The following is a 144,179-nucleotide window of genomic DNA, read 5'->3' as shown; positions in this document are numbered from 1 at the left end:
GTTGTATCTAAAGGCCCTTCCAAACCACTGATGCTTAGACTTTCTGGTCTGGAAAGGAAGTAAATTCAGTTCTTCTGTATGGAATACAGGGTCTGCTTGAACCCCAACCTCCAATTACAAACTCCAAACTCTTTCTGTTTTCCACATCTTTATTGGAGTATAAATGCTTTATACTGTTGTATTAGTTTCTGCTGTACAACAAAGTGAATCAGCTATATGTATACATATATCCCCATATCCCCTCCCTCTTGAGCCTCCCTCCTACCCTCCATATCCCATCCCTCTATGTCATCACAAAGCATCGACCTGATCTCCTTGTGCTATGCAGCAACTTCCCACTAGCCATCCATTTTACATTTCATAGCGTATATAGGTCAGTGCTACTCTCTCACTTCATCCCAGCTTCTCCTTCCCTTGCTGTGCCCTCAAGTCCATTCTCTACATCTGCATCTTTATTCCTGCCCAGGTTCATCGGTACCACTTTTTAAAATTCCATATATATGCGTTAGCATATGGTGCTTGTTTTTCTCTTTCTGACTTACTTCACTCTGTATGACAGATTCTAGGTCCATCCACCTCACTACAAATAACTCAGTTTTGTTGCTTTTCATGGCTAATATTCCATTGTATATATGTGCCACATCTTCTTTATCCATTCATCTGTGGATGGACATTTAGGTTGCTTCCGTGTCCTGGTAAATAGTGCTGCAATGAACATTGTGGTACATGTAACTTTTTGAATTACGGTTTTCTCAGGGTATAGTCCCAGTAGTGGGATTGCTGGGTCATATGGTAGGTCTATTTTTAGTTTTTAAGGAACCTCCATACTGTTCTCCATAGTGGCTGTATCAATTTACATTCCCACCAACAGTGCAGGAGGGTTCCCTTTTCACCACACCCTCTCCAGCATTTATTGTTTCTAGATTTTTTGATGATGGCCATTCTGACCGGTGTGAGATGATATCTCACTGTGGTTTTGATTTGCATTTCTCTAATGATTAGTGAATATTGAACATCTTTTCATATTTGTTGGCCATCTGTATGTCTTCTTTGGAGAAATGTCTATTTAGATCTTCAGCCCATTTTCGGATTGGGTTGTTTGTTTTTGTGATATCGAGCTGCATGAGCTGTTTGTGTATTTTGGAGATTAATCCTTTCTCAGTTGCTTCATCTGCAAATATTTTCTCCCATTCTGAGGGTTGTCTTTTCATCTTGTTTATGGTTTCCTTTGCTGTGCAAAAGCTTTTAAGTTTCATTAGGTCCCATTTGTGTATTTTTGGTTTTATTTCCCTTACTCTAGGAGGTGGGTCAAAAAGGATCTTGCTGTGATGTATCTCACAGAGTGTTCTGCCTATGTTTTCCTCTAAGCGTTTTATAGTGCCTGGCCGTACATTTAAGTCTTTAATCCATTTTGAGTTTATTTTTGTGTATGGTGTTAGGGAGTGTTCTAATTTCATTCTTTTACATGTATCTATCCATTTTTCCCAGCACCATTTATTGAAGAGGCTGTCTTTTCCCCACTGTATATTCTTGCCTCCTTTATCAAAGATAAGGTGACCGTATGTGTGTGGGTTTATCTCTGGGCTTTCTATCCTGTTCCATTGATCTATATTTCTGTTTTTGTGCCTGTACCATACTGTCTTGATTACTGTAGCTTTGTAGTACACGCTGAAGTCAGGGAGCCTGATTCCTCCAGCTCCGTTTTTCTTTCTCAAGATTGCTTTGGCTATTCGGGGTCTTTTGTGTTTCCATACAAATTGTAAAATTTCTTGTTCTAATTCTGTGAAGAAGACCATTGGTAGTTTGATAGGGATTGCATTGAACCTGTAGATTGCTTTGGGTCACATTACAGGTTGAAAATGCAACCTATAATTGCTATTTCACAATATTGATTCTTCCAATCCAGCAGCATGGTATATCTCTCCATCTCTTTATGTTATCTTTGAGTTCTTTCATCAGTGTTTTATAGTTTTCTGAGTACAGGTCTTTTGCCTCCTTAGGTAGGTTTATTCCTAGGTATTTTATTCTTTTCATTGCATGGTAAATGGGACTGTTTCCTTAATTTCTCTTTCCGATCTTTGTTAGTGTATAGGAATGCAAGAGATTTCTGTGCATTAATTTTATATCCTGCAACCTTACCAAATTCATCGATTAGTTCTAGTAGTTTTCTGGTGGCATCTTTAGGATTTTTCTATGTATAGTATCATGCCATCAGCAAACAGGGACAGTTTTACTTCTTCTTTTCCAATTTGTATTTCTTTTTATTCTCTGACTACTGTGGCTAGGACTTCCAATACTACGTTGAATAATAGTGGTGAGAGTGGACATCCTTGTCTTGCTCCTGATTTTAGAGGAAATGCTTTCAGTTTTTCACCATTGAGAATGATGTTTGTTGTGGGTTTGTTGTATGTGGCTTTTGTTATGTTGAGGTAGGTTCCCTCTATGCCCACTTTCTGGAGAGTTTTTATCATAAATGGGTGTTTTTGAATTTTGTCAAAACTTTTTTCTGCATCTGTTGAGATGATCCTTTGGTTTTTATTCTTTAATTTGTTAATATGGTGTATCACGTTGATTGTTTTGTGTATATTGAAGAATCCTTGCATCCCTGGGATAAATCCCACTTGATCATGGTGTATGGTCCTTTTAATACAAACCCCAAACTCTTTAGAGCTGAGTGAAAAGGGAAATGTATCAAGTCAGCTTCCTCATTCATATTTAGGAAACTTGATCCCAGGAAAGAGAAACTGGCCCAAAGTCATGCATTCAGGTGGACATGTGACCAGGGCTGGAAGCCATGTCTCTGGGTTTTCATACCTAGACTCTTTCCCCACACATCTTAAGTGGGGGCGATATGGGCGGTGGGTTCCTCCTTTCTACTGAAAGCTGAATGTTGGATATAGCTTCCATCAGCTTGAAAAATAGAGCCAAGATGGTTGCAGGACCCAACCAGGAGACTCTGTGGCATGTAGTCATTGAAGCACAAGGCTTTTAACAAAGACCTCCACAGTTGTGTCTCCGGAAGTGTCACCAATACCTATTGTGGGTTTGACTATATGACATGCAATCTTACCCTGGTTTCTTCTTTGTAAAACAATACAGAGATCCTACTGTTCTTACAGAGATGTTGGAAGATCAAATTAATGATTAGTTATGAGCACACAGAATTTCATGGAGATTACTTTTCAATTTCACATTATTATTTTCAACAAAACTGTTGTTATAATTACATGTCCAATGAGTAAGACTAAATATTGGAAGGATTTTTTTTTAACTTAAAAGATGACAAATGCAATCTGAATAAAACAATTTAATAGAGTAAAAGCTCATAAAGCATCCCACAATTATGCTTGACATGCACAAATCTCCAATACCAGATGTCCTATGTGACAAATTTCTGACAGGCTTCCAATCCTCCACATCATGGCTAACAAGTACAGGCTGTTGGCTCCCTCCCCAAGCAACTATGAAGACGCCAAAGGAGAAAAAGGAAGCTTGCATATTTAAGAAAGGTGGTCAAAAACTAAGCAAAATGTGTGTGAAGTTTCTGGGGAGACAGAAGAGTGATGGTTAAGTTTGGGCTGTGGCCTAAAGTGGAGCAGGCCATGGTTCCATTGGGAGACAGCTGCTATACCACTATGAATCCCAATATGGCCCCAGCATATTACCTTCCGGCTTGCTTTAATCCAGGGTAGGAACGCAGCTGTTTACATCTCCCCAACCACCCTATGCCTATTATCACAGAGGGGGATACCCTGGAAGGGAGCCCTGGGAACTTCTCTGGAAAGGTTATAAAAAATGACTGAGCATAAATATCAGCACCAGAGTTTCCACATCACCAAGAGGAACAGTCTAGGATCTAAGGTTTGCTCCTCCACCCTGATGGTACTACTAGCCAAGACAGCTGGTGGTCCCTAGGATATAAAAAGTAAGCTCACAGAGAAAAGTGAGGTATTTGAAGACAACATGGGCTATTTTTAAAAAAGACAACAAATGGAACAACCAACAGCAGAAGATAGAATATATACCAAAAGGAAGACAGCTAGGTCTTTAATCTGCTTGGAGTTTATTTTCTTAAAATATAATAATGAGCTAATTCTCAAAACCTGACTAATGGTCTATTTGTTATATCCCTGATTTGTGATCCTGTCTCTGTCATATATATATATGGATTAAAAAAGCAGATTGTGAAAGGCAATACTATTAACACAGGAAATGTAGAATATATGGTTACCTCAGATTGGACAGATATTTACCTTATAGTGGGAAAGGCTTTATTAAACAAAATTCAAAATATATAAATCATGAGACAAAAAAACTAAACAGAAAAAGATTCCTGTACTTCAAATGCCACTCTGTGTGAAGGCAATAATAAGAGAAACCTGGAAGATATTAATAAGGAATTACTACCTGGATATATGAAGGATTTCTGTAAATAATCTAGAAAAGATAAGAAGCCAATACAATATAGATAAAGGATAAGAATAGGCAACTCAGAGGGGATCTGAAAGGCTAATAATAGATGTTCAGACTCGGTAATCATTATTATAACCATCTGATAGGCAAAATTAGAAAGTAGGCAAAACTAATGCTGGAAATAGAAATAGTTATGCACTGCCTTTCTGGAGAGAATCTGGTAAAACTTAGTGAAATTAAACATACACATAGACCATGATTCCCAATCATCGCATCCCTGAGCAGATAGCCCAGAGGAGCCCTCTCACAGGTCCATAAAAAGACATTTGTGAGGATGTCCACATCCACGTTACTTTGACAGCAGGAAGTTGGAGCCAACCTAGATGCCCATACCTAGAGAATAGAAACATGAAATGTGCTATAAGCCTACTATGAAACTCTCCGCAGCAGTCAGAAATCATCAGCCAGTTTTGCATAGAATAACATAAGGCTATAAAGAGAGAGAAAGATTTAATCACTCTCTGAATTGGGAGGACATCCATTATCTACACTAGTGAGAGTACCTATGCAAGAAGGAGAATGGGATGGCAGTTTAAAAGGAAAATAACTAAAATTAAATGAAACAAAAGAGGCACCTTGCATGAATAATGACGGCATTAGGTATTCATTTCTGCATACATTCACTCATTCATCTGGTAAAATATATGCTGAGTGCCTACTTGTGCCTGGTAAGCACACTAGGATTCCCAAGGTGAGTTCTGCCCTCAGGCAACCTCCTATTGGTGGACTGAGGAATAGAACTGATGATTGTGAGTAAATCAACTCTGGATTTCTATGATTCTAAGGGAAATTGAGATGGCAAAGAAAATGATGAGAGTGATGGTGAGAGATGAGGATGATGATGCCAACATTACATCTGAAGAGACAGAGCTTAAGGTTAATAATTCCCAAACCTCACTAGCATATATATTTAAAGGAAATTAATTTAGGCAAACTGGATTCTGGAGCTTGGTGAATTTCCTCTGGAAGGCATAACACAGAAACTCCCTGTGGGAGGACGTCAAGTTATCTGGTGCTCGGCAACATTTCTCACACCCTGCATGTCCCCTAGATGCACAGAGCAATCATATGACACATGCAGAAAAGAAACAAAATACCACCTGATTACTCCAATTTTCCTAGTGTTATCACTCATTAGGTTTTTCCCCTGGAGCCTAAATTCAGCCCAGCCTCCACTGCTGTACTGGATTCTGTTTCCTGTGAGTGGATCTGCCTCTAATACAGGTGGCCAAAGGCAAAAGATGGATTCCTTCTGAAAAAAAGAGAGTGCTGGTCAGTGCAAAATGACCAAACCCTTGCTACTCTGGGTCCCTCCTTGAAACCTACTCAGAAGAAATGAGTTTTGATGGACTCTTCCCACACAATCTACATTTTCAGGACAAAGCAGCTTTGCTGCCTCAGAAAGTGGCACAGGACTGTGGTGCATGTATGTGCTTAGAGGCAGTTGAGGTGGTGGGTGAGGAGGATAAAGAGGAAATTAGAATACCCTCCAGAGACAGCACCCAACCTCAGGTTTGGGGCTAACATATCTCATCCTTAAAGATCCTTTTCAGAAATTCAAATGTCTCAGGAAAAGGGCTCATTTCCTTTAAGACTGTGCCGCTTGCTATTTCTTAAACGCTAACCATTCTGGATCCTCATTCATCTCATGCTCCTTCCTTCCTTCCTCCTTCCCACACATTTTTCTGCTTCATCTGGATCAGAGAAACAGTCAAATACACTCAGGCTATGGATATGGCTGAGGCTGGAGGTAGGCAGGAATTTCCAGAACAAAACATGGACACTTTCTCAGGGTCGGTACACAGGCACTTAAAACCCTTCAGACACAAGGTTTTTGAAACATCGCAATACCCTCCAGTGTTGGCAAAGGTACAGGAGGTTAACCCTGTCACAGCACTTGGCAATGCATTTCAAGGACTTTCTATTTGTCCACTACCTCTGTCCAGAATTGCTCTTATGGGAATTTATACATAGGGAATTATCAGAAATATGGGCAAAGATTGACGTTTAGGAATATTTAATGCAACATTTTGTTTGTGACCCACACTGGAAGCCTTCCTGTCTTCTGAAAATTAAATAAAATTATCCTAAGACTCTATCTCATATGCTATGGAAACTGCAATGTCTTCCTCAAGATTTCTGATAATTCTCAGGGCTTAAGCTTTAAATTCCTGTAACGAGTGAACTCTAAATCTTCCCAATATTAATCTAAATTCAGAGCTTTATGCCAACTGAGGCTGGGGATTCAGTCCCTTTTCTTGACTTTCTTTCCAAAACACGTGGAATTTCTACAAGTTTCAGTATGTAGAGAGGAATCAAGAAAATAGAGATAATACAGGCACAGAAATACAAACACTTTGTGTGAAAATTAAAATTTTTTAAATTCTCAAAATATTCCTTCAGCCTCCCAGACTTTTGATTCAAAAGTCCATCCCGGGCTTCCCTGGTGGCGCAGTGGTTGGGAATCTGCCTGCCAATGCAGGGGACACGGGTTCGAGCCCTGGTCTGGGAAGATCCCACATGCCGCGGAGCGACTAGGCCCGTGAGCCACAACCACTGAGCCTGCGCGTCTGGAGCCTGTGCTCTGCAACGGCAGAGCCCGCGACGGTGAGAGGCCCGCGCACCGCGATGAAGAGTGGCCCCCGCTCGCCGCAACTGGAGAAAGCCCTCGCGCAGAAACGATAACCCAACACAGCCAAAAATAAATATAAATAAATAAATACATTAAAAAAAAAAAAAAGTCCATCCCATGTAATGTTGCTCAGATCAATGTCCTTTTTGTTTTAATCATTTAACTCTCTTACTTCTCTATTTGCCCCAACCCCAAATTTTATCTAATACCATAAACAGAGCAATGTAATCTCTCTGTTTTGCCACCTTCAGATAGATCATGTTCTCATGGCCACATCAAAAAGGCTATTGAGATATTTTCCTAAAGATAGTCAGTTATGAAGAATTTCTTTCCTAGTAAGGACATGCAGAGAGTAAGCACCCCTCTCTGTCAGCTGACATCATCATGCTTTCATGTGATGCCTGAAACTGTGGCAGTCATTTGGTAACCATGGGGAGAAAATACAAGGGTCAGGAATGGAAGAGTAGAAAGGGCCTGGGACCCTAATAACATTACTGAGCTGCAAAGTTAGCCCTGACAGGAATTACCACCATAATTCTTCTTGCAAGAAATAATAAACATTCCTTTCTTTTTATCATTATTTAAAACATTTTTAGACAAGTGTATCAACTCAATTCTGACACTATTTACCCAGAGATAGTGTCAGATCCCACAGCCTAAGTGCTCAGTACCACAAGACTGTTCCTACCCCATGCCACCCCCCACTTCAGACACCAGTTGCAAGCCCTGGCTATCACCTGTGCTTCTGACCAAACTTCCTGTCCTTGGGTTCAATTAATTTGCTAGAATAGCTCGAAGAACTTAGAGAAACACTTCAACCTGGAAGCTCTCCAAAACCCCTACTATTGGGATTTTATGGAGGCTTACCCACATAGGCATGATCAATTATTAACTCCGTTTCCAGACCTTCTACTCTCTCTGGAGAAGTTGGGAGTGGGGCTACAGCTAAAAACCTGGGACAGAGATTTATAATCTCTGTAGAGATTATAAATTAATAATATAATAGAATAGAATATTATTAATATAAATTAATAATATAATATAAATTTATAATATAAAATAAAAAATATTTCCTATTATCTCACAAGTATAATTTTACTTGCAGCCAAAGGCATATTTGATATATAGTACATCGAACTCTTAGCATCTCTCTGCCTCAGTTTTCCCATCTTTACTATTGGTATAACAATAGTAATTTATTATATTGGGTTCTTATAGAGATATAATAATCTAATGCCTACATACAGCAAATAACCTATATACATTATATATTATATAACTCTCTCTCCATATATATATATATATATATACACACACACACACACACATATATTCATTCATTCCCTAAATAATGATTAAGTGTCTAGTAAGAGAGATTCTGAAATGAAAAATACAGGATTAAGCTTCTCTCTTTCTAGCAGCCTTTAATAATCTGGCCTTTTCAGCTTTAGTTTTTGTCAAATCCCACCAAAAAGCCTTTGCTCTGGATCCACTGTATTCACATGTTATTTGCCTAGGAGGCTATGCTCCTTCTTGACTCTTGTGTATTTGCTATTTCTTCTGCCCTACTGCTTCCTCCCACTCTTCAGGACCTAAAGAACTCATCTTTTCCTGACTTACCTACCTGCAGAATATACTGATCATTTTGTTTTCCTCTGTGACCCATAAAATGTGTGTGTGTGTGCTTCCAATGGCATGTTAGGCAAGAATCCAAAAAAGAAAATATTGAATCCTATTAATCAATGTTTCTCCCTGATGAGATTCTGATGAATATAGTCTCAAGGAACAGTAATCAAAAGGGATATCCATTTGGCTACTGTTCCCAAAGTGCCATTCTGCTATTAGCTCTAAGAGCATCCCAATGCTGAACCCTCCTAAAAATTGGGTTAGAAAAGTGGGTTTGGCTCAAGGCCTAAACAGGGCCTCCTAGCTCCTCCCTCCCACTGCTGCGAAGTCTAAACTTGGCCTCTTACCACCATCTTAGTGGCCACATAAAGAAAGGCAGACCAGAGCAAAGAGTAAAAGGGATGTTCAGGCACCAAAGAAGGTGCCCCCTCCGTTCGCCAGTTCTATCAAATACTGCAGAATATAGAGAGAGGGGCATGAACTAACTCTTTCCTACGGGCAAGCTCTATCTAGGTCTGTCTACCTCAGGGCAGCAGGAAGTGCCAAAGAGCATAATTAGCGCCTTGAACAATGATTAGTCATATTTGCAAGCTTTCCTTCCTCGGCATATTTCTAATGAAAGGAACTGAGACTAAAGCTTCCTTTCCCAGTAGTGTGTGTATGACTAACTTCATATTTTTATGTAGTAAACTACATTACTACTCAACATTATTTATTGCCCTGCCCCATACCTCCCTGCTTTCCTGTTTGTGGCCCTGTGACTCTCTCTGGCCAATGAAGTATGCATTTCTAACCAGCTGTCAACACTTGTGGTTAAAAGCTTCAAGAGCCAGCACTTGCTTCACCGAACTCTATTAACCCACTGCCAAGGTAACCAGGGATGTTCCAGAAACTAGCTGATCTATCATCCTGGCTCCTGGAGTGAGAAAGGGGATGACACAGAGCAGAGGCCCCAGCCAACCATCAGCAGGTAAGTGGGGTGTGTGAGCAATAAAACTTGTGATTTTGAAGTGACTGAGATGTTCCAGATGTTTGTCATAGCAGCAGAGCCTCGCCTAATCCTGATGATCCCAGGAGTTGCTCTAGGAATGGATCCATCACTATCTCATCAGTCTAATACAAAGCACAGCACATATGCATGCTCAGTGAATCTGCGAATAAACCAATGAATGTTTTTAATGAAAGCTATCATTTTCTGCACTGAGAAGCAATGTGGTTTAGCAAAAGAGATTAGACTTCGGAATCACAGAGACTCATTTAAATCCCATTTTGCCACTTACTAATTGTGAAACTTCAGGAAATTCAACTTTCTAAGTCTCCTTCTCCCCATTTAAGATAAATTTTGCTTGAAATGCCTTCCTTCAAAGGGCTCTTGTTAGTGTTAAATGAGAAAATATCTAGAAAGAACCTCATATGTTGTCAGGATTTGTAGACACTTAATACATTGTTTATTATTAATAATATTGGCCATGTTTTGTTTTATTCAAAAAAACACACATATTACTGGAGGTAAAGACAAGGAGCAACACAACATATTACAGATATTTCTGAAGTATAATCAATTGCACTGAATAACTGATTGGTTGAGCAGGATTGAGGAAAAAGAGCGAAGAAGTAAAATAGAGGATAATTACCGGATTTACAAAGGCTATGGCACTGCTATTTGATCCACATAGAGCAGACAGAACAGGTTATATGTGGCTTGACATGGTTGGCCAGGGGTATGGGATTATACATTCAATTTTACGTATCTTGGGGCCCAGGGGTTGTGGATCATCCACATAGAGTTTTTGAGTTGATATTGAATGTATAGGCCTGAAATTTAGGAAAGATCTATGTCTGTACCTATAAACGTTTATTGACTACATTAATGGTTAAATTCGGGTCAAAAGAGGTAAGTTAACACTCAGTGAGTTTTTGGTAAGCATATTTCATATTTCACGTGTACATTTTTTTTTGGCCAAGCCAGGTGGCATGTAGAAATCTTAGTTACCCGACCAAGGATGGAACCCTTGCCGCCTGCAGTGGAAGCATGGAGTCTTACCTGCTGGACCAGCAGGGAAGTCCCCTTTCATATGTACATTTTTGCATAACCACCAATTGTCTATAGATAAAGGGATTAGCTTACTTTGACTCTGATTTGTACATGTCCTATTCTGACAAAAAAAAAATTTTTTTTAACTATTTTGAAACTTGAAATTTACATTAAAGGAGACCCATGTCTATTTAACCAAATACAAAGATAGTCACCAAAGATTAAACCATTTGGGAAGTATAAAAAGAGCTAGCCTCATTAAGCAAAATTTTCAGAAAGCTGGTCATTTAGAACCAATTTTTTTTTTTTAACATCTTCATGGAGTATAATTGCTTTACAATGTTGTTAGTTAATGCTGTATAACAAAGTGAATCAGCTATACATATACATATATCCCCATATCGTCTCCCTCTTTCATCTCCCTCCCACCCTCCCTATCCCACCCCTCTAGGTGGTCACAAAGCACCGAGCTGATCTCCCTGTGCTATGTGGCTGCTTCCCACTAGCTATCTATTTTATATTTGGTAGTGTCTATATATCCATGCCACCCTTTCACTTCGTCCCAGCCTACTTTCCCCCTCCCTGTGTCCTCAAGTCCATTCTCTATGTCTGTGTCTTTATTCCTGTCCCGCCCCTTGGTTCTTCAGAACCATTTTTTTTTTTAAGATTCCATATATTATGTGTTAGCATATGGTATTTGTTTTTCTCTTTCTGACTTATTTCACTCTGTATGACAGATTCTAGGTCCATCCACCTCACTACAAATAGCTCAGTTTCATTTACTTTTATGGCTGAGTAATATTCCATTGTATATATGTGCCACATCTTCTTTATCCATTCATCTGTCGATGGACACTTAGGTTGCTTCCATGTCCTGGCTATTGTAAATAGAGCTGCAATGAACATTGTGGTACATGACCCTTTTTGAATTATGGTTTTCTCAGGGTATAGTCTCAGTAGTGGGATTGCTGGGTCATATGGTAGTTCTATTTTTAGTTTTTTAAGGAACCTCCATACTGTTCTCCATAGTGGCTGTATCAATTTACATTCCCACCAACAGTGCAGGAGGGTTCCCTTTTCATCACACCCTCTCCAGCATTTATTGTTTCTAGATTTTTTGATGATAGCCATTCTGACCAGTGTAAGGTGATATCTCATTATGGTTTTGATTTGTATTTCTCTAATGATTAGTGATGTTGAGCATCCTTTCATGTGTTTGTTGGCAATCTGTATATCTTCTTTGGAGAAATGTCTATTTAGGTCTTCTGCCCATTTTTGGATTGGGTTGTTTGTTTTTTTGATATTGAGCTGCATGAGCTGTTTGTATATTTTGGAGATTAATCCTTTGTCAGTTGCTTCGTTTGCAAATATTTTCTCCCTTTCTGAGGGTTCTCTTTTTGCCTTGTTTATGGTTTCCTTTGCTGTGCAAAGCCTTTAAGTTTCATTAGGTCCCATTTGTTTATTTTTGTTTTTATTTCCCTTACTCTAGGAGGTGGGTCAAAAAGGATCTTGCTGTAGCACCAATTTTTGTCTCATAGGTTTTAGTCATTAGTCTCTTAATTAGTATTAGTTATTAACCACAGCTGGAGATGGTAGTTTGAAGAAGATGGAGTGACTTTTCCCAAGTCATTAATTCAACAACTAGTTTTTTTTAAAGCATAAACTCTGAGAAAGGTACTGCCCTGGACATATTGTGGGATGATAAATTAGAATCAGATGTGATTCTCACCTTCTAGGAGATCACAGCTTCAGATGAGGCAATGGTAAGAAGGACTAAGGGAGAGATCCAGGTGAGGTGCCACGGATGGTGGAGCGGGGAGTGATTACTTCCAACTGAGGAAGTCAAGTGGGTTTGTGTGGAGCCTGTGATTTTTCAGCTACTTCTTCAAAATTAAGCATAATCTATATATGTGGGGTAAATGGTGTAAGGAGGGCATTCTAAAGAAGAGACTCTCAAGAGCAAAGGTATAGAGGTGGGAAGGAGTTGTGTACTTATGCAGAAGAGTAAAAACTCAATTCGATTATAACTGAATATTTATCAAGTGGTGAGCAATGGGACAGAAAATGTAGATTAGGGCCAGGCCACGAGGGATTTTGAATACCGGGCTACGGAATGTGATCTTTATTCTGTAACAGATCCTAGGACTCCACTGAAAGAACTTAAGCAGAAGAGAGATTGACTCTTATAGGGAATTCCGAAAGAATGATATTTGGGAGCTTTCCTGGGGATAGATTTTCTCATTATAAAGTCAGGGAAATAATATTTACTGCACCGAGGATGGTTTTAAATGAGATAACCTATATAATGCCTTGGCAGGTAATAGGTTCCCTTCCCATCCTCCTCCCTGAAAGTGACCTGATAATATCCACCTGCTCCTCATTAAGACCCCAAGGGCAGCAGTGCAACAACACGGAGATATTAACAAGGGCAGGTGCTATAAAGGCAGCTGGAGACCCACAAGCAGGGATTTAGCAGATAAAGTAAAGGCAAGCAATAAAAAGAGAAAGGGGGAAGAAATGTTTGCCAAGCGCTGTTGAAAAGAAATAAATTGGAAACCTGTTATGCATGTATCTGGGACACTGTTGTTAACTCAGGAAGGGAGGGAGGGCTTACAGAGGGAGCTCCAGTGGGTCCTAAAGCACCCAGGAAACCGGACCCTCATGTGTGTGTGTGTGTGTGTGTGTGTGTGTGTGTGTACACTGCAGCCCATCCCAGCTGTATGGGCTGGCAGAAGGGAGCTGGAGCTAATCACCAGAATTGTTTCAGTTAGGAAAATCACTCTCATCAAGTCACAAGTGTGACACCACAGTAGTGTCTGCAGGCAAACTGACACATGCAAAGTTCCAACAGGAAACTCTGCAGGGGAGGGAATGGCAGCCCTCAAGTCACCACTAGCGACTAAACATACAGAGTGGAAACAGCTGAAGATGGGCCTCACTGCTGCCGGGGTTCAGTTCTTACCTGTACAGAAAGCCAAGGTAACCTCAGGGTGTGATCCAACTACATATCTGGCCAGCCACTGAAGTATCAAGAAGTCATCAGTGCCCTTGAAACAAAGTGTCCACTGTTCAAGAATTGGACGGGAGGGACTGCACTTGATGCTTGCTCTCCAAGGAGGCCAGAGTCTAGACAGAGAGAAACAATATGCCCTCTCTGAACTATGAAGACCTCTAGGCCTCCATGAAATATGCAGACACTAAGGGACGGAGATGCTCAGAGGGGCTGTACGAAACCATTCTGCTATAATCAGGAAGTTTCCTGGAAGAGGGGCACATGAGCTGAAGCTTGAAGAATAACAAGGAAACACGAGAGAAGTTAGCTAGGGTTGACAACACAGGGTGAACAACAGGGTGGGTGATGACAAAACTAACCCAAGACAAGACTCTGTTCCTTCTGCTTAGTGTTTTCATAGGTACACAGCTGCAACTTTCAAAACATCTACAGACAAGTTTTAAAAAACCATGAATCACTGCCTTTCCTCCTAACGTATCTCCTCCAGAGCAAATACTGGCATGAACCCTGCCTGACTCTGGGAAGAGTTTACAGCTTAGGTTGTATCCTAAGCAGCCACCAATCATCCCAGCTCCACACCAGAGATCCTGGGTAAAGAACTGTTAGTACTTCTCTCCTACAGAGTCTTGTAAGAGGATGCAGGCTCCATAGGGCAAGAACGTTAGTGAATCAATGAATGAATGAGTGAACAGGATACGTAAACCTTCCAAAAGAACTTAAATGGGGGGCTCCGTACATATCCTAGAAAGAGGGATTGGCAGACTGTTTACACATATATATATCTGTTGAATTACTGAATTAAATAATGCAAGAATCAATGAGTAAAGGAATGAATGGATATGCTACTTTTAAAACTACCAGAGTTTTGATCCCTGAGAGAAGTCTTCCTGAAGGTGTGCACTGGGCAAGCTTTAACAGCACTGCTCACCATGGTAGCAGAGCTGAAGTTTCCAGTTCTGCTCTCAGGGTCCTACAGGACACCTAACCCCATTCATAGCCCACTCCGACCGCCCGTGCACATGCAGCCCACCTTGCAATGTCATAAGTTCCTGCAACCGCAAAAGCTAGTGAGTTAAATAGTGAGCCCTTAAGGATGTCAAATCAGTGCGTGTTTTAGATGAGAAAAATGATACTGATCCAGACAGCTTGAGTTGCAATACTTCTGGGGTTCTGTGATTTGGAGCGTGTGTTTCCTTCCTTAGGTTAGAAGACTGACGCCAGGACAGGGAACAGGCACAGTATTATTATCCCTACCGTCAGCAGCAAAGCCCATGAACAATTCCCAGGAAATCAAAATAGAATCTGGGTAATAAGATAAAGTCTAACCTTTTTTTTCCTTTGCGCTGAGTGTAGTTTCACTTGCTCATAGGGTGCCGAGTTCAGAGGCCTTGCACCTTGCACTCTTCAGACCAGAGTTTCCCGTGCTAGGTGACTGTTCCCGGCCCTTCGGCTCAGCGCACAGCGTGCGTCAGCACTGCTCAAGACACCTCAATTCAAGATGGCGAGGGCGGGCCCTGTGCAGAGACGGGGCACCCAACTCGCGAGAGCTGCGCCAGCCCCGTGAGAGCTGCGCCAGCCCCGCGAGAACTCCGCCAGCCCCGCGAGAACTCCGCCAGCCCCGCGAGAACTCCGCCAGCCCCGCGAGAACTCCGCCCCTTCCTCCCCAGACGAGAACCCTGTAAAGCAGCCCCGCCCACAGAGAGAGAACGTGTACTCTAGAGCCGGAGCTCACGCTACTCTATTCTTTAATCGAAGAATAAAACTTTCATTTGCTTCTGCACTAAACTCCATCTCATTCTATTGGCCTAAACAGCACCAGGCAGAAGGACCCTTGTTGGGAACTCGAAAGGGTCAGTAACACTACTACCCCTTGGCTTAGATCATTTGTGATCTCCTTTCCAGGGGGACCCAACATGCTTTACTTACCCTAGTAGGTCACTAAGTCCTCTGTGGCAATACTTGGAATTAAGGGGTCAAGGCCCCCAGTCCATGCTTGTTCTGTGCACCTCATACTTGACAGATTTCAGCGATGTGCTTTCCTTCCTGGTTGGAAACAAAGCTCTTGGAGGGTTGTGAACGTCTATGACATTTTCTTTATAAACCTTCATGTCCTAAGAACACACAGGTGGCTCCCAAAAGACGCAGTTTGTAGACAGAGGCTCCTACCGGAGCTTCAACTCTGAGACCCTGGGTAGATAATGACCATTTGCTCATCACCAAAATGTTGATGGATTTCTCTACAGTGACCCTGCCCAAATTCCCAGGGAATGACTTTCAACTCAAGCAAACAGCCCACCAGCCACTTGGACAAGCTCAAGCTTTTTGTGGCAATTCGTTTATTTAAGCTACATAAAGTACTAGCTTTGATTTGGCTCCCATGTCGTAGGTAGTTATCCTTCTTCATTCATAAACCAGCATTTAAAATGCAGAGGACTCACACTGCCTTTAGTGTCCTTAAGTTCCTGGCTTATGTAAGAGTTTTGTTTAGGTCAAAAATCTCAAGCCTCAGTCTTTGTCTTTCAAATATGGGCAGACTCTTTTCCTGTGGAAACTTGTATGCTCTCTGAGAAATTAGCACAGCTCCATGCTAGGAGCAAAAAACAAAACAAAACAACAAAAAAGAAAACAAAAACAAAAACATCATGAGTTCATCCCAGCAGAGAAAGATGGTCCCACGAGATGTTCTTCTGAGCCTTGGCGACAGGCAGAGCAGGCAGCAAGCAGAGTACCAACTGCTATTAAAGTGGATGATGGGACATGATGGTCATGACCAGAAGGTAATTCGGGTGGGGCAGTGGGTACCCAGAGGGCTGGGAGGTGGGCTGGCTGCCTGGAATGCTTAGGCATAATTTCCTCTACCTTCATGCTGTCACTCTCAGCCCTTTATATAGCACCAATGTCATGCCACATCAGCTGCACCTGTGCCTGTGTGATGACTTTCAGACTCAGATAAATACCATCAACGGACGTCAGGATGATGGGCACAGTGGAACACTCTGGTGATTGATCTGTTTGTTTCCACCCTGGGGCTGTGGGTCTATTAAATAAACAATGGTATTTTGAAGGAAAAGCAGGAGAAAAGACGCTTGATAGTGGCCTTTAAATTTCTTGTTTGGTTTGGATGTTGTTGTTTGCTCTTTGGATCTTTTTCTTTTTTTTTTTTTTGGTGGGAATGATTTTTTTCAGGTAAATAGATCTGGACACAAGCAGCAGGACTTCATTTGCCAGTTCCAATTCCTCACTGAATGTACTCCACAGCTGGCAAGGTGTCAGTGATTAGCTGATTTCCCTGCTCTGTTGTGAAATTCTGCCCTGTGGCCAGATTAGACATGAGAAATAGAGGGGCTACGTGATCTTCCCCAGAGGCCTCACTCCATGAATACTCCCAAGGCCGGCCCTCTCACCTCAGGCTGGTAGATAGAATCTGGGATAGAACATACTCTTTTTCTCATTTTGCACAAAGCAAGTTAGGGTGTAAGTGTAATATTCTGCCTAGCTGCTGCATAATTCATTGCATTTTGGATTATTTAATTTTAAGGAGAAATTATTCATAAGAAAAATATTTATAATTGGAATTATTAAGAAATTCTAGCTCATGAAAAGCTACCCTCCTCCACACTTTGAAATTGGTTTTGTTTTCCAGTTTTTTTAATCCTGGAAAAAAAATTATTCAAAATTTGAGTATTCCTTTTCTTTTCACCCAAGAGAGTTCCTTACTTAGTATGTTACCATTTCTTTACCTGTAAAATTCAGATGATATCACTGAGAATTTCATAAGTGGAATGATGTAAAGCTGTTTTGAGTCACTTTCTTCCTTGTACCCTCCTGAGAGGGTACCCAGCATTAGAGAATCATGATATCAGTATTAGGTACGTAGGAACTTGGAATACCGAAAGTTAACTCTGTCTGCATCATCCCTGCCAGGCCCTGAACTGAATGATCCTGGGAACAACGTGAAAGGAACCTGCATGTCCTTGTAGCAACAGGTGGATTCTAAGAGGTAAGGTGATGACTCCCAGCCTCTGCTCATTAATTCTCCCATATTCAAGCTGGAATTAAAAAATAAGATGGAACATAAGACAGTCACATTGTGAGAAAACTCCCTCCAATTTTCTAATTTTTGTTGAGAAATATGTGAAGAAGGGCAACTGACAACATGATACCCTCCTATACTACTTCTCTACAGTTGTGCTACTCAAAGTGTGGTCTGTGGACCAGGGCTAGAGTATGAACTATTTGTCAGTGATCTGCAATGAGATGAACAGAGACATTAAAAGCAAATATGTCAATACTTGGATAGCAATTTGACATTCCACAACATCCAGCCAGAAATCTGTGGATTCATCTTTTTTGAACAGCATACAGACTAGTCTGGGTGTTGTCAGACTTAGTGGTAAATCACAGTGGCTCAAATTGTATTCAGTCGTGTGTAATAGGATATATCTACCTGTGACAGGTGAGAAATCAGAAATGCTAGATAGATGACCCACAGATAGGAAGAACAAACAGGTCCTTTGCTACAGACAGTGAGAGGCACAGTGTTACTGTAATCACTAAACTTGTAAACTACCCACTTATTGTCCATCCTGCTAGGTTGAATGTAAGCTCCATGAGGGAAGGAACTGTGCCTGCCTTCTTCAGTGCTCTATCACCAAAACCTAATACAATTCCTGGTTTGTTGAATGAATGAATGAACGAACGAATGAATAGGGAATGTTTAGGGTTCCGCCTCCCTCTCAGGTTTGGCAGCCATTAGATGTCAAGAGAAGGCAGTTACAGTACCTATGTCAAGTCCAGACAGGGATCACTCAAAGCTCTCACTGTCCTCACTTACCCAGTCTTTAATGTCAAGGCAGTGAGACAGAAGACTCTGGAATACATCTTCAAATATGTAAGTCAAGCCTCTAGAGAAATAGGATTCCATCTATAGAATTCATTTTATTACCACCTTTTCAGGATCACAGCTATTCCAAAAGCACAGTACGACTGATATTGCTTATTATAAGTACTTATTATTTGGAAGTAATCGGTGTCCCATAAACATGCCATGGTTCCTAATAAACTTTAGAGAGTAAACAAGGGTTGCTGACATTACTAAAAAACACAAAGAAGTCATGACCTTGGTCCCTCAGAGGACACATAGGAGAGACAGACCACACTCACCGTATCATAATATTTTGACTTAAAATATATTTTGTTGACAAGTAGTAGAAAGTGAAAGCATTAGGCTAGAATCCACAGTGGCTCCCACTTGAGGGTGGTACAGTCCTTCAGGGGGACTTGGAAAGGTATGGATGTCCCAGGTATCACTGCATAGCAATGCCCTCCAAATTAAAATGGCATAAAACAACCACCATTTTATTATGCTCACAATTTTGTGGGTCAAAAATTCAGAAGGGGTATAGTTGCCTCTACTCCACAGCAACCCAGGATCTCAGCTAGGAAGATTCAAATAGCTGAGAAGTTCTCAAATAACCGTAGGCCGGAATCATGTAGAGACTTCTTCATTCACGTTTGGTACCTGGGCCAAGATGACTCAAAGGTGGGCTTAGCTGGGACTGTTGACCAGAGCAACTGTACATACCATAGCACCCTCAGGGAAGCCAACATCTTACATGCTGTCTCAAGCCTCCAAGATTAAGACTTCCTGCAAACAAGGGGGAAGTTACATGGCATTTTAGGACCAAAGCTCAGAAGTCACACAGTGTCACTTTTGCTGTACTGTATTAGCCAAATTGAGCACAGGCACACCCAGATTCAGGGAAAGGTAATACGGGCCTCACCTCTTGACAGGAGAGGTGTCAAACAATGAACAGCCATATTTTAAAACCTCTCCAGGGCAGAAAACTTCTGGAATTTTAGTAAACAACAGCCAGGGATGCCAAGGATCCTACAAAGCATGTGGCACTTTTGCACCTCAAGGAACTCTCCTTCTGAAGATGCCAGGAGTACCCCTGTCTATAAACGCCAGATCCTTGGATTCAGAGAACCAGAGAGAAGTCATTTCACCCAAGAACATGACCATCCATTTTACAAAAAAGGAAATCAAAGTCTGGAGTTGATGGGCTGAAACTAGACTCCAGGTCTCTTTCTTCCAAGGTAGATGGTCCTAAGCACCCTTTTGGGACAACGCACTTTCTTCAAGTAAGTCTTTGTTAAAAATTCCTAGTATATAAAATGTAACAGTGGATGTTAAAACTGGTAGTAAAAGTGTGATGAGTAACAGGATATTTACATGGCCCCAAAGTATCTGCCCACACATTATTTACTAAATAAACAGAGAAGAGTAACCTTACAATGGAAAAACCTGGTGGATAATACCTTTACCTGATGATCAAAGTGACAAATGGGCATCACTTGACTTCTGATGTGAGGCACTGAGAAGGCACAGCATCACTTCTATGACATTCCTGCTCAAAATATACAACCTAAATCTACTCATGTTTGAGGAACATTCTACAAATAACTGGGCTATGTTTTTCCAAGAAGTAAAAAATCATAAAGACAGTCTCTTCACTCTCAAGTAATTCAGAAAAAAAGAATATATTAGTAGACACACACACAACAGAGAATGAGAAAGTAAAATGGACACAACAGTTGGTAAATCCAAAAAGGGGGTTTGCAAATGTTCCTGCACTACTCTTGCAACCTATCTGTAAGTTTTGTATAATTTTGAAATTATTTCAAAATAAGAAGTTACACAATCAGCAACAACAAAACATTTAATGGTGAATTTCTTGGTGATGTTCTCCCAGCTACTGCAATGAACTCCATTTCTTAACTTTCCAAGGAGTCATAGTTTAAACAAACCACAATGTCTTGAGCTCTGCTCTCATGCAGCTCTCTCTAGTCTTCAGGGAGTAGATCTAGGCTTTGGGGGGAGATGTCAACCAGAATATTTTAGGGCACAAATTGGCCCTGCATATAGATCTTTCAGTTAGGTTACAGGAAAGTTGGTATAACAAAAAGACCCAAAATCCAGAGGCTTAAATAAAAAAGAAGTTCATTTCTGTCTCATCCAACAGTTCAGGAAGTTTGAGCAGCTCTGCGATCCTCAATCTGAAGCTTCCATCTCTGGGTCCAAGGGAGCAGCTTCAATTACCATTTCCTAGTCAGAGGGGAGGGGGAAAGAAAGAGAGAAATACACATAGCTTCATTAGAAAACTCAGTCCAGAAGTTTACCTATATCACTTCTATTATCACTTTCTTGGTCAAAATTTAATCACATGCCACAGCTAGACCATAAGGAGGCTGAGTAATCAACCTCTATCTCTGTAGATGTGTACATGTTCCCAGCTAAATCTCAGGGTGGGGGTAATGTTCTATTCTTAAGAGGAAGAGAGTGAGAAGGGATCATGGTAGGTAATTTGATCCTCTGCCCAGAGAACAGACATTGGGGGGACTTCCATAGGACTAGCAGAGCATCTCAGTCATGTTTCCAACAGGGGTATGGGTTTTGGGAGGAGGTAGGAAATTCATGGAAGAAATTGGGCTCCCAAAATAGACACTGTCCTGTTTGGTGTCCATTTGAAAAAATTATTTAATTAGCTGTAAGATTTCCAGACCCGAGGTACTTTATTCTGGAGACAAAAACCAACATTTTCCCAGTCATGGAGAGTCAGAATTGCCATGTCAAATTATTTTCATTCTATTGACAAAATAAAATGTCTTTACACAAACAAAGCGGCCTTCATCCATGCCTACATTCACATCCACGTGCATATGCACACAGATTTGTACACTCACAGACATGGTACGTGAAGTTGCCCCAGGGTGCTCCCTGAATCCTCTCAGTGACTCCCCATTGATTGGGAGTGTGAGGTATATTTACACTGTCGACTCTCACTTACATTATGTGGTTACTAAATGGTTTCCATAAAATAACAGGCAAATTACCCAACATTGCTTTTTAAGGGATTATGTCTTGACTCATCAAATTTATGAGTGGCTAAATTGCTTTATGTACATCTGAAAAAATAACTTATCCCAGAACAGGCAAGCTAACACATCTGTATTCTAGTTGATTAAAGCTCTATTTCATTTTTGAGGCTTTTCCCTCAAAATAGCATTTCAAAATGTCTCTTCCTTCCTTTTCTCTCACATCTCTGTAGGATGCAGACACGTACACGGGCAGACTGCAATGGGCTCTGCTTTTTCTGTCCAGCTTCACTGTACCCCTAGGGAGGCAAAGAGGAAGTTAACAAGGGTACAGGAGGATACTGTCTGCTCTATTAGAAGTGCCAGTTTGCCATTTTAACCCAAGTCCTGAAGATGTGAGGACCACCAAGGAACGTAAGTTGTTTATCATCATCACGAAGCCTGAAGACAGAGACACTCATGCTCTAGGAAACCACAGATCCTGAAGCCCCCAGGGTGCCACAAAGAGGTTTTGAAAGTCCCCCTGGCTTCCCATGAACTACCCTGCTGACCCTGCCTGCTCCTCCCTGCTGGTGACTCATCCAAATGCCCAGTGAGGCTCTCCTTGGCCCCCCATTACAGCCTCTTCAGCCTGCCCTTCCGCACTTGCCCAGTCACAGCCCCAGACCAAGAACTCTCAGAAAGGCTGCCAACCTTGGCTCATCTGTAGACCTCTCAATACCAAGAACAGGAGCATCCCTAGACTTAAATGCAGCTCCACTGTTTTAATACACCCACACCCACTCTGCTTTTCAATCCCCCATTCCCAACCAAGGATTGTCACTGAAAGCAATATTCACATCTAGAAGGTCTCACTATCTAAATGTAAGAGGCAGCAGAGCATGATGGTTGCAAGTGTGGCAGTGGAGTATGATTGCCTAGGTTTGTGTCTTGTCTCTGCTGCTTGCAAACTCTGACCTAGGCAAGGGACACCTCTCTGTGCCACAGTTTCCTTCTTGATCTGATTGATAATATTACCTACTTCACAGGATAAAGTTAAGTTAGTTAATACATGTAAATCACTTAGAAACATGCCTGACATAATGAAAGCTCAATAAACATTAGCTATCCCCATCATTAATATTGTTACTATTATTATAGAATCTGACAATTAGAAGATCATTAGTGACCTTGTCCAAAGTAATTTCGATAAACCAACGGGGATATATAAACCAGTGTGATGGGGACAGATGAGTGAATGGGGTGGTGAGAAAGTGGAAACATGGGATTTGGTCAAGAGAAGGAGAATAGATATGAGATAGCAACTAAAGAAGGTCACAGGGTCAAAAAGGAACCAATTCGTTCTTTGACCATAAAATACCTTGGCAGAAAAATTGTTATAAACTTTGGTAATTCTGATAAATTGGTATGAATTAAAGTCAATCTATTTACAGCAATAAAAATATTAATCATAACTTAAGCAAAGTACTTCAAAGTTACCAAATAGTCTATGTATATCTCACTTTATTCTTAAGTCTGAGGTTACAGGGGAAACCCCTTGACCCCATGTTATACAAGAAAAATCAAGTCTCAGGTGAGATGCCTTGTCCCAAGCCACACATCCATCCTGGGCAACCTTCTCTCCCATCTCTAAATTCTTAATATTTCAGAAATGCTGATATATGTCATCCCTATTCTCATGAACCTCAGAGAATCTCTATTAATGAGACCAAGTATATTTTCTTCGTTCAAAATTAGAGAACTGCTACAATTTGCTGAGAGCCTGCTTACCCAAACTCCTCACTTAGGACAAGTCCCATAACAGAATCTCCCGCATCATTCCTCTTGGTCAACCAGGGGTCACCTGAGCAAGTGTATGTGCTGACACTCTGACACCCGTCCAGAACTCTGAGCATCTTCCTCTTCTGCTTATCTCCTTCCTTACGACTGGGCCCCCAACACACACACACCCGAGCTGAGGGTGAAAGTCCCTTCTTTGACTCCAAAACATGGACCACCTGGGCGCTCACTCAGGATTTAATCACCACCACTGGTAAGTTATTTGTCTGCACATGTATCTTATCTTTATGTTGGATTTTGAGTTGGGGAAAGTTGCACTTCTTCACAGTCCTCTATCTTCCCATCACAACAGGCCTTGTACCTGTCACGGGATGTTTTGCTCCCTCCTTCTGGTTCCTCTGGTGGTTTGTGCAAAGCCCCAGTGACTTAACATTGTGCGTTCTCTTTGGCGTTGCTTCTTCTTGCAACTCCCTGGGGTCTTACCGTCTAAATGGAAGAGGTTCTGTGCTGATAGACAACACCGACCAAGATAAACTTGGCGGTGACTGGTGTTTGCAAGGTCACTCTGGGGACCAGTCCAGCTGAGCACAGCAGGGAATGCCGCCAGCTGCCCTGAGAGGCCCTCCCATCTCTAAACAAGGCCTGACACTTGCTCACCCAGGACCTGGGCTTATCAATCATGGCATGTCACAGAGCACGTCATGCTCCTTGCTCTTTTTCCATCCACGAGAGAACTGCTGTTTCAAAGCTTTCCTTGGATAGTTACAACAAAATGTTTGAAATGCTTTAAAGAGGTTTGGCCCTTTATTTTACATTCCTCTAGTCACAAGCAGCAGCTTTAAAACTACTTTTAAACACAGTGGGAAGTAGGAAGGGGTTGTAAAATTCGGAGCTTACATTAAATAAATCCTATAAATGTAATTTCCTTTATTAGGAAAGCAGAAGATGTCGCAGAAATAAGAAGGTAGATGTACTAGTTGCCTATGCTGCTATAACAAATTATGACAAACTCAATGGCTTAAAAAACACAACCCTATTATCTCACAGTTCTGGAGGTCAGAAGTCTGAGGCATGTCTCAGGACGCTAAAATCAAGGTGTTGGCAGGGCTACATTCCTTTATGGGGAGAATTTGTTTTTCTTGCCTTTCCCAGCTTCTAGAGGGTACTCACAGTCCTTCACTTGTGGCCCTTTCCATCTTCAGAGCCAACAACGGTAGGTTGAATCCTCCTGACACTGAACTATTCCGAGCTTCTCCAGGGTCACATCTCCCTCCAGCTCACTCTCTCCCACTTGTAAGGACCCTTCTTGTTGCATTGGGCCTGCCAGAATAATCTCCCTATTTTAAGGTACGGTGATGAGCAACATTAATTTCATCTGCAACCTTAGTCTCCCTTTGCCATATAAGCTAATTTATTCACAAATTCTAAGGATTAGGATATTGACATCTTAGGGGGAGGCACTACTCTACCCACCACAATAGATATCATTGGAGCTATGCTCAGCTCACAATTTAGTAATCCTGATTTAGTTCAATTTTATTGAACTCTGAAATTTGGAAGACAATTTCAGGGGAGTCTGAACCATCCCCACATCCTCCCAGCCTCCCACGTCCAAAATGGGTCTGCCGAGGTGCTAGCCACATCCAGGCTAATCAAGACTCAGGTCCCAGGGATACCAGCTAGAGCAGTGCCCTCTGTGATGCAGAAAGAGCTCTCATGACTAATCTTTGTAGAATTCATGGAAGTGCAAGCTCTCTGAACTGCTCTCCCTTAACCAACTATTTAATGAATCCTTTCCATGTCTTTGGTAAATCATACTGACTGATGGCACGGCATGCTGAAGGCTCTCTGCTAGTTGGCTAATTTCTGATATATATTAACACTGTCACTTCCACCAATTGAGTGGGATGCTCAGCCATGTCAGCTGTGATTGTACCCCAACCATTTATGCCTGTATATATGCTCTTGTAATGATGTAGTTTAATTAAATGTCACATAAGCCAATGGAAGACGAACATGAAAAGAGAGTTGTTTTTTTATGCACACCAAGTAGAACGCCTTGGAAAGACTTGATATAGATGAGTCATTTCAAAAAAAGGAAGAGGCAGGCAATTAGATGGTAAAACAACTGTAAGAGAGAGGAAACGCAATCATAAAAATCTCCAAGGATTTTGCCGAAAAGCAGACGTGGAGCCAATAGTGGGAAATTAGCTACAGTTAAGAAACGGCAGAACTGGAACACAGTGGAAACAAGGTGGGGGAAATCCTTGATGATTAAACAAGCAGTGTAAGTGATCCTAACCTTGCTTGTGCTGGCTGAAGAATGGGTGGGTTAGGTCTGACTGATGTGAACCTCCTGTGTAATCCACCTAAGGATGGATTTGAGAATGGTTTGAGAAGTGCTGTACAGATATGAGGATTATTTCTAAAAGGGCGAGCAGGACAGCTCTTTCTCCATCACAATAGTTGCTGTTTCCCCAAATCCCCCCTGCCTTCCTGCCCAGAACTAGCGGGAGTATTGGAACACCATTCTGTCTGAAAAATCTGTCAACCTGTGCGTGATCCCAGGCTGACAGATCAAGCCATTGAAATAATGCTTCTCTGAAAAACTATTTCCAGAAAATCCCAGCCCTTTGCTTGGTAACCTTACCCTTTTGGAGACAGTTATTAATTTGGGGAATATCGAAGAGCATTTGGTGACAGATCTGACCTCATCCTCCTTCTTGCTCATCAGCGCGTCTAAAGAAAAGGATAAATCCATTCTTTAGTCACTGTCTTAAAGCCTCCGTGGGCCTTGTACCCATACATGCAAAGAAGTCAGATCTGGGTTCTAATGAATTCAAGACAGTGGAAGAAGACAAACCAGGAACGCTGGCTACACATTTTCCCTACCTATCCTTTCTCTGTGGGTTTTTTACCAGTCAGAATGCAGAGTCTGCTGTCTGTGAGACTAGGATCTAGAGCTGCTCTAGAAGGAAGAGTTGGGCCATCGAATGAGCTAGAATCCTGGTACATTTGTGCAGATGCCATGCAAAACATGTGGAATCCAGGTCCCTAACCCTTGACCAGCCCTAGCCCTCAAGGAGCAAGGAAAATGTAATTGTATGTAGATGGGTCAAGAAATAGATATTTTAATATAATTTCACAACTAGAAAATAAAACAATAGACTTAAAACTAAAACAAGACGATTGACAGTTGAAAGGAAAAGGAAGTCGTGTAAGTGACAGGTATGTCTCATACACTAAGCAAATCAACAAACGGTATTTTAAGTAGGTAAATCATATCTGAATTACTATTAGAAGCATTAAAAATAGAACAGTTAAAAGAAGGTGTGGAACAGGGAAAGAATTTTTTTCTTTTCATTGGATACTCTCTTATACTGTTTGAATTTGTATGTAAATAGTAAAAGGTCTAGAAAAACATATGTTAAACTTTTAAAAACGTGTTCCTCTAAAGGAGTGGAAAGTGAGAAGAGAATCCATTTACTTTCCAACCTCACTTCTGTATTATTCTCAATGAACATGTGTCCCCATTGAAATTTGAAACTTGACAGTGAGTGATTATACATTTATAAAGTGGGATATTATGAAACTATTTAAAATATTGTTGTTGTGGAAGACTCATGGCATGGAAAATGTTCATAATATGTGGCCAAACTGTTAAGAAGAGCCTTAAATCCTGTTCCCATGTGGGCAAAATGAACTGATCACATTCAAACAAATTGTTGGCTTTGGAGCTTAAAATATGTTTTAAATTATATGTTTTGTCAGTTATAGAAATTGTAACAACTTGCTAGCACTAATCAAGTTAAAATAATAAAAGTATAAAAATTATAGAAAAATCCTCATGTTGTCTATTCCCTAGAGATAACATTCTAGTGTAGAGTCTTCGGAATTTTTTCCATGAATTTAGAAATTTTTACTCTGTCCATATATACATATAGATACATACACACATATGATTTCATTAAACAAAGTGGGATAACTCCTACTGTTCTACAAAAATAATACAAATGGTCCAAAAATATGTGTATCATTCTTGCACAAGGGCCTCATTCGTTTTTTTCTGTATCCTTTTAAGTTTATAATATGAACTGCTATAGTGAGGATAGTTTTTAAAATATTATCAAAATTATAGACTTTTGAATTTAAAATGAGTTCAAAGACAATTAGCTTAAAAAGCCCAAAAGGCTTTATTGAGTTAATGGTACATTTAAAAAATGAAATTAATTTTAAAGCATTGATATTCTTCTAAAAGAGTGATACATTTAAATTGTTTTTTAATTCAGTGTTTCAATTCAAGAAATTGAAATTAACTCAATTTAGCTTTTCTATAGTGTTTGCAAATAGGTCTTGGTATTCACATGGCCTACACACCACAACATGCTAACTCCTGGTAATTTGCTGTTCCCCAGAAAGCTGAATTCAGCAGTCCGCAGGCTTGCCTTGAACAGCATTGCTTGGAAAATGGGTGATGGGGAGCACCATTTAGTTCTTGAGACTCTTAGGCATCGTTGAATGTGATGGTTCTATCTATGCATGTACCCTTTAAAAGGATGGCATTGAAGTTTTAGGCTAACCTTTGTGCTAGGGAAATCTAGTCTGGGAAAAGCTTCATGCACCAGCTTTAATTATTGCCATCCCCTGGAAGGCTGCCACCTTGGCCTCCGTATCTGCTGTCTTTTTCTAATGTGCTGCCTCTTCAAACCATATTATGTGTCTGTAATCCCTGTAATGAAAGCTGATGGAAAGACTGCCTTCATTGAGAACTGGAGTGAGAAGGCACTTCCTCTGGGTCCAGCACCTGCTCTGGCACACTGACCCATTATGGTCTTGTATGAGAAGAGGAAGAGCCACACCTCTAAATGAGGCCACAGAGTGGGAAACCCAGGCATCTGACTGGGTAGTGTGATTCACAGAAGCATTTATTAAACTTCCCTTATGTGTAAGGTACTGAACTGGAAGCACATCCATCAGTGAATCAGATTTTTGTGTTCTAACCGTAGGGCCTTCTAGGTAATAATTAGATGAGCTTGGGTAAATGATCTAACCCTAATGTGACTCAGTTCCCTAAATGTAAAATGGGGACAATAAATAATACCTCTGTAAATTAGCTTTTAAGCACTATCTTGACCCAGTTTTGAGGAGCTGGCTAGAGGTCAGTCAGTTCCCCTTCTTGAGCAACCAAATAAGTCCACACTTCCAACTACCTCCCTTATCAAACTCTCATACTTAGGTCTCTAATCATCCCAGGGCCAGATAACAGACAATTTTTGACGGCCCTTATGGCCCAAAGCCTACTAAAATTATCCAAATTAGCCAATCCTAAATCTGCTGGCCCTGCCTTGCTCTTTCTTTCCTGCAGAAACCCCAATAAAGGTGCTTGCCCACAGTGCTCCTCCCTTTGCTTCATTACCAACCCCAATGCTTCCCCGAGTGGCATGCTGTGTTCTCTCCAGAGAACTGTGGGTATAGCAAAACTGTATGTTTCTGTTTTCTTTCTCTTGATCTGTGTTTGGCCTCACCATACCTACCCAAGGTAAGATGGTTAAAACAACCTACTCTGCATAACTCACAGATTGGTTTGGAAACATATTAAGATAATGGATATGAAAGCCCTTTGAACAGTTGGAGGGATTATAGACATGTGATATGGTCAGAAGCACCCTGTTCAGTATTGGAGAGAAGCACAATATGGTGACAGATACACATTGTGGTAGACATAATTAGTGGCCATCAATATCGAGTTCTCTCCTTACTGGGCACAATGAAGACTATCTCACCTAGATCTCTTACACCTGGATAGAGCCCAGCAACTATTTCTGGCCAAAGGCTGTGAAGGAAAATGACATGCTTCACTTACAAACTGAGACACGGAAAAACCCTGCAAGACATTCTAGCTCTATCTTCATTTAGCAGTGGATATGGAAATTGTGTATGGAGGTTGCAGAAACACAAGATCTAACAGCCTAGATCACTGACTCAATATATGCTTGGGAGCCCTTGAGGGTTAATATGACCTCTAGCAACTCTTACTTGAGTGAGAAATAAACTTAGACTATATTCGACCAGAACTGGAGGTATTTTATAGATATTTTAAAAATAATAAGAGAATACTAAGAACTGTCATATGGCTATATATTAGACAACTTAAATAAAATGGAAATTTTTTTGGAAAAACACAAATTACCAACAGCTCAAGAAGAAATGGAAAATCTGAATAGCAATAGGTCTATTAAAACAATTGGAATTTTCATTTAAAAACTTCTAATAAAAAAGTAGAGGTGTCCTCACTGGTGAAGTCTATCAAACATTTAAGAAATAAATAGTATTTCTATGCCAAGACCTGTTCTAAACAGAAGATGTAAGAACATTTTCAACTTATTATCCTGATACCAAAACTAGACAAAGATATCATAAGAAAACTGAAGACCTTCTGAATATAGATGCAAAATTCCTTAACAAAATATTAGCATATCAAATATAGCAATACATAAAAAAATACATCATGATAAGGTGGGGCTTATTCGAGCATTGGCAGATTTGTATAGCATTCTAAAATCAATCAATATAGTTTATCATATTAAGAAAAGAGGGAGAAAAACCATGTGATTCTATCAATAGATGTAGCAAAATTATTTAACAAATTTTAACACCTATTCTCATCTTTTAATGTGGTGGAGTTATCTATGAAAAACGTATAGCTAAGATAATATTCAGTGGTAAAAACTAAACTATTTCCCATGAAAGACAAAAACAAGGTAAGAAGGTTTGCTCTCACCACTACTATTCAGCTTTGTACTAGAGTTCCAAGCTAGCTCAATAAGGCTAGAAAAGGAAAAAAAGGCATACAGATAGGGAAAGAAAGAATAAAAGTGTTTTTATTCATAGGTGTCATAATCATATACAGAAAAAATTATAAAAAAATCTAGAGAAAAACTTTGAGAACTAATAATAAGTTGAATAGAGTTTCAGGAAACAAGATACAAAAATAACTTGTATACTAAAACAATTGAAAATTGAATTTAAAAAATACCATTTAGGATAGCATCAAAAAGTAAATACTTGGGAATAAATCTAACAAAATATGTTTAACTTTTGTTCCTTTAAAACTGCAAAACTTTGCTGAGAAAAATTAAAGAGGACTAAAATAAATGGGTAGAAATTACATGTTCATGGATTGAAAGACTCAAGTTGTTCTCCCCCAAATTGATCTATAGGTTCAACTCAATCCCAAACAAATTCTCAGCAGGATTTTTTTTTTTAATAGTAATCTTTTATTTATTTATTTTTATATTTATTCTTGGCTGTGTTGGGTCCTCGTTTCTGCACGAGGGCTTGCTCTAGTTGCGGCAAGCGGGGGCCATCGCGGTGCACGGGCCTCTCACTATCGCGGCCTCTCTTTGTTGCGGAGCACAGGCTCCAGACGCGCAGGCTCAGAAGTTGTGGCCCACGGGCCCAGCCGCTCCGTGGCATGTGGGATCCTCCCAGACCAGGGCCTGAACCCATGCCCCCTGCACTAGCAGGCAGACTCTCAACCACTGCGCCACCAGGGAAGCCCTCAGCAGGATTTTTTTAAGAAAGTGATTTGATTCAAAAATGTATTTGGAAATGCAAAAATTACAGAATAGCTAAAACAGTTTGGAAGAGAAGAAAAAAACGGAGGAATCATATAACTTAGTTTCAAGATCTACTATAAAGTCAAAGTAAGACATAAGGATAGGGCTTCCCTGGTGGTGCAGTGGTTGAGAATCTGCCTGCCAATGCAGGGGACACGGGTTCGAGCCCTGGTCTGGGAAGATCCCACATGCCGCAGAGCAACTGGGCCCGTGAGCCACAACTACTGAGCCTGCGCGTCTGGAGCCTGTGCTCCGCAACAAAAGAGGCCACGATAGTGAGAGGCCCGTGCACTGCGATGAAGAGTGGCCCCCGCTTGCCACAACTAGAGAAAGCCCTCACACAGAAACGAAGACCCAACACAGCCAAAAATGAATATAAAAATAAATAAATTAATAAGAAATTGATGGACATTAAAAAAAAAAAAGGACATAAGGATAAACAAATAGATCAATGGGAAAGTGTTCAGGGTCTGAAAATAGACCCATGCACATATGGTGAATTGATTTTCGGGAACCAAGGTAATTCAATGGGAAAAGATAGTTTTTTCAAGAAAAACTGCTTGAAAACTGATTATTTGTATGGAAATAAAGCCTGTCCATTACCTCATACCATACATAAAAATTAAGTTAAAATGATTATAGGTTTAAATGTGAGAACTTAAAACTTTAGAACTTTAGAAGAAAGCATGGAAAAAATCTTGACTTTCAGATAGGCTAAGATTTCTAGATAGAATAGAAAAAACACAAGCCATAAAAGGACACATTGATAAATTGAACATCAAAATTTTAAAATTTGTTCTTCAAAAGATACTAATAAAATGATAGTCTACAATAATATATTTGCAATACATATATCTGAAAAATGATTTGTATAGAGAATATATACCATACTCTTGTAACTCAACAATATGAAGACACAATCCAGTTTTCCAAATGGACAAAATATTTAAAGGGAAACATCAGAAAAAAAGTAATATAAGCACCTGAAAATGTGCTTCAAATCATCAGCAGGAAATGCAAATAAAAACTACTGCACACCTGGGATGGCCAAAATTTTAAAACACTGGCAGTACCAAAAGTTGGTCAGATTAGTGAGCAAATGGAGCTCCATATAGGAGTGTATGAGAGTTGCTGGTAAGAATATGCCACTTTGGCAAATAGTTGATTAGTTTCCTATAAGTTAGACATACCTTTATCATATTAACCAGTAATGCTACTCTGAGATATTTACCCAAGAGAAACAAAAGCATATATTAACAAAAAAATATATATTCAAAATGTTCATCATAGGTTTATTCATAATAGTCCCAAACCAAAATCCACCTCAATAGCCATCAACACGTGAATAGATGAACAAATTGTGTTTATATCTATACAATAAATACCACCCTCCTATCAAAAGAACCAACGACTGACACATGCAACAAAGAACTTGAAGAAAGATGCATCTTCTTTCACCGGCACCGCCCAACCCCTTCAGTAAAAAACAAACAAAAGAAATCAAAAGATGAGAAGAGAGAGACTTGTGTTTGAATCCCAGCTTCTCTATTTACCAGCCTTGTGATTTTGGCAAGTACTTAACCTTTTCCAGACTTGCTCTTCTCATCTGTTAAACGAGGACAGAAAAGATAACTCATGAATTCTTTGCAAATATTAATAGGATACCATATGGAAACTGCTTAGCAAGGCTTGAAATATAATATACTTGCAGTAAATAATGGTTAGGAAAAAAAGGTAGCTCTTGTTATGTCAGGTTTTTGTCATATATTCCTTTTTATTTTATATCAGCATGTGTTCCCCAGAATTGCTGGGGTTTCAATAGCCTTTAAAGCACCGTAAGTTCTGCTGTTAGAATATATTCAAATTCTTTAGGAATGAGATCATACACAAATGTTTTATATGTTCTGTTATCGTTTTTCTCTTTGTTGTTTGTGTCTTCTATAGGAAGATTAATGGAAATGCAAAAGGAATGTAGAGATGACTAATTTCAGAAGCCTAGGGAAACCAGAGGGGACAGATATGGCAGTTCAAATTTAGTCTGAATTTACTTTATTCTGCAAAGTTTGAAAGGAAATGATGTCACCATTTGGACTGTGAGGAAGTAGGAAATTCTTATCTGACCTTGTGAAGGATGAGACATCTCAAAGTCTTATAAATGTAATGGCTGACCATCCTCAATGTTTAAATCTTACCCATCATTCAGGCTTATTCAACTATTTATTTACAGTTTCTAAATTTATTGAAATCTGTTCAACTGCTTTCAGGCAACAAACAGATGGAGTTTAGGATTGGTGAATTCAAATCATCAAGCTCACAAATAGAGAGAATGGACTCGGTCTAAGAACAGACTGCATTGTTGAAGATAAAACGAAAAGGTAACCTTTATACACCAGCATTTAACTGCTGGGAAGTTCCAAACACTGATGAAAACAGTTGGCTGTCCATCTGGAAAAGGTATTTAAAATTAACTAAAATGCAGAGTGTTATTTTAAGGTAACAATTGCTTCCTATACATGTCCATTCTGTTCAAAAGTAGGCCTCAAAGTCATAAAATATAACATTGGAATCTGTTAAAGGCTAAACTGCGGCATATTAAAATTTTTAAGTTTTTTTGAGCAAAAGTCGATTTCAACTGAGTAGCACCAAACCAGAAGTGTTTATGAGTACTCCACCTACAGGACAGATTTTTATGGAGTAAAGGCAGAAGTAAAGTAAGGAAAAACCATTGACTGGCTATAGCTTAAAGTCTACTTGGCTGTTTGCGATTGGTTGCCCTTAGGGTTCAATTTTGAGGCATTTACAGGCTTAGATTTTGGTTTGCTTACATATGCTGCCATGGTGTAGAGCAATACCAGTCTCATGGCCTCCTTATTTAATTAATTTAAATCTCAGTAATCTCAATGCTGAGATATCTTCTGTAACTGTAAAAGTTACCATTGAATCACTTTAAAATTGAGAGAGGTTGAAGGTAGTAACTAATGTCAGCAGTTTATGATGAATTCAAAGTATGAAAATGCCAGATGTTAGGGTGTAAGATATATATGATTGCATTTAACAAGTTTTTCTTTTCACACAATGATTCAAGGATTTTAATAACATGTTCTAATCAATAGCAAAATGCCTGACCAAAGCTATTAGCCTCAGCATTAGAAGGCTAAAAGGTAATACTATCCCAACTATATCATAGCTACTAAGATTATGGCAGCAGTTAGCCTGGACATATGGTTAAATTACTTACGTGTTACCCAGAATAAATCAGGGAGCAGACACACCGCTTTTCAGAATTAGAATCACAATGGACCCACACAGCAGGTCTGCAGCTGGTGGGTAAGTCCTTTTGGGAATCTTGTTCTGCCCCCACAAATATGCAAGTTCCTAATCCTGGCCGCAGGCTTACAGGTCATTATAGCAACAGCAAAGTAGTCTAGTCTCTTCTATGACTACAAGACTCCCTTGTGTATTCATTAGCCAATGCTAACTTTAAGAAAGGTGAGATAGACACAGGGCCACCAAGACATCCATGGGTTCCTCCACATGTCACAGCCTCCCTTGCAGTTGGGTCGGGGCCATGAACTGGATTCTGAATAATGGAAAAGAGTGGAAGTGATAAACCTTTTTGTGGCCTGACTATTAAAAGCATTTCATCATGGGATCCAGCCCTTTCTTCCCCTTCTGTGGCAATGCAAGAAGTTGTGGAAGCAGCCCAAGACTTAGAATTCACTGTGTGAATAGAGACCCAGGAGAAATGCCCAAGACACACTAGGTGTTGCCTCGGAAAGATATGATCATCCTCTTTTCTGTTATTGTTATTAAGCCAATGGGGTTGCAGGATTTATTTGTTTTTGCAGCATAGCTGACCATATGCTGCCTAATAAAAAGGATCTTCCTGTTTTGACTATAACACAGTGGAAAATACTTTTGATTCCTTTTATGCCTGATAAATCCCTGAGAGATTTCTGTGAGAAAAGATAACTTTGCTTGATATTCAACCAACAAGAAGGCTTAGATGTATAAAAGAGTAACTTCAGCCACTATCCAAAATTAAGAATCATATAACCTTCCATTTGTACAGCCATATCAGCTTTTTTCATAAAGCTTCATGGACACATCTTCACAACAGCCCTAGAGCTTTTTTTTTAAGTGTATAAAATCTCAACTTTACAATTGAACAAAGTGAGTAACAGCAGGATTTTAAGCGAGATGTCCGGGAACTCAGCTAGTGAGAGCACAGATGAGACAGGCTGCTGCCTTTGGTCCTTCTGTAATCAAGAAATGCTCCAAGCTTTCAGCCTTGTTGCAGATTTTTACAAGCTCCTCTTTTAATAACCTTTCTCCATTGCATTCCTGACTTATTACCTCCCTGGCTCCCAGCACTCTTATTTATATGCAGACTCATTCCAGATGCACATCCCATTGTATATGCTGTGTTTACTATGTTGTCTCCTAACTAGAGTCCATTATCTGCTGAAACAAGAAGGATGTTCACGAATAAAACACAGCTTGCTTGTGGCTGCCAGACCAGCCGAGCAAAGATGTATCTTTGCTGATGGGGAGTAACCTGCTGTTTTCATATGAGCTTCCCCTTGGGTGGCTCCAACAGTAGGAGAAGGACTAGAGGGCTGAGAGCATGTGACTGACTTCAGGGAACCAAGCCAAGTGTCATTTCAAAGTCTCACTTCCAGGCAAGCTTTGCCTTCTGACCAGGAACCAAGCTGCAGGGTACATGGGCCACAATCAGAGCTTCTGATAGACTCGAGATCAGGGAGGTTGCATTTGTAGTCAAATTGACTTAAATAGAAGAAAGAAAGACTGTGTGAAGGTGGCTGGAAAATACTTGACCTAAATTGACTACTTGGAGTATTGAACGTAGCTCAAAGCTGGGTCCAAAAGCTGTCTCTACACTTCTCGTCTGGATCACACATCTGGCCTGTTTAGAGAAATAACAAGGAGAGGTGCCTAGCTTAGGTGGTGCGGGGAGGTGTGGCACGAGGGGCTGAGCACAGGGTGAGCCACTCTCACCAAGAGCCACAAGCCAGGTTGGGCCCCTCCCTCATCCCTTCTGCCAAGTATTTATGGCCATTATGGAAGGTGGTAAAATGTAGACTAATGTAGATGTAATGTAGAGCCTGCTGGCTTTGAAGTCAGACCATTATGTTTTTAAAATCTGACTCAGCGCTTAATAGCTGGGTGACCTTGGTCAAGTAATTTAACCTCTCTATGACTTGGTTTTCTCATACGTAAAATAGGAGGTAAGAATAACTACCATTGTTGATTGTAAAGATTGGGAATTATATATACAAACATTCATACACGTATATAATGCTTGGTGTGGTGTAAGCCCTGGCATATGATCAGCCCTCAGTAAATGGTAACTTTTTAGTCATTTTTATAATTGTGATTATTACATGAAAAACTGCTTATTTGTGCTCTTGCTCTGATCTACCTCTCACCATCTCTATGAAAACCATCTGTGTAGTATCAACCCCTAAAAACAAACAAGCCCCTTTCGTATGGAATAGAAAGCCAGCAGAGGGCCAACACTTAGTACATACTCAACATTTCAATTTCTTGAATTGAATTGAATTGAACCCAATTGTGCCCAAAATTTTATATCCATAGGCAGCTTCCTTGGTTTGCTTTATTGGCTTTGATATTCCTCTAAAAATTAAGCTTGGCTTACTCCTGCCTGGAGCTTCTGAGTGTTTTGGCTGAAGTTATGAAATGTGTATGACTTTTTGTGTATGAAGAGCTTTATATTTGATCATGTGCTTTCACATAATTATATTAATACTGGGTGAATTAGAAAAAAAAAAAGAACAAAACTGATGGATCACATTTCTATCTGTATACTACCCATTTTGGACTGGTCTTCTGAAAAAAGTAGAAGAGACCCACAAAGAGGCTTCAGAATTATAGCTAGGGATGAGAGTTTAATATTGTAGAATATTAGTGTCATGGCTTCTAAGGCTGTGGCAGTGTCTTAAGATTAGAAGGGAATTTAGAGGTCATCTAGTCCTACCCCCACCCCAGGCACTGTCTGCCAGCTCCTATCAGGGAAACTGTGAACAGCAGTGACTCCACAGGCCCTGGCACCAACCCCAGTTCATACTGCCAGGCCCTGGGGCACCAGATGCCCACAGCTAAGGAGGGTCTAATAGGGCTGTGAGGATCGTTTTGACCACTGCATACCAAGGAGTCTTGCCTAGTTGTCTCCATCCTATGAAATTAAACAGTAATGGGCAAGGTTTATTGAATTAAATATGCTTTTAAGGCATAGAGCTTGAGAGTATACATGTGTTCATACGCGCTCATATGCACATTTCAAGGTCTAGATTCAGTTAATACTCACAACGAGGACACACAGTGGGCACAAAGCACAGTGCAGTTCACACACGACCTTTTACTCCTGGAGATCACATATTACTTTTTAAAGAACATCTGATATGCTTATTAACATAGATTTCATTTAGCGCACACTTCCTTCGTGAAAATGTATCTTAGGGCATGCATTTGTAGTGCTTCCTTTATATCCCTGGGAGTGAGGGGCTGGAGGTAGAGTCACCATCTGCAAGCTTAGGCAGTTTAAGCCCCAGTCCCGGCAGTGACCAGGTGAGTGCATGGGTCCCATCCTGTCCCTGCAAGGGCTACGTTTCTACAGAACTAGGCTTGGGTGGGGATGGCTGCCCCCTTAGCTGCATGCCCAAAGGTCTATTTACATTTTAAATCACTGTTGTGTCATCGGGTTACATTTTGATAGCTGCCAAGTAGTTAAGTTCAGAATTTTCACTCTGAACCGTAAACAGTTTACTTTTCAAATAGCATAATTTTTGAAGTTTTTATTCTTCACCATCACTGTTAAGAAAGCTGTCAAGTTTTGGAATTTCATGGAGAAATGTGAAGTGGCCTTTGTAAGCGCCAAATGAACCCTCTGAGGCCTGACATTCTCAACTTGATGGCTCCATTGACATATATATTTTCCTTCCTAGGAAATGCTAGAGGTTTGGATTTGGGATTACTGTCTCTAGACAGCTCTGGCTGCCATAGGGGCCTTGTCTTTCTTATATTTATGTATGCATTCATTCATTCATTCACTCACTCATTTATTTATTCTTTCAAAAAGAGTTTATTGTTTCATCTTTGATATCTGGGGAAGTCTGGGCTCTTGTTCTGCCATTAAGGAGGGTGTCAGGAGTCGGGAGTCAGGTGCCTAGAGTAGAGAACCCAAACACTCAGGTTGATAAGAACACTGAACCTTAGCAATTTTTATCCTGCCCAGAGAATTTTCAGTCAAATAAAGAAATTGTATGGCTGTTCACCTATGGTTCATTTTGAGTATCTGAGATCCTTCTAGAGGCCTTCTCAAGAAAACCAACTTGTATTTATCCTTGCATTAGACTGGTTTTTCCCTTTGCCTCCCTTCTCCTTGGCTTGAGTTTTCTGGACTCAGCTCATTAAGTCTTGCTGAGAAGGCAAATAAAGCTCTAGGCAGACTGCTCTTCCCCTTCAAAAATGGGGCTGAGGAAGGAGCTGAATTTCAGGGAGTGCCACGCCTGCGGTGAAAAAGTTATACCAGCTCCAGTGCCTACCACGGTTGCCAGTAACTCCAGCGAGAGCGGCAGCAGTGATGTTAATTACAATGATCTGAGCGGTAATGATGTCGCAGGCTCTGGACTAAGGGCAAACATGTATCAGTCATCCAATGGGATGCTTACAAACCACCCTGAGAAGCGGATTTAGTGTCCCCTTTTTACAGATGGTAAAACTGAGAGCACAGAAGTCACACCGGCTACCCAAGTCCCTCCTCCAGGCAGCTGAGTTGGGATTCAAAGCAGCCATTGGGCTATGCTACCTCCCTCAGCCAGTTACCATAGCAAAAAAGGCAAAGAATGGAATTGCAGACATGGCTGGAGTTCTTAAGCTTTTATAATGTCCCCATATTTATTATCTGTTTCCTCATTTTCCCGTAGTGTTAATCAGTAAGAGTCAAACAGACTCTGACATTGAAGAATTCCAAGGGATATAAGGAGGATAAGGAGAGTAAAAAGAAGGCAAAGGTAGTCTGAGTTGAGAGATCCTGCTTCAAGGAAGAAAGCAACTGGAGACCTAGATTTAGGAAGAGTTTCTGGGATATAACCATCACAAGGCCTCTATGCTTCCCCACAAACATCTGAAAGTTTCACAGAAGGATAGAGAACCTTACTATATAAAGAAAGAGAAGCTTAAATCAAAATATAATTTTTGGATTCGTTCATTGTTTTCCATCACTTGACCTACTTAGTGCTCCTTAATCAGGAATACATACATAGCCATGCAGCTAAGATTGAGCACACAAATTGAGATGAAGAAAGATGGTGAGGAAAGTATCTGGCTGGTGTTCATTCAGTTCATTCATTCAAGGAATGAACAGATTCTGAAGCCCACTTCAGGGCTGGGTGCCAGGATCAGCAGTGAGAGAACAGGCAAATAAAGCACAGCTCCCTTGCCCTTGAAGAACTGATACAGTATATTGTATCTGGGGGTGGGAGGAGTAACAAAGATGATCCATTCAGAGGAGTAAAGGCTACACACTTGTGTGTCAGGTGTGGGGGACACAAGGCGGTGGCTGAAATGTCTTAAGGCCATACCTTATCCTGGGTGACCAAAGAATAAGCACACATTTTTGCCTTGGCAATGTGGTTCTCACACGTGGGAGTGGAGAAAGCCAGAATGCGAGCACATCCTGTGGAGGAAGAGACAGAGAGATGCTCAGAGCTTGCACCTCTCCCTGACAAGGAGAAAGCAGCATGGAGGGCCAGTTCAAGGCAAGCCACGGGTCCACAGATGGGGAAAGATTTAAATTCCCGAAACAATCAGGTCACATATGCACTGGGCAATTGTGTTAACCTTTACATTTACATTTTTGTTTTAAACAACATAGAGTGGCAATGGAGAGATGAGGTCTGGTAAAGAGTCACTAGGGTGATAATACTTGCTATTAATGTTGAAGGCTGGGAAAGAGTATATCAAGGAAAAAGGAAAAGAAGAGAATTCCAAGTGGAGGAAACAGTGTCTTCAAAGAAGGTGAGGGAGAGCAAGGTGATTTGTCCTCCTGACACTCAGGGGTGGGCCTTCCTTCCACTCAGGGTCACCACAGGTAAAGGAAGATTCCGACAGGAGTTGGTACCTTAAGGTGTGTCTCCCACAATACTGACAACAAAACGCACATTATTTTTCTTTTGCAAAGGATTGTACCCCAATCATCTAGTTCCCAAAGGTGGAATTTAGATCATGTATTTTTAAAATATTTGTGGAACACCTTATAATCCTGGCCCCAAGTAAATACTGATGTGAGAGGGAAAGAATCTGGGTGGGGGGTGACAGAGCTGATGTTATACTTCATAAGGCATCAAGCTAATGGTCCAGTAATGTAGGCAGAAGGCACTCATATCTCTGAAAATAAGACAGTAGGTAGTAGATGTGAAGTGGTTAAAACAAGCCAGGTTCTTGAAGAGAGCAGACCTTGGAGGAGGAGGAGGCACTCCTTCTTTGCCAAATGAATTAAGTGGCTTGACAGATGGGGCAAGGAAGAGGGTGTCGGGCATTCCAGGAAGAGAGCATGTTATGTAGTAATGCAAAGAGCCACGAGTGTGGGGTAAATTTGGGAATGATAAAAATTATGTAAAGTATATAGCAGGGACTCCCAGAAAAGAAAGATTAGAGCCAGATTCTAGAGGGCTTTAAAAGCCAGGCTAAGCTTAACTTTTAGTAGACAATGGGGGACCCTTGAATTTTCTTAAGTAAGGCAGTGACTTAAGAAGATGAATCTGTCAGGGAGCATGGAATAACTGGCGTCCAAGGAGCAGAGAGGCAGAATGTCCAGGTGAACCCCCATCATCTGAGAGTGAAATGATGAGAACTGGACCAGAGTTCTGGTGGTTGACATGGAGATGAGGGAAACAAATGGAGAGATGATTAGAGGTGGTGATTTATACTGTGTGTGAAATATTGAATGAAATAAAATGTGTGAAGGAAGGTGTAATGTTATGGAGAAGGTGCTGAGGTGTAACAAGAAAAAGGATGTTCTTAACAATCGTTCACAATACTAAGCATGCCTTAGAAGAGTTATGGAGAATGCGGTTTTAGAAGGATTGGGGAAACCACTCACAAGTTACACACACAGCAACCCCAGTACAACCACCCCAGGGTGGTGACTGCTTTTCTACAAAAGCACTAGCTACTTCCCTTTCCCTGAGCCTATCCAGTCTTCTCCTTTCCTCCACATCGCCCAAGCCAGAAGGCCAAAGAAAGGCTAAGCAATCTGTGGGATGCCATTCGACATATAGTTTATTCAGGGCAACCAGGAAAGTATGAGATGATGTACCAACTCATCCCAAACCTGTCCCTGAACAGGAAGAAAAAAATCTCAAGCTATACAGGGTTCTATGTGAAAGCAGGTAGGAAATATTTTGAGAAGTAAGGAATGGAGGGTAGTGGGATTGAAGCATTGGCATCACATCTGTTTCCTGGTGCTTCATCTTCCTTATCATGGCTCTTGGGAGCCCTACTGAGAACCACAGGGATGGGAGAGGATGCCAGCACTCTGGAAAGAGTACCCTGGGGAACCAGAGCATGTTTATGAACATACTATGGTTCTGTCCTTTCTAAGAAAAGTAGGTTCTGTCGTCCATAACTCTTCCCCTACCTCCTTCCCAAAGGCTAACATCCCCAAACAATACTAAATGATGAGAAGTTGCACACAAGAAGGCTGCAGGAGACCCTGCCCCTTTAAATTGAGTTCATCTCCTTGTGCTGAGTGAAACTTTTGTCCCTATTTTCAGTGGGAGCAGCAGGCATCTGCCTTTCAGGGACCCAGTCCACCCCACATCTAGAGCCTTTCAATAGCTTCCAGACTCCTTGTAAGTCATGGAGACTTACTGACTTCAGAATGATTCCTTAAAGATATTGTGCAGTCAATGAACCTGAGGACCTAAATAGTCAAATAATAGAGAAGGTTCTGTAAGTGGTTATTTGTTGTGTCCCTCGAGTGATAATAAGACATTGGTCTTCAAATTGTTTCTCAATTACCTGGCGTGGTCTATCTGCAGAATCTCCATTGTAAATAAGTGGCTGCCTCTGAAGACAAGACTAGAAAGCAAAGGTTAAGACGATGACATCTGGAGCCACATATTCTTGGAGGCTGATGCTTCTCTACGGACCAGGGATATTTAAATCCCATGAAGTTTGTGCCCCATTTTAACTGAACCACCCCAGTTGATGAATGTGCCTGTTAATTTATTTAGTAGTTGGTTTTCTTTAAACTATGACATTCAGTTTCCCCTGAGACGCACCATTCCAAAATCAATGAAGACCTATGACTTATATTTATATGCAATTCAGTGGGAAAGAAAGAGATTTTTGAATCCTTGTGGTTGGGGATATAATACTAGGTACCTCCAACTCATTAATTAATTATTGCTATTAAATGAGTGTTTACTGTCTGCAGTATACCAGTCTAAGTGCCAGAGAATATATATATATAAACGCACAACCAATCTTTAAGAGCAGTAGATAATCCTGCAATCTTGCAGGAAATAAAGATCAGACAAGGAAAGTAGAACTGTGACACAACAGCATTAGGAGAGGAGAATTTGAAATAATGCTAATAATAATGATAGCAATAATCATAATAAAACGTATAAATAGCATGCAGCATAAGTCAAGCACTATTCTAAGTATTTTGGATACGGTAATTCAATGAATCCTCTGAACAGCCCTGTGAAGTAGATGCAGCATTTATCTCCATTTTACAGGTAAGAAAACTTAGCTCATGGAAGTTAAGTAACTTATTCAAGGTGATAAAGCTAGTAAATGGCAGGGCTGGGTATTGAACTAGGCTTATACAATTTAACTCCAAATGCCATGCTCTGAACCACTGTGTTATTGGAGCATGGCGCTGAATGTTCAGGAAGGCTTCTTGTGGGAACTAGGTTGTAAGTCAGTCCTAAAAGATGAGCTAGAATTTAGAAGTGTGAAGAAGAGGAAAAACAACATTCCAGGTAGCACAAACAATCTGAGCCTTGTTTGGGAGGCAGAGGTAACCACGCAGGAGTGAACAGCACAGTGATTAAGTGTGTGATCCCTGGAACCACACTTTGCAGCTTCAAGTCCTGGTGCCACCACTTACTAGCTCTGTGACTTTGGACAAGTTCCCTAACCTCTCTGTCGTCTTGCGTTTCTTCTCATAAAATGGGCATAAGAAATAGTACAGAATGGTAAATTGGTAAGCATTTGTAAACCACTTAGAACCACCCCGATGCATAGTAAGTGTTGTATGAGGCTTTTCTGAGTGGGTAAATGTAAATTTGGGGCACTGAGAGACAGACCTGGCTAAAAAGCTAAATGACATTCAGCTGCCTGTCGGTATGTGTCTTTCCCTTATTTCCGTCACCTTTCAAGGACCATCTCCTTGGCATCCCAGCATAATTTTTGCTTGGGGATAGAATTAGAGAACAGCTCCTAGCCAAACCCTATGATAAAGGACACCAGTGCAATTGCCATCAAAATAACCACAAACATTCACCCAGAGCCTACATGTGCAAAGTACTTTTAGGTGTAGTTAGTAATTAAAAAAAAAAAAAGAAGAAGAAGAAATTGCAGTTTGAATGCCTCCGGGTGGAACCAGCTGCATGGAAAGCCGTGGCTGTACCAGGCTCGTGGCTGGCTGCAGTGCAGGGCAGATATGGCTGGTTCCACTGCTCAGAGCAGCCCCAGGAGCGAGGGGAAGAGTCAAGGGGGTCAGGAGCCCATACTAGCTCATTAGTGCTTCTGGATTTAAAAGAGAGATTCCCAAATCCCAAGAGGTGGCTCACGGCTCGGAACAAAACCCAGTGCATTAACATCCTCGTATTCCAAAATGCTCCCCGAAGCCCTGCAGTTATGCTGATAGAATGTGATTTATACCAAGGCAAGTGATGCCAAGGCCCAGACTGGGGAGGCAGCTGAGCAAGGGAATAATTGAGAATGCTATGAATTTCTCTGTTTGTGAACCTCCCGATTAAATAGGAGAAGTGCATCTCAGGAGTCCTGGGCCCCCAGCCCTAGACCCTGCTGGCCTCTCTGCCACGCTGTGCCTGTGGATTGCAGACCTAGTCTGTCACCACATCAGATCTCTGCATCTCAGCTGAGCTCTGGGGAGCCCAGCAGGTTTTGGAAAGTGCCACAGAAGCCATCTCTAAAACCCTACACTCTGAGTTTGCTGTCTTCAGTGCAACGGTTACCCAGGAGATGGTTCTAGATCCAGCTCAAAGGCTGCTTCAGTTTCTTTGGGGAGGATATCCTTGGGAGGATGAGATGGGAACACGCTGGTTAAATAAGGAGGGACACAATTCACACGATGCAACAAAAATGTCCATATGCATGTTTGAAATTTTTTCTCCAGATCAGAAATATTACGAGTTAGCTTTTCTCGTACACTCTCGCACAGCACCTGATGGTTACCACTGCAGCCCGGGCAGAGAATGTTAAGAAACAGATCAGGAGCATGCTCTCAGGAGTCAGACAGGCCACAGTTTGCTTTCAGAGCTCTACTGTATTAGAAAATTGTTTACACATGTTCATAAGCTCCTATCTGAGGCCATGTTCAATTAGAGATCAAATGACTATTATTTTCAACTTGCGAGTCAATCAGTGTATTAGTCTAGACAGGCTAATTGTTGTAACAAACAACTTCCAACTCTCAGTGACTTTGCCACAATACAGGTTTATTTCTCCCTCTTGTCACCGTCTAATGTGCTGGGGGGCAGAGGGGGCTCTGCTCCACATACTCATTAAGGGATCCAGGCTTTTCAGATATAGTGGATCCCACCATCTCCTAGGACCTTGGCATTTTACACTGGTTTCTCCCTCTCCCACTGGCAGACAAGCAAAAAGTGAAGGCGTTAGGAGCCAAATTTGGAAGTGACATACATCACTCCCACCCACATTCTATTGTCACATGGACAGCATTTCCACAAAGGGGAAGTAGGAAAATATAGTCTATCTCTATATGCAGGAGGAAAGGGAATTAATAGAGCTTAGTGAACACTTCCATCGTCTGTGCAGTCAGGGAGGCTTCCTGGAGGGAGCACTGCCTGAGTGCTCTTAGGATGCATGTTCTTGTAGCCTCCCCTGCCTCTCAGGTTGGAAGCAACCTCAGAGGTCATTTCAGTCACTGTCTCACAGTTCAGCAAAGCAGAAGCTGAGTGCACAGTAATTGCTTGGACAACATTTGGTGTTTGATCTTAAATGGGATCTAGAGGGAAATGCAGCAGACAGAGGGGCTGAGGGTGGACACTGGACCCAGGGTCCAGAGCTCGGCTATTGATACTGCCTGAGTGGGAGTGAGAGAAACGTTGGCAGGATCCCTACACATTAACTCCGCTAATGGTGGGCAGGAGGGTGGGCAAGGGAATCTGTCTGATGCTTTGCAGCTGTTGTGTGTATTAGAACTGTCTCCTCTGCAGTGAAAATACCTAGACAACTTCTGCTGAACACCATGTGTATGTGACAGTCACCTGATTTGGTTTCACCAAACAGTATCTGGAATATATAATCTGAGACATATGTAAATACTCATATTCATAATTAGCCTATTGTTGCTCCTTTTCTCTGGCATTAAAAGATTTCTAATCTTGCAGTTTAAAAATCCCACTGAAACTTGTCGATGATAAATCTCTGCCCGTGTTCTTCCTATAGTTAGAGTTCTGTGGCTACAAAGGCCATGAGAGGTCGTTCGATCCTTTTTCCATTCTCCTGGAAAGACCCCAGTTAATGACAGGGACATGTCTTGTTTTCAGTACCACAGAAAAGGATAAAACACAGGGATGTGTCTTGTTTTTAGGACCACAGAAAAGGAAGAAACACAGAGTATCAGTGCATGAAGAGCCCAGGGCTGCTCCAGTCTGCTAAGACTCACAGAAAGAGGCTCCCTGCCCCTCTGGAGCCAGCGACAAGAACCTGAGCCCTGGTCACCGGGGCACTGCTTGAACTCCTGCTCTTCCCCAGTTGGAGACTATCAGCCCTGTATTCCTCTGCTCAGACTGTCATAACAAAATATCACAGCCTGGGGGGCTTCAATGACAGAAGTTCATTTTCTTACAGTTCTGGAGGCCAAAAGCCCAATACCAAGTGCCAGAAGGTTTCGTGTGAGGCTCTTCTCCTTGGCTTTCCTACCATGTCTTCTCGCTGTGGCCTCTTCTCTGGGTGCGCGTGTGGAGAGAGCGAGCTCTGGTGTCACTTTCTTTTCTTATAAGGACACTAGTTCTATTAGATTAGAGGCCCATCCTTATGTCCTCATTGAACCTTAATTACCTCTTTGAAGGACTTATCTCCAAATACAGTCACATGGGGGGTTAGGGCCTCAACATGTGACCTTCAGAGGGATGCAATTCAGTCCATAACGGCCACTCACTCGTGAGGACCACCCAGATCCTGACACCGCTGTGTAGAGCTGGGTGGAGCTGAGCATCACACGTGGGGGCCCTCCTCTGCCTTGGGGTCCAGATCCTCATGCTGTCTCTCCGTGATCATCACCCCCTCAGTTAGTCCTGGATCCCTTCCTCCATCCTCCCAAACTAATGGTAATCCCCTGGCTGTCCAGAGGCAGTCTTGCCTGAGGAATTGACAAATTTCTGATCTAGACACCCTTGGTGACAGCCTGCATCCCTGTCTTCTCCCCACCTACAGGCTCTGGCCCAGGAAAACAGGGCTGCAGCTCCCACCATCAGGCCGCTTCAGATTCTCACTGATGGTCAGCCCTCCTTGGAGCATATATTGTCCATGGTCAGGTGGAATCCCATGAATTAGATTGCTGAGTCCTGACTTATTCACCACCTGGTGGAGGTCATTTCTTCCTGAACAGATTCTGGCTGATACTGACTGACTCCCCAACCTGTGTGAGTGGTGTGGCTCTTGCTTTTGCTGTGGGCCGAGATGGGAGGGCAAAACATGGCTCTGATCTCCCTGAGGAGCTTGAAGCCATCTCACAGGAGATGGAGGAATTACAGATGAAGTTGCTTAGTTTGAGATCAATCCAGGACTGTGGGGTGGAAGGCAAAGGAAGAAGGAGCCCAGAACAGGACGCCAGTCTTCTGTTTCCTGCTCCATCAGCTATTCTGTGTGACTAGGTAACTGACAGCCCCTGTCTGTGCCTCAGTCCCCTGAATGATTGAGCGGGAGCATGAACTAAATGATATCTCCAGTCCCCTGAGATCTGGTATGCCCTACTGTGCCAACCTACTATCAGATCCTTTGTCCTTATCTTCCTGGCCCAGGACATCCAGGAGGATTTATTCCAGAAGGCTTCTTGGACTCCACGCAGATTCCTTGGGCATCTCCTAATCAGACTCACTTGCCTAGATTTCCCTGGATGGAACTGTGGCCCACCTACCTTCATGTCAAAGGCCTGTCTCATTTTCGAGATCCAAGAAGATGAATGCTCAGCATTTTCACCAAGGGAAGGGAGTATTTCTTCCAGGAAGTTAATAAGATTGTATATTTTAGCCTTGGGGCACTGGAGAAGGGAAAGAAAAATTCCCTGAAACAACATGTCTCTTGTTTAATAAGGTTTTATTATTATTATATATGAGTGTGTGAGAATGAGAAATCCATATCCGTTCTTTGCGGTCACAGCTTTATTGGTTCTGAGCTTAAAAAATCAGTTTGGTGAATAACAGAATAAAGCACTGACTGACCAGTGATTTTTAATATTTGGCTCTTCCAGGAAGCAATCTAATAGAGTAAGAGCTTATTGGAAAGTGTAGATGATGTGGAAATGAGTTACGCAGAGGGATGGGCTGTCTGGGCTTCCACCTTGGGAAGGACAGGCAGGTATGACAGGTGACAAGGGCCTCTGCGATTGCTGGCTGTGCTAGCTCAGTACAACACCTCGGCTTTGGGGAGTAAAATCAAGCTGATAGTTTTGTTTTTCTCTTACTCTTATCACCAAGTCCTTGTTTTGAACCCTCCTTCTACTGAGAGAATCTTTCTCCCCTGGAAAACCCTTTTGTTCAGGCAGGTCCCAGTCTTCTACCATTGTGTGTGTGTGTGTGTGTGTACATACTTTGAGTCTCAGTGACCATCCACCAGGGCTTATAGTCTCACCCTGGGCTCTCCCTGGGAGATAGCACACCCTGCTTCCTGTTGGAGCTAGGCAAGGGCTCTAACTAACCTTGGCCCATCCTTGGACTCTAGAACCCCCTACATCCCAGGTCTAGATTGAGGTTTTTCTCTGGCCTGGGGATGGTGGTTAATAACTCTTTAAGAAACATCAAAAACTCTCTGTTTTCCATAGTGGCTACACCAATTTACATTCCCACCGAAGTGTAGTAGGCCTCCCTTTTCTCCACATCTTCATTAACGTTTGTTATTTGTTGTCTTTTTCCACATGAGCCAGCAATTCTACTGCTGGGTATAGCCAAAAAAAAAAAAAAAAAAATGAAAACACTAATTCAAAAAGATATGTGCACCCCAATGTTCATAGCTACATTATTTACAATAGCCAAGATATGGAAGCAAACTAAATGCCCATCAAGAGATGAATCGATAAAGAAGATGTGGTACATATATACAATGGAATATTACTCGGCCATAAAAAAGAATGAAATTCTGCCATTTGCAACAACATGAAAGGACCTAGAGAGTATGCTTAGTGAAATATGTCAGAGAAATACAAATACTCTGTGTTATCACTTGTATATGAAATCTAAAAAATAAAACAAAGGAATAAATATAACAAAACAGAAACAGACTTACGGATATAGAGAACAAACTAGTGGTTACCAGTAGAGAGAGGGAAGGGGAGGAGCAACAGGATAGGGGGATGAGGTTAAGACATACAAACTACTATGTATAAAATAAATAAGCTACAAGGATACATCATACAGCACTGGGAAATATACCAATTATTTTATAATAACTTTAAATGGAGTATAAGCTATAAAATATTGAATCACTATATTGTACACTTGAAACTAATACAATACTGTAAATCAAGTATCTTTCAATGAAAAAAGCAGAATGTAAAAAAAAATTAAAACAAACCTGTTTCTAGAGCTCCCACTCTGGGGTCAGCCTCTCTCCCCTTAATTTCCTGAGCTTCCTTGTTATTATTCATAGCAACTGACTTTTGAATGCCTGAACTAGATAAAGCCTAAAATACTTTAAGTTTGGCTTTTCTGAGTACAGTAGCAGATATGACTTTCTTTAGATGTTAAAGTAGTACTTTGAGGTCAGGTGGCATAAGGTAAACCAAACTCAACGACCTTATTCCCAGGAGCCCATGATGACAGTAGGGTGCGTTGGTGAGTGTGTGTCGGAGGGTGGAGCAGAGGTGATATGATGCAGGGTATATTAGTCTGCTAGGGCCGCCATAACAAAGTACCCCAGGCTGAGTGGCTTAAACAACAAAAGTGTGTTTTCTCTCAGTTCTGGAGGCTAGAAGTCTGAGATCAAGGTGTTGGCAGGGTGGCTTCTTTTAAGGCCTCTCTCCTTGGCTTGTAGACGGCCATCTTCTCCCTGTGTCTTCACATGGTCTTCCCTCTGTACATGTCTGTGTCCTAATTTCCTCCTCTTATAAGGACTCTAGTCAGATAGAATTAAGACCCATCCTAATGACCTAATTTTAACTTAATTAAGTACCTCTTTAAAGACTCTACCTCCAAGTACAATCACACTCTGAGGCACTGGGGGTTAGGACTTCAACACACAAATTTGGGGGGGACACAATTCAGCTCATAACACACGGGGTAAAGGAATGGAATCTGTGTGAGACACACACCAGAAATTTAGCAGTAAAATGTGTCTCTGCTGTCATCAGCATTCCTCTTGTACTGGGGTGTGCCTTCCCAGTTCTTAGTACCTAGGGTCCCCATCACCCCTTGGACCCCTCCTTCTGTACATCTTCTCCCAGCACATGAGTGGTGCAATGACTGATGAGGCATAGAAGGTGAACCCACACAGGCCACAGGAGAATAAGCCTCTATCTAATAGGGAATTATAAATATTAACCACAGAAAATATTGTTTTGAAAAAAGAAGATGTCCATGTACCTCTGAGATCATGTACAGGAAGCAGTCACTCTCACTGCCTCAGCCCAAGACTGGGATGATGAGGTTTATTCGGTCCCTGAATATCTGAATCAGCTACTTATGGCCTTGCTGTCTATTTTCCTCTAGCCGAAGACATTGAGAAACCAATACTCCGAAAACGCAGAAATGCCAAGTGGAGTCAAAGAAGAGCTGTTTGGACCTGAGTGGCTGTCTTTCCTGCCTGGATACAGAGACCAAGGTTCTACCTCCCAGAGAAAGAGTAAGTATTGGGTTAGTGACATTCTGGGAGGGGCACCAAGCTTTGGTCAGGGAAATGCAAACCTGAATTACATTTGGGAACAACATGCAGGAACGCATCACAGTTCAGCAGATTTAAGTGACTGTCCCAGACCTCAGATCTACTCCACTGAGTAGAGGGTTTAGGTAACAGGGTGAACTGACCCTTGGAAGGGGGAGGGCCCCTCCTCCCATCTAGAGCCTTTATCTCCTCCTCAGGGAGCTCCTCCACGTTCCAGGCTGAGTTTCCTGCAGGGGCACCAATGAGAGCAACAAAGCAGAGGAGGGGGCCTCATCCATCTCTGCTTCCTCTGTTTTAGATTTGGCGTGTCCTGGGGATAACTATGAAAAGCTGAAAGTCTTCTAATTTTTTGCACTGAGTTTTCATTACACTTTAAACATTGCCATGGATTGAATTAATGAGCAGAAACCTACTGAATATTCAGCCAGAATTCTCAGAACCCCAGCAGTCTTGACTCTGAGAGCTCAGGACCACTTGGCACTTAAATGATTCCTAATTTTGTTTCTGATTAGTACCAAGGAGTGCCTCAGTCGCCCTGGGGACTCTTCCACCTTCTACTCAGCCAGGAGCATGTTTGACTCACTCTGTTTTTTGTCTCACGGACATGGTTCAGGGCCAGAGGGTCCCTTAGAGGTGGGGATTTATGATCCCGAGGACATGAGCAGCTGAGAAGATCACCCTTTTTATAGGACTATCTTCACACAACGAAAAGCTGGCGCTCTCTGCATGGATAACCAGAAACATCCTTTGGCCCCTGAAACTTTCCTCCTCCTATGTTCTCAGTGCCTAGAATTATATTACCGGAACTTGACTCCCTTAGGATTATAAGACATTTTGGTTTTTTAAAGTCCTTTATTAAAATGCAAAGACACCTAGGAAGCATGAAAACTTATAATATCAACAAGAATTTGAAGTCATTGAAGGCAGGAAGGATGCCTTAAATGACATTTTTTATATATTAGATTCTTAGCCGCCCAGGACTCTCAGAAGGTTAAGTCATTCCGTATAATCAAGGTGCTTATTGAAGAGTTACCTCTTATAAGTCTAATTTAAGTAATATGAAGTATCTTAGATAGAGATCTGGTCTAAAATGTTCCATGCTACCGTACCTTCTTAAATGCAGCCTACCAAATGCAATGAAACATTTTCTTGATAATTCAAGGTCATCATTATGAACTCCCACTACTGCCCTCTGCGTGGATTCTCTACAGAGCGCTGGGGTGTTTGTACCTGCATGGCAGTCCTTGCATTTCCTTTTAAGCCTTCCGCCTTTCCCTCTCATATAAGCCACTTTCACTGCCTGCTCATGCCGAAGTGTTTGCCTTAGGCATTCTTTCTCTTTCTAACCTATCCTTTTAATCACCTGTGGGTGGGAAATAAGATACCCAAGCTTTTGGAGGTCTGTGAGTAAAAGAAGAGAAGACAGGCTTTGAATAAGAATGTTTCCCACAGACAAAGGCAAGAATTTTATTATAGAACACACTAATTCTCACTACACAGATACTTTTGCTTTTTCTGTGATTGTCAGCTATTATTTGGATAAGTGAGGAAACCAGATATCCTGGTGCATTTCAGGGGACGTGACTTTCTTTAGAAAGTAAGATAAAGAGATGCCTGACCTATAGTGTAATGGAAGGGGCAGGAGTTGGTGATCTCACTGCCCAAACTTGACTCAGTCTCATCAGCAATCCCTGCCCAGTCTGTAACAAATTTCCTCAAAGTAAATTATTTTCCAAAGTGGACACTTTTGAGAATGAAAGGATGCAAAATTAATAATTACTTCAAGACAACGGGCATAGACCAGGACTGTCCTGGGCAAATCAAGACCTAGGGTCTCCCTATTTCTAGGAAACACTGCAGCAACATCAGCTGGTACAGAGAACTAAAAATGCCCTGGACTACTGCAAAGTTGGATGTGCATCACGGAAGCAAGCATAGACTCTTGTTGGGCAACTTCTCCATTTGGATTTAAGTTTACAGGTCATGAACTGTGACCAATGGCTAAGACTGACATCTTAGCAAGGCTAAAACCAAGATTTTATTATCCCTCTCATATTTTATATGCTTACCCTTCTACTTCCAAATACCACTAAGTTTCTTGGGTTAGCAAATAAAATGTGTTTCTGGATTATATTCCTTAAAGTATCTCTTCTAATGAGTATATGGACTTCAGCTGGGGCTGAAATGTTACAATCATTAAATCACATAATGTATCTAAAGTGCTTAGTCTAACATCTGGAATATAGTAAGTGCTCAGTTAATATTAGCTAAAGCAAATGCATGTGCATTTGTGAGTGCATACACACACATACACTCACACACATATAACTCTGCTTTTAAACTAAAGTACAGTCTGGCAATGTGTGTCAATATTTAAAATATCCTTTCACCTAGATATCCAACTTCTAAGAATTTGTCCTAAGGAGAAGCGTGTTTATCACAATGTTGTTTATAATATTGGAAACTTAGAATAACCCAAATCCATCAATAGGACATTAGCTAAAAGAATAACAGGGCATCTATACAACAGAATATGATACACAGCTCTTAAAATAATAAAGTAGAATTTTATTTATGATATGAAAAAGTCAATGATATATTATCAAATGAATATGCAACTTACAAAGCAGTATTTATGTGTGATTTTTTGGGACAAAACAATGAAAGAAAAGACATCAAAAATACCTTGAAGAGGTATACCAAACTTATACATTTTTTAAAAAATTGTAGTTATTTTCTCTGAATTATGAGATAACTATTAATCTTTATTTTCTTTTTTGAATGTTCTGAATTTTGTTTCATACAAATGTATTTCATAATTATATATAAATAATATATATCCCATATATACGTAATATAGATCCCAGGCCCTCTTGAGAGGTGTGCCTTGGCTCCCTGGTCAGTATTCAAAGATGATGCTCCTGTGTGCTCTAATAATTTCCAGTGCCTGTAAATTTTTTTTGCATTTATCCCTCTGCATTATAGTTTTCCTAATATATATCAGTCTTATCAACAAAACCATGTACATTTGAGGGCAAGCCCTTGACCTGATTCAACTTTGATTTTCCCTTATATGCCACCTGGCTTATAGTTTATGCTCAGTCAATGTTTGCTGAATGAATAGATGCATAAATGAGTAGGTCTCATGGCTTCTAGAACTAAACCAGTCTTCAGAGTCTAGTTAGAAAGCCATAAGAGAAGTGATACCTAACTTGCCCTTCATAATCTGGCTGTATCACACAAGACCCACAGTCTAGGATCCCCTGGAAGGGTTCCCTCAGGTACACACCAAGTGCTCAATACTCGTTTGTTGAAAGAAAGAATAAAGAATTGAATGGATGACAATGAAGAGAAGAGATTATAACAGCACCAGCTCCATCCGAAGCAGAGGATCTAGTAAGGGCTGGCACCAAGATCTGAACATCACTCTGAAATTAAGTCACAGAAGTGAAGGGATCTTAGAGATCAAATAATCCATCTTTCTCATTTCACAGGTAAAGAGACGATGGCCCAAAGAGGAGAGATGATTTCCTAGAGACACAGGACAGTTTAGCAGCAGAATCTAGGCTGGAACCGGAATTCTCACCACTCCCTGCAAAGCTGCCTCTTTCCTCAACCAGCGCCTGAAGTTTCTGTATATTTCAGCATGCTCTAGTTTTCTAGCTGGACAAATAGAAGGCAAAATCAGCATGTTCCCTATTCATCTGTTTGTCTCTTTTCCCTTCTTCCATCCACTTTATATGCCGTCTGAACCGAACCCCTTCCCAGAGCAACTGCCCCTCTGAAAGCCACCTGCAAGTATCCAGAGACCCAGCTGCCCCAGGTGGTGAATCTCACCTACCAGGGTTTTGTTCTGTTGAATAAAAGCAAATCCTGCATCAGGCAACAAATACTTTCTGATTCCTGAATAATTGAAAGGCTGGGCCCCAAGCCGCAGCAGGCGAAGAACTGATGAGAAGTGGAGAAGGGGGGGTGGGGGGGGGGACCAGCTGCCAGCATCCCGCCCTGCGAGTTAGGGCCCTCCACCGGGAAACCGCTCCCTCAGGACCTGCTGCCAGGGCCCAGGCCTGTTTGTGGGACAGCGGGAAGAACTATGCAACCATTCGCATCTTCCTAATTGCATAGCAAGCCTCTGTTTCTGCTACCAAATTAATCTATATGGTGAAAGCAAGAAAACAGAGGTCACTTAATGTACCGCATCACTAAGCCTGTGAAAACTGATCAAAGGAATTGAAAGTATGAGTCAAACAAATGTCTTCATATTATCTTCAGGTGGACTATCAGTGAGAATAAGCCCATTTCTCAGCTCACATATGAGTACTGAGACGATACAGACCTTCTCCTCATTTTCATGCTCTCCTTGCCCAGGTCAGATGAAAAAGATAAACCACACCTCACATTAACAGCATTTTTCAGCCTTATAACCACGGCACCTCTTATATCCACTCAGTGAGGCAGACAGAACAGAGATCTCCTTTATCCAGGGGAGATCAAAGAACACAATAGGAATTGGACCCAGGACCTGCAGCTCATGCTTGTGTTATGCTCTGGGACCAGCTCTCTCCAGTTTTATATGCCTCCTGCCCATGCTCTATATGGAACCACAGCCATTTCTACAAACTTCAGGTTCAACCAGATCATTCTTCTGTTACATCTATATTTTGCCAATAATTTCCCATCGCCCTCAAGATGGAGACCCAAGTGCTTAAGAGGGTCCAGGGCCTCCTCATTCCAGTCTGCCTTCAGGTTCTCAGCATGCACGATGCTCCCCGCAGTGGGCATGACCCCAACCACAGCGACTTCGGCCCTCCTGGCCTCGGAAGTGCCAGAATCATGGCTCAGGTCCTTCACGTGTGTGTCCGCCAGGCCTGGAACATCCTCCCCTAGTCAGCTGTTCCTCACCCCTCAAGGCTTTGATCCCTAAGGCTCTCTAATCCCTAGGGAGGGGAAGTCCCTTGTCGTATATCCCTATAGCACCCTCTCCTCCCAGTTCGTCTCCCTCGTGATTCCTGCTCCAGGGCCCTCTTCTCCATCAGACTGTGAGCCCCATGATGCTACAGGATAACAACTGTCTGGGTCATGTCTATGAACCAGCACCTATTACAATGCCTGGCTCAGAGCAGGGCTTAGTAAATATTTGCTGAATGAACAAATTTTTTTAAATGGCTAAATAAAAAGCAAAAAGTGAAACAGAATCAAAATCAGGCTACTAAAAAGTCCTTACTGAGTATATTTGCATTCATTTTTTATAATTGTTTAATGAATATTTATTTAGTGTCTGCTATGTGCCAGGAACTGCTCTAGGCACAGAGAAAACAACAGTGAAGAAAACAGGCAAAAATCCTTGCACTCAAGGGGTGGCTTTTGTTAAAGGAGACAAATAATGAAGAAAATAAATGAAAGGTATAGTTTGTTAAATGGTGCTTAGAACAATTGGAGGGGTGATACAGGAGGAAAAGGGATGTGTAAACATAGGTGCTGAGCACAGGTAGCTAAAGCTAATTCTCATGCTACCTAAGAAGTTCCCGAAGTCTGTATTCCACTAAATTTCTTTTCTCTTTTATCCAATTCCCCTAATGGTGTACATTTAATTAGCTTTCTATTTTAATGCTATTTTAGCTCATTCTGGGTTGATATATGGGTCAGGCATCATTTCTTCTCCCGTCAAATTATTTCCTTTGGATAAATTCCTAAACGGAGAATTATTTAATCAAATGTACATTTTTCAGACCTCGAAAGGCACTGTACTTCCATTTTGTTATCACAAATAATTTTAGAAACTGATAAGGCCACTTAAGCAAAAACTGATATACCACTTTCATCATAGCATCAGCAGGGATGAGAACTATTGTTGCTTGTTTGTTTACAGTTGTTATTTTAGTAGATGTGAAAATAGTATTTCAAGGTTCCTTTCATTTGTTCCTCTTTGATTCTCCCATTTTTATTTTTACAGTGTGATTGCCCGAATACAAAGTAGTGTTTCTCTACCTCGTGGACAAGCATGACCGTGTTTCCTAAACTCGAGATCTTTGCATTTTCACAAGAGAGCAAAGGCTGCGTGAAAGGCCAAGACAGGAAAAGAGATTCCACAGAATGACCAGGCTTTTTCATTAAGACAACTAGATCATGAAAGCTTCTAGAAATGAAGTATGAAAAAGGGTGATTGATAGGGTTCTGACCATGTTGGCAACATGTCAAATACTTAAATATCAAATACTTAAGGCAAATAAGCAATAATCACATACAGTACTAAGAACTAAAGTTGTGACGGTTCTCAAGCACTTATAGAACATCTATTCCTTTTGACCAGTTGAAGAATAGCCCTCAAAGGTAATGGTTTTTGCTCTTTGTCTTTTTTTTTCTTTTTCTTTTTTTTGGGGAATACACGTTTTAATAAGATTGCAACACACCCGGTAGGGGTCACGGTGTGGCACTTCATTACAAGGACATTTTTTTGGTTTCATTTTCCATCCTCCAATGATCACATTCAAGCAATACACGGGTAGCAGTTTCAGGTAAAATAAAGTCCTAGGAGACCCACAACAAATGCACTGGCATTTGTCTTCTGACCTGTTCGTTTCTCGCAGCCTAATTCTACAAAGTCTGTTCTGCTGGCTGGAATTTAACCAGAAGCTCTTCTCTCTCTGCCCTCCTTTTCTGGGGAAAAGAGTGAACCTGCCCATCACTTGGGGCACGATGGTCCTTCCCCCACAGGGGGCAGGACACGGGAAACGGATACTGAGGACCATCAAGGCCAAGGACTTGCAACTTCTCTTGTTCTTTCTCACGAAAGACTTCCAGAGAGGCTGAGTCTGCTTTCAAGTGAGGCACCAGAGTGCCAAAGCCCTAGTACAAGAAGATATCTGGGAACCGGCTGCTGTCTGGGGACCATCTCTGCCGCTGACATCGTGGTGTGCTATCGGAGCGCTCGCTCAAGCATCAGCTTTCTGTGAGCACTTCACCGGTGCACATCACTGGGCCCCTGCACTGCCTGTGAATGTTCAGTTTTTCCATGCGTTTTCCATGGAAGAGTCAAGAAGAGTTTCAAAACGTCACCTGCTGGAATCCAGAGATGGTATCAAGAAGGCTCCCCATCCCAGAAAATCTGACGCCAGTTACGGTACCTTAGTAAACAAGAAGGCTGATCACAGGGTGTTGACAGGAAGCCAGCCGCTGTCCCCACATGTACAGGAAGGCCGTCCCCGTGGGCTACGAGCTCCTGTCTTCACGAGCTGGGGGGTATCCTCCGTAATGTACAAAATAGATATCACAAGGCATGTCTGTAAGCGACAGTCACGTCTGCCCAGTGCAGGGCCGCCGCTGGTCCTGGCTTTTCGCGCCCAGCGTGGCTGGGCCACTGGCTACTTGGCCTGGGCCTCCTGCAGGAGTGGCAGCCTGGCGGCCGGGGGCCTGTCAGACCAGGCAGGAAGCTTGTGCTGCAGTGGGGTCCTCCGGGGGTAGAACGTGTAGCTGATGTCACAGCTCAGGAGGCAGCTCAGGGATGCCACGTAGATGTCGGCAAATCGCGACAGGCGCCGCAGGAAGTACGTGGGGTTCTGGTCTATGCGGAACAAGCTTCCAAACTGGGCGCTGAAGGAACCTTTGGTCATTTCTCTCAACTCCTTCCTCTCCTTTTTCCACTCCTGCAAAACCAGCTGTGACTCCGCATCTCTGTGAACCTGCATCTGCTCCAATAACCCAGTCAAGGTCTGTAGCCAGGTAATAGTTTGAATGTACTGTCCCATGTTCATGATTCTGAGCTCAGATGTCAATTCCAGGATAATTGCACCCGTTCACCAGCCATGCTTTAGGGTCAAGTCCGCCAGGTCACTGTATATATGGTCACCAAAATACAACACTTTGGATTCCCTCCATCCAGTAAGCTTCAAAAATTCATATAAATTGCCCTGCTTATAAATCTGGCCTTTCTGCAACGTGTAGATTTTATCCTAGAGTAAGACACCTTTCACATTCACCTTTCAGAAAGGACTCCACTTATCACTAAAGAAGTTTGGCTTCTCCGCCTGAACAATGACCACATCAAACAGGTCCCTCCAGTCTTTTCCAACAATATACCTCATCCCTTTGTCCACAAAGCTACTGGGGCTATTGGTGATGAGCAACATCCTCTTGCCATGATCAGCCAGTTTGGCCAACACTGCACGGGTCTGCGCAGGGTAGCAGATGTACTTTTCAGTATCTGCTTCAACTGCTCTGTACATGATTCCTTTGGTGTGCACCTCCCGAATTGAATCCTTGACGTCTCTGTACAGATGCACAGGCTCATAGTCGATGTTGTTCTTCAGAAAGTACTCGTTCACACAGGACAGCAGGGTCATCTCGGGCAGGGAGAAGATGTCCATGAACATGGACATGATGTCATGGTGTTTCCATGGGAACTCTCATAAAAGTTGCTCATCTGTTCCAAAGGCAGGTGGGAGCCCTGGTACATTTCAATGACTTTCTCATCAGGGACCACGCTGAGGCCTCTGTAGACAGTTTCCAGCTGGATGTAATGAAAAGCACTGATCTTCATCAAGACCGACCGCTGCACGTCATAATGCAGTCCACGGATTGCAAAGTTTGGGTCATACTCATACTTCCTGATTTCCATGGGATACCTGTGTTCGTTGATGGGAAGGTCCCGAGCGGCGTTAAAAATCAGTGTGTGGAGGTGCTTGGAATAAAACACCAAGGTGTAATCATAATCAAAGCTGTAGATTTCAATGTCTGACAGGCTCCTGTCATTGTTTGAGAAGATGGCATCTGGATTCAACAAGTTGCTCACAACTGAAGTAACCAGTTCTTCCGTGTTCCTCTTCGCCTCCCAGTAGCGCTCCCAAAGGTAGGGCTTCATGTCCGGGGCGGTCCCAGGTGCCCTGCATAAGGGCCCCGTGCGGGGCCCGCGTGCGACCGCCCCCGAACCGCAGTCCGGCAGCCGCCCTTGCACCGGCCCCACGAGCTGCTGCCGCCGCCATGGCCTTGCCTGCCGCTGCCCCACCGCGAGTGGCGCCTCAGGCTATTTGCCTTTGTTGCGTAAAGATTTTCCAGTTTATATCCTGGAGGCTTGATTATTCAGATTATTTCTGTATTTCTGTATAGCTGAATAAATTAGTAAGTAAAGGCCTTTTTGGTTAATTATTTCATTTAGAAAATTATATTAAATAGCTATTTAGATCACTCATTGCTCTATTTCATTCTTATGTTATCATTAATATGTAGTTTTCAAAGTTGTACATGGGCTCTAACCAATCAGATGTTAGATTCATCTTCACTTTCAAAGATAGTAACTGGACATTTCAACTGCTAACTTAAGTTTACTGTCAAATAGGGGACACTTTGGACAATTTATGTTTTTTTTATTGTCTGGCATATTTGTTCTTTTGACATCAACTAGTTATCATGTCTTCTGATTTCAACTAGATTTTATGTATTTGTATTCCTTTTTAAATGTAGCATAATTTACGTATGACACTGACCATTTTGATGTGCAATTCTATGAGTTTAACACATCAGGTTACAAATAATGTAACAGCTACCAGGGTCAAGATTGAAAACTGTCCCATCTCCTTCAAAAAATGTCCTATGCCCCTTGGCAGTCAAGCTCTCCCTCTATTTTCAGCCCCTGGCAACTACTGATCCGTTTTTGCCTTTTCCAGATTATCATGTAAATAGAATCATAAAGTATGCAACCTTTTGAGTCTGGCTTCTTTCATTTGGCAGAATGCATTTGAGATTCATCCAGGGTGTTACACGCTTCAGTACTTTTCACTCCAGAATAGTGTTCCTTTACATGGATGTGCCACAGTTTGTTTATCCACTTATTAAAGTGCATTTTGAATTGTTTTCGGTTTAGAGAAATGGTGAACCAAGCTGCTATAGACATCCAGGCACAGGCCTTTATGTGATCATGTTTTCATTTCTCTTGGGTAAATATCTAGGAGTGGCACTTCTGGGTTGTTCAGTGACTTATAAAAAATTGCTAAATGGGGCTTCCCTGGTGGCGCAGTGGTTGAGAGTCTGCCTGCCAATGCAGGGGACACGGGTTCGAGCCCTGGTCAGGGAGGATCCCACATGCCACGGAGCAAATAGGCCCGTGAGCCACAACTACTGAGCCTGCGCGTCTGGAGCCTGTGCTCCGCAACAAGAGAGGCTGCGACGGCGAGAGGCCCGCGCACCGCGATGAAGAGTGGCCCCCGCTTGCCGCAACTGGAGAAAGCCCTCGCATGAAACGAAGACACAACACAGCCAAAAATAAAAAAAATAAATTAAAAAAAAAAAATCCTTCCCTCTACTTAGAAAAAAAAAACAAAAAAAAATTGCTAAATGGTTCTACATTTTGCATTCCCACCAGCAAGATATGAGAATTCCAGTCACTTAACATGCTTATCACCTCTTGATATTGTCTGATATTTTTATTTTCGCCTTTGTATTAGGTGTGTAGCAGTGTCTCATTGTGATTTTAATTTGCATTTTTCTGATGACGAATGAAGATGAGTGACTTCTCCTGGGCTTGTCATCCCTGTGTTTTGGTGAAGTGTCTTCAAATATTTTTCCATGTTTAATTGGTTGGATGTTTTCCTATTATTGAATTTGCAGAGCAATTTATATATTTTGGATACAAGTCCTTTCTGTTTCGCCAATATAGCCTCTTAGCCCATGGCTTGTCTTTTCATTTCCTTAACAGTATCGTTTGCAAAACAGAAGTTTTTCATTGTGAAGAATTCCAATTTATATTCCTTTTAAACAGTGTGTGTGTGGTTTTTTCCTATCTCTTTTTGCTCCTTGCACCATCATCAGTGATCATTGTACAACAGATTTGTTTTGGTCTACTTCACAAAGCACACGCAGTTGCCGCTTCATCTGCTTAACATCAAGGGAACAAGTATGAGGACATGGGATGAGCATTGAACTGAGAGTCAAGATGTCTAGATTCCTGTTTTGTCAGTGGTTTGCCATCAACTGTGAGCTAATTATTTCAATTCTTTAGGCTTCCATTTCTTCATCTCACATTAGAAATAAAACCCAACTTACCCATTTCAGGAATGGTGAGGATATAGTGAGATAGAAGATGCAATAGTACTTGCAAAGTGCTGGAAGGATGCTACATGCATTATATTTTCCTCTTCCAAGAGCCTCGCATCAATTTTGACAGTCACACTGGACCCAGATTACAAAGGTACCTCTATAACTACAAATAGAAGGCTCTAATATACTTTGTGTACCCCGTACTTCCCTCTTTCACTCTAGAATATCCTTTGGTAACTTCAAATTTTCTTTTCACGCTCTTATATCCATTTTTAAAATGCTATATATTTAATACTGGATAATCTTCAGATTTCATTTCAGAAACTTGTAATTTTTATTTTTTTCAAAAAGAAATGCTCTAACCAGCAATAGGATTAAGATTTCTTCCCTTGGACATTTGGCAGAAACATCTTCTTTCATGAAATAGTGGTGTTATTCAACAATGGAGCATGATTTTTTTTCTTCTCTCTCTCAAGGGAGGAAACTGAAGTACAGCAGAAGATTAAACATTCTCTAGGATATGTACAGTCCCTTTTCCAGTAAAAATAGGTAAAGAAAAGGATATTTCTGTGGACAGGATTATTTGTGTTTAGGAATTATAGCTGTAAGGTTCTAAAAATTCAAACTGTCTAGGAAAGGAATAAAATTTTTTTAAAGGTTTAGTCTATATAACCATAGGGAGTTGATAATTTGTTACTTTCATGAAGTATTTAAAATCTTTATTTAACATTTTGAATTTAAAAAATTAAAAAGGCTTCTTTATCAGTTATGTAGCTAATTTTGGCAAAATTGCTGTTAGTGTATTTTGGGAAATAGGTAAATCTTACAGTGAATTCGTAATAACCAAATAAGTCAAGTCCAGAATAATTGCTTTAAAATGAAGGTCAAATTATGTCACCACTCTGGTCAATGGCTTTGCCATCTTACTCAGAGTGACAGCCAATTGCAAGGGTCCACTCTCCCCCACCTCCCTGATGTCAGCTCCTGTCACTCTCCCCTCTTGCCTTCCCCACTCCAGTTTACTGGCCTTCTCTTCCTTGTTCATTTCAGCTCTTGTGTTCTCACTGGTGCCCCCTGCCTGGAGTGCTCTTCTCCCAACTATCGCATGGCTCATTCCTGGTCCAGGACCAGCTACATAATTTGTTGGGCCCAGTATAAAATGAAATGTATTTTGTTAAAAAATTATTAAGAATCTTAAGATGGCAACAGCAGAGTATTAAATCAAGTGTGGCTACATAGGTAAGTACACCCACAAAGCCTGCCCTGCCTGGCTCCTTGACTCCTTCATATCTCTGTTTCAAAGTCACCTTTTGAATCTTAGAGAAGTTGTCCTTCTGTCCATTCTATATGAAAGAGTTACCCCTAGCACCCTTGGCCCTTTTATTTTATTTTATTTATTGATTACTTGATTGTCTACGTTTCCCCAGTGGGATATAAAGTCCTCACGTGCGGTATCACCCAGAGCATAAGACATACCCAGCACATAACACAGTAGCCACTCAAATATTTGTCAACTGAATGAATAAAGGAGTAAATGAGAAGTAATAAAAATCCAAAGCCATATGAATAAAAAAAAATCAAGAGGCAGACCAGATTTTAAAACAGTAAATATAAAAACTGTATTTGCATGTATGGGGAGAGGCTCAGATTTGGAAATTCAAATTTAGGAAAAAGGAGAATGGACTCAGCCTCAGTTCTTACATTAGCTGGTTCTGTGACTTTGGAAAGGTCTCTCAATCCCTCTGAATCCCATGCTGTCACCAGTGCAGTAACGGGCCTTCCAACACTTCATTCTGTGACTTTATGGAACAGTCTCAAATGTGACAGTGTAATATAATAATCTGATTAGTTGAAGATATTTTCTATACATTTGGGTCAAAAAACAAAAACAGGATGCTCTTTGGATGACTGGTCTAGCATTTCTCCAGTCTTCTCCTTCAATGTGACGGTCCACTTACGAATATGTATGGTATACAGTATACATATATACTGTATGATATATTGTGGCCTCACAAAATCATTTTTCCTGAGGGAAAAAGAGCTCTGCTTTGAGGAGTAGCTAGAATTCTTATAAATAGCTTATTATGTATCAGAGTTTGGGTGACTTGGCCATTTAAACTCTTAAATTGATGACATTCATGCGTTTATTCAAATCCACAGGCTGTCATATGTTAGTTCTTTAAGAAGAGATGCAAATCTAACTGGAGGTCCCCAGGCCTGCACACTTCTCCTCACTCCTTTTTGGGACAATTCTGGGGTATCTACTGCTGAATCCATTGTGGAAAACAGAGTCTTCATTTAATATGCCAAGCTCCCTTTTGATATTATTAATTTAAAAAATCATGAAGAAATGTTGTGATCATAAATTCTCTCAGCATAGACGATGTTGAAAAAAAACCCCACAAAACACTATAATGCCTTCTGGCTCTGTATGTGTCTGTGTTGAAAAATATTTGTTTTCCAAATCTCAGCCTCTCGCCTTTTTGGTCAATAGCTGTGCATAGTACTTGCTCTGTAGTTTGTTTTTCATGTCCATTTTGCTTGGGATAATGTCCTATGTCTTTTTTATTCTTCTGATTCTTTTTCCTCTACTCATTGTGTTTTTTTAGCAAAGAAGCAAACCTATTTCTTCCCCTAGAATCCACATTAATCCTTCCCACTGAAAGATTTCTGATGTGCTTTAATCACTATTTTTAAATAATCCCCATATTCTATCTGATAGGAGAGCAAGATGGACGCCCATCACATAAGAATAGACAGAGGCAAAATGAACTAAAAGTGAAACCCAATACAGATATTAAGGGCACAGCTATAGCCTTGGTCAATTGAATAAGGAAGGGCTTAGGAGTCCTATAAATCTCAGTACAAGGTTAGAGTAGGACTTACTACCAGGCTCCGCTGATGTTGAAGTCTTGATATCCTCTTCATTATGAATCCTACTTCTAGGGGCAAGGATTACAGTTCCTTATTGGGCAGCCCCAGTTATAACAGGGAAATATGAATATAGGAAATTTGCTTCATCATCAGAAAGGCAGGTTAGACACAGCAGAGCTTAGTGAATTAAAGATAAGTTATAATTGAATGCCTTCTTGCTCAGACAGTAAGGACAAAATAAGAATAAAAAGCACTGTATGTACATATTATTCCCAATTGTGCTACCAGCATGCAAAGAGCATCTGAGAAGCATGAAAATCCAGAACATCCCATGGACATCCCATAAATGAGTCTACACATATAGATTCAGGGACATCAAGGATGATTTCCTGTCTATGAAAAACACCTCCTTCTCTCCTTCCTAAAGGTTTGGATAAAAGCATAAGAAATCTTCCTACAATAAAAAATTAAAAGATAGATTTGGCCACCTGGGATAGAAGAAAAGACCTCTGTGGTAGGAACTGGAAGATCTGTTTCCAATCCCAACCATTTCCCTAACCAGCTTGAGTAAGTTTCTCGTAGACCCTTTGTACCAACACTTCTGTCAGCTAAACACCATGGGTGGGACTCACCCAGCTGACATCAGGTGGGACAGAAGAATCAGCCAGCTGAGCCCTTCTCAAATGTCTGAAGCACAACACTGCTTCAAAATTATACAATTATATATAATTATTATAATTATATATAAAAATAGTTGCTGTTTGAAGCTACTAAATTTTGGAGTAACTTGTTACACAGTAATAGGTAACGGAAACTGAATTTTGTACTGGAGGCAGGTGCTGTTAGAACACAATCCTAAAGCATGTGGCATTGGCTTTGGAGTGGAGACGTGGGTGAAAGGTAGAAGAGCTTGGATGAGACTGTTGGTAAATTGTCAAATGACAAAAGGAAAAATGTTTTTGGAGCCTGGAGAAAAGATGTAGCGGTAGAAAGTTCAGCGAAACTGTTGCCTATAGTAATGTAGAAAATAGAAAAACTAATGAACCATTAGATCAGGCTAAAGAGATTTCCAGACAACATCAAAAGTAGCAACTGGTTTATTTTTACTTTATGTGACAAAATGCCATAGAGAGTATTTAGATTAAATAAGAAAACGTACAATTTTCAAGCAGATTTTAGAGGAAATACAAGGAAGCCAAGACTTCCTGTTTCCAAAACAAAAATGTTTTCCATTCCCAGCATCTCTGGATGGTAAAATAATCTCAAAGTAAGAAATGGTCCCAGGGTAAAGATCTTAAGGGTGTTGTTACAAGACCTTTGTTGAGACTCAGAAAGATTTAAGGGTGTGCATAGTAGGACTGATAAAAATCTTAAGGAAATGCCTAGTGGATTCTCTCTGGCTGGAAAGGAGCCTTTAAGAATCTAAGGGTAAAATGTTGTAAAATCTTTTATCTAGATAAAAAGGTGTCAAGAATCTTGAAGACTTTGTCCCATAGCACCCTGTGTCACAACAAGCCAGAGAGGAGCTTACCTGGAAGACAATTGTGAGTATGATTTTGATCTAATGGAATTAACCCCAAAAAGAGTCCTACAAACACACAAAGAGAGCTTTCAGAGAATTGTACTATAGAAGCAGTTAGCTGAATGGACAGTCCAGAATGAAAAGAGACCTTTGTACCCACAAAGGAAGAAGACTGAGAAAACTACCTAGCCAAGCATAGGTCATTTGTTATACAAAAGAAAAGATGACTCGGAGGGTAAAACCAAGAGCCCAAAGAAGAGAGAACGGAACCAGGGAGAATCATTCCCAGGGAGGAAGACTGGGCCTAATCAAGGAAGTGGCAACAAGTGCACAGTTCTATTTTATACGTAGTTGGATTTCTGAATTGGTCTAGACCAGTGACTGCTATGTGCCTCCTATTCCCACCTGTTTGGATGAGAATGTCTGTTATATTTATCCTCTTCCTGTATCACCACTGTCTGTTGGCTGTGAAGGGGCAGATAACTCGTGTCTTTATTCAACATATTCAACTTCTAGACTTACTCACATAACAATATTCTGAACCTCAGCTTGAGCCTGAAGCTAGAATTGGGTGAGAATTCTGAAGGTCTTGGGAGATGTAAATGTATTTGCAGGTGGAAGCAATATTCATGGTCTGTGGCCAAAAGGGGGACTGTGATAGGTGAAAGATGGCCACAGTTTCTTTGATGCTCCTCCCCTGGAAGGCTGGAGTCTAACATTCTTCCCTTCTAATCTGAGCTGGCCTCCTTCACTTGTTTGATAGAATGCAGCAGAATTGACATTCTGGGAATTTTGAGACTAAATCATATAAAGTCTTGAATTTTTCATCTAGGTGGCCTCTTGGGACACTTTCTGGGAACCAGGTACCACCATGCTGGAGAGGACACATGTAGGCATCAAGATGATGTCTCCACTTAGCACAGTCCTCCAGCTCAGACATAGCATGGAGCTCTCTTGGACCCGTGGACCAGCCCATCCACCAGCTGTATATTACAGAGTGACCTCAGTCAATGCTGTGTGGAGTCAAAGAGTTGCCCAGCTAAGCCCTGCCTGAATGTCTGAATCACAAAATTGTGAGAAAAAATAAAACATATTTTTATTTAAAGCTGTTATGTTTGGGGGGGGTGAATTGTTTCACAGCAGTAGATAACCAGAACAAAGTCTCTTTCTCTTTCTGGGTCTCAGTTTCCTCACCAACAAAATGTGAGATTTGAATCAGACCTCTAAGTTTTTTCAAATTTTAACAAAAATAGCAAAATAACACATAACTATTTCTATTAAACTGCCATAATTTTACTTATAAAACCATCTATAAATAGTAAGCATTACAAATTATGTCACTTCTGACTAAAATGTCAGAAATAGAGTTAAAACATTGGGGAATTATTGTCAATACACACTAACCACCATTCTGGGTGAAGATAGGTTAGCAAGGTTAACATTTTTATAGAGAGACAATCTGATTTCTCCTCAATGATTCTCCAAAGGGGCTGGCTAAATGCACTCAAATTACTTAATATCTAAAACAGCTAAGTCTTTCAAACAAAATTTACCTTGAACAAGGCATATGAAAATTGATCCAGAAAATTAATTCCTATCTGCAAACACATCAGTGACTATGTATATATGTATGGGTAAACGCATATACTTCTGTCTACGCATTTAGCACAGGAGGTCTTAACTCAGAATCTATGTACCCTCAAGGAGTCCAAGGATAGAGTTCAGGTGGTTCACGTATTTTCAATGGAAAAAATTACGTATTTATTTTCCCTAACCTTTAACTGAATTTAGCATTAACTTCAATTATGCATGCAGGTAGCAAACCAGAAAAGTATCAGCAGTATCTGTGATTTTTGTTACCAGTAACAGTCACCAATATTTTCATATCACATAACAGTTGTTGTAGATATCTCTAATTATCATTTATGCTCATCACAACTTTGTAGCGTTATTAATCCCACTGATAGAGTCACTATTGAATGCATTAATAAAGATATATATATGTTAGTAATGTATGAATCCTACTATATCATAAATTCACTTTTGATATTTTAATATTTTATCATAATTGGTTTCCTTTTTAATGCTATGTTTTAAAATTTATTTTTTAAAAATTATTCTGAAAAAGGATCCCTAGCCTTCTCTAAGTCTAGAGAAGGGGTCGATGGCACCAAAAGGTTAAAAACCCCTCACTGGCCTCTCCAGCCAGGCAGCACACACCAAGCCCCTGCCATGGGCCCAACGTGGTCCTGGAGATCGACGCACCAATACATTAGTTTTCTCTCATGCTTTGCTTCCTCTTCCTGTTTCCTACGTTAGTTGCTCTGAATATCAGCCCCTGACTTAGGCCCCTATCTCGCTTCTGGCCTCCTCATTCTTCACAGATTATTTGGCCTCATACTTCATTACAGAGAAATTGGAACTTCTTCATTTTATCCATGTCCATTGACTCTATTGCTACCTATATGCTGTTCTCTCTCAAATATATAAATTTCCAAATCTCATGTCTCTCTTGAATTTGAATTCTAACCACCTGCTCATCCTAAATATCCTCCACACACTTCAAATTAAACGGGATCATTCATTACCCATTCCTGCCATCACAAGCTCTGACTCACTCACACCTAGGCACAGATGGTGACAACAATTCTGTGCATTAGACTCTTTGGTGCCATATCTGGATTTTACTCCCTCTCCCTCATCCCCAAATTGTAATATTTAATTTGTCCCTTTAAATATTTCTGAAATCCATTTCTCTTACTCGACCCAGACCCTGCTCAATTCTAGCCATGACCATTTTAATAATCTTTTAAAGAATCTCCTGGTTTCTAGTATCTCACTGTCTTCAGTCCAACTAGAATTATCCTTCTAGAACTCAAATTAAGCCATCTCACTTTCCACCTTAAAAGCTGTATTGCCTAGATCAGTGAGCCTCACCTGGGTGATCTGTTAAAGAACAGGTTGCTGGGCCCCACCCCCAAGGTATCTGATCCAGTAAGTCTGTAGTGGGGCCTGGGAATTCGCATTTCTAACCCATTCCCAGGTGAGGCTGCTGCTGCTCAGGAAGCGACCCTTGAGAATTACTGGCCCAAACCAGTAAAACTGTTTGCTTTGTAGTTCTTCCAAGAAAAAATGTTTCAGTACCACCCTCCTAAACATGTATGCCTATTTATTTATACATTATATATTCAACGCATGTTCTAATGCACTAACACAGTGGGTACATCATGAAACACACTAAAAATCATCATAAAAAGATGAGCTCAAAACAAATAGAAAGTTCAAGACTATCCTTCCGGCATCCAAATGGACCCTGTTGTTCACCCTGCATCAGAGGATTCTGGGAGGGATAAAGATTACGAATAAGCGCACGACTTGAGATGCAAAGTCTTATCCTCAGTTTTTCTGGTCAATCATAGCCAGCCTGCGTTCTCTCTAATCCTGGCTCCAGACCATATGATACAACCTTAGGAAATTTCCTTAACTTCTCTAAGCCTCTGTGTCTTCCTCTGGAAAATGGAGATAATGTTAGTAACTACCTGGGATTGTTCTTAGGATTAAATAAATTCATATGCATAAAAAAGTCCCTAGCATATAATAAATGTTTGATTACTGTTGACTATCATGATTGCTCCCGGTTAGACACCTTATGCTATAACCATGCTGATCAATTCACTGTTCCCTGAATAAACATCTACAACTCAATGTCTTTGCTCATGTTGTATCCTCTACCTGGAATATACTTCCTTTATCTCCAGTTGATAATATCCTTCTCATCTTTCACAGCCCAGCTGAAAATATTATGTCCCCCGTGACAACTTAACCCGAACTTCCTGGCATAATTAATTGGTGTCTCCTCTGTGTTCCTCTGCACTTGTACAAGCCTCTGAATATGGCTTTCCACAATGTATTATGTACAGTTGCTTACATGCCATTTCCTCCAATATTGTGGGCATGATATGAACAATGTCTAGTTGACCTATGTATCCATCACATCACCCCCAGAAAGTGCTTGGCACATGGCAGATGGTAGATACTGATTGCGAAGGAGGGTGAGGACATAAGGGTGACAATCCTATTCTAGTACCACAGCCCAGCCTGTGACCTTGTGTTCGGCTGCAGATGGTGTTTTCCCCAAGTGACTCCCCACTTCAGCCCCACTTTCCCTGGTCCCTTGGCCAATGAGGCTGTGATATAATAAAAATGAAGATTTAGTCTTTGTCCCAGATTCCTAGCACACAGCTCCTAAAAACCTTGAAAACTTCAGAGTGATGAGTGTCTTATGCATGCTATCGAGACGACTGGTTCTAGGGGCCCCTGGACAGCTTCAGGATGGGGGTTGTTCATTAGAAAGATCAAGCCTTAAATAGAAACTTGGAACTTTCAGTCCTTTCCCCTAACTTCCTGGGAGAGGAGAAGGGCTGGAGATTGAGTCTAATCACCAATGGCCAATGATTTCACCAATCATGCCTGCATAAAGCAACCCCCATGAAAACCCCTGAACAACAGGATTTATTAAAGGGCTTCTGGGTTGATGAATGCATCTATGTGCTGGGAAAGTGCTGCACCCCAATTCCACAGGACAGAAGCTCCTGCACTTGGGACCTTTCTGGATCTCACCCTATGTACCTCTTCATTTGGCCGTTCATTTGTATCTTTTATAATGTCCTTTCAAATCAACCTGGAAACATAATAAAGTATTTTCCTAAGGTTTGTGAACTCTTCTGGCAAATTATCAAACCTGAAGAGGGAGTTGTGGGAACCCCAGATTTAGAGCCAGTTGGTCAGAAGTACAGGTGTCAATCTGAGCTTACAACTGGCATGGAGGCAGTCTTCTAGGACTGAGCTCTTAATCTGGGTCATTAGTGTCAGATTAAATTGAATTGTAGGCCACCCAGCTGATGTCCAGAGAGTTGAAGAATTGGTTGGTGTGGGGAAAAGAACCAAAAAACACCCATTTGGTGGAACGTGAGTAAAACCAGTTCAGAGAGGACAATTAGGTTTCATATGGAAGTCTGCATCCATCTAATAGAAATATGCTAGAGGTACCATACCGCAAACTATGCCTTCATCAGCCCTGCATCCCGTCCATCTGAATAGTATGTCCACAAAACGGTGACAGACAAAACCTATTCAAATTGATACCTCAGTTCTTCTCCCTGGTTTCTGTAATGTCATGGCCTTGGATATAAAAAACTGAATGCTTGTCCTCAGTTGAAAACTCTCCCCAACCTCATTAATAAGAAAGCCCAAGCTTCCAAGGCCCTGAAGGCTTTAAATTATGTTTCCCTTGAGTCAACGCCAGACCCCTCTGTCACAGTATGTCCCAGTGCATATCCACATCTATTTGAACCACAGGTAACATGTGTTAGAGGTTGTGCTTCTCAACACTGCCCTGGTTGTCTGCAGGGCTCATCTTCAGTTCTTTCAGAGTTGCTACCAGGTTCTCCAAGTAGACTTGCTCTTTGTTAATCCTTGTTGCCCACTCCATGAAAAATACCGGAATCAAAGTACACTAACATTTTAATAAACCAGTCAAAGCCCATCCACCACCTGCTAATCAGGGTAACACTGTCACCCTCCCTCTGCCCAGATTCAACAGAGCTCTGTTTACATGTACTCGTGATACTGGGCTAATGTATTGTGAAAGAAAAGCTAGCTTCATGTCACATAAGGTATATTTTTAAACCACGGCACACAGCATAAGGGAGCCAGATATGCCCCTGTCAACCCTAATGAAAGAAGAATATCAGACCCATTAAAAGGCTAAAGTCCAATCACCCTTCAGTGACTTTTCTTCTCATCAGCAAAAATGCTCATTAATTCTAATATCTTTGCTTTCAGGCATGAACTATGAGATCTGAACAGAAATTTCATTTGTAATGAATACATTTGGACAGAAGTAAAATTATGATGATTCTACTGGTAATAATAAAAATAATAAAACATATCACAGGAACCAGAGGATTCTCTGAGCTGGCAGGGGATCTGTGAGACCCTCTGTCTGTGACATAGTCTCATGACGCCCAGAAGCACCTGTATAAATAGTGTGACTATAAAATCATGAGGCTGATTCCTCTAACCAATAAACCAGAATGCATAGGTCCAGATAGCAAACATCCATTACCGACTTAATCAAGTGTTGAGGATATGGACTGTTCTTTTGAATAACCCTGCAAGCCTATTTTTGAGCCTGTATTTGGTGAATCTACAGGAATGCTTTTTCTGGGATGGTAGATTATTGTAAGGATACTGGGGACAAGTATGTAGAAGGCCACAGAGTCACCTTGGAACCCAGAGATTCCAGGTCTGGATTTTCCTAAAGAAGGAGATCATCATTCTCCATGATTTAGACATCAATGAAATAACCAAGATTCTCTTACTTGACTTAGCATGTATATTTTCCACCAGAAAAAAATCTTTGAGTTCTGCATACAGCAGGTACTTAACAAATATTTGTTCAGTGAGTAAGTGAATAGGTTCAGATTTGCCACTATCCAACACTATCCAATTGCTTCCCTAGTCTTTAAGGAATAAGGCTGTCCAATCCCACAACCTAATCCCACAACCTAACCCCATGACTACACTAAAGGCAGGGGAAAAGCCTCATGGAATAGCTATATCAGCCCTGGGCTCCTCACCTCTAAGATAATTTAACATAAAAGAATAGACTACTACTTTTTTAAGCCCCCGCATTTATGTCTCTGCTACCAATAGCCAAATATATCAATAGTTACTAATCCATCCCAACATATACTACTGCTCCCATTTCACAGGTAAGCAAACCAGTTCAGAGAGATTAAGATTCTTGCACCAAACTACACAGCTAGAAAGCACGAAGCCAGGCTTATAAACCCTGGTCTCTCACAGCAAAATCTTGTTCTTCCTAATGTGCCTACCACGGTAGTGGCCATGAATCAATAGAGCAATTAGAATTGTTATGTCTATTGTAATATGTAGTTAGAAAAAGGATTTGGTTTCAATAGATCAAAGAGAAAAGAAATTAGAAAGAGAGCCTGTGGGGAAATGTGTATGTGGAGAGTTGCCAGAAGAGAGGCCAGCCAAAAAAGGATTTAACACAATTGCTTATCAAATGGGCAAAGGACAGGACCTGCAATTCACAAGTGAGGACACATAATTAGAAGACAAATGGGGAAAACATTTAATTTCTGTAGATATCAAGGAAAAGCAAATTGAAACAACAGCTTTATGCCTTCTAAAACAACAAAGAATGGCAGCACTCAGTGTTATCAATGTGCTGTGAAGGCCATACACAAATGGACCCTGGTGAAAATATAATTTAGAACACCTATTTGAAACAAATTTACCTATAATTGTCAAGAGTCATGAAGATGTTTATGCCCTTTATCTTAAAGAACATACGAGAGAAAGAAATGTATGTATATAGATAAAGATGCAAACCATAGCAATATTCAGAACAGCAACAGTTTAAAATTAAGTGCCCACAAACAGGAGGATGTTTGTGTAATATGGTGGAATATTACAGCGTTAGCTCAGTCTATCCCCTCTGGTCTGGACCACTGCAATAGACTTGTTTCTTGTCGCCAGCATTGTCCTCCAATCCAGGCTCCACTCTGTCACCAGATAGGTCTAATGAGTATGGCACTCCCATCGCCAGCCTGGTGGAGTTCCAAGTTCTGAGACAGGCCCCCAAGGCTTCTGCGAGCTTTGTTCCACCTGCCTGTCCAACTTCATTCCTTGCACCTGCCCCACCTGCAGGCCTGTTTTCCCAGTGTATTAAATACAATATAAACACATTCATTTCCTGAATAAACATCTATAACCCAATGTCCTTGCTTATGTTGTAGCCTCTGCCTGGAATATCCTTCCTTCATTTCCACTTGGTAAAATCCTTCACATCCTTCACAACCCAGTTGAGAAGGTGAGCTGGGCTTTACTCATGCATCTTTAGAAATAACGGGGCTGTATCTGTGCAACAGATGCCAGTTTGCCTTCATGACTGAGCTTACTTACTGCCTCTTTGTAAATAATTTCTTAATTTTCTACACCTTCATTCCCAGGAGAAATCAACCATGCTTTCCTTGGGACCTCCAATGAATGGTCTATCATGGTAATATGGATGTTTATCATGGTATCTGTTATTCCTCATTGCATGTATTTTTGTATATGTCTCTCTCTATTAAACTCCTTGAGGTCATGGGCACATCACCATAGCCAATCATATCAGCATCTTATTCACTATCATTTACTTAATGCTTACTCTGTGCCAAGAACTGTGCCATGCATTTTGCATTTTATCTCCACATCTCATTAAAATTTTACAACTCTGATAAAGTATGTTGTTAATTAGTCTCAGTTTAAAATATGTGGAAACTGAGGCTCAAAGAAGTTGAGTAACTTGCCCAAGGCACAAAGTGAGCAAATGGCATAGCCAAGACTTGAACCCTGGTCTAATTGATTCTGGCCATCTACCCACCATACTGTCTCATTCTCTTTTTTAATATAGTAGCTGAGTATCTTGTCATCATGGAGGAGCCTGAAGCTTCCCAAAGGCAGACATTGGGGCTTGTTAATGAAGACAGGCCAAACAAAGGTAAAGCCTTGACATGGAAGAAAGAACAAGCTGAGTTCTGATGATGTCACTGGAGCCCAGGATCCAATGGTGCCTGAAGCTGGCCCTGTGCTGTGGAGACCTCAGCTTGCAGGATCTTGGTTCCAAGGCTGGAGGTCGGGGCCGAGCTCCTGTGGTGGGAGCACCGAGTCCAAACTTCAGGACTAACAGAGAACCTCAGACTCCAGGGAATATTAATCGGAGTGAGGCTTACCAGAGGTCATCACCTTGGCAACAAGACCTGGCTCTACCCAACTGCCTGCAAACTCCAGTGCTGAACACCTCAGGCCAAACAACCAGTAAGACAGGAATACAGCCCCACCCATCAAAAAAAAAAAAAAAAAAAGGAAAAGACAAAAACTATGTTACAAACGAAGGAACAAGGTAAAAACTTACAAGACCAAATAAATGAAGACAAACTAGGCAACCTACCTGAAAAAGAATTCAGAGTAATGATAGTAAAGATGATCCAAAATCTCGGAAACAGAACGGAGAAAATATAAGAAACGTTTAACAAGGACCTAGAAGAACTAAAGAGCAAGCAAACAGTGATGAACAACACAATAACTGAAATTAAAAATACGCCAGAAGGAATCAATAGCAGAATAACTGAGGCAGAAAAACGGATAAGTGAGCTGGAAGATAAAATGGTGGAAATAACTGCCAGGGAGCAAAATAAAGAAAAAAGAATGAAAAGAATTGAGGACAGTCTCAGAGACCCCTGAGACAACATTAAACGCACCAATATCCAAATTATAATGGTCCCAGAAGAAGAAGAGGAAAAGAAAGGGTCTGAGAAAATATTTGAAGAGATTATAGTTGAAAACTTCCCTAACATGGGAAAGGAAATAGTCAATCAAGTCCAGGAAGTGCAGAGAGTCCCATACAGGATAAACCCAAAGAGAAACACACCAAGACACATATTACTCAAGCTATCAAAAATTAAATACAAAGAAAAAATATTAAAAGCAGCAAGGGAAAAGCAACAAATAACATACAAGGGACTCCCCATAAGGTTAACGGAGGATCTTTCAGCAGAAACTCTGCAAGCCAGAAGGGAGTGGCAGGACAATTTAAAGTGTTGAAAGGGAAAAACCTACAACCAAGATTACTCTACCCAGCAAAGATCTCATTCGGATTCGGCAGAGAAATCAAAAGCTTTTACAGACAAGCCAAAGCTACGAGAATTCAGCACCACCAAACGAGCTTTAAAACAAATGCTAAAGGAACTTCTTGAAGCAGGAAACAAGAGAAGAAAAAGACCTACAAAAACAAACCCAAATCAATTAAGAAAATGGTAATAGGAAGGAACATACATATCGATAATCACCTTGAGTGTAAATGGATTAAATGCTCCAAGCAAAAGATACAGATTGGCTGAATGGATACAAAAACAAGACCCGTATATATGCTGTCTACAAGAAACCCACCTCAGACCTAGGGACATATACAGGTTGAAAGTGAGGGGATGGAAAAAGATATTCCCTGCAAATGGAAATCAAAAGAAAGCTGGAGTAACAATACTCATATCAGATAAAATAGACTTTAAAATAAAGACTGTTACAAGAGATAAAGAAGGACACTACATAATGATCAAGGGATCAATCCAAGAAGAAAACATAACAATTGTAAATATTTATGCACCCAACATAGGAGCACCTCAATACAAAAGGCAAATGCTAACAGCCATAAAAGGAGAAATCAACATTAACACAATAATAGTGGGGGACTTTAACACCCCACTTACACCAATAGACAGATCATCCAGACAGAAAATAAATAAGGAAACATAAGCTTTAAATGACACAATAGACCACATAGACTTAATTGATATTTTTAGGACATTCCACCCAAAAGCGGGAGAACACACTTTCTTCTCAAGTGCACATGGAACATTCTACAGAATAGATCACATCTTGGGTCACAAATCAAGCCTTGGAAAATTTAAGAATATTGAAATTGTATCAAGCATCTTTTCTAACCACAATGCTATGAGATTAGAAATCAATTACAAGAAAAAAAACTGTAAAAAACACAAATACATGGAGGCTAAACAGTGTGCTGCTAAATAACCAAGAGATCACTGAGGAAATCAAAGAAGAAATTTAAAAATACCTAGAAACAAATGACAATGAAAACATGATGATCCAAAACCTATGGGACGCAGAAAAAGCAGTTCTAAGAGGGAAGTTCATAGCAATTCAAGCTCACCTCAAGAAACAAGAAAAATCTCAAATAAACAACCTAACCTTACACGTAAAGCAACTAGAAAAAGAAGAGAAAGAAAACCCACTAAAACTTAGGAGAAGGAAACTAAAAGTTAGTAGAAGGAAAGAAATCATAAAGATCAGAGCAGAAATAAATGAAATAGAAATGAAGAAAACAATAGCAAGGATCAATAAAACTAAAAGTTGGTTCTTTGAGAAGATAAACAAAATTTATAAACCTTTAGCCAGACACATCAAGAAAAAAAGGGAGAGGACTCAAATCAATAAAATTAGAAATGAAAAAGGAGAGATTAAAACTGACACCACAGAAATACAAAAGATCATAAGAGATTACTACAAGCAACTATATGCCAATAAAATGGACAACCTGGAAGAAATGGACAAATTCTTGGAAAGGTACAACTTTCCAAGATTGAACCAGGAAGAATTAGAAAATATAAACAGACCCATCACAGGTAACGAAAATGAAACTGTAATTAAAAGTCTTCCAACAAACAAAAGTCCAGGACCAGATTGCTTCACAGGTGAATTCTATCAAACACTTAGAGAAGAGTTAACACCTATCCTTTTGAAAAATTGTAGAGGGAGGAACATTCCCAAATTCGTTCTATGAGGCCACCATCACCCTGATGCTAAAACAAGACAAAGATATCACAGAAAAAGAAAATTATAGACCAATATCACTGATGAACATAGACGCAAAAATCCTCAACAAAATATTAGCAAACAGAATCCAACGACACATTAAAAAGATCATACACCATGATTAAATGGGATTTATCCCAGGGATGCAAGGGTTCTTCAATATATGTAAAACAATCAATGTGATATACCATATTAACAAATTAAAGAATAAAAAGCATATATCATCTCAATAGATGCAGAAAAAGCTTTTGACAAAATTCAACACCCATTTATGTATGATAAAAAACTCTCCAGAAAGTGGGCATAGAGGGAACCTACCTCAACATAATAAAAGCTATATACGACAAACCCGCAGCAAACATCATTCTCAATGGTGAAAAACTGAAAGCATTTCCTCTAAGATCAGGAACAAGACAAGGATATCCACTCTCGCCACTATTATTCAACATAGTATTGGAAGTCCTAGCCACAGCAGTCAGAGAAGAAAAAGAAATAAAAGGAATACAAAATGGAAAAGAAGTAGTAAAACTGTCACTGTTTGCCAATGACATGATACTATACATAGAAAATCCTAAAGATGCCACCAGAAAACTACTAGAACTAATCAATGAATTTCGTAAGGTTGCAGGATACAAAATTAATGCACAGAAATCTCTTGCATTCCTGTACACAAACAATGAAAGATCAGAAAGAGAAATTAAGGAAACAATCCCATTTACCATCACAACAAAAAGAATAAAATACCTAGGAATAAACCTACCTAAGGAGGCAGAAGACCTGTACTCAGAAAACTATAAAACACTGATGAAAGAAATCAAAGATAACATAAACAGATGGAGAGTTATACCATGATCCTGGATTGGAAGACTCAATATTGTGAAAATGACTATACTACCCAAAGCAATCTACAGGTTCAATGCAATCCCTATCAAATTATCAATGGCATTTTTCACAGAAATAGAACAATAAATTTCACATTTTGTATGGAAACACAAAAGACCCTGAATAGCCAAAGCAATCTTAAGAAAGAAAAACAGAGCTGGAGGAATCATGCTCCCTGACTTCCGACTATACTACAAAGCTACAGTAACCAAGACAGTATGGTACTGGCACAGAAACAGAAATATAGATCAATGGAACAGGATAGAAAGCCCAGAGATAAACCCACACACATAAGTCACCTTATCTTTGACAAAGGAGGCAAGAATATACAATGGAGAAAAGAAATCCTCTTCAACAAGTGGTGCTGGGGAAAATGGACAAATACTAGTAAAAGAATAAAATTAGAACACACTCTAATACCATACACAAACGTAAACTCAAAATGGATTAAAGACCTAAATGTAAAGCCAGACACTATAAAACTCTTAGAGGAAAACATAGGCAGAACACTCTATGACATAAATCACAGCAAGATCCTTTTTGACCCACCTCCTAGAGAAATGGAAATAAAAACAAAAATAAACAAATGGGACCTAATGAAACTTCAAAGCTTTTGCACAGCAAAGGAAACCATAAACAAGACAAAAAGACAGACCTCAGAATGGGAGAAAATATTTGCAAACAAAGCAACTGACAAAGGATTAATCTCCAAAATACACAAGCAACTCATGCAAATCAATATCACAAAAACAAACAACCCAATCCAAAAATGGGCAGAAGACCTAAATAAGCATTTCTCCAAAGAAGACATACAGATGGCCAACAAATACATGAAAAGATGCTCAACATCACTAATTATTAGAGAAATGCAAATCAAAACCACAATGAGGTATCACCTCACACCGGTCAGAATGGCCATCATCAAAAAATCTAGAAACAATAAATGCTGGAGAGGGTGTGGAGAAAAGGGAACCCTCTTGCACTGTTGGTGGGAATGTAAATTGATACAGCCACTATGGAGAACAGTATGGAGGTTCCTTAAAAAACTAAAAATAGAACTATCGTATGACCCAGCAATCCCACTACTGGGCATATACCCAGAGAAAGCCATAATTCAAAAAGATATATATGTACCACAATGTTCATCGCAGAACTACTTACAGTAGCCAGGACATGGAAGCAACCTAAATGTCCAACAACAGATGAATGGATAAAGAAGATGTGGCACATATATACAATGGAATATTACTCAGCCATAAAAAGGAACAAAATTGAGTTATTTGTAGTGAGGTGGATGGACCTAGAATCTGTCAGAGTGAAGTAAGTCAGAAAGAAAAAAACAAATACCATATGCTAATGCATATATATGGAATTTTAAAAAGCGGCACTGGTGAACCTAGTGGCAGGGCAAGAGTAAAGACACAGACCTAGAGAACGGATGTGAGGGCACGGCGGGGGAAGGGGAAACTGGGATGAAGTGAGAGAGTAGCATTGACATATATACGCTATGAAATGTAAAATGGATGGCTAGTGGGAAGCAGCTGCATTGCACAAGGAGATCAGCTCGATGCTTTGTGACGACCTAGAGGGGTGGGATAGGGATTGTGGGAGGGAGGCTCAAGAGGAAGGATTTATGGGGATGTATGTATATATATAGCTGATTCACTTTGTTATACAGCAGAAACTAACACAACATTGTAATGCATTTATACTCCAATAAAGATGTGGGAAAAAAAATACATAGTAGCTGACACATAAAAGGTGCTCAATAATTGTTATAAAAATAAAATTACATGGCAAGCTGGATAAGCGTTTACAACAGTTAGAATAAAGGCAGAATATAAAAAATGGATCTACACACTGATTACAACTCAATCAAAACTATGTGTGCATCTTTGACAAAGACTTGTGAAACTGACAATGGCAAAGGTCAATTTACTAGAGAAATAGAATTCTGGAAATTTTAAAATTGATTTTCCCCTTTCATAGCATTCTTAAATTGCTTACCAAGAATTTTGTTCATGAAAGCCTAGCTCAGTGCTATTCTACCATCAGAGCTCCCAAAAACATAAAGGTATCAACTGACTAGAATGCAGAAACCAGAGGTCTTAACTGGTTACCTACTGAACATTTCTGGTGAAAACTGTATGCATATCAGCAGGCCAGAAAAATGGATATGTACAAAGGAGAAGAAATGCCAGTTGCCTTTTGTGCTGAGCTGCCATACATAAGGAAGACTTGCACAAAACCTTAATTCTGTCTGAAAAGTAAACAAAACCAGAACTTGCCAGCACCATTTCATAGAAGTGAATTCCAGAGATGGATCTTTAAGTCAACTCTCCACTATATGCAAAGAATGTATTGAAAGAGTAGGAGAGAGAGGCAAGAGAAAGGAGAAAGAGAAGGAAAATGAGAGTGGAAGAAACAAAATGTGATTTGACAAAGAAGAAAGAAAAAGAGGCAATTAAAACACAAATACATCTACCTGTTGGTTCTCTTAAAAATCCTTCCCTGAATTTTCATCTTTCAAAATGTGCTGTTGTTTAATTTCACCCAAGAAATAGGAAAAATGATGGTGCCATTAACTGAAATGGGAAATCCAAAGGAGGGGATGCTTTGAGAAAATATAAGCCTGTAAAGAGGACTTGATAAACGTGTGTGCGTAGGCCATTAAATGCAAGTGTCTTGTTGGTTGAGTTTCAGTTTCCAATAGGACATCTTTCATGGCCTGCCAAAATAGGAACACCTCCTCTCAGGGGGCAAGACTACATTTCAGTTAATTTTCTATTTCAATAAGATAGAAATTGCAAGTCAGCAAGAAACAGAGACAGGCTACACAGTTCCCTTAGTCTTGTATTCCTGATCAAATGCAGGGCCCAGAAATAGCCAGAATAGACCTCACTGCTCTTGCCCTTTGCCTACAAATGACAATGACTAATGATGAGGGTAGGTTGGGTGGAGGTAGGCTGAGGGCAGGTGGGGCTACCCTGGCATTGAGGACCCATTGAGGGCTAACAACACACACCCCTTTGCAATAAGTTTAAGGGAACAGCATTGTCTTTTCTTCCCATGAGATACTGACATTTAACCCCATCCCAAAGAAATCACCACCTCCACTTTTCCCTCCCTCTATAAGTCAACAGGAAAAATAACATTCCCCAAATAAGAGATTCATTTCTCATCAAAATAGAACCTTCTTTTATGTAACTACACAGAAGCTTCCTTACTGAAGCACTAAATTCAAAAGCAGCTATAAGTAAAAAGAATCTGCTCTTATCATAAATAAAAGATTGTATATGCGAACTTATTTGCAGTAAAATCTTATGATAAAAAATATAATTTATACCCTAGTTTCTCCTGTGTATTTTATGTAATATCCCAGTAAAATATTTCCATTTTACAACATGTACCTATTAAAACCATTCCTCATAAAACTGTCGGCATAAAATAAAATACAAAAACTGGAAGGAAAAAGCAGAGGAAAAGAAAATATATCAAAAAGAGGTGATGAAAGGCAACAGAAGGATGCTTGTGGAAACTCTCCCAGGGAGACATAAATAACAGTAATACGGAGGCAGTGGAAGATGCTAATAATTAAGTAGGATATTTTAAGGTGAATCCTTAAATCCTTCTTCAAATGCCATTCGTTTCTCTATGCTAACAAGGAATTCTCTCACAATAAAATCTGGAGACAGGACCTTACTAGTGACATAGAATGAGTCTACAAAATAAGTCAATTAAAAAGAAAGTGTCCTGGAGGACTTCCCTGGTGGTGCAGTGGTTAAGAATCTGCCTGCCAATGCAGGTGACACAGGTTTGAGCCCTGGTCCAGGATGATCCCACACGCACGGAGCAACTAAGCCGGAGCACCACAACTACTGAGCCTGCGCTCTAGAGCACGTGAGCCACAACTACTGAACCCGTGTGCCGCAACTACTGAAGCCCACGCGCCTAGAGCCTGTGCTCTGAAAAAAGAGAAGCCACAGCAATGGGAAGCTCGCGCACTGCAATGAAGAGCAGCCCCCACTCGCCGCAACTAGAGAAAGCCTGGGCACAGCAACAAAGACCCAACGGAGTCAAAAATAAATAAATTAATTAATTAAAAAAAAAATTGTCCTGGAAACGGCAAATATTGTCTGTGAAAATGCTGCCCAACATGTGATTGAAGTTTACTCTCGAGTCAACAGGTCCTCCTCCCACCTACAGGTGGACTTGCAGCCTGTGAGCCAAGGAGCCCTTAAAACCAGCGAATCGGATCTGTCAGTCTTTGGGAGGTTGTCAGTATTTATTCTGAAATCATTTCAGATGTACAGAAAACTTGTAAGAATAATAAAAAGAACTCCAGATACCTTTCTTCCAGATTTTCTACAACTGTTAAATTTTTATCACTTTCTCATATATATATGAATTATTATATTATATAAATTACATACATTCAAATTACACATATAATTAAATAGACACATGTATTTGATCATTTGAGAATAAATTGCTGATTTATGATACCCATTCACCCCTGAAACTTCAGTGTGTATTATTTGGGGGTACTCTTTTACGTAACTAGGAGAACATAATCAAAATCAGGAAAATAATATTTAATATGATCTAATCTGTAGATCTTATTCAAATTTGGCCACTTGTCCCAACAACAACATTACAGTTTTAAAAAATGAGATAACTAAAAAAGGAAGAGAAATTGAAAGAAAATTTTAGTCCAGGATGCAGTCCAGGATCACACATTCAGCTGTCCCGTCTCTTTGGTCTCCCTTAATCTGGAACAGTACCTCCGTCTCTTTGTTTTTTCTGACCTTCACTTGTTGAAGAGAACAAGCTAGTTATTTTGTAAAGTAACTTGGTTTTGTCTGGTATTTCCTCATGATTATATTCAGATTACACATTTTTGACAGAAATGCTGCAGAGGTGATATGTCTTGGTATCAGGAGGCATATGTTCATTTGTCCCATAAATGGTGATAATATCTTTGATCACTTCGCTAAAGTGGAGTCCCTTGTAAAATTACTACTTTTCCCTTTGTAATTCATAAGCGGAGATACTTTGAGATTAAGTAAATATCCTGTTCCTCATCAAATTTTCACCCAACAGTTTCAGCATCTGTTGATGACTCTTGCCTAAATCAATTATTACTGTGATAGTTCCAAATGAGGAGTGATGCCGTGGTCTATAGATGGGGTGACTCAGATCTCTGGGGGATCAGATGGCCTAAGTTTTGACTTGGAAAAGAAAGCAGTATCTATTTCTACTGCAATCTATAGAAAGTAAAGATCAACAAAATTGTCCTAGTTGATGGCACTATGGAGAACATAGCATCCATTTTCTGTGCATCAGTAATTCTCAATGGAAAGGAGAGGTTTTTTTTATCACTATCAAAAAGGTCACAGGTTTAGAAAAGTTGAGAAATACTGTACTAGATGCTTTTCTTTCAAGAGAAATTAACCTCCAGTTTAGAAAATGGAATGGCTGTTTTTCTCCTAAGTAATTTTTTTTGATTTTATGCAAAAACATTCTGAATTATGTAACCAACCAAGTTTTTCCTTTTGACAATACCTGCTAGAAAACTTAGAACTTAAACAGTGTGTAGTTCATGGTGATAAGTCTTTTAACTCTGCATTTTAGGGTCTCATTTTTTGATCATTTAATGTTTCCAACTAGTTTTGCTTTCTTCTTTTGCTCTAATTTCTTATTTATGCATCTATTTTATTAGGTATTTTTGTAGCCAAATTGAAACTTTGTGGACTAAGATAGACATACAAACTAATAAAATAGTCTATAATTTCTTTTTTCATCAGTTGCTCTATCTCAAATCTCCAGATCAAATTTCTTATCAGCTGGGGCTATCTTATTTTGTTCCACTTGACATGACACATTGGAGGAGGGGCGTGGGTGAAAGAACACATGAGAAACTTTAATTCAGTGTCATTGGTTAATTCAGTGACTTTATGCTTTCCAGGGCCCTAAAATAATGAGATTGGTTATTGCTTGTCACTTGGAATGGATCCTTCTTGGTGCAGGGAAAAGAGCACTGAACCAGTCATCAGAAGGCCCATCCATGGCATAATTCTACTTCTGCCACAGATGTGGTGTGACCTTGAACAAACCAATTCCAATATCTGAACTTCAGCATCCTTGGGGAATAACTGGGAATGAAAGCACCTAAACTGCCTATCTCACCAAACTATTGGAAAACTCGATAGGAAACTGCTTCAAGAACTACAAGATCCAAGAATTCCTTATCATCTTATCATCTGGTAAGAGCATCAGACCATAAACAAGTAAACAAATATACAAATAACTTAATTTCAGATAATAGTAAATGCTATGAAAACAAAATAGACGAAAAGATTCAAGAAGGAAGGCGGGGAGGGTGATTTGAGACCAGAGGGCCAAAGGAGACCTCTGTAAGGAATGGATATTTAATCAGAGACCTGAATAAGGAGAAGCAGAAAGCTATGCAGGGATGACAAGAGCTCATGAAGCGGGGATAAAACCTCGAAGGCAGGAAGCCACTCAGTGGGCTCCAGTAACTGCAAGAAGCCAGTGTGTGTAGGGGGTGTTTACATAGGGCAGGTGTGGCAGAGGCGAAATCGAGGATGGAGGTGCAGCCTTTGCAAACCAATCTCTCTGCAGCCTCAGCATTAAGAGCATGGGCTCTGCAAATCCACAAACCTGGGTGCACCTCCTGGGTCTGCCTCTCACCATCGTGGTGGAGGTACTTAAGCTCCCCGTGCCACAGCTTTACTGTATATAAAACAGGAATGGTAATAGCAGTTTCTTTACAAAATGGTGTGAGAATTGAGTGGGCTGATGCTTGGTACAGGGGAGCTCTCAAGAAGCTTATTACTTTCCGGTCCACTCCATCAAAGGAACAACAATGACCCTTAAAGAATAAACCGCACAAGTCAGGGTTCAAGGATATTTGATAAAACTTTTCTCATAGGATAAGCAGTAAACTCCTCAAGGATAGAGAACCTGTCTGCTCCAGCCCCTCAGCACCTAGCACAGAGCTGCACATAGTAGGTGCTCAATAAGATATCTACCCTGAGTAAATATTTGTGAAAGGCGGTTCCTGACAGTAGTAGCAAGCCAGCCATGAAACGCAGGCAGTAAATCACGCTCCCCTGTGCCCAGCTCTATACAGAATTCACAACAGGCACAACTTGTTTTTAAACTCAAGTTATGTGAAATGTTTTGAGATGGTCCTAACTTATTCAGAGGCATGCTCACCTTAAGTAATGGGTTGTCTCAGGAGTGAGTCCCTGGCTCTGCCATAATAGCTGATTTTTATCAACAATTAGGAAAAGAGGCATTTGTCTGATCACTCGGCCAATGTCTGAACAAATGGCTCCTCAGCCAACCATTACAAATACGTCCCACCACCACCAGCGTTTCCAAGTCCAGACTTCTCATCCTGATCATGCTAGGAATGTAATCAACTCCCTCTGTAGAGGTAAGTTAATTATCTCCTCAGGCTGTGAAAGAACACACGGGTTTGGTTTCTGACCACGGTGCCTAATGAGAGGGCCCTCCAGAGGAGCCAGAGGGCTTGTCGGCTGCCACCCCAGGGCCCCGGATGGCACCCGGGAGCCGTGGTTCAAAACGATCTGGCCTTTATCCCCCAGGTCCCCCATCGCACCTGCTTTAGTGATGCAGCGCTGGACACAGAACTTGGCTCTCTCCAGTCTCCTCTGGCCAGCGTGGCCGTGCCCTGTTGGCTGGAGCTGGGCTCCTGGAGCTCACCCAGCACCTCCTGCGGCCCAGCTCAGCTCCCAGCTCAGGATGTCCCTCTGGAAGCTGATCCTGAGATAGATAAGGGAGGAAATCAGCTTCCCTGTCCTCCATCACCAGGCTGCCAGGGACAGCAGGACCTAAAGACTCAAACATAAATCACCTGCCTGTCTCCATGTTTTAAACTTCAGCTTTAATCCAGCTCAGAGTAGGATTTGCTGCCTCAGAGACTGCTGACTGCCAGATGGCTGCTGATAGGCAACCAGGGAAACGTGTGTGTCAGAGCCTGCTGTGAAGCCTCAGAAAGTCAGAACTGGAAAGGATCTGAGGGAGGCGGGCCAACCCTTCACTTCTTCATCATCACAATGGGGACGGGGGCAAGGCGGCAGCTCTCGGATGCACAGTGAGTTAACAGCACGTGCTGGGACCTTTCTCCGGGTTGTTCGAATTGAGGGGAGAAAGAGAGATGAGCATTGAGAGACAGCAGCGCATCGCTAGCTGATTATGTCCTGCTGCTCTCAGACAGGGGCAGAAGCAAGAGGAAGGGAAGTTAATTTACTGAATACCTCCTATATTCCAGATGTGATGTCAGCTGTTTTCGTGTGTAACACCTGGGTTCTAATCCCTGGTCTGCCACTGGCCCTACATGTCATCTTGGGTAAATCACTTTCCCTGTGGAGGAGTCTTAGTACCTCAAGTGCAGGCTGAGAAGGGTAGAGTGGATTATCTCTAATAAGACAGTGGTTCTCATTCTTTAATGTGCACCAGAATCCCCTGGAGGGCTTGTTAAGATACAGATTGCTGGGTCCTACCCTCAGTTTCTGAATCATGGCGCTTGAGAATATGTGTGTCAAACAAGCTCCCCAGCGGTGCTGATGATGATCATCTATGGACCACACCTAAAGGTGCATCGCTCTAAGATATAACCGCCAACTCTAAAGTTAAATAGCATGCGTGAGTTCATGAAAAAGAAACATACACATACACACACACACACACTCTCTTTAAAAAGGAGTAAAAAACAAAGGACCCCAAGCTAGTAAATCAATCCCAGTGGGTCCAAGCCTATAGGTTTCCTTAAACCCTTGAAAACAACTCTAACATGTAGCAAGCCAAATCTGAACTCAAGTTTATGTCCTGTGGCTCAAGTCCTTTCTTTGGAGAGAATAAAGTGCTGCCTTACCCCCAAGAAGCCTATAAGCCTGAATGAAGCGCGTTCATTAACACAGTCACACTCAGATGGAGGCCCAAGTGGCATCCCAGGCAAGCATCTGAATGTCTTCAGTAGCTGGTACATCCAGACGTTTGCTATGCACCCAACGAGGACTGCAACTGGCAGGGCTACCACCGGGATGGAGAAGATGCAGGAGTGCTCACCATCGCTTCCGTGGTGTGACCAGAGGTCCACACCCCTCAATTCCCCACCCAGAGCAATGCCAACCTCCCAGGACATCAGCAGATTGTTTCTGGGAAATTTCTCAAAACATATATCAACCCAAAGGAAAGCAGAAAAAAAAACACATATATATTGAAAAACCCAGAAAAATACCCAAATGCTCCTAGGAGAATGTTTGACCCTTGACACACTATACTCATGGGCTGAATATCTAAGATCAAAGCTACCTTGGAAGGGTATTATGGCTTTTATAGAACAACAACAAAAATGGGCAGGAAGAAAGCCCGGGGCAAGAACGCCAGAGAACTTCCACGGGGCGCCGCCTCTCAGGGAAGATAGGTCGTGGCTAAAATCCGGGAAAGCTGTCTGATATTGGTGTCATTTTTGGTCTCCGGTCCTACGGGCTGGTCCACTATCATTGCAGAGAGAATAAGTGATGTGGCCAAGGATGGGACATGAGAGGAAAGAAAAAAGAAATCTCCTTTTCGGTGTCTCCAGTGAGGCACCCAACAAGCTTAACCCCAGGCGGGAGCTGGTCTCTCACCCAGAGTATCATCTAATGCTTGTCTCCCCAGCCCTTTCCCTCCTACCTTTCAAATGGAAGCACTAAAAGCATTTACACTAAAAACTAATTCTATATAATTGTTACAAACCAGAATGCAAATGTCATAGATAATCCTTCCGGTAGAATATACATAATGTAAAAAAAATAATCAGTTTAACAATCAATCTAACAATTTAACAGAGTACCCATTTATCAACACAAGCCCAGAGTGGGGACAGAGGGTCGGGTGCAGGGGAAACAGAAGAGTGGAGGGTAGAGGTAAAAATAAGCATCTCTCTTCCTCTTAGACAACAGAGAGTTAATAGATATACTTGGCACGGATAATAAGTGACATATAAGATAAAATACTGTTTATTTAATGTAACCATTAATAGAATGTAAAAGGCTTTATATCCCACAGAAACTACCAAAAAAGAAATCAGAAAACAGACCACATGGAAGAAGCAAGAAAATGGCAAAAAAATCACCACCACCCTTCCAAAAAGGAGGCATAAACAAGAGAAAATAGACAAATAAGATAGCAGAATTAAGACAAACCATGCTTTCCTAAAAGCCAAACCAAAAGGAAAACACCCACTGCTTCTAATGATCAAGTGGTGCATTATACCCGTTCCTTCCGGGCCCCTTGGTTGTTTCATTTCTTCATCTCACGGACTTGTCTCCACTTCAACCGCTGTGGCCACTGTCACTCATTAGACCTTGTCATCCCCTAAAGGGTCCTCCCTTCAGGAACAACTAAACCAATCACTGTACTCACATCTCCTGACATTTCAGCTGCAAAAGGAAAGAGGGCAGGTTCAAGGGAAGGCTTTGCCTTCTTTAGGTTTGTAGTAGGAGAAAATGAGATTTTGTTTAAAAAAAGAAAGAAAAAGCCAATGAAAAGAGTCACAAAGTAAAAGGATGAACAAACAGGAAAGAAAAGGGAAATCAATAGTGGCAAGTTTTGAAGATGGCAGTTTTGAGGGAGAGATGGGGTCAGGAAAGGGTGGAGCCACTGGCCTCTGAGTTAATCAAGCCTGCAATTCCTCAGCCACATATCAAACTATGGAATGAGACTGAAGCAGCACTCAGAGAAAAATTCTGAGCCTCAATTTTATTGCTTCAAAAAGGAATAAAATAGAGAAACTAAGCATCTACCTCAAGATGTCAGAAAGAGAACATAATAATATGAGAAAAGTTTTTATAAGAATGTAATAGAGATAATATTACAAATTATGTTTTTTAGAAAGAAATCTACAGAAATGGAAAAGTAATTCTAACTGTTGACTTTAAAGAAACAGAAAAATATATAGTGGGTGCAATTAAGGGGAAAACGTTTAGGAATAAAAATGTGATTTAACCATAAGTATGAAGTTTACTTTTTTAAAAGGTAAATGAGTACTATGTCAGCCCTGCTAGTATATTTGAAAATCAATAGGAAAAGAGTTTCTAGAAAATCTATAAATCACCAAAATTGATTCATTAAACAAACAGCCTAAGTAGTTCAATAATTATAGGCAAACCTTAAAGAGTTCAACAGACTATATACATATAGACTATATATGTATTACACACATACATATAAAGCAAGCTGTACTCAGGTGAAACTTTCATGTTCTCAGGGGAAAGATAATATTAATGGTACCCAGACCCACAACCCCTTGTTTATAGTTCTAAAATTCCAAATGCTCTGTAGTTTATTTTATAAAACCTTTGAAGACAAAACCTGACTGAAACTCATTTAACATTAAATTTGATCTGAATTCATACATATATATTATTATTATTTTCATGTCATGGTATGAAATAGTAACATGTTTATTATGCCCTGCTGCCCCACTTCCCACTAGGTGAGATATGTAATATTGGTTTGGCCAAAAAGTTCGTTCGGCTTTTCCGTAACATCTTACGGAAAAACCCAAACGAACTTTTTGACCAACCCAATATATGTTATACGTCGTGTATTACCTTTCTAAAAAGCCAAAGGTTCTGAATTCTGAAACATATCTGGTCTCAAGGGTTTCAGAACAGGCCTTGTGGGCCTGTATAAACTGGTACAGAACATAGAAAAAAGATGAAAAGTTTCTCAACTATTTTAAGAAGTTTGTTAACCCTGATCTAAAATTTGGCAAAAGAGAATTCACTCAAAAAGAAAAACTACAGTCTGATTTCATTTGACTACGGAAGCAAAAACCTTCGATAAGTGACGTTTTTTTATTGTTTTCAACTTGGTGATAAAAAAATATGGTCATTGTTATGAACCGGGGTGTCCCCCACAAAATTCATATGTTGAAGTCCTAACACCCAATACCTCAGAATGTGACTGTATTCGGAGATAGGGTCTTTAAAGAGGTAATTAAGTTAAAATAAGGTTGCAGGTGTGGGCCCTGATCCAATATGACTGGTGTCCTGATAAGTATAAGATGGGGAAATTTGGACACAAACACACACAGAGGAAAGGCCATGTGAGGACACAACAAGGAAGTCGCTATCTACAAGCCAAGGAGAGAGGGCTCAGAAGAAACCAACTCTGCCAACACCTTGATCTGGGACTTCTAAATCTCCAGAAATGTGATAAAATGAATTTCTGTTGCTTAATCCACCGAGTCTGTGGAACTTGTTGTCGCAGCCCTAGCAAACTAATACAGGCACATTCAATATTCAAGTTTGAATAATTACTAAGTATTCATTCCACCATTATAAAAACATCTCTTTTCCTTCTCTCTGGGCACTACTTTCATGAAAATTCCAAGAATCATAAGGACACCTACTCTGTGCAAATAGTCAGTCCTGGTTACTAGTTTTACAGAAAAAAATGCTAGAAAATCTGACCAGTCCACCAGAGGGCCAAGCGTACTGCTACTATGATTCTTGGACCACACACGGTATTTGTTGAAAGCACGTGACTCAGAAACAGGGGTCATCCTTGTCCGTGGATCAGAGCTTATCAATGGTCCAGACACCAGCACCAGGTGGTCCATGCTCCTGGGCCATTGTCACAAGCATTGGGGTGCTTGAGGCATACACCACCCAGGCTAGTCCCATAGGCCTTCTCAGGATACAGAGAAGGAGGAGGGCATGGCTCACTCCCTGTATCATGCCTGCATACGGTGGTTCCACATCATTCAGTGTCTCAGCTCCCAATGCTGCCATTCCTTTACACGGCGCTTTCTTCATGCACGCAGCCATTTTCCCTACGGCACTTGCACTGGGCCCAGGTGACTGAGTCCAGGAGGCTCCAGACTCAGCCACACACCCTGACCTGACATCCTGCCCCACACGCTCAGCTTCCTGGCCCTCAGGAGAAAAAGCAGCCCTTCCCTCACTCAGTCCAGAGCCTGCCTATGCCTGCCTAGTATTATTAGTCATACTATTTTCAAGGGGAAATCTCACCTTGTGAAATGAAACGTGACCTGGTGAAAGGAAATAAAAGCAAACCAAATCCTGCCAAGTGAAAAGAGGTGTGTTCCATAACTAAGTAAAGATTATTTCAGGAATGCAGAGACAGATAAATATTAGGGGAAATTTTTAAACGTCATATCGCTAAGTCAAAGGAGAAAAAAAAATCTTCTTAAAAGATGAGGAGGTGACTTCAATAGCATTTCTAATTTATAACACTAACCACCACAACAAAAACATTTTATAAACTAGGAATGGAAGATTGCTCCTTGATATGATAAAAAACCAAAATTGTCCCAAGCCAAATGGCAGTAATAGCTAGTTAAAAGTAAGTGATGTTCCCACTTAACAGAAAATAATAAGACAAGGCTACTTGCAATCATGGTCATTGTTTATAGTATTCTAGAAGTTCTAGACCTGTACTGTCCAAAATGACAGCCACTAGCCACATGTGGCTACTGAGCACTTGAAATAGGGCTCATCTGAATTGAGGTGTGCTGTACCACATTTTGAACACTTAGTAATTTTTTTAAAAAGAGTGTAAAATACCTAATTTTTAATTTTTATATTGATTTAGGTTGAAATTTTATTCTGGGTATATGGGGTTAAATAGTAATATATTATTGAATTAATTTCATGTTTCTTTTTATTTTCTTTTACCGTAGCTACTAGAACATTTTACATTACATATATGAATGGCATTATATTTCTATATTTCAGGGCTCTTCTAGACAGTGTAATCAGGTAAAAGAAAAGAAAAAATCTTTAGCCACAAGAAATAAGAAGGTGCAATTATTACTGTTTGAGGATTAGATGACTGTGCAGATGAGAAGTTATTACACATTTTAAAAAATAATTATTTAGAAATTAATGACTACTTTCTATGCCAGCATTAGACAGTTAGAGAATATAATGGAAAAATAAATCTCAAATGTCCACGAAATATATAATATACTCAAGAATAAATTGTATGTAAAATGTAAGACATTTTTATAAATAAATAGTTTAAAATGGCTTTAGTTTCTCCTTTGACAACAGTTTAGGGAAGAAGCAAAGATGTTCTCAGAGAACACTAGTCTGAACTGAGGCCCCCAACTGAGCAAACAGCTGTACTCACCTGACTGCCAGTCTGTAGTGGCTGCTGAGGACCAAATATCCATGTCCATCAAATACTGTAGAACTCACAGCATACAAGTTCAGCAATGACCTTGTTTCTGGCTCCACCTTAGGTTTCCTATCCTGATGTTTCTTTGCTTAATCATCCAAGCACTGCATTGTAAAACATGATACATGCATCAGCTATAATTATACACTGACTTCATGGTTTGTTTTTTCTCCTATTCCTTTAACTTTTTAATGTAGGGCTGGTCCTTCCCCTTCTTTCAAATGACATTTCTCAGTCATCTTGTATCACTTCTTCAGGGACAAGCATAGTCTCTGTTTCTGCACCTCTGCCTTTTCATCTGAACAGATACCCCCTTTTCATTAGAGGCATTTGAAAATGCAACTCTTAGGACTCAATCTCGACAAATATTGCAGAGACAGAGGGACATTTTAACCTTTGACTTGTCAAGGGTAGTCACATCTACACTGAGGCTTAGTAAGGATGTGAGAACATTCCTTACTAAATAAATCTTTTTTGTAACTTTGGATGTTAACTTTAATGTCATTTAATATAGGAGGAAATCTGTATATGATTTCTCTGGATCCTTAATAGCCTAGGTTTAATGACTGGAAAGGCGGGGCAGGGAGTCACATATCCTTGGCAGAGGATATAGAACTGTTTGGAGAAAACCTGAGAAAAACCCTGAGAGCCTCCAGGACCCAGTACCTTTGCAATTTGTCTGCTTTATAATCCTGGCCTGGAGCTTGGGACTTCTTACCTCCCAGGTGAAAGACTCCTTTTGGCCCTGGACAAGGACAATAGCCCCCAGAAGCCCAAGGGACAATTTACAAAGGCCCAGGGCTTACAGAGCCTTGCAGTGTCTCTCCACTCCAGACATGAAATAGGGCTTCTGATCCAAGGGCCATCCCAGGGAACTACTGGGAAGACGTGAGGATCTAGGCTGACAGGGGAAGTGTGTCATTTCTTAAGGCAAAAAGCAGTGGAGAAGAAGCAAATATGGAGGATGAGGAGTTGAGTTTGGGACATTTTTTTTTAATTTTAATTTTAATTTATTTTATTTACTTATTTTTGGCTGCACTGGGTCTTTGTTGCTGCATGTGGGCTTTCTCTGGTTGTGGCAAGCAGGGGCTACTCTTCGTTGCGGTGCATGGCCTTCTCTTTGAGGTGGCTTCTCTTGTTGCAGAGCACGGGCTCTAGGGCACACGGGCTTCAGTAGTTGCAGCACGCGGGCTCAGTTGTTGTGGCGCACAGACTCTAGAGCGCAGGCTCAGTAGTTGTGGCACACAAGGTTAGTTGCCCCGCGGCATGTGGGATCTTCTGGGACCAGGGCTCGAACCTGTGTCCCCTGCATTGGCAGGCGGATTCTTAACCACTGCGTCACCAGGGAAGCCCGAGTTTGGGACATTTTTATATTGACGTAGAACTACCAAGTGAAGATATATTAGTAGGCATTAGGATCTGGAATTCAGGAAGGACATTAGCCTACAGATGCAGATGTTAACAACTATAAATGTAAGTCCAGTGGTATTTGATATTTCTCTCCAGGAAACCATCGAGTTTTTCATTTTCAGGAGCACACAGAGGACATGTCTTGGATGACATAGAGGAGATTTTAGAGGAACAGCACTGAACCTCTCTTACGATGCAGGTGGCCAGGAACTTCTGAGTGTTGTGTGTCCATTTTCAACTACTGCATAACAAATTATCACAGACTTAGCAACTGTGAACAATACACATTTATTATCTGACTATTGCTGTGGGTCAGAGTCTGGGTGTGGCTTAGCTGGGTCCTCTGTTCAGGGTCTCATAAGGCTGCAGTTGAGGTTTTAGCCAGGCTGTGTTCTCATCCAGAAGCTTGAATGGGGAAGAACCTGACTCCAAGCTCACTCAGGTTACTGGAAGAATTTATTTCCTTGTGGCTGTAGGACTGAGGGCCCCAGCTTTTGCTGGCTAATGGTTGGAGGCTGCCCTCAGCTCCTAGAGGTCACCCACCATTCAGAGAGGCCCACGTGGACTTTCCCAAAATGGCCACTTATTTCATCAAAACAGTGAAGGAATTTGCTAGTAAGACAAAGTCTCGTATAATGCAATGTAATCATAGGAGTGACATCCATCACTTTTGCTATATTCAATTGGTTAGAAGCAAGTCAGGTCCCCCCACACACACTCAAGAGGAAGGTATTATACAGGACACAAACAGGAGATCAGGACCATGGAGGGTCAATTACCTCAGAATCTGTCTGCCACATGCTGCATGGATGGGAGAGGCATTGAAACAGAGTTGAAAAGCCATCTCCAAGGAGCAAACATATAGCAGTGGGAGGCACAAGAACAATCACCACATATTCTGCCATGGTAGGCCACATAAAAGGTACAAAAGACCACAAATTTTGGCAGCTGCACATTAAATACATTCATTGACATATTCTGTTACTAGGGTCCCCGTGCTATATTTTAGAAGGTTGAAAGCGAGAGAGGGGGGAAGCAAAAAAGCTAGCCTGACGATAACCCTCAAAATGTATTACGATATTCTGGGGAGATTTGATCGGCATAGGCATCTGAACATTGAATGGGCACGGTGATTGGTCAAAGAATATTTTGGTTGATTTATTTCCCCATCTTCCCACTAGGAAGAATGGAGTTGATGCAACTCTAGAAAGAGGAAATATCTGAAAACTTCTATAACTCAATAATCAAAACCTACGTGAAATATCAGATATACGCTAGGTGCTAAAAATCAGATCACAGATAACCAATTCATCAACAACCTGCACAGAAAGGTGTCTAACTGCTGAACACAGGAAGCTCTGGCCTGGCTTGTTCCTCCTGTGCCCTAACTAACCTCTCACCTCAGCACCTCCCCTGGAAGAGCTGGCCAAGACTCTCGAAAGCTGCCAACGTGAGGGGGTATGCATCGTGAGGGAGATGCAGTTTCACCTCCGTCTTTTCTCCACCAGAAGCACCGCCCATGACACTGCCATCTGCTCAGCAACACGGCCTCCCAGGCACCAGGGACCCCGTTCGGGACACGAAACTGGGTACAGGGCCATTTCCTCTTGACACCTCAGAACTCATCTCCCTTCTGAAACAAGGACAGACATGCCCGATTTATCAGGGACCCAGAGAGCATGGAGGCAAATCTTTGTTCTCAGTAATTCTGAGACTTCAAGGATATTTGGTAGCAACTGAACCTAGTCTGCCTGAGCAACTGTTTCTGCAACACCAAACTCCGTGAGGTTGTTAATGGTGAGAAGCGACTCTTGCTTCATCACAAACCAGCAAGAGGACATGCCCATTTCTGCTTGTCCAAAGAAACAAGCATGTCAGGCAATACAGCTCTCCCAAAAGGGCAGATGGACAGCTTCTCCACCCGGCCCCTCCCTTCCCGACCCCATCACAGACGGGGGACAGAAGCTACAGGAGAAAACATTCAACCAGCCAGGGCAGGGGAGGTGATACATGGAGGAGAGATGGATAAAAATTTCATTTCAGGCTTTGAAGATGTACCCTTTGGATTCTCCTTGTCCCTTTGTTTTGTTTGTTTATTTTCTTGCAGGGGTGTTTGGGGAAGCATGATGCCATTTTGCAAAAAAGAAAGTACAGGATTTCTGAAAAGACAGCCCCGGGTCTAAACGCTAGCTTCTCCACTTATTCTCTGCCCACCTTTCAATAGAACAGTCTAATCCCCTTAAATCTGTTTCCTCATCTTCTTAGACGGGAACATTTAAAAGGTACTTAATCTCACTGAGTTATTGCCACGGGAGCATGTTGAGACCCAGCATTTCGCAGAAGCATCCTACACTCTGAATGACTGCAGAGCTGAAGCCAGCCCGGGGTCCGCCACAGCCATGTTAACACCGCACGCCCGGAAACTAAAACCCGCGCTGGGAAAGGGACTTGGCCAAGTTCTCTATGCCAAAAAGATGCCACATGGGGTACTGCCTCCTGCCCAGGCCTGCCGGAGAGGGGAGACAGGGTTGAAAAGTAAACTTCAAAAAACAAAGAAGAGAAAAAGAAACGTAAACTTCTCCGCCTTGCCTGGGGGTGAGAGCCTTGCGGTTCGGGTGGGACTGAAGAGGGTGGGGCTTAGCGCAGGCGCAGGACTGGTCAGGTGGTGAGGCCCCACCCCAGCCAATGAGAGCTCCCATCCGACCTGCAGCCACCCTAGGTCTGCGTGACTCCAGGGGTCCCCTGCTGCTGGGCATCTGAGTGGCCCATCATCCCAGGCTCTCAGACTCTGTTCTGAAGGAGAGAGGTGGTAGCAGAGCTGGTGGGGTGGCAGTTTCAGCAGCTCCCGTGCAAATCGGCAGGTCTGCATCTCTGTATTGGGGCGGCCCCATCTCTCTGTGCATCAGGAAGCTCCATGGACATATTTGTTTACTCCATTTGCCGATATGCAGTTTGCATAATATTGAATCTGGAAAGGACACTGCATCCACTGACAGGAGTTTTCCCAGCTGGAAAAAAAAAAAAAGGAAAGAAAGAAACCAGCTTTACATTTTTTTACATTTTGGAGTAAAAATAAAGACACTCCACCGTGTGCCAGGCTTTCCGATGGATGGTTCTCGGGGTGGGGAAGGCCACGTCTGTGGTCAGGCCACGCTCCCAGATCCAAAGTATTGTTGGATGGCTTTCTCGTAAACACTGTTGGCAGCTCCAGGGACGGCTCTTTTGGTAAAAAGGATGTGCTGGAACGAAACGTGGGCCTCCAGCCAAGACACATTTCTTCCTATAAAACAGAAAACACGCACATGTCAGGATGCAAGAAGCCAAGCCGCTTCAAGAGTGGGGGCGTCCTCGTCCACAGCATCCCAGGAGAACGGGGGGAACAAGGCTGAGCTGGGCTTTGACCTGAGATGCGTGGTAGCGAGCAAAGAGCTGAGGATGTATTCCAGCCCTCCCCATCCCCCCACCTCTCCGAGCCAGGCTTTCAATCAGATGCCTTTTGCCAGCTTGCTCATATCCTCAGATTGGTCTAAACGCCTAGCTCCAGTGTAAGGTATAATGAGGCCCCTCCAAATCTGTAAGAGCAAAGACGCAAAGCACAAAGTCAAGGGAAGTGGAAGGAAGCCCAGGAGGGGGTGTTCTTCACAGACCCCGGACAGCCATTCTCCTGGATACTTTCTTCTCACTCAGACCCTTCTCATCACAGATCCTTCCAGCCTCCTTGGCAGGCTCTGGGGAGCTGCACAGAAGCACTGCTTGTCCAAACATCATTCTACACATGGCACAATTCCCTGGACCCTCCTACCCAGAGTGGGGTCCTCAGGGCACCATCAGCCTCACCTGGAGGTTGGTTAGAAATGCAGCATCATGAGGCCCAGGTGTTTCATAGGCACATGGAAAGTTTGACAGGCACTGCCTGGGGGCTTCCTGGAGCATCCTCCTAACTGGACACGTGTGCCTCCTTCAAGGTCCTCCAGCAGAGAAGGATGGACAATTGGTGAATCATGAAGTGACAAAGCCCCTCCTCTCACAGCACCCCCAGGTCATGGCCTGGGTGTGGATAAAAGGCACATTGGACTATAGATCCCACAGCCCCCAGGACTCCAGTTTTCCCAGCCACCCAACCTCTACAGTAGGGGAGCATCTGCTCACACTCTCCCCTCACCTTCTTGGAAGAGGAAAAACGGTAGAGCTCAATTCCAGGATGATTTAAGACATCAAATGAGAGTTAAAAAAAAAAAAATCAGATCTGTGGTTCTTCATTGTGAATTTTTCACCCTTTAGCCAGAGTTTGGTTTGACCTGCTCTAGGGACAAAGGAGTCAGGTCCCAGGCAGCCTGGGTGAAGTTGGAAATTAAGGGTAGTTGTGTCCCTTGGGTGGACATCTGCAGGAGCACCGGCCCACAGTGAAGCCCAGTTCTGTCTCATCATTTGGCTCTTTCAATGCTGTTGCTCTAGTCTGGTCACTGAATCTGGAGAACTTATGAGCTCATTCCTGGGCAAATCACCAAGCTCTGCAGATGACTCAACAGCGAGCTCCCATCAGGAGCAAAGTCGCCCTGCACACCAGCAAGGCTCACAAACCTGGATCCTCCCTCAACATCCAACGTGATGGTGACATAACCACCCAGCCTCCATGATCACTAAGCACAACTGCAGGCCTTCAGTGCTTCTCCGGGAGAAGCAGGGGCTACCTTTCCCTCCTGGTTTTGGCTCTCAGGACCTAGTCTATAAATATTACGAGTATCTCACCTTGTATGATGGGTGTGGCACCTGGAAATGTTTGTTCTGCCACCATAGCTGGTGCTTAGTGCTTACAACCTGTAAGGATAACGGGAACAGAATTGTATTTACTATCGACATGCTATTGGTGTGTGCTATAGAGAGTTTTTGTTTGGCATCGTACACATAGATTATAAATTGCAGTTTTGGCGCATCACATCCAGTTGCCATAGGTCATGCCTGGAAACTAAAGCCTAGGGTGAGAAGGGGACTTGACCAAGTTCACTGTCCAAGTTTTGTTTTGTTTCTAAGGGCTGCAGCAGTCAGAGGGTTATAGCTGTTTAAAATTTTTTTCAGGTTAAAATTACTATAGCAGATTACATTCTATGAAACCGTGTGGCCTCGGTTACCATTTTTCCCATGTGTTAGGGCAGACACAAAATGACTTTCTGAGGAGAATCTTGGTCTAACCCACAGGTGCATCCTGGGTTATCTCCAAAAGGAGACACGAGAGCTTTCTATTCAGGCAGGAGTTCTTGTAAGGTGACACAATTTTGACAAGAGTGTGTTAATCTTACTCCCACCTTGGGTGACCATTAAAACATAAGGTTTTGCACCTACCCACTTCCCTGCAACAGAGAATATTTGCACTCTTCGCAGTTGTCAGGGAATGTAACTTTGAACTTGGTGTCACTCAAATCTCTCAGTTCCTCTTGGCTGAGAGGAATTTTATTTAGAGAGCATTTCCCGAGGGGAACTGTATTTGTTAAAATAATGCTAGTTACTCTAACAGACAAATCCGGAATTCTCAGTGGCTTGACACCATAGAAGTCGGTTCCTTGTGCATATCACAATCCAGTGAAGGTTTTCTGGCTGGTGTCTTCCACCAGACCCTCAGTAGCCTGACTTCCTCCTTCCTGTGTCTCCACCTTCCTCTGGGTCCTTCCTTATAGCCTTCTCCTCTAAGCCAGCGGATGGGGAAAGGGATTATGGAGAGAATGCATTTACTTCCCAACCATTTCAGCCCAGAAGTGACACACATCACTTCTGCTCAAGCTCAGTGTCAAAGCCATGCCCAGCTGCAAAGGAGTCTGGGGAAAGTACTCATGTGCCCAGGAGGGAAGGAAACAGGCTCTGGTGAACTCAAAGTAGTCCCTGCCATGGAAATGCATTGCTCTAAGTCCCTTAAATTGACGCAGATTAAGCCAGACCATCTGAGAGCTGAGTATCTGGAGAGCATCAAGTGGGCTCTGCAGAATAGCTTCTCTAGAACAGCAAGGAGTTGTGCCCCTGGTCTAAACAGAGACAAAAGAGAAACACTCGGTGGGTGGGGAGATGGAGGAGGATCTCACACTGATGTGTGCCAGGTGCCGCTGAGGTCAGCAGCTGGGGCCTGATGAAGTTTCTTTTCAAGGAAGAATCCAGGAGGAACATCACTGCGACGATGTGACACAATTTTGGTGTCACTGGTGTGCTTCCGCTGTGCTTCAACCTGTGTCCTCGCATCCTGGCCTCACAGTGTGAGTGTGTGCCAACTCCACTCCTGTTGGCTGTTATTTCTTGGGCTGTGACTCATGCCACTTATTGTGCTTTCCTTGGCCTTGGCTGTTGAAAAGCTTAGACTCAGATCAATACAGCCCATCTCTAGCAAATAGGTGAGACATTAAGGGATGTGTATTTTGAACCAACCTCACACCTGGTTCCATTCATCTTTCCTATTCTTCCATCTCCTGTGCCTCACTTTTTGTCATTTTTATGTCATCTTGCCATAATCCAACTGTTCTTGTAAACTGCATCTAGCCCACTTGAGGAACACAGTGGAATACAAGCAAATAGATTAACCACAGGATTATCAAACAAATACAAGAGTAGCAATGATCCAGGAGCTTCTAGAGAAAGTTGGAGACAGTGGCTTTTTCCCTTCTCTTCTTGCCAAGGTCTTGACATTATGGGCGTGGCTGCTTCGCCCATGGTGTCTCCTGATGAGCAAATCTCTTCCCTGTGCTCTGTGTAGCTCTGCGTGTGGCAGCCTTCAGGAAGGCACCTTCCCAGGTCTCAGAGCTCCCACACACTCCGGGAGATGGTAACCTCAGCTCGCTCTCTTTTGTATAGAATGACTGGTGTCACGGGTGCCTCTCCCTCCCACTGGGCTTCTTCCCGCGTCTTTGCATCCCAGTGCGCCTTTGTACCCAGCAATTGCTCTAACACACCAACCTCTAACACCTCAGAGTTCCACGGCGGATTAGCCAAGGGGCGGCACAGCTCACGGTGAAAAGCAAGTCTCAGAGAAGAACTCCCAACAGAACAAACAGGCAAACAAAACAAAATGAAAGCAAACTCATAGATCCAGAGAGCACACAGGTGGATGCCAGAAGGGAGGTGGGCGATGGGGTGGGAGAAAAGAGGCAAAGGGGACTTAGAGGTACAAACCTCCAGTTATATAGTAAGTCACAGGGATGTAATAACATAAGGAATGTGATCAATGATATTGCAATAATTTTGTATGCAGATAGTTGGTTACTAGACTTATTGTAGTAATCATTACGTAATGTATGCAAAAGTCAAATCATTATGTAGCACACCTGAAACTAACATAATATTGTATGTCAACTATATTTTATTACAGAGAGAGAGAGAAAGAAAGGAAGAGAAGCACTATTCAGTATGGTAGCTACTCGCTACATGTGGCCACAAACACTTGAAATGAGGCAAGTTTGAACTGAGATGTGCTGTACGTATAAAATTTTGAAGACCTAGTACAAAAGAAAAAAAAAATGATCACATTAATAATTTTTAATATAGAACAGGAATTCTCATCTAACCTCTCACCACTAAGTTCCGGAGGGGCACTTGCCTGGGATTCATGTTAAAAGGGAGAGACTGGGGATTCTATACCTCTGCCTACAAGTTTTAGCCCCCTGTCTAATGCACTCAGCTCTGAGACTCAGCCCAGAGAACAAAGACTTCGAGGTATTATTCACCTGTATCATGTGGGCTTTGTTTTCAAGGACAAAAACTATTAACTTAAGGGGAAAAGTCATTTTGGGATTTTTTCTTTAGTAAAATTAAATATTACCTAGAGCATCTTATCTTTCTCAAGTACAGAAGTTCAATTGCCCACCCTGGGTCCTCTGAATAGCAACTAAGAAAGATAAAAATATTTTCCTGTTCAGAGATGATTTCAGTTATCACAGCACTAAATAGATGGCAAATGAGCAACCGGTTTACAAATGTTTGTTCATGAAGCCTGAATCTGTTGCTTAAGAGAATCTGGGAGGAACTGCTGAGGAAGTCAATGACCAGTGGGTGAAAATGTTTTAAGTGCACATGATAACGCTGAAGCCTGGCTCACGGAGAACACATGGAAGAACAGGACCTCAAACCACGTGATCAGGTGCATCTGAAAATCAATATGCCTGCAACACAAATCTGCGTCCCTTATCCTGAGCTAGGGAGAGCTCCCAGTTGCCCTGCAGCCCAGAGAGGCACCACCTTGAACTGCCAAGATGCCCCAACTTCCATGCCTTGCACCCTGCCAGGCCCCATATCACCTCCCTTTTGTCAATTTACCCCTTAAGCATCCAGGCTTCCCCTCTGGGAAGCATGTGCTCCTACATCCTTCCTCAGCCGTGCACACGTCCTCACCCCTTTGCTCACAGCACCGGCCAACAACCCAGTACTTCTTATCATGCACATATTATACTGTTATTTCTCTTGTCATTTCTGTCCTCTTGGTCCCCCAATTTCTTAAAAATGGCCCTCAATGACACCTGACTCCAAGAAATCAATCCTTCAGTCTCCAGAGAGGGACAAAGAATCCCCACAAGCAGAGGATTCAGTAGAAGCCACTAATGGTTCAGTTATCTTCCTAATAAACCCATTTATTCATCAGCAGAAACTCATCCAAAGGCCCATGGACAGAAGTCAGGGGGTCAATGAAGTTAGACGGGGAAAATGTCTATCTTTATTTTCACTAACCTCTAACTGAACTATAGCATTTCGCTCAATTACGAATGTGAGCAATAAACCACAGTAGTTTTAGCAATGCTATGATTTGTCAACAGTAGAAATCAGATATTTTAGTATGTTATGATTGTTGCAGATTTCTCAAAATACTATTTATTTCAGACATATGTCAGTTATTCAACCCATAAGTAGATCTTGCTTTTTGATGAGTTAATAAAGAAGCACATATATGACTGTACCACACATGTTTTATTTATATTTTGATAACTGTATTTCAATATAATTAGTTTCCCTTGTAATCCTATATATTTTATTTTGTACATTTAAAAACATTCTGAGAATGAGTCCTGTCTTAGTCTGGGCTACTATAACAAAATACCACTGAACAAATGGCTTAAACAACAAACATTGATTTCTCACAGTTCTGGAGTCTGGAAGTTCAAGATCAAGTCAGTGTCTGGTGAAGAAACTCATGCAGATAGCTACCTTCCTGTTGTACCCTCACATGGCAGAGGGAGATCATCTGTCTCACATCTCTTCTTTTTAGGGCACTAATCCCATTCGTGAGGGCTCCACCCTCATGATCTAATTACCTCCCAAAAACCCACCTGCAAATACCATTACATTGAGGGTTAGGGCTTCAGCATATGAATTTGGGAGACACAAACATTCAGTCCATAGCAAGTCCATTGGCCTCACTAGATGCCAAAAGAGTTTATGGAAAAAAGGGAAAGGATGGTTAGCCACCCTCCCATGACCCCCATGAAGCATGCCCCCACCACAAAGATTCCTGTGACAACACCAGCCACAGAGTCTTCAACAATAGATCTCCAAGCACTTTACAGACCTGAATTCTCTTAGTTCCTCAAGAGGTGATAAATATCCACATTCATGTCAAAAGCAGGAAACTCATTTTTTAGATTCTTTTCCCATATAGGCCATTACAGAGTACTGAGTAGAGTTCCCTATGTGTATATGTCAATCCCAATCTTCCAATTTATCCCTCCCCCCCTTACCCCCTGGTAACCATAAGTTTATTTTCTACATCTGTGACTCTATTTCTGTTTTGTGGATAAGTTCATTTGTAGCCTTTTTTTAGATTCCACATATAAGTGATATCATATGATATTTGTCTTTCTCTGTCTGACTTACTTCACTCAGTATGAGAATCTAAAAAAGAGTAGATATTCGTATATGTGTAACAGATTCACTTTGCTGTACACCTGAAACTCACACAACATTGTAAATCAACTATACCCCAACATTTTTTTTAAAAAAACAGGAAACTTAGAGTTTAGATGAAGCACAGGGGCAGAAAGGGGGTAGTGGGAAGCACTGAGAGGCAAGGAGAGCTGGTATCTGGGGCTCCTCAGGGTCCGTTTCTCCAGGAGAGGAGCTGAGTGGCCTCCACCCCCACTCTGTGAAGGCCCAGTTATGCCATGTGCAGAGGTGAAAGTCAGGAGGGTACAGCCGCAAGACCACCTCCTCAGGGGCAAAACCCAGCCCAAAATGTGTCTCCAGCCATGAGGCACCTGCTGATATCAGACCAACAGGGCAACTCTCTCAACTCTCACAAGAAAGGAAGAGGAAATTCTTTCGTGAACGTAATTCCAAACTGGGTGAGAGATATTGTGAGCTGCTCAGTTCCCTACCCTTCGCACTAATTACACAAGTGCTCTGGGTTAATTTGTAGGAGCGGACCATATTGCTGAGCGCACATTTTTTCTGGGTTTCAACCACTCTACTTCTCAAGTTGAAATTACTTTGCTGCAACTTTTCTTTCTTTCTCTCACCTTTAACTCTAAGTCTGTTTGCATGTTTTCCTTTTGCAGTTTGGGAAAAAAATTAAAAAGGGGGTAAAAAAAAAAAAAGGTTATTTGATCCTTTGAAGAGAGAAATCCTGCTCATGGATTTTCTGCATTGAATTCATTGGAGAGAAAAGAGCGATTGAGAGAACAGAATGGGAAAGGGAGGACAAGGAAGGGCACAAGCAGCTTTGATCTCCTCCAGGGGGAGGTAGGGCAGCTGCCCCACCCCACCCCACAGATATCCCAGGGCATCCGGGCTCCCCGCCAAGCCCTTGGAGACCCTTCTGCAGCCAGGCCACACCCACCTGATTGGAGAACTCTGGGCTACAGGTTCTTCAAACAGCACAGAAGAGGGGAGCGTGAGACTGAGCCAGAAATGCTTGCGCTCCCCTCCTGGCGCTCACCGCCTCGGGCACTTTGATCAGAGGAAGAAAAGCTGAGAACTAAGAAATCATTCTGAGCACCAGCTGAGAGAGGGAGAGCTGATAAACCAGGGAAATACTCTTTGTAACATGAGCTTGTATTTCTTCCTTCATCTCTAGGCATAAGGAGGGAAGGCAGAATATGTGGTCATCAATACTAGGTGATAAATGCTCAGAACTTCTGGGTCAGCTCAAGGGCTCACTGTAGCCTGAGAAAGAGAAAACACCTAACATCTAACTCAGGGCAGGCATTGAGCTAAAAACACAGACTCTTACTGCTGCTCCCCACTGCAGAGCCCTCTGGAAATGTTCTCCTGACTTTAAGCATAGCTTTGCTGTCAAGGAGCTATGAGTACCATAGGGCAGTCATTAGGACTCAGTTCTGTTTAAAGAACAAAATCCTTAGCGCTTAATAAGTGCTGGGCATCGTGCTAGAAAAATCTGGAGTCCAAAGATGAATGGGAGTTGGGGTGCCCACTGTTTACCACAGTAAACTGATAATAACTCAGTGATAAGTGCTACAAAAGCTGTATTCACAAGGTCAAGGATAGAAAAGAGGGAGTGGCAATGATTCATTAACTGGGACAAGTGATGTCTGGGAAGGCTTCATCGCAGAGGTGATAGGCAAGTTGGGTTTGAACGAATGAATAGGAAGAAAACATGGCATGAGAGCAATGCTCTGTACTAGAGAAAGAACACACGCAAAGAGGCAGAAATGTGAAATCTCAAGGTGTGCTCAGCAGTCAGGGTTGGCTGGGGTCCGGTGTCTGGGGAGGCGTGGAGTCTTGACAGATGCGCCTGCAGTAAGGTCACAAAAGACCTTTGCCCCACTGCACCTAGCTCTCCAGGGATTTTATCCTGGTGGAGTGGTTTTAAGAAAGTAACGTGATCAGAAGGGCATGAGTGTGTGAATGTGTTGTGCACATGTATCCTGGCAGCAGGGCGAATCAGAGGCGTGTAAAATATAGCGATTTCCCCTTTGGACATGCTGATTTTAAGGCACCTCCGGAGACACAGGCAGGGAGCAGCAGGAGATGTGTTTCCGTCGCTCAGGCGGGGAATCTGTGCTGAAAATGCAGATCTGGGAGCTGCCAGGCTAGTGGCGGTGGCTGAAGTCAGGAAGAGGAAGAAACAGACATGAAGCCTCCACCTCTGGACCCTGGTTCTGCCAAGTGGCTCCCTGCTTTAGAAATTCCTAGAACATCAGACCTGAAAGGTTCATAGGGATTAGCCCTCACCCCCCATTTTGCAGATGAGGAAGCTGAAGATGGGTGGCAGCTGCAGCCTTTGCTCTCTGGTCACCAGATTCCCACATCTGCCTCAGCCTTGACTGGCCTGCCCGCTTCATTTAAAATGGGCCAGAGGTGGGAGGAGAAGAGAGAGACATAAAGGATTGAGGTGGCAAAGGCCAGATTTAGAGGGAGTCAATCTATGACCAAGAAGATGTGGGGAAGACAAAGGATATTAAGCAGTAGGATGACAAGGGGGCTACAGGTTTCCAGTGTGGTGCCTTCTTTTTCTCCACCTGGTGAGCTCTCTCCCAGCTCAAAGGCCGTCTCCTCCATGAAGCATCCCAATGAGCAGAGCCCAGAGTGACCTCTCCCTTCCCTAACCTACAGGAGTCCTTCTTGCATGGTGCGCCCACATTTAGCCATAAATTAGAACCTGCTGTATAGCACAGGGAACTCTACTCAATACTCTGTAATGACCTACCTGGGAAAAGAACCTTAAAGCAAAAAACAAAAAACAGAAGTAGAGTCACAGATGTAGAAAACAAACGTATGGTTACTAGGGGATAAGGGGGTGGGGAGGGATAAATTGGAAGATTGAGATTGACATACACACACTACTATATATAAAATAGATAACTAATAAGAACCTACTGTATAGCACAGGGAACTCTACTCAATACTCTGTAATGGCCTATATGGGAATAGAATCTAAAAAAAGAGTGGATAGATGTATATGTATAACTGATTCACATTGCTGTACACCTGAAACTAACACAACGTTGTCAATCAACTCTACTCCAATAAAAATTTTTAAAAAAAGAATTATCCGTGGGCAGGTCTCACATTGCTCTTAACTGTGAATAGTGGATGCATATCATTGTCTGAACCCCCAGAACTGAGCAGGGGCGGGCCTGCCACAGAGTGGGGTCGCCATAAACAGGGGCTGGAGGAATCATTGCTCACTGGGAGGACACGAGAGAGCAAGGCTGGCAGAACCAGATCCATGGATGAAAAACCGAGTAGGCAGACAAGGAAAATGAGAGCAGAGCTCAAGAGAAAGCTGTGGGGCTGCCAGCCTTCAGGAGGCCCAGCCCAGCCCCCAGCCCCCGCCTGAGTCACAGGCAGGAGAAAGCACGAGTGATCTGATACCAATCATGCCAGCTGTGGCAGAGGCAGTACAGGATGATCTAATAGGTATTTTCCAGCCTTCGTGTGTATTATCCCCAAACAAAATGACATGTGCTTCCCAGCAGCTCCTCTCTGGTTATGAGCACTGTAATTAAGTACAAAGTACACACCCACCTCAGTCTGCAGAGAGGGCGGGGAAGCCAACCATGGCCCAGCAAAGCCGCCTGGCTGAGTCAGTGCAGAGCCGCAGCCTCAGATCGCTGGCCCTCAGACTCGGCGGCCCCGTGCCCACCTCTGCGAGCTTGCAGTCCACTCAAGACCCCAGGGAGTCAAGGAGGAGGCCGTGGGCTAGGAGAGTGCGGGCAGGATTCTAGCCCCTGTGCTGCACTAAATGGGGGTCCTTCTCATCTTGAGTCTCCAGTTTCTCATCTGGTGTCCCCACCTGGCTACTCTCCCTGTCACATGAGCCCAGGTTCCCTCTTCGTGCCTTCCCAGCCAAGCTTAGTCCAGAGGCCTCAGCAGCTACCCCTCAAACAGCAGCCATGGCTCTGGCAGGCATGGGATGTTCCTTTAGCACCCTGGCTGTCCCCAGAGTCCCCGTCACAGCCAACCCAGGTCTGCTCAGAGGTGGCTTTGGGAATACATGTCTGGATTCCACCAGGGGCATTTAGTAAGTTTGGAACCACAGCAAGATTCCCCTCCCAGACCCAGTGCCGGGCCCAAGCTGGAGGCGGTGACTCCTGTGACAGGAACACTGAGCACTGGGTCAGGTCTTGTCCACCCCCAAGTTTTAAGGGCCCCTGCCAGGCTGCAACAAGCCAAGGGACCCAGACCAGTCAGATCCTCAGGGTGGTCCCTGGTGCCCCAAACTCCCCAAGCTGTGCCCGTTGATTGGCAGGGACCCGGACCTGCCCTGTGGCTTCTTTGCTGCACTGTACCTAGACTCAGCACATGAAGAGCCCCCAAACCCCTTTCCTTGCTGGTTTTCCAGGAATAGATCGTATGCATCTCCTCTAGCCCTGGACTGACCCCAGATTTTCCTGCCGAGTGTCCCCCAAGGTCTGCCTGATCTGGGCTGGCCAAGTCCAAGCCAGACTCAGGGAGGCAGAGATAGAAGCAGAGACTGGGAAGGGTACGTCAGTCAGAGCATGAGATTCAACATCTGGAGCAATTCCCCGGGCACTCAGGTCTCCTCTCCCCATCCTGGAAAGTCGCCACATGCGCAGAGCAGTGAAAAAAGAGCCTGCGGGTTCCGCCAAAACAGCATCGGATTGAGGAAGTTGGAATTTAGGCATCAAGTCCTGTGGTCCTTCCTGCCTCTCTGCGTCCCTCCCCTCTCTGCATCCCACAGTCACTGCCCTAGATCGCCGATGACTTCTTGTTCCAACACAACTCTCCTGCACCTGCCAGAGGGACCTTTATAAAGTGTCTCCTTCCTGATGTCCTCCCCCAGCTGTAAACCACAAGGAGCTCTCCATGCCCGAGACGTAAAGCCTGCTTAATCCATTCTTCATCGCCTCCCAAGGCTGCTTCTCCACTTCACCTCCAGTCTCATCCCTTTCTTCCTCCTCTCCCACGTGCTTCTCCCCAGCCAGCCAGGACAGTCTACTTCGGCCTTCCTTCTGCCCTTCCTAATTTCCCCCAAGGCCACGTCCTCAATGCTCAGCCCGGCCTTCCGTCTGTCTGGACGCTCGCCCTGCCCTCGCCGGCTCACGCCACAGCACAGTCCTGGCCCCTGGGACCCTGCCTCTTGGGCACCTCTCAGTGGTCTTGTGAATTACGATCCCCAGCTCCATCCTCCTCCCGCTTCACAGGGGGGCGGTGGGGATGCTGTTGTGAGGGATGTTGCTGAGGTGGGACCCTGGCTACAGCCCTTCCTACTGTCCAAGGCCTCCTGCCGCTCTCTGGCCAGAGACAGCCCACGGAGGCACCCTGCACCCTCCTTTCCACATTTTTCTCCACTGTTCTTGCCACGTTCTGACACGATATTTATTTAATGTGTGTTTATGTCTCCCCCCACCAAAAAAATTCTATGAATAATAACTCTATGAGGGGAGGATTGTTTTTCTGGTTTTGTTCTCAGCTCTATCCTGTGTCCAAAACAGTCTCTGGCCCGTGGAAGGCACTCTATAAATATTTGTTGAACAAATGAATGACCGAGTGAACGACTGAATGCTATCATAAGCCCCAGCCACGCAGCATCCCCGTGTAGGTAGATTCTTTCCGTGTGAAGCCCTTAGAGAAGCCTGAGCTGAGGTGGAAGGACCCCTGGCTTGGGGCTCAGGTCCCCTGAGACCCGGCAGGAGCAACTTTCCTGTCCACAACCTCAGCTTTCCCACGTGTAAGATGACAGGGCTGAGCGGTGCCTGCAGCCCACGTGCTGAGATCCTGCAGACCTTTCCCGAAAACTGCCCGCAGGTCCTGCCTGGAGCCCAGCGGGCTCTAATTAGGAGCTGGTCTTATCATTTTTATACTTTAATTCTCTCTGGTCAACACCACTTTAATGACGGGCCTCTGTGGGGTGGGTCCTACACTCACTGAGCAAGGCCACAGCTCCATGTGGAAGCCCTGCTTCCCCAGGGACACAGCAGAGGCCCCTGGCTAGTTTCCTGCCCTGGCCCTGACCCGCACCACTCTCACCATCCTCTCCCCACTGTTCTTTCTTCTCGCCCAGACCAGAGTTGTTGGCCCTTTCTTTCTCTGCCCCGTCGTAGGGACTTCAAGCAAGGCCCAGGCCCCAGGGGTGGGTTTGCCCTCACAAGGCTGCAGGGAAGAGTCGAGATGGGCACTCTGAACTGGCCTTTCCATCCAGGTCCTCCCAGGGGACGTGGACATCCCACCCACCTATAGGACTAGAATATTTTTTCATCTAGACTTGAGGGTTATATTGCTATTTCTACTGTGAAGCCAGTGTCCTCGCCAGATCAAACTGAAATTTTTCCCAAAGAGCACTTGTCCTAGGAGGAGGTGGCCCTCCCCACACCGTCTCTGGGGGGGTTTGGGGGCGACAGAGCTGAGGCCTCCAAGGGCAGGAGGCAGGATCTGACTTGGCAAGAGGAGGGAGGCTGGAGGGGGTTTGGGCAGGATGAAAGGTTTGAATAAGGCTCCAGAGAAACACCCTTCTGAGTTGGAAGGTCCTTGACACGGGGCTGCAGCAGCCTCTTGGGAGGTCCATGCTGGCGTATAAAGGACTGCTAGGGGGGCTTGGCCTGCACTTTAGGCTGGAGAAAAGGACACAGTATCAAGGCCAAGAGGCAGCTTAGGGAGAATGTTAGCATGAGCAGGGACGCTCTAAACCAGACCGCCTGGGTCCCAAGCTGGCGGTACCACCACCCGCTGGCTAGGTAGCTGCGCAGTTTCTTAACATCTCTCCCCATCTGAAAGTGGGACTAACGAGAGCACTTCATAGGGTTGCTATGGCAATTAAATGTCTAATTATGAATAAAGTCTTAGGTCAGTGCCTGGGACAGAATAAGCACTCAATAAATGTCTGCTATTATTATTTGCTGTTATTTTTATTATTATCATTATTATGATTCCTCCAAAGCACCATTGCCCACATCACCGCCACCACCACCACTCAAGACATCCCAAATTATCAACATGTGGAGCCTCAACACACATCCTGTGGCCTCCTCTGAACTCCTCCTCAACAGAAATTGTGCAGCTCACCCTGAAGGGCCACATTCCAGTTCCCAGGGCAGCAGAGTCCCCACGCTCTGTCTGAGGTCCCCAATATCCTGTAATCGTGAGAAATCATAAGGCAGCCCTTCATCAGAAGAAATCAGTCCACCCCACGGAAGAGGAGATGCCCCCTGGAGGACACCCTTTGGAAGTTACTGGGCAGCCGCTCTGGGGGTAGACCTGGTGGAGCTGGCTCCCAGGAAGGGGGGATGCCGAGTCCTTCCCTGGCCCCCTGACTGCTCGGATCATCCATTTCCTCTCCACCTCCCCATTTGCCACCTCTGCCTTCTCTCCAGAAGCTAAGGTTAGAGCCCCGCGCCCAGAGCACCAGCAGTCTCTCCAGACCAATCAAGAATCTGCCTCTTATGGGGGAGACCCACTACCCATCTCCAGCCTCTAGTTTAGACAGTGATTTCAACTGCCAAAAAAAATTCATGCAAATTGGGGCCAAATTGAAAATCTGTTCATCACTTCTTCTGGTGCCTAGGGTCTCTCGCTGGGGAATATTTTAATGGCTCAGGTCATCTGAAGCCAAAGAAGAGAGAGGAGACAGATGGAGTCATGCATTTTTACAGTGATTCTTAAGAACTGTCCTGTGGAAACCCCCTCTGCCCTCACATGCTGCAGTGGGGAAGTCTCATTCCATGACCTACTCTTACTAAAGATATTTCTCCCCACGCCTGACGGCTCAGGCACGTTTCTGCGGGGACTCACTTGCACAGTGGCCTGCAGGAGGGATGTTTCTCACACAACTAGCTCAGAAAAATCCAAGGCGTCCTTGCCAAAAAAAGCAATCTTTTTGCTGCATAAGAGAATGCAAGAGCATCGGGTTTAACAAGAAAATGTCCACTGGTTAGAGGGACTTCTTGTCAATTAAAACCAACTCCATGCAAGAAGTGAAAAAATTGGGAGTGAGCCAGGCTCCACCCAACAGTCTAGTCACGCTTCTGCATGGAGGGTCCAATTTAAAGAGTCCCTGCGGGGGCTTCCCTGGTGGCGCAGTGGTTGAGAATCTGCCTGCCAATGCTGGGGACATGGGTTCAAGTCCTGGTCTGGAAAGATCCCGTGTGCCACAACTACTGACTCTGTGCTCTAGAGCCCGCAAGCCACAACTACTGAGCCTGTGCTCTAGAGCCCGCGAGCCACAACTACTGAGCCTGTGTGCTGCAACTACTGAAGCCCGCGTGCCTAGAGCCCATGCCCCGCAACAAGAGAAGTCACCACAATGAGAAGCCCGCGCACCGCAACAAAGAGTAGCTCCCGTTTGCCACAATTATAGAAAACCTGTGCGCAGCAACGAAGACCCAACACAGCCAAAAATAAATAAATAAATAAATGTATTTATTTTATAAATAAATAAATAAAATAAAGAGTCCCTGGGATTCCCTTTGCATGCAGCCCTCTGGGCAGTCTCATGGGCATGGGACTTGACTGCAGAATTTGACTCAATGTCTAGTCCTCTAATACCCTGCAAAGGGAGCCTGGCTCTCAAAAGCTGCCCTCGGACCATGATCATTCAGCAAAGCCCCAGCTCTGCTCAGGGTGGTAGCCAGGGTGCTCCAGAGAAATAAAAGGATCTAAGTAGGTATATGGAGAGATTTATTTTAAGGAATTGGTTCATGGGATTGTGAGGGTTGGCCAGTCTGAAATCCATAAGGCAGGCTAGTAGGCTGATAATTAAGAGTGGATGCTTCAGTCTTGAATTCTGCAGGGCAGCAGGCTGGGAACACAGGCAGGCTGTCAATGTGACAGTCTTGAGGAGATTCTCTTCTTCTGAAAACCTTGGTCTTTGAGCTTTAAGGCCTTAACTGATTAAGTGAGGCCCACCCACATTATGGACAGTAATGTGCTTTACTCAGAGCCTACTGATTTAAATGCTTATCACATCTAAAAACACCTTCACAGCAACATCTACACCGGTGTTTGACCAAACAATTGGGCACCATAGCTTAGCCAGGACGACACCTAAATTTACCATCATACTTGGCATACATACTCTGCTCTCTGACCGTCGCACTTAGCCAGTCTGCCCACCTATACCTCTGACAGTGCCTGTTCCTTCTCCTTGAGCTTACACGCTCATCATCAGCTCTGCGCTTTATCAAGCGGCCTCTCCCCTTCCCATTGAAAAGCACCCCCATTCCAGCCTTCTTCAAATCCTTCTTTCCTCCTCCAGACCCAACTTCAGTCTCACTTCCTTGATGGAGTCTTCCCTGGCCTTTCTAGGCCACACGTGTCTCCCTTAGGCCTCCTGAATCCCCAGGTGTCCATAGCATGAGCCCAGCCTTTGATCACACACCTCCTGAACTCCTCCTTTTCCTAGTCTCATTTCTGAGTTAAGAGACCAGCTCACATACCTCCACCTCCCACCTAGGGGAGGGCTGGGAAGACTGAAATGGATACAAATATCCATCTGCTGGGGGTTTTCTCTACAAAGAAAGAACAACGATGGTAAGCACTGGATTAAAAAACAAAGTCAAAACAAAAACAGAAAAAGCAGAGAAAATCTGGAGGTCTTTCTGTTTGAAGTGAGCTAAAAACAAAAGTTGAGGTGGGGGTAGGTTGAAGAAGGTGACCTCATTGTAGATAAATACATCGCATGGCTCCTGCCCCAGCCAATCTGTAAGAATGTGGGATATTCTGGCCCTGCAACGGAGCTGCTTCTGAGCTGCAGAGGGGGTTTCCGGCAGGCATCGGGACCGCATTAAAGGTCTCCAGTCTGCGGAGACCTCTCCAAACCGATGAGTTCAAAGTTCTGCTTTTAGTCGATTCAGTGTGTGATACCACTGGGCGGCATTTCCTCCAAAGATAATGGCAGCATCGATGATCAGATACGAAGTACAGGCAGCCTTGAGCAGCGAGGAGCCCACTGCCAGAGCAAGGGGGCCAAAACCAGCTTTGGGAGTGCGGTGCTGGCTGCTACTGTGCTGTGATGAATACAGCTCCCGGCTCAAGCTCCAACGCTGGTGGTGGGAAGGGCCCAGAGCCTCCCCACTGTGAGCCAGCCACCAGCTTGTGGGAAGGAGGGAAAAGGAGTGAGATACACAGAGCCCTCGGGCATTTCTGAAAGGCAGGGTGCAGCAAATCTCAGTGTCTGCTCCATCTCACTTAATTTATTAATATCACTGAGCATGAAAAAGTATCACACCCTGTGCTGAGTGCTACGGATGTAACTGACAGCCCTGAGCCCTGCCTGTAGGGGGCGCCCATTCCAACAGGGAAGAAAGATATAGGGCAAGTATTGATATTATAAACAATCGCCAAGAGAAATCAGGTTGATCATGTACCATTTTTAAAGGACAAAGTGACATCGTGGGAGTGGAAGGATTTTCCTTGCTGGGGTTGGCCAGAGTTGAAGATTTTTTTTTTTTTTAATAAAGTTATTTTATTTTTATTTATTTTTGGCTGCGTTGGGTCTTTGTTGCTGCGCGTGGGCTTTCTCTCTAGTTGCGGCGAGCAGGGATTACTCTTCCTTGTAGTGTGCAGGCTTCTCATTGTGGTGGCTTCTCTTGTTGTGGAACACGGGATCTGGGCACGCAGGCTCAGTAGTTGTGGCACAAGGGCTTAGTTGCTCTGCAGCATGTGGGATCTTCCCGGACCAGGGCTCGAACCCGTGTCCCCTGCATTGGCAGGCAGATTCTTAACCACTGCGCCACCAGGGAAGCCCACGGTTGGAGATTTTACAAATGATTGCTTATCTATAAACAGAAGGCTTCCAACACTGCCTTTACTCCTTAGCCTTTCCTGTCCTGGTCAGCTTCTAGCAGCTCCGCTCAGCCTGGGGAGGGCTGGTACCAGATCTTAGACTATATTAGAGGCCCCTCCTATATGCTCATATTATGATTGGTGATAACCACCCATATTACTTCTCATTTTCATTGTCTGTTTCATTGCCAGTCTCATCGACTGAACAGTAAGCTCCTTGCAGGTAAGGATGTGTCAGTTTCACTCACAATTTTATCCTCAGAGCCTACAGTTAACAGGGCACATAGCTGGCCACAGCTTTGAGTGCGTGTTTAGAGAAACTAATGCACATTTAGAGAAACTTCGTTAATAATGATAGCTGACATTGTTTGCACTGGCATTATGTGTCCGACACGGTAAGCACTTGGCAAACACTGACTCATTTAGTCCTTGCAATAATCTTTTGAGTTTGGCATTATTAACCACCTCATGCAAATAAGGGACCTGAAGCTCAGAGAAGTTAAGTAATCTGCCCAAGGTCACACAGCTTGGGACTATATTCAAACTCAGAACTGTCTCTGGTCCCCACAGATGCTGGCCTGAGGTCCCCTGGAGTGGAAGCATGTTCTCCTCTGTAAGTGTACAAAAAGAGGGAAGTGGTTCTGGCCAGATGTGGGAAAGATCCACAGAGATTTGAGTGCTCAACAGACACATCCACGAGGAAGGCAGAAGGATCTACAGTTGTCAGGATCTAAAGCTTCCAGAGATTGGGTTCCTAAGCCCACAGCATCCTCTGTAAGGAGGTGAAGGGAGGTACCAGACTCTACGAGGCTTCTCCTGGAAGAAGAAAGAAGCCTAAGGCAGGTCCTAGGAAGGTGGTGGAAGGGTCAAGGATCAACGCCCCCTTAGGTTCTTGGCATCTCTCTCGGGTTCATCTGGGCTCCTCCCCGAAACTCAGGGCCTCCTGCATACAGGAAGCCTCAGAGCCAGTCTCAGACTGGGGCTGGATCTGGGGCAGGAAGCAGAGGGCTAGAAAGAAAGCTTGTCGCTGTGAAGGTCAGGGCACAAACGAACACAGACAAGAAGCACAGGCACAGAAGTGCCAAGTGATTTACCTGCTGTCACAGCACAAGCCTTAAGTGGGAGACGCTAAAACATCATGGACTGGTCTGCCTGTGGAGGTATGCTTCTCCCCAAAGACCCCCTTCAGCCTGCTGCTACTTCCTCGTGGAAAACTAAGAGAGGAGCTTGTCATCACCGAAGGAAAGGAAAGTAGCCTCGTCATTTCATCACAAAAACTCCTGCAAGCCTATGGCAAATGGCCTCGGTTCCTTCCTTCCACCTGATTTATACCGAAGCCATTGTTCACCCTGACGGTGCTCAATATATCACCAGAATGAACACTGTGCATCCTGGTATTTCACCCTCCAAAGCCTCATAGAAAAATGAATGCTAATGAAGAGGCCTTCCATGTTTTCCTAAGAAGGCCATCACCTCTGATAATACAGAGAGCTTCAGCAGATCAATAAAGGCAATAAATCAATGCAATTTATTAAATACAACAAGCACTTTCCCAGGCAAGTGTTCAGGAAGAGTCCAGAACAGCATGTCACCAGCACTCAGAATGGGAAAAGGTTCTGGTAGCTACGTAGCATGAACAAAGTTTCAACAAATGCCTCAAGAGAGAGTTTAAGCCAGGAACAGTGACGCTCAAAATCACCCCATCCCAATCTCTAGCAGAGCTCTCCCTGTGGGGTCCTCATCTGTGCTCTTTAGACAGAATCCAATTTACCATCCTTTCTACAGTAACACCCAGATCAGCTCCTGGGACAGAGCTAGAAAATGTTCAAGTGAACAAGGGCAAGTTCCACTGCGCAAAATGAAAGCATGAGTGAGGCAAGATCAGACACAGTGGGTCTCAACAACATGGGAACTGATCTTTGAATCTGCCCATTGTCTTCCCAGAGAGACAGCAGAGAATGGCCCCCCATCCATGGTATGTAAGGCACCCCAAAGGAGAGCCCACATCCCAAGCCTGGCCCTGACATGTAGACAGAGCTGGTTTAACAATTCATCAGAGTAGGCAGACCACTAGTGTCTGCTTCCTCTGCAAGCAAGAGTTCCTAAAACAGCCCCTGCACTGATGAAGATGAGATCACACTTCTCCCCAGCAAGGGCAAGGCTGGGACTGCCATTTCCCCACCTCAGCTCCAGTTCTGTTCCTATCTCTCTACCTTCAGGCCACTGAGGAGAGAAGGGCCATGGCAGGGTTGCTGTGGGGTCATGGTCCATGCTGTAGACACCCTGGCCCTGGCCAGAGAATGGGCTCCTCCCTGGGCAGCGAGCTTTTGTGAAAACACTGACTCTCCACGTCATCCATCCTTCCATTCATCCATCCATCTACCAACTCATCCATCCATCCATCCATCCATCTATCCATGCATCCATCCACCAACTCATCCATCCATCCATCCATCCATCCATCCATCCATCCATCCATCCATCCATCCACCCCCAAATGTGTACTGAGGACCTCACTACATTCAAGTCTCTGTAGGGATGCAGAGTGTCTCTCAAGGATCCAGAGTGTACAACAGATGATAAAATAGCCTGCTGACCAGTGACATGACAGAAGAAATATGAGTTCTGGAAGCAACTACACCTGGTCCTCATGTCAGCTGTGTCTTTGGGTAAATTATGAAACCTCTCAGTGCCTCTAATGCCAAACCTAGAAAACAGGGGTAACAATGGTACCTACCAAAGAGGTTCTTTTATCTCATTTAATAATGAGATAATGGAGCTTTCCTAAAGGATGATAAGGCATGCCATCAGGAGTAGAGGAAATAATTTTAGTCGGAGCAGGGCAAACTTTTATCTAATATAAATATATCTTTCAGTAAAAAGTAATATCAAACTCAATTTCACAAATATTACTACTTAAGATAAATCTAAAATTTAAACTAAGTTTACACAGAGTGTGAAAGGTATTTGTAATACATGTTACTGACAAAGGGCTTGTATCCAGAATATATAAAGAATTTCTACAAATCAATAAAAAGATCACAAAATAATGAAATAGTACAACCACTGGAAAACCTATTTGACACTACCTCCTACAGTTGAATGTCACATCTCATAACCCAGCAATTACACTCCTAAATATACGATCAGCATACATGTGCTTTAATAAGTATGTATAAAAATGTTAATACTACCATTATTTGTAATAGCCAGAAACTGGAAACAACACAAAGGTCCATAAACCACAGAATAAATAAATAAATATTAACAGCAGAATAAATACATAATGGTGCTGTATTCATGCAATGGGATACTACACAGCAAGGAAAATAAATGAACCCCAGCAATATGTAACCACAGAGCTATGCTTTCAAACACGAAACTGGATTATATAAATCAGACATACATAAAAACATACACACTGATCCCATATGTATAATGTGCAAACTAAACGACAGAGTGTGAGAGTCAGAATAGGGGTACCTCTGGAGAAACAGTAGGGGAGCATGAGAAGGGTGTCCGAGGCCCTTACCCTGGTCTGTTTCTTGACATTTCATGATAATTTATTGATCTATGCACCTATGATTTGTGCACTTTTCAGTATGTTATATTCATACTTTTTTTAAGTTTTACAAAGTCTTTAAATATTAAGTAAATACATGGGTGCGTGATTATAACAACATTGTGAAGATAATAATGCCCAAAGATGGGAAAATGCTCAGGTGATAGAATTCACTAACCTTCACGAGACACAGATCCTATTCTGTACGCTTTACATAAATCATCTCACTTAGTTGTCACAAGGATCCTAGGAGGTAGGTAATACGATTAGCCCCCATTTTACCAGTGGGGCATCTAAAGCACAGGAAAGGTAGGCTACTTGCTTAAGGTCACCCCACTAGCTAGCAGCAAAGCTAAGATTCAAAGCCAGGCAGTCAAGCACTGAATGACAGTCATGCTCTTAACCATCACCCCATGCTGCCCTCATGCAAAGGACCAACACAATGACTAACACATAGCCACGCTCATTCTTTATTGACTCTTATTATTATAAATAATGTTCTTTCCTCTTGATTCCCTGTAGTCTGCTCAGGGAACCTTCCCGTCATCCATCATTCCTCTCCCAATTTATTTCTATGTTAAGGTTTTGATGCCCCTCCTTCCCCTGAAAATTTTGTGCCCATATTTCAAGAAGTCTAGCGAAACACTGCCTACTTGGGGCCTAGGGGATATCAAAGACACAATAGCACAGCCTTTTGAAACATAAAAGAAAATAGCCCGGCTGGTGTCCGTGATATATGAACCACGAGCACACAAAGCGGGATTAGGCTTCACCTGATGATGGCTGTCCGGGGAGACCACCCAAAGGTTTCCAGCTGAAGGGCTGAGGTGTCGACGTGTGCTCTTCCTTGGGATCCTGCAGGAGCATGGGCGCTGATGGTGGCTGATCACAGGGAAAGCCTGCTGTGAACAGCAGGCCTCTTCGCCTCCTAGAAGGAAGCCAGAGACGGATGATGCAAATGCATTCAGGGTGAAGCAGGGGGAAGAAAATGGCTCGCAAATATTAGAAAAAGAAAGGAGATGCTCCTAGGGTCCCAGGGCTTGAGGGTGTTGCCTGAAATAGACTCAAGATGAATCTGCTCTCAGGAAGCATCACCCTTTGAGAATGCGAGGACATCCACCTGGGAGAAGACCTGCCTCCCCTGAGCCCCTCCAGAGCAGGAAAGCCTGGCTAATTTGTCATCTGAAGACTGTTCTTCTGGCTCTGAATACCTACACAATCCTTTTGGTGCTAAATTTATTTGTCATCATTGCAGCAGCCTGTTTAATTGTAACTAATGGGTGTACTCATGCTAAGTGACATGCCGTTGGAAATCCCCCTCCCCCAACTGGAAATGTCCACAAAGATGCTGGGCAAGGAAGCAACTATTCTTAGGGAGACCAAGCTCCTCTAGTTGAGGCCCCACTTGGATGGAGAAATTTCACCCAAGAAATCTCCCCCCAGGTCACCTGTGTGGACGGCTCCAGCCCTTCAGGCTGTAGGGCCAGGGTGTCCCATTGGTGAGCTGCCATTTCTGAAAGCTCGATGACAGGGGCAGAGCCCCCACCTCCCAGCCTCCTACAGAGGATGTGATTTCCCATGCACATTATTAATGAGCTTCATCCTCAAGTTACTTTGGCTGCATGTGGAGCTTAGAGGACTTGGGAGGACAACTTGGCAGGCAGGAGAGGCTTCAAAATGCAGCATGTCCCCAGCCTGTTTTAAAAAAACATAGTATCAAAGAGGAAATCAGAGAGTGGGGGGAGGGTGGGGGGCAGTGGCAAAAATGGGATGAAAGAGTAAAATGAGGAAAAGAAAATATTTTAAAAGGTATTTTAAAAAAGTTTTTAAAAGAAATATCTATATATATTCAGCTCCATTTCTGTTCTGCCCTGTTCCTCCCAGCCTTGGGGCCAGTCTCTTGCCCGGAAGCCTCTCCTGCTCTTCTCTGTCTGCTCAACCCCTGCAGGTCTTGCAGGGCTACCCGAACCATTGCCAAACATCCTCTGTTGACTTCCCCAGATCTCAGAGCACTTTTCCTCCTGGAAATTCCTTCCTAGTAGCCATTTGGCACTTCCTTCATTTAATTATCATCAAAACAGGTATGGATTCCTTGCTGTGAAGTATTTGTGGCAGACACTAATCCCAGGTCTTAGATAAGGCAGTTTTCCCGGTGGGTAACTTGTCTTGTTCAAGAGGTTGAGATCCTGAGAATAGGAAGCACAGCAGGTTCATGGCCACGAAGCCCAAGGCCTGGCACATGTTGACCCCTCAGGGAATGCCTTCTGGATGACCAAATTGGATTCAGCATGATGGAGAGTGGCCTTGCTTGTTCTTTCCCAGTGACCCCTGACAGGATGCTGTCAATAGCATCATTGCCCATCTTCCCAGAGGGCAGCTGGGAGCAGAAGACCAGTCCCTCAAGAGAAAGGTTTTTGGATGCTAACCCAGCCTTTGCTTGTGAAAGGATAGAACCTCTAAGCCCCAAACATCATCCTACCCTCTTATGTCTCCTGTCTGGGGACTTGGCATCCAAAGAACAAAGACAGTGATAGTGATGGGGGGGCGGGGTGAGGGGAGGAGCTACTGATGGCTAAAGACAGCTGGTTGTTTTCAGAGAGGAATAAGCATTTATTAGTGAACAAGTAAGGACCACAAAAGACTCTGATGAATGGGGAGCTTTATGGGAAGATGGGAAGGAGGGAGAGGCAGAGACCTGGTCTCTGCCTTGTCCTCAGAGAGAAAAGACATGGAAGGTAGAGCAATGGAAGAATAATCAATTCCTGACCTCAATAGAAATGACAGAGTTACGCCAACCCCAATTCAGGGAAGAGTTCTGAAACCCAGTTCACACTTGTTCCCAGAGGAGCCTCTTCTCATATAGTCATGGACCAGCCCAGCTCCCTCAACACGCAGAAGCATTTTCAACTAAGCCCCATCCCTGGGACTTCCCTGGTTATAGACACACAAAAAAGGAAACCCTGTCATTTTTAAAGGTTCCCACAACGATGATTGTGATGCTTCACTTACTAAGATTTCACATTAGTAAATATAAAATCAATTTTCCCTGATCAGAATATTTTCCAGAAGTTTCCGTGATGCATCAATTACTCTTCAGGCTGCAATGAGAGGCAGGCTGAGTTAGCCATAACTTGGCCTGGAATTAAGGATGCTGACCCAGGCTCGCTAGGTGCTCCAACGGCAGAGGCTTCGGTCTCTGCTGCTCTTGAGTCAATCTGAGCTCCTGGGGCCCCTCCTGGCAGAAGAGCAAGCCGGGAGATCTCCTTGATCAGAGTCAAGACAACACCATTGGCAACTTAATCACAAAGGAATGAAGTAAAATACAGATACAGCCTAAATGTCTCACCATCTCCACAGACAGGCCAGGCTTTGAGATTCTGGATGATGAAAAACATTCTTTCCTATAAGCTCCCAGTGGTACCCAGATTTCCACAGTACTTGCTTCCCCACTTCAGGAGGGAGGGGGCAGCTAGCCATGTCCCTATTGTAAGATGTGACACAACAGCAGTTTTCTGGCCAAGGCAGCACTGACTGGGAGACCTCAGACCTTGGCCCTCATTCCCTCCTCCATCATTGTATGGATCTGAGAGGAAAGCTTCCCCCACATTGGAAGACACCTTGTTCCCAACCCCACGACACAGTTAATTTCCCCAAGAGAAAACTTTGGCACACACATCACTGCATCAGTGAGTGCATCAAAATGAGAGTCACCCAAGGGTACATCTGTTTTGAGTCAGGATCTCCAAGTTACATTCCACAAACATCAACTACTCTAAAGTTTTCCTTCCATAGGCTTAAGTCTAGATTCTTACATCCAACACCAATCTCCCTTTCCATTGATGAAAATCTTGATGTGTGCCCAGTACCATGTTGTGTGACAGAGAGGCTTGCCACTCTGGAGAGATATGACAGTGGCTTAGATCTGTCAACTTGTCCTCTTCTTTCCTGGAAAGGTTACAGTCAGGGTTAAATAACAAGTGATTACAAGGCAGCTTTCTCATTGAAATGAGAATTAATATTAATGCAGTTATGTGTTGATGGCTTCGGTGTTCTGTTGACATGAATCAACATTTAAACACTATCACTTAACAAAAATAAAACCATCCTACAAAGACTTCAACAGTAATGTCAAGAGGCAGAAATGCGCAAAGGACTCTACAGGGTACCATTTTTACAAGACTGTTCTAAGAATTAGGGGGAAAAAAAACACAACTCTCCCAGTTAAAAATGTTTGTTCCCATAAAAAGTAAAAGTTGATTTATTTTTATGAAATACTACAAATATGCTCTTAAATTCACTGAACTCCTCAGCTACCTCACCCCAAATCAATGCTTTATGGAGCTTTTAGGCCCTTCAAAATACAGCACTGTAGCTAAAATGGGGCCATCCCCCCAGCAACAGGATTGTAAGCAGGATGTTAGAGGAAGAAAGGATTCTTTCAGAACCATGGAAAGCTGTTGTCCTTTTCTTGCAACCCAGATGGTGTGATCTGAGGGCGACTGAACAGCATAAGCCTCTCTGCTCAGAAACCCCTGTCCCCTCACTATCTGAGCCTCACACTTAGAATCTCTATGAGTTCATTTTAAAAACAAATGGGCCACTCAAACCATAGAACTCTAGGGTAGAAGGGACTTCAGTGGCCTTTCAGATCAATCCACCCATGTCTCAGTGGGGAAAATGCAGGTCCAGAGACTCAGCCAGAATCATGCAATTGGTCATCGATAGAACTTAGACCCAATCCAAGGCCCCTGAATGGCCAGCCTGGTACCTTGTCCATTCCTCAGTGTTATAGAGTGAATTGTGTCCCACACATATAAAAGATATGTTGGCATCCTAACCTCCAGTACCTCAGTGTGTGACCTTATTTGGAGATGGGATCTTTACAGAGGTAATCGAGTTAACCTGAGGATATTAGGGTGGCCCTAATCCAATATGACTGCTGTCCTTATAAAGAGGGGAAATCTGGATGCAGAAATAGATGTGCAGAGAGGGAAGACGATGTGAGGAGACAGGGAGAAGACACCCTCTGCCAGGCAAGGGGGAAGATTTTGAATAGATCCTTCCTACACAGCCCTCGGGAAGAAGCAACCTTGCCAAGACAATAAATTTCATTGTTTAAGCCTCCCAGCAGCCTTAGCAAACAAACATCACACCCAATATCCACTGTCTGGAGTGGACTGTGTGTCTGAGTAAATGTCTATGTAGATCTGCAGGCTTCATTTCATAGTTCAGGCGTCTCTAAACCTTGACTTCTTTAAAATTGCAAAGACACAATTTCCCTAAAAGTATCTTTTACAAATGCTAGCCTCTAAAAGGCACAAATTTGGTCAAAACCCAAGGTTAGGCCAACAACCCTAACAAGTAGATACTATTATTAACTCCATTTTCGGGATGAAGTTCCTTGGAGAGGTTGCAAAAACTGCCAAAGAACAACCATTGAGTAAGTGGCAGAGTGGATTTCAAACCCAACTCCATTTGGTTCCAGAGCACAAATTCCTGAGTAGTACACCGCACACAAGGTAGTGAGCTTCCCATCACCAGCAGTGTTCAAGCAGAAGGTGGAGGGCCACCAGTGAAAGATACTTTCTAAGGAATCCCTTCCCTTGAAGGAGAGGGGAAGTGAAGCGTTTTCTAAGGCCCCACCAGCCTTGAGCTGCCCTGAGTTTACAATCCTATAATTCCTTCTGGTTTGAGGATTCAAGGGAAATTTCAAAGAGGAAGGAAGATGAGAATATGAATCAGAGTTACTATAGACAGAAAGGGAGTTGTTAATGTTTTAATGTTGGGAGAGGAAGACTTCAGTAGACAGGAGGAAATTAGGAGGAAGAGCAAGGAAGGTGTTAACAAGATTCCAGTTCTTGGGCTTTCCTAGTTAGAAGATGCCCAAAGCTCCAGCCCCACCAATTTTTATGCTGAGTGTGGGATCACATGGGCCTCTCAGTTCAGCCTTCATCCTGCGTGCAGCCTGATTAGATTGAAGTGAACCCTTGCAGACTGAAAAGTCGCACGGTATTAAGGATGGATATAGAGCTGATGCTCTGAGCTCTTCATTTAGCATTTTTTCCAGCCCTAAGTTAAACACATACACACACATAATGCTTCCACCATGCTATGAGTTAAATTCTGCCGATGTCTGAGTGCCCATGTATCTTATATTATCCTTCATGTGAGCTACCTGCACATGCAGTGGAGGGAGAGTTAGGTCTCAGAGCCCTCAGTTCCCAGAGCAGCTCCCGAATTTATGCGGAGTCAGAATCACAGTCATTTGAAGGACGGCTTTCTGTCTCTGCCAGAGTTCAGGCAGCAGACGCGGGCTTCCTGATGCGGCAGCCGCAGAACATAAAAGTTGCTCATTTTCAAGCTAAGTTTTCATTTTCTCTGGTTGGTTTCAACAGGTTGCTGTGCAGAGGATCCACTCAGTACGTGACACTTTCTCAGCTTGCTTCAGAAGAGGAAAGGCAGACTCCCAAAACCCACCGAAAGGTTTTTCTAGGTCAGTAGGAGAAAAGAGTGGTTCAGAAGCCTGGCGCTGGCTCCCTGGAGAGGCTGGTGAGGGGGCTGCTTACGGGGGGAGAGGATCGCCTTGGGACTGCTTGGCATCAGCTAGGTGAGCTGGACCAGAAGAGAGACTCAAATCCCATACGCAAACGTGGGTGCCCCAGAGCGCAGGGGGTCGGCCCCTCAGGAAAGGAGGCTCAAGCTTCACCTCTGCCCCCCGAAAGAGCAGACCCTGCTTACTTCTCCCACTTTCTGGAAAATGCTCAATGCAAACCTTAAATCTGTCAACCTTCATCAGTTTGTGAGACACATCTGTTCATTTCTGCCAAAGGAAATGGGAATTTCTAAGAGAGGGAAAATAAAGCCACATGTAGAGTATCTTGAGTATCTTGCATCTTTAGAGAAGTGCTGTTGGTGATTTGGATTCTTAAGTGGTTGCTGCACCTCTTAGGTAGATGCCAGCAAACACCAGCTCCCCAGTCACAAAGGGCTCCTTCAGAGCATGGGACGGGGGGTTTCCTTCTCTCCAGCAGCCAGGCAGCTCAAAGCTCTCCTTTCGTACTTCCTTGAAAAAGCTATTTTCATCCTAGGTTTCTGGTATATTTTTCACCCCATCACCACCACCTATCAAATGACATTTGATCATTAATTGCCTTTTAATGATTCCATCGTGACTGCATCTCATATTGTAAGCTGACGCAAATCCTCTTTGGAAGTAGCTGGTTATAAATAATAAGCACCATCACAAAGTGTGTTTAAGATAAAATGGGTGGAAGGACTCAGACTTGGAGGAAGAACCCTTCCAGTGATTATACAGGGCATTCTGGAGCAAGAAGAGAATATCTATGTTTGAGTCCTCCGATGGGAACCCTGAGGTCGAGAAAGCAAATGAGACTTGCCCAGAGTCACACAGCTCATCAGTGGACAAACGGACTGAAAGAGAAGGTGCCTGATGACGACACGGTGCTAATTCCATCACAGTCACTGATCAGTCACTGAGTCGGATACGTGGGGCTCCGGCCACCTCTACAGATGCTGTCGCATCCACACCCCCCGCGTGGACTGAGCCAGAGGAGTTACTTTATTTCCCTTTTATCCTATTTGCTTTTCCTGCGGCCCTTGCTTAGACTGCAGTGGAGTCTACTCTGCTTCTGAGGGTCACTATTTAGGGAGGGGGAATGGCATCCTCAGAGGTTGCGGGAGATGTGGGGCCATGGACCCACTGTGGCCTTGGCATTTTCCATGAAAACACGCAGGATGCAATTAAGCATCAAGAGGACACCCGGGTGCCCGGCAGCAACATGCAAAATACACTGTTTTTCCCCAAACTCCCAAATATCTTGTGTCAAGTTTCTTTCCTCTCACTCTGCAAGCAACACTTAGGGAAAAGCACAGATTTCTCTTGAGAATTTGTTGTTCTGCTTGTTCTTGTCTTGAAGTGACAATTCCTTGAGTGAAGAACCTGCGGCTGCCGCGGGAATAAGGAGACAGAGAGCGTGCACCTGCTGACGAGGAGCAAGGGCAATGAACCTTCCACGAACCGTGGCGAGTCCCTGCCTGATACCCTGCAAGGCTCCCCACCCGCACGCCCTCACAGGATCGAGTTCCAACACCTTACCTGGTCCACAGGGGCCTCCCTGGCCTGCCCCTGTTGACCTCTCCAGCCTCAGCCCATCACGTCACCCCCTCCCCTTCATCCCACAACCCAGAAACACTCAGCTGGTGTAGCTTCCCAAACACACGGAGACTGGTCTTGACCCTGGACCTCTGCTCATGCAGCCCCTCCTGCCGTTCCTCCATCCTTCTGAGTTCTCCCTTCTCCCCACCCTGGGCTCTGAGGGGCCACTTCCTCTCTTACCCATGTGGCTTGATTTTTTCTTCTTGCAATATAATATTATCCCAGCTATTAGGAAGATCCATTTCATCCTAGAACCCTTCATCTTCCGCTCAAAGTTCAGGGGTCCCAGAAACTATCCAAAGGGTTGACTCTTCCCTATAGGTCATGCACTCTGGGGTCACCTCTGGTTTTCAGTGTCATGTCCTTTGTGGTCCCAGCAGGGAAGCTATCTAAATCCTGCTTCAGCCTCAGGGCTTTGAGCCACTGGTCCTCTTTTCTTACAACCACAGTGACCAGTAAAACACCTTTATTTCTCTGTTTCTTGGGGAATACCCCATGACCATCAATACTTCTCTCTCCTGCACCCTAGGAATTTTGGAGTCTCTTAAAGCCCCGAGGGGTCAGCTGGTCATGGCAAAACTAGAATATGGATAAAACTCAGGAACTCAGAACTCAGGAGACCCAAGGCTTTTTCTAAGTGTTAAGATGAGTAAACGTAAGTGGGAGGACATGACCCAGACATTTCCATGGACTGAGTCAAAATTCAAGATTTACACTTTGTTCAGATGATCTTCACAGGAGTCATCTGCGGAGTATTTATTTTAAAATGCTGTGGCGTAACTCTTCATATAATTATAGAATCACGGGCTGCTAGGACTTGCGCAAGATCTTCAATCCACCCACCTTTTTCAGATGGGGTGGCCGAGGCCAAGAGAGGAAAATTAAGGAATTCAAGTTTCTTCACTAGGACTAAGCCCTCTGTCCCCCAGCGCCACCTATAGCCACCTCATCCAGGGACCTGGCTTCTATTCATAGGCCCCTAAGTTACACACAGAGAAGGAATCTCTGCCCCTGCCCCAGGATCCGAGAGCAGCTTCACATCTCCCAACTGGGGCCGCTACAGCGTATGCAGTTATTAGCAAGTCTGCCTGACAACATCAATAGCAAAATCTCCCTCTCTCCCCAAGGGACTAAGTGACTACACACGGGTGTCATGTGGTCTGAAGGTTCTTGTCCCTATTCTCTCTTTGTCTTCGAGCCCATCTCCTGGAGCAAGGCAAACTGAGAGGGTTCTAGGGATCCTCCCTCCACTGTTTCCTGGTGGAATATCTCTTATAAATGGAATCTTCTTTGGGATTAAAAGTCCATCATGTACAGCAATTCAGAAGCTTCCATAGTTCAACACAAGTTCCAGATCTGCTTCCCTTCATACGTAGCTTTCTTCCAACCTTGGGTTCTTGAGCCTCACTATGACTTCCCAAGGACCCAGAACTTTTTTTAAGACTTTATTTTTTTTTAGAGTACTTTTAGGTTCATAGAAAAATTGAGAGGAAGGTACAGAGACTACCCATGTTCCCCTGCCCCATCACATGCACAGCCTCCCCATTATCAACACCCCCACCAAAGTGGCACGTTCGTTACAGTCGAAAACCTACACTGACACATCATCATCCAAAAGCTACAGTTTACATTAGGGTTCACTCTTGGTGTTGTACCTTCTATGGATTTGAACCAACGTGTAACGACATGTATCCACTATTACAGTATCATACAGAGTCTTTCTGCTATCTTAAACATCCTCTGGGCTCTGCCTATTCATCCCTCCCCCACCAACCCCTGGCAACCACTAACCTTTTTACTATCTTCATAGTCTTGCCTTTTCCAGAACGTCATATAATTGGAATCATACAGTATGTAGCCTTTTTAGATTGGCTTCTTTTACTTAGTAATATGTATTTTAGATTCTCCCATGTCTCTTCATGGCTTGATAGCTCATTTATTTTTAGTGCTGAATGATATTCAATTGTCTGGATGTCCCAGTTTATTTATCCACTCACCTACTGAAGGACATGGTGGTTGCTTTCAATTATGAACAAAGCTGCTATAAACATCCATGTGCATGTTTTTGTGGGACATAAGTTTTCAACTTCTTTGAGTAAATACCAAGGAGTGCAACTGCTGGATTCTATGGTAAGAGTATGTTTAGTTTTGTAAGAAACCATTACAGTGTCTTCCAAAGTGGCTGTACCATTTTGCATTCCCACCAGCAGTGAATGAGAGTTCCTGTTGCTCTTCATTCTCTACAGTATTTGGTATTGTCAGTGTCCTGGGTTTTGGCCACTCTAATAGGTATGTAGTGGTATCTCACTGTTGTTTTAACTTGTGTTGCCCTGATGGCCTATGACATGGAGCATCTTTTCATATGTTTGGCGAGGTGTCTGTTAAAGCCTTTGGCCCATTTTTTAATTGGGTTGTTTGTTTTCTTATTGTTGAATTTTAAGAGTTCTCTGTATATTTTAGATGGCAGTCTTTTATCAGGTGTGTCTTTTGTGACCCAGAACTTTTGACTCTGTAATTCAGAGACAATTAAGACCCCTGGGATAGACCAGAGCTTTAGGATTCAGATTCCCAAAGAGATAGGTCTGAGCTAAGTGGAACCCCAGAGAGGACCCTGGCACGAGGAGTTGGATGAGTGACTCTGTTCCTTTTGAGAAAAGGCCATCCATTCTTAGGAGGCAACACCACTGAGACTTTAGGAGTCAGATGCGTACAGTCTCCAGATACCCACAGGGCACTCACTATGTTCTTGGTACTCAATCTAACCATAGGCATAGGCATCATTGGTAGGAGCAGCAGTAATGTCTAATATCTTTGAGCACTGGTGCTTTCTGTGAAATATCTCATTTTATCTTCAGAATAATCTTATGAGGTAGTATGGTTGTGACAGGCTAAATAATGTCCCCCAAAATGTCCACAACCTAAACCCTGGAACCTGTGAATATGTTACCCTTCATGACAAAAGGGGCTTTGCAGATGTGATTAAGTAAAGATCCTGGGATGGGGAGATTTTCCTGGATAATCTGGGCGGGCCTAACATCATTACAAGGATCCTTAAAGGAGGGAGGCAGGAGGGTCAGAGTCGAGGAGATGTGATGATAGAAGCCAGAGTGATATGGAAGAGGGAAGATATTGAAGATGGAAGGGGACCATGAATCAAGGAATGCAGGTACTCTCTAGAAGCCAGAGAAAGTAAGGAAACAGACTCTCCCCTAGAGCCTCCAGAAGAAGTGTAGCCCTGCCATACTAGATTTTAGCCCAGTGAGACCCATTCCAGACTTCTAACCTCCAGAATTATAAGACGACACATTTGTGCAATGTTAAGCCACAAAGTATGTGGTAATTGCTACAGCAGCAATATGAAACTAATACAACTATCATTATTCCCATTTTACAAATGAAGAAACAAAGATGCAGAGAGGTAAAATAACGTTTCCTAAATGGTACATCTAGCAACTGGCAGATCCAGGACTTGAACCCAGGTAGTTTGATTCCAGAGCCAGGATTCTTAGCTACTAAACCATAATGCTAACTACTAATTGAATCCATGAATTAATAAATAAACAAATAATGAAGATTCATCCTTGAGGTTGTAGAGATTAGAATCAAGGTAAAAGATGATGTAGAAACAACAATAGAGAACCCAGAAGGCATCTAACGCAGGTAAAACATACCATAATTTCCTTTGTAGAAGAGTTACTATAAAATGAAATGACCAAGTTTTGCTGGTGGGAATGCAAAACGGTTCAGCTGTTGTGGAAAATAATTTACTGGTTCCTCGAAAAGCTAAACATAGAACCATAAGCCCCAGCAGTTCTACTCCTACACTTAAACCCAAAAGAAGTTTAAAAAAAAGTACTGAAACAAATATTTGAATAGATGTGTTCATAGCAGCACTATTACCAACAGTCAAAAGGTGGAAATAACCCAAATGCCCGTCAACAGATGAATGGATAAATAAGCTGCAGTATATACGTATGATGGAATATTATTCAACCATTAAAAAAGGAATAAAGTACCAATACATGCTACAACATACATGAATCTAGAAAACATCATGCTAATTGAAAGAAGCCAGGTACATACATTGTATGATTCTATTGATATGAAATAGCCAAATAGGTAAATCCATAGAGAGAGAAAGCAGATTGGTGGTTGCCAGGCTGGGGTGGGGCTGGAGAGGTAGTGGAGAATAACTGCTTAACAGAAAAAAGGGCTTCATTTGGGGGCGATAAAAATGCTTTGAAACTAAATAGAGGTGGTGATTGCACAACACTGTGAATGTACTAAATGCCAATAATGATTAATTTTACATTATATGAACTTAGCCTCAATACAAAATAAAATAAAATAAAGGAATACTGAAAAAAATTATCAAGGAGGGCTTTCTAGAAGATGCAGAACTTATTCTGGGCCTTGAATGATGACTGGGATTAGGCAGGCTAGGAGGAGATGGAATAGTAAGCAAAAACTTTAATTCCACACAACAGACATTCTTGCAAATCTGCAAGTTCCTGCAGGGTCTTCCCCAGGCCCGCCTTACATAATCCCTCCCAAAGACTCCACCCAGCACTTAGAGATCCTGCAGGCATTATCAAGGGCACTCCCACACATTTGCTGATGGCGTTACATAAATCGTGTGAAAAAGAAGACTTACTGGAGAACAATGTGCTAATATCAGAAACACTGGGGCAAGTTCCAAGTGATGCAGAAAGCCAGAGAACAACCCCAAATTAGTCCAAGGCTTGTGGTCAGGAGATCTGAGTGACTGTGCATCACATGACCCCCCTTCCTCCCCTGGTGGCACTCACAGTTCTGTCATGCAGCCCATCTGCCATGATCTACCTGGCCCTTCCCCACCATTACCTGACCCCTCCCAGAATTCCTGTCAAGGCCGCAGGTCAGGTGTCCCTGAAAAGCTACAGGGGTCTAGGGAGGGCAGTCCTCTGTAAGAATTTTTAAAAAGCCCAGCTTTTCTCAGTCATCAATCACACGGCCTGAGGAGCAAAGAAAATGCCAATGGCCTCCCTGAAGGCAGCAGGCTGAATCCACCTTTCTTCAGGAAGCAGAAGCAGTTCAAGGACCCAAGAGTGAGTGAAGTTTGCTTCCACTCCCTGCCCCTCTAGGGAAGGATTTGAGGAACTGCTTTGAGGAACTCAAGGCAGAACTCATGTCTACACCCAGCTTTCTAACTCTGAGCTCCAAGTTACTTCTGTGGGAGCTTCCCAATGCTGTCTTTGGTCACACACTGGGGTCTTCTGGTTCCTTCCCGCAAGCCCAGCCATCAGTCACAGCAGGATGGGAAGCTGCATGGAGAGAAGTAATGAGATACATTCAGTTCTGTTTACAAATTGCTTTCAGCCCTGTGGAGAGAGGTACTTCTAAATGTGAAGTGTTACTGCCACACAAGGAGGATGTGTGACTGATAGCTTTGCCTGACCTACCAAGGCTCAGGGCAAAGCCACCGCCCCCGTCTGAGGCCCTCATTCCTCATGCAGAAACAGGGGCACTGGCAATAGAGTCCATCTCTTCTCCAGGCAAATGCATCATCCCATCCAAGTCCAGAGATCTTTCCTCTGAACTCCTTCAACCCTCCCTATTTGCATACTCGCTGGGTATGTCACAGACAGCCTCGTTCATTACCTTTTTTTATAGGTATGCCTTTCATCTAGTACCAGCCTGGCAATTCATCCAGGGGGTAGAGTTAGTTTTCTTCATCCTGAACTCTCATTGAATGTGTCTTGGTGCCTGCCCATATATACGCTGGCTGACCGAATGTTGTGCATTTATATTCTTGCTCCTGTGTCACCAATACTGCAAGCCTTTATGATCTCAAGATTTATACAAACAAGTAGTAAAATTGTTAACATTTATTGCATGTCTATTGTGTGCTAAGCACAGTGCTATGTGCTTTCTACACACTTTCTCCAAACCTTATAACTACCTGCAAGTATCCTATTCTCAGGGGACAGTGAAAGGCAGTGCCATCTCTACATCCTCAGCTCTCTCTCTCCCTGAGCCACACCAACTAGTTTCCACTCCTACCTTCCTGCCACTCCCCCAAAACTGCCTTTTCTGATATTGCCTACAACCCCCGTGTTGCCAGAACCGATGGCTACTCTTTGGAGTTCGTCTTGCTGAACCCAAGCAGCATCCCACCAGGCTGACCACCCCTCGATCTGGAAATATTCTGCTCTTAGCTTCTAGACGTCATGCTGCTGGTTTTCCTTCTATCTCCTGACACCTCTGACTACTTTGTCTCAGGCTCCACATGGGTTGAGGGAGAAGTTCTGGGGCCAGATTGCTGGGTTCCTACCTTAAGCTCCTCCAACTACTAACTGTGACCTTGGATACCTGTTTACTTCATAGGGTTATTGTGAAAATAAAGAAATAAATTCATGCAGCACCTTTAGAACAATGCTTAGCCCACAGTAAGCCCTCCATGAATGCTAGCTCTTTGTAAGGTCATTATGGTAATCTATTATTACAACATGTCTAAATTTTGAAGTTCACAGAGCCATTCTGGGTCCTCGTCTCATCTCACTTTCACCTAAGGCAGCCTCACTCATCTCCGTGATTTCCGATGACATCTATATGTTGGCATCTCCAAATTCCTATCCCCAACCCAGATCTCATTTAAGCTCCAGACTCATTTACGCAATCGCCTACTCAACACATCCATTTGGACATCGTGCAGGCACCTCAATCGACACGTCAAAAACTGAACGTTCCTCTTCCACTTGGCCCTCCTCTGTCTTCTTCATCATGGACAATGGCACCATCGTGCGCCAGTGGTGACTTAAGTAAGAGGCCATGGGATCATCCCTGACACTTCTTTTTCTCACCCCTCCCACAGTGAATTCATTGTCGCAAGCTTCCCATTTCACCTTCAAAGGATATCTTAACTCCATTTCCCTTTTCAACATTTCAATTGCCATCACCCTACTCCAAGTTGCAAATCTCCCTGTTTTATCTTTACCAACCCTAGATTCCTTTACTTACTTGCAACAATGAGGAAGCTCTTGGTGGTGGTGGTGGTGGTGGTATCCTTTTAATGTTTTAATGTAAGTCAAATCATGAAGTCGATCTATGCTTAAAACTTTCAATTGTTTCCCATTGTCCATAAGAGAAAATCCAGCTCCTCACTGTGACCCTCAAGGCCCTTCAGTCTCTGCAGTGTCATCTTGCCACCGTCTCCATGGCTGACCCTGCTCCTGCTACACCGGGGCTGCCTCCCTTCTCCTCCCACAGGCAGCTCCTTCTCCTGCCTGCTGCCTTAGCCCTTTTGTTCTCTGAACTGCCTTGGCAGCCTGGGGAAGTTTCTGGAGCCCTGCTTGGGATGTTTGTTAGTGTATAAAATAAAACGCATAGGATTACAAAGGAAACAAATTATATCAAAATACAGTTATCAAAATATTATTTTAAAAATATATGTGGGGACTTCCCTGGTGGTCCAGTGGTTAAGACTTCGCCTTCCAATACAGGGAGTGTGGGTTCGATCCCTGGTCAGGGAGCTAAGATCCCACATGCCTCGTGGCCAAAAAAACCAAAACAGAAGCAATATTGTAACAAATTCAATAAAGACTTTAAAAGTGGTCCACATCAAAAAAAAATCTAAAAAAAATTAAAATTTAAAAATTTAAAAATTAAAAATAAAAATGTATGTGTGATGTACCACTTTGGTGAGGGATTTTGATAGCAGTGGAAGCTGTGTGTATAAGGGGCGGGGGGGGGGGGGTTGGGCAGGAGGTTTATGGGAAATCTGTGTAATTTCTGCTCAGTTTTGCCGTCAACTTAAAGCTGTTCTAAAAAACATCCCTTAAAGAATTCACTTGCGATGTAGCAATAATACATGTGCTTCTTTCTTTTTTTTTGTTTTAATTTATTTTATTTATTTATTTTTTGGCTGCGTTGGGTCTTTGTTGCTGTGCATGGGCTTCCTCTAGTTGTGACGAGCGGGGGCTACTCTTCTTTGAGGTGCGCGGGCTTCTCATTGTGGTGGCTTCTCTTGTTGCGGAGCACAGGCTCTAGGTGCGCGGGTTCAGTAGTTGTGGCGCAGGGGCTTAGTTGCTCCGTGGCATGTGGGATCTTCCCAGACCAGGGATCGAAGCTGTGTCCCCTGCATTGGTGGGCAGATTCTTAACCACTGCGCCACCAGGGAAGTCCCGACATGTGCTTCTTTATCAAGGCATTAACTAACAAGATCCAGCAATGGGTCTAATAACTACCATAATTTCAATGTGATATAATAGCTGCAATTTTCACTGATGACAAGGTCATACACAGTCACCACTAACACTACCATGAAATAAGGCCAAATTGAGCCTTATTGTCCAAACCAAACTCTCTCCCTTGTTCTTTGACTAAGTAACTCCTACTAGCCCTTCAGCCCCAGAATTCCCTTCCTTGACCCCCGAAACTAAGGGAGGACCCTCTTCTGTTACCCTCTGTCCCTATACCCCATTTTTATATCTGCAAATTTATCTCAAATTATAATCACATATGCATTTGCTTGCCTGCTTAGTAACTATGTCACCAGATTGAAAGCTCTGTGAGACTGGAATGGTACTCTGGTTAGTGATGGAGACACAGGAGGGCACAGTTCAATGAAGGAAGGAATGAACGAATGAGTTGCTCGTAACTGGTAGGCAATGCAACAAGGCTATAACAACTCCTAAGGTTTTGCTCTTTCCCTGTGCCACATTAAAACATGTTAAGAGCTGACTTCTGCTTTACACACACATACCTTCTTTTATTATCTTTCACTGATCTCTCTGCTCAGCAGAAAAGTTACCTATGTCAGCCTTCAGAGAGGTTATCTTTACCAAAAATATTTATAGTTCCAATGGTAGCTTTTGCTGAAAAATGGCCCAAAAATGGGTTCATGATTTTAAGTTATTTTTGTGAAAAGCTAAATGATTTCCGATCTATTCAGTTCCTAACAAATAGAACTGCGATGATAATGGTAGTAATAAATATTTACTGAGTGTTCTAGGCACTTTTCGTATATTAGCTCATTTAGTCTTTACTGTATCCCTACTTCACAATTTAGGGAAGGGAAACACAGAAACATGATGAGCCCAAGCCAACAACTACACCCTGTTCCCCCTCCACCACCATACATACCTATTTTAAATTTTTCTCCAGCATCCCCAAGAGCCTGAGATTTGATGACAGAGATTCTTAATGCAAACAGATTCTCGAAGGGGTGGCATCTTAACCCATTCATCTCAACTAATACACTACCCAGGACTGGTCTATCATCAAGTCAGGTAGTCTTTCACCTTGGGAATCAAAAAGCAATGATACAAGTTCAAAATTCAAGGCTCAAAAAACCTGCCTGGGGAACAGGGGTCATCACATTAGGTATGCCCAGAGCAATAAACATGGGAGTGGAGGGGCAAGTGAGGGGAGGATGTGTAGAACAGAATATGCCACCCCAAAATTATCACTCTGGCATAAGAATTATTTTGAGCTAAAAACAATTGAGAAAAAGTGGACACAGGATGAGTCCTCTACAGTCCCCCTGTCTACCTGAAAACAGATCCTAACTCCCACCTGGGGAGGTGTCCTCCCTAATCCACTTCCCATCCTAGGAGGGGAATAACAACCTTATCACCAGAGATGTGATGGCACCAAAAAAGAGTTTATACAAACCTTACCAACTAGTCCTCAACTACCAGCAGTTTCCCCATATATTTGCCTTCCTTCAATTTGCTGACTGCAGAATCTCAAAATCCCCTTCCTTTGTGTTGTCACTTCTCTTAAAATTTATCCTCTTTTCCCCAGATGGTTAAAAAGCCTCCAAGCCTAGCTTTTTCTTTGGGAGTTTTCTTTCTATGAAGCCCTCCTGTGCCACATAAAACTTTTAACATCAAATAAATTTGCATGCCTTTTCTCCTGCTAATCTGCCTGTTGCCAGCTTTTTTTGTTTTTTATCTTTTTGTTTTTTTCACAGACCTAGCCAGAGAATAGAAGAGGGTAGAGGAAACTTTTCCTCCCCTACAGATGACAGATGAAAGCACCAAATTCCAGCTCAGAAGAGCCAGACCTTACAAACATTTCCTCGTTGGGTTAGGTTTAAAGCTGGGTTAAAATTAGAGTTTGAATCTACAGTGATAAGATTTATTTATAGTTAACATCTGGACCAAGGTAAGGGTTAGGATCAGGCTGTAGGTTAGGATGGGAACCCTGTTTCAAGTGAAGCTTGGTTCAGGTGGGGCTGGGCTTCCACCTAGACCTCAGCGTTAGGTTGTGTATTGGAAGCTGTTGAGATCTGGTTTGGGGTCAACGTTAAGAGTTGAGAGTTACTGTCAGAGTCCAAACTGCATCAGGAAAATAGCTTGGAGGTTCTACTAAAAGTAGTATTTAGGTCTGAATTCAGGTCTTCAAGAATGTTGTCCTTCAGATTACTGACAAAGACCAGAGGAAGGGTGTGTGGCCAGCCTGTGTTTTGAGTAGAGATGTGAGATAGGTTTATGTGTGTTGGTAAGTGCAGATGACAGTCTGGGATTGCATCTGGTGTAGACAATGCCACAAATCTAGAAGGCGTATGGTAGACCCTACTACTGCCTAGAGCAGTTTTGCCCCCGGGTCCCTGGTATTGCTGTAAGCGTGATGGAGAATTCCAGGGTTTCAGACCTTTCCCCACCTGAGAGTCACTGCAGAACCAGCCCTCCTACCCTGGCTTGCTCACATTTCCTACTCTCAAAGCAGCAGCCCGTATCCCTCAGAGAAAGTGAGGGGATGCCTGAATCCCCACACCACAGCCTCAGTCCCAAACAGCTCTGATTGGCCCTCATTCAAGCCTCTTTTCCCAGGCCGCTGGACTTGGAGCTGAGTATCTCAGCCTGGAGGGAATGTGGGGGATGGTAAATGGTGAGCACTGAGCCCCCAAACAAGAGGAGTGAGGAACATGTCAGACTAACGGACAATTCCCAGGACAGTGCTGGCCTCACCCAGATACCACAACTCTCTCTGCTCTGCTGGTGGTAGGTGGGCCTTGTCCAGCGGAGAGACCACCACAGGAGCCTCATAAGTGAAATCAAACTGCAGAGTTTGATTCTGATGATTTAGCTGCTGAGAAACGCCAGGGATTCACTTCAGTCATCACGGTAGTAACAACAAGGAGACATGGCCCCCAATTAGGAAAGGACACACGACACATCTATGATACACAACACAGCAAAGAGCACAGGGAAACTCGGCCTCTTTTAGGAGACCTCAGGCTTGCAGAGGCTCTTCTCCACTCCTTCCTGGGACACCAGGATCTGATTTGAACAACAAATACCCACACTCTTCAGAAAGCTTTCCTGAGAACCATTTGAAAAAGCAATCAGAAAAGAAATCACCCTTTTCCATTGGGAAAACTTTATAAATGGAGGTACATTCCTCCCCAAAGCCAGTACAAGATAAGAAGGAGGGCGCAGGGACCTGGGTCCTAACCTAGAAAATGCCACTCACTGTGCCACATTGAGAGACTGGCTCCTTTAGGACTTGGACTGGCATCTATGAAATTGGGGTAGCTGTGCGGCCCCACCTCCCAGGGTACTGCGGCCACATTGTAAAGGAGCAATGCTTGCTGCAAAAGCCAGAGAGCTCAAGCAAACACACCTGTTACCTTCACAGATCGCATGTGTCAGATGCTCAAAGAGCAATGACCTGGGGAAATGGCGGAGTGCAAACAAATCTGCAGTTTGCCCCTGGTCCTGCAGGAACGGCTGGGCCTCCTCCGAGGTGGGCTTCTTCAACTAATTGACCCCCCAGTCACCAAGTGCTCTCACCACGCAGACTACCTGTGTCCTTCCCTAATTTGGGGCCATTTCTCCTTGTTGTTCCTACACTGATGACTGAAATTAATCCCTGGCATTTCCCAACAGCTAAATCATCATAATCAAACTCTGCAGCTGCCAGATCTGCTGACTCAAACCCCCTATGTATTCATATGATATTTGCCGGGTAATTACAGAATAGAGGTAATTATATTCATGACTCCATTACTTTCATAATTCCAGAGACCCAGAAATCACTAAAAAAATATTCTCACAGGGCCCAGAGAAGAAATTCCTTCAATAACTACCCTAACCCAGCTCTTATCCTGTTTGTCTCCTCACATAATTCTTTCTGGTTTTTTTTAGAATTTATTTATTTTTGGCTACACTGGGTCTTCGTTGCTGCATGTGGGTTTTTCTCTAGTTGCGGCGAGCAGGGGCTACTCTTCGTTGCGGTGGGCGGGCTTCTCACTGCAGTGGCCTCTCTTGTTGTGGAGCACGGGCTCTAGGCGCATGGGCTTCAGTAGTTGTGGCTCACCGGCTCTAGAGCGTAGGCTCAGTAGGTGTGGCGCACGGGCTTAGCTGCTCCGCGGCATGTGGGATCTTCCCGGACCAGGGCTCGAACCCATGTCCCCTGCATTGGCAGGTGGATTCTTAACCAATGTGCCACCAGGGAAGTCCCTCCTCACATAATTCTTTCTTCAAAACTGTCCCACTCAACAGTAGCACCTCCTGAGCTCCTCAATGAAGAGAGAAACCAGGGAGATGAACGCAGAGCAGGATGGGGTGGCCCAGGCTTGGTTAAGCCAAAAAGACTTTGAGTTGACTAGACCAATGCGCATTACTTATAGTAACACTAACTACTGTATTACTTAAGTTAATTCCCAGGAGTTCTCAGGGGGTTAACACAATGAATGCCACAGTCCAATTCGGGTGCTTCTCGTCAGGCACCTCAGGGACCCAGGCTCCTTCTATGTTGTGGCTCTGCCCACTCGAAGTCCTTCAAAGGTTTCTGCAGTCAGCTGACAGGAGAGACTTTTTAACTCCCTTGGTCCAGACATGACACGCATCAACTCCGCTAACATTCCTGTTGGCAACAGCTCATCACAGGAGCCGCCCAAACTCAAGGGTGCAGATGAGTGTAGCCCTCCCTGGGCAGCCCCTCCCAGCAACAGCTCTGTGCTCCCGTGGAGAACACACACCCTCGATGATTGGTTGGCCACTTCTGCCACTGATGATACTAACAGTGCATGGATGAGAGAGGCCAAGGCATCTGTGAAATGATGGACCACTGCACGCTGCCACGCAATGCAAATGAAAGCAATGAAACAAATAACCTAAAGAGGTGGCAAAGAAAATTCACTGTCTCCTCCTTCTGTTAATATAACATCTGAAGAAGATCCCTTTACAATTGTCTCCAGGTGGGACCCTGTAGCCCCTCCTGGGCAGGGGATTTAGTCCCCCCTCCCATGTCCCACTTGCCACCCTGCCTTTCTTGCATGCTGTCACAGATGGTTTGATGGTGCTACACCTCAAACAAGCAAGGATTCTGCTCACCGGTCAAAGGGGCAGGCAGGGTGACCTCTGAGCCTGATGAAACTGGAGAAGGAGGCAGGTTGTGAAGGCGAAACTCAGGAGTTAGGATGCAGTCATGTCCTACAGATGGTACCCCAAGGGCTGCCACTGGGAATCCTTGTCCCAAGTTTGATGGCAGCAAAGGAGGCCCAGTAGCAGAGACACACGAGAGCACAGCAGGGTGACTGAGACCCTGGGCCCTGGAAAGCCACAGGAGGGGCCCTGTGCTGCTTATAGACTCGGAAGGGATCCCCCAGACTGAGCTGCGGTCAGCAGCATCAGTGAACCTGCCTGTGAGCAGTGTGGGATGGGGGCAGGGGTGCTGAAATGAAGCCAGGACTGGCAATGAGGCCAAACAAAAGAGAAGCTCACAGAAGCGGTCCACGGGAAGCATCTCACTCACGTCAGAACAGCCCGTTAAGACCCAAGTCCATTGCCCAGCAGATGGGTGGTCCCCACACAGTGCAAACATGTGGGAAACTCACAGGAATTCCTTCTCCTTTTTTGAAACTCCAACCTAATAACTACCCTATATTTCCCATTCTGAATTTTCCACTTCAGCAGTTTTCTTTTTGTTTGTTCCAGAAAAGGGATAGAATTAAGTTTTACTGGGCTTTTTACACTTGAAAACCTCTACAACAAAATACAGCATTTCCCCAGAATTGTTCTTGTGGCTGGTCAGAGAAACCCACGACTGGGGCACCCAGGCAGCTTTCCAGCCTGACAGCACTAAGCCCCAGCTCCCGAGAGCCAAGGGTGAGTGCCTCTCCCTAACACAGTCCTCTCACGGGAGAGTGAGATGGCAGGGCACAACGTCTAGGGCGAGGATAAGAATCTTCCAATTAATAAGCCATCTTCCAAGGCGTGATTTGCCCTTGTCAACTTTCTCACCTGGGAAACCCTTGGGATTTCCAAAACACTGGTGGAAAATATTTTTTGTGTGGCATCACAATTTTTTTTTCAAAATGCAGCATTTAGAAGCATATACTAATCAGCAATAACAAAGAACAGGTCAAGTTTCTTTCTTTGTGTTTTTAATTCCTCTTCAAGTAGAAGGAGATGGACTTTCCACTGACCTCTTCTGTCTGGAGGCTCACCCTTCGTGCACCACCTGTTTCTGCAGTTACATTATGTCCCATCATCCAGAACTCAAGTACCCCGCGACCTCAGCCATTTGGAGCACAGTTGAGAAAAGAAAGGTGTTAAAAAGGCAACTGAGCGCCCAGGTGAGAGGTTCCGCTATCCATGCAGAGATACACATGGGAGACTCGCAGCCTTCTTGTTGCACCTACATTTTAGTAGCTCGGTGAGTTTTGTTTGTAGCCTGTAGCACACAAGGACAGCTAATTGGAAAGGGGACAGGAATTACCATGACAGGAGGTAGGAACACTGGTAGCCATAAGAGGTGAACAGACAGACAATCTAAAAGCTCTAAAAGCACAGTCAGCTGGGTTTTTGACGCCTGAGCAAACAACCTGAGGCTTGGCAGGAGCTGACAGGAGCTGGAGGGCCCTGGAGGAGGAGCGTGGCCTGAATGGACACAGAGGAGAGCAATCCAGTCCCATAAGGACTGGGGAGCATCCTGGGTTCTGAGCAGGAACGTCAAGGAGAGACACCAGGTTGGTCTGGGGAGTCCAGGGCTGTCAGATCCATCATCACACGACCCAGAACAGTAAAGCCAGGAGAGACCTGACACATCAAATTTCCATCCCAGCTTTGCAGGCACTGACTCTGAGACCCAGATGGGGGCGGGTGGCAGTGGTGGTAACTGGCCCACACTCTGACCATAGGTCAGCGGGACACCCAGGGCTGGTCTGAGACCCCTTCCTCCCTGCCCAGGAATCCGCCTCTGCACGGGGCTGCCTCGCGCCCTCTCCCCGCCCCCATCCAGCGGGGGTCCCAGCATCTGTCCTTGCCCTGCGTTGGGGTCAGCAGGATCTCCTATTACCCTGAGCTCACCCAGCGAGCTGGCCTCAACCATTTAGCCTTGACAGAAGCAGGCAGTGGGGCGCCTGCCCAGCTGGGGATTTGGGAAGCTTCCTTAATCATGCTTTCAGAGCACTTTGTGATGCAGAGATGAAAGACGTCTGAAGAGAGCAAAGTACAGCCATTACCATCTCCATCTTCCTAATTGAGGAAAATGCGGTTATTTCTGAGTCCTCTGTGATGCCATGGGAAATGCGCTCCACAGGCCTGCATTTACAGCCACCTCACAACAACTCCTCAGGGCGCAGAGCACCCAGCCATCCCGCTCCAGGTTAGGGCCCCACCATGTGGACGCGCCCCAGCTGCCCAGAGCGGCTCCAGATGCATCAGCCCCGGGAAGGGCAGCCTCGACACAACATCAAAGTCAGCACCTTCGTGTGGCGTGAAGTCCTCCTCCTCTGCACTGAGTAATTGGAACAAAACGACCCAGGTAGTCTTGCTGTAACATCAAAGCTGCGTATAATAACCTCACAGATGAATTCAAGAGTGAATACGTTCACAGCCACTGCTCAAGTTTGAAGTATGCTGTGATTTTTTTCAGCTTCAGAACTGAGCAAGAAGAAAAAGAAAAATCACCAGCCATAGCTTTCTTTGTGAACCAGCTGTCCCCCCCCTTTCAGGCTACGGTGAAAGGTGTGGGCTTACAGCCTTTAAGGAGTGAGAAGTCAGTCCAGGAACACTGATGAGGATGGGAAGAACAAGAATACGAATGGAAGTCAGGGGAGAGATCCGACAGTAAAACACCATGATGAATGTGTCTGTGCACAAGTGCCTGCCCACCATCAAGGTGGGCAGCAAACCCTGGCCCACCAGCAAGGTCCCCAGCCCACAGAGGGATGAGGAGGCCAGAGAGGCACTGACCCAACACCTTCAATGACCATGAAGGTCACAGTGGAGGGGCTGGTCATTCTCTGTAGCCTCTAAGGAATAGCTCCCTTTATTTAGGCTAGAAGACTAAAGATATTTATTTATAAATAATAGAGCTACCAAAGAAAGGAATCCACAATTGGTAAATAGAGCTAATACAGAAAGCCTTAAACGTTGAGCAGCTGAAGTCCTGGGACTTTCCAGAAGCAAGTCACAAGCCCCCCATTCTGGGAGGGATGTCAGAGGTCACAGCCAATGTGACCCAAGGACAGGATTATGACGTGCACCATGGCTGTAAAATAGCATCTGTTGAGATAATAGAAAATATACACTGGTCTCTGCCCCCAGTTCCTGGCACAGAACTGAAACCCTTGGAATTTCCTAAGTGATAAGAGCACTAGGAGCACCTTTTGTTCTAATATTTGGTCTTTGAGTCCAGTTTCTGACACAGGGCTCCTGAAACCTTTGTAATTGGGTAATAGGAGTGTCTTTTGTTCTAATGAGGGAATTCTGGGTGGGCTCCTGGATGAGGACTGGCCACCAGAAGGATCAAGCCATGATTAGAAGTTTGTGATTTTTATCCCCAACCCCCATTCTCTTGGGAAGGGAGAAATGATGAAAATGGAATTAATGATAAATCATGCCTACATGATGAAGCCTACACAAAAATCCCAAAAGGATGGGGTTTGAAGAGCTTCTGGGTTGATGGAGATGTGGAGATTTGGGGAGTACCACACCTGGAAGCCCTTTGCCCCTTCCCAGATACCTTGCCCTATGCATCTCTTCCACCTGGCTGTTCCTGAGTTACATCCTTCTATAATAAACTGGCAATCTAGTAAGTAATATGTTTCTCTGGGTTCTGTGAGCCACTCTAGCAAATTAATCAAACCCAAGGAGGGGGGCAAGGGAACCTCCAGTTCACAGCCCATCAGTCAGAAGCACAGGTGACAACCTAGGCTTGCAGTTGGCATCTGAACTGGCGGTGGGGGGTCAGTCTCGTAGGACGAAGCCCTTGACCTGTGGGAACTAAGGCTGTCTCCAGGTAGATAGTGTCAGAATTGGGTTGAGTCAGAGATTTGCTTGGTGTGCGGAAGAAAACCCCACACACCAGAATTAGTTGGAATCAGAATCTTAGCATCGTTTGGAACACAGCTGAAGACAAGCTTTAGAATATCTCCTGCCTTCCTGCTATACCACACAAAATCTGCTGCTCTCTGCCCAGCTTGAAGACCTCTATTCGGTGCCACCTCTCTTTTCCTCATGGCCTAACCAAATCCCCTGAGTCTTTTGTTCTTTGTTGATCTTAACTCCCTGCCCCCCATTCCAGACATGGCCTGCTGCCAACACACACATTGTTACCCTTTTTTTATAGCTGCCATGCTGCGGGATTACACACCCAGTTAATACACTATTTATCCAACCCATTTCATAGTTGAGAAAACAAAGGAACTAAGAATAGGACCATTCTCTTCAGGGAGGGAACATATGGGTGGCACGTTATTGCCATAACGATTGAGAAGTGCATGATCTTCAAAAATCAAGGGGTCTTTAGATCCATCATCATACTTGCACCAACTCTGTGAAGTAGCACTCTGGAAACCCTGATTTTACAACTAAGAACACAAGTACTGAATGACCTGCCTAGCTCACATGCCACAGGGCTGCCACCCAGCCCATTCCTAAAACTCACATTCTTCCACGTATATCTTATAGCCCAGTGGCACCCTTGCCCCCT

General features: G+C 43.0%; 1 pseudogene; it reads right to left on the bottom strand.

The window, feature by feature from the left end:
- Positions 1–57,778: 57,778 nt before the first annotated feature.
- Positions 57,779–133,027, bottom strand: LOC118905791 (annotated as a pseudogene).
- Between the last annotated feature and the right edge of the window lie 11,152 nt (positions 133,028–144,179).

The sequence above is a fragment of the Balaenoptera musculus genome, chromosome 13 (assembly GCF_009873245.2).
Source record: "Balaenoptera musculus isolate JJ_BM4_2016_0621 chromosome 13, mBalMus1.pri.v3, whole genome shotgun sequence".
In the NCBI taxonomy this organism is placed as follows: Eukaryota; Metazoa; Chordata; class Mammalia; order Artiodactyla; family Balaenopteridae; genus Balaenoptera; species Balaenoptera musculus.
Note: the sequence above shows the minus strand (reverse complement) of the source record. Positions and strands in the feature narration are given on the sequence as shown.